Here is a 144,179-nt window from a genome sequence, read left to right on the forward strand (position 1 = left end):
CCCCTCAGGTAAGATCCTGGCAGAGAACAGTTTCTGTGGGGACACAGCCCCATTTTTATACAGACAAACCCTTTGTTCTGGGTTCAGGGTGAGGGGGAAAACCAGTCGCAGCTGGTTGGGGAGCACCCTTGATGTGCTCAGCCCCTCACTCTATTCACTGGAAGGGCTAGGGTCGTCAGTCGCACCACAGGGGGCGGGGCCAGCATTGTGTTTGGAAAACCCTGTCCTATTCAGGACCCAGGTGGACTCCTCCCACCCATCTAGCTGCTGATCTCCCCATTCACCACTGGGTGACTCATCCTGACACTGGGGAATCCCTAGCCCGTCACATGACACGACCAGCCAATCACGCGACAGACACACTGCACACAGAAGTGCCCACTTCTAGAAGTGGCACTTCCACACTAGGTACATGCACGCCGCACACATCATCGCGCAGCATTCACTCCCACGAGTCCGCACATACCAAACTTGGGCCTGCACACCCCACGCATCAGGAACTACTAGGGACACATACATTCCCCATGCATTCCTATGGGAGGGCAGGCCTATCTCACCTCATGCACTCAGAGCACGCACGCACTTTACCCTGGGACACAGGGAAAGTGCGCAGAAACCAACCAATCACCACACCAAGTCACCAGTAAAAATAAAAAAAGTTCAGGGGTGAACCTGCCAGAAGGGCCAAGTCCAACAATTACATATTACACAGATAGGCATCAAAAGTAGACAAGAGCAAGAAGAGTGGGCAGTCCAAAGTGCAAAGTAGGTATATGAGATCCTGCACAGGGAATGGGCAAACACAGTGATGAACAGCAAGGCCAGTGGCCAGTACAAAGTGCAAAGTAGGTACATGAGATCCTGCACAGAGAATGGGCAAACACAGTAATAAACAGCAAGGCCAGTGGCCAGTCCAAAGTGCAGAGTAGGTACAAGAGATCCTGCACAGGGAATGGGAAAACACAGTAATGAACAGCAAGGCCAGTGGCCAGTATACAGTTCCAAGTAGGCACATGTGTGCATGAGAGGCTGCACAGGGAGTGGGCATCCTAAGTGATGAACAGCAAGGCCAGTGGCCAGTCCACAGTTCCAAGTAGGCACATGTGTGCATGAGAGGCTGCACAGGGAATGGGTGAGACTGTACACTGCCATGGTCAGCAACACAGTTAGGGGATAACAATGGGCAGTCCAGGTACCGCTGTGGGAGAGACAGGTGTGTGAGGGGGACTTTGACTCAGACTTGGCTGTCAGTCAGACTGGGAGGTGGCTGAGTGTTGGGGCCAGTTGGAGGACTGGACCTGGGAGAGAGAGGACCAGCTGAGGTAGAGGCATCAGTGGCTTCGGACCGGGTGGTGTGGTGGCATGTGGAGGTGGAGTCATGCTACTGTGAGACACAGTGTGGGAGGGAGAATGTGGAGGGGTGCCATTCCACTTCTTAGGGACTCGATATGGAATTATTGTCTTAGGGACTGATATGGAATTATTGTCTTGGGCATAGTGGTAAGTGGGCGGGCACAACAGGCACACTCTCCACCAAAGCTGCATCAGGTGCAGCCGGTGGGCCTCCCTCTGGGGACCTGCTGGATCCGGAGGTATGCGTGGCCTGGCCTTGCCTTTTCCCCTCCATCACCTGTTGACCAGGAGAACCCCCTACAGTGACCTCCTTTACCTGCTTCACAGGGTTCTGGATGGGAGTTGAGGTTGTGGGTGAATCTGCCTTACAGGGCTTTTTCTGTGGACTCTTAGCAGGCACCTGCTTCACAGCAGGCACGGGAACTGACTGATTTTCTTTGCAAGACGCTTTTAGGACAGGAGTGTCCTTGCCTGGGGATGCCTTTGAGGCATGTGACACTGAGGCCTGCTTCTTGGCTTGATGCCCCTGAGTGTCACCTGAAGGGCTTTTGCCTTTGCGCTCTGGGGTGGCTTTGGTTTGTTTGGGGGATGGTGTCTGCCCTCTGGCCCGCTTGGGCTGCTGATGTTGTGTGCTGCGTGTGGTGTATCTTGAGCCTGAGGTCTTTGGTGTGTGGTCACTCTCGTCAGATGTAGCTACTGGCAGGGGGGTGGCCAAAGGGACTGGAGCTGGACTCTGAGCCTGTGACAGCTGAATGGCTGCCGTCACTGTGGAGGACAAAGACTGGACAGTCCTGTGTAGCTCACCCATGTCTGAATGAATGCCCTCCATGAAGGCAACTACCTGTGCCAACTTCTTGTCATGGTCTAGGAAGGCATTAAGGAGAGTTGTCTGACCCACACACAGCTGCCACAAAAGGAACACAGCTTCAACGCTGAGGGCAGCAGGGGAGACAGGGGCAGGGGCAGCAGTTCCTGGGGGGAAGGACATTCTTGCCTTCTTACTGTTGTGAGCATGTGCAGCACTAGTGGTAGTAGGTGGGAGGGTGGGCACTGGATGCTGTGTGGTGGAAGAGGAGGCAAAGTTCCAGCTCCCTGTGCCCGCCAACATAGAAGAGTCACCGCTGGCGTCAGATGACATTGAGGTTGGTGTCTCTGGCTGTGATTCCTCAAGCAGACTCCTGTCCCCCTCCAAGGCGCTGGTCACATCAGTGTCAGTGTGCTTGTGTGCAGCTGTCATGCCTGATGCCTCACCACTGGTGTCTGTCCCCTGTCCTTCTGTGCCCACGGTAGATGCTGCAAGAGACAGAGACGTAGGTTCATTTTAGTGCCATTTACACAAACATCATATGCAAGCAAAGCACAAAATAAGATGATGATACCCCCATATTGCACACCGCCCAGTGCAGTAACATTGTGCAACCTTAATTCCAAAGTCACAAATTACATGTTATCATGCAAACTTGGCATAAGTGACCCATGTGATGCCCACACAGCCAAATAGCCTGCCCGTGCCTCTGTGTAACCAGACATACAGATCCCTCTGAGCATACCTAGAGCCCTGAGGGGAGAAAAGATGTACCTCCCAACATGTTGTCACAGTCACATCTGAGTCAGCATAAGGGGTCAACACAGATACAGATTCCAAAATATCAGTTCACAATGGCCATGAGCTCATGCCATCCACCATGTCGTACTTTGGGGCACAACTACAGTTGCACTTTGGTGTCAGATGTGTAGTTCTTAAAATTTTGAGGTCAGGCACGGCACACATTGATGAAAGCACACTCAGATGAGGCACACTGCCGTTCACTTCCATGGGATGTCCCTGACTCCCCCAATGCAGCCGATGCCATAAGGCCATAACTCAGAATGCAATGTTAAGGGCCATTACTTCAATGACATGAGAAACTACATGTTGTGAAAATGCATGACAGCTGCACTCAACACAGAGGCCACTCAGAAGCCACTGCATCACAATAGAAACATCACAGAGCTCCATACTGGCTCAGGGTTGGGATTCATGCAGTCACACACACCCAAAGTCACACTTCGCAGAATACTCACCCCCAACTTGCCACTGATGGGCCCTCAAGCGTCCATCCAGCTCTGCTGTCTCACTGCCAAGATGCGGGAAATTAGTGGTGTCATGCTCCTGGCACCAACCTGCCACTCCGAGGGGGCACCCCCAGCATCATCTCTGCAACGTTTTTGCTCAGCAGGCAGATGTCATTCCACCTCTTGTGACAGTGTGTGTGCCGTCAGTTGAAGACACCCAGAGCCCGCACCTTGCGTGCAATGGCCCTCCATACGGCCTTACGCTGCTGGACTTTGAGCTGCAGGCTTGGGAGACACTACTTCACAGATATGTTTAGCAGAGACAATACAGCATGACACGTAGTACATAAGCATGGGATAATCATACCAAAATGCATGCAGGTATGAGGTTGGACACAGTACCTGTCCATCTCATACACATGCAGGATGCCAGCACAGAAAGCTATGAGTAGGAGGCCCACATCTGCTATCCATTTCGTGGATGAGCAAGACATACATTACATTGGAAATGATGTGTCGGTGCAAAATCACTGTGTCCAACACTGCACAGCCCGCAATGTCCTTGCTCTGTGAATGGCTCACTGTGTCATGGAGGTCACATTTAGGGACATGATCTTACAATCTCATACCCTTCTCACAAGGTCTGTCGTGTGCAATATACATGGCTGAGATAGCTCTTTGATGGATAGTCTAGCAGACAACCCATATGTCTCACTCTGTACATTCAGTGATGTGTCCTTGTCAAATTGGGCAGTGACTGTGCAGGCCAGGGGAGCTCACACTGAGGTTCAACATGGGGCATCAGAAATGTCACATGCAGGGACAATATGAGAGGGCAAACAGTGCCTACACATGCGAGTCAGTACACATAATGATGAAAATGGAAGGGGGTCGGTTCAAAAGTACAACAATCTGCTGTGTCATAGGTGAATTTCCACTAAGAGTGTCACCCTTTGGCATTTCATTCTTGGGCATAATGTTGACCTATACATGGTGGCAATATTAAGTCAGACACACTTCCATCAGTACCCTCTGGACAGAAACCCTTGGTAATGTCACAGATGAGCCTGTGAAGAACATCATGGACCCACACATCCATTCATACAGGCTATTTCTGTCCTGACTCCAGCTTAACAAACTTGCTGTGTCACTGTATGGCTGCAAAAACAATGCATGTCCCTCCCATCCTGATTTGCAGCCAGGGAAATGTTTAAAATAGGCTACAAACCGCTTTTCCCTGGAGTCAGCATGCTAGTCAGTGTATGACACAAACCCACACTCTCAGGCACATACTGCAGCAGACCAACTTCATATGTGCACTCCCTGCACTCTCACTTCCACTATGAAACACTTACCATGACATCTGGAGCACCATATAGCCTCCCATACTGTGTGAGCAGCTCACCCACCAGGACCTCCAGCTCCTCTGTGGTGAAGGGACGGGCCCTGATGTTCTCAGTCCTTGCCATCACTGGGTCCAGGAGACAGGAGCAGCAGCAGTTGATGGCGAGGAGTGTCAAGCAGCAGTGTCTGGAGACAGGAGACAGGAGCAGCAGCAGTTGGTGGTGAGGAGTGTCAGGCAGCAGTGTCTGGAGACAGGAGCAGCAGCAGCTGGTGGTGAGGAGTGTCAGGCAGCAGTGTCTGGAAGCTGTGGAAATGTGAGTCTCTCTCCCACACATATATAACCCCCTGGGGAAGTTTCAGTGGTTGTAAGCTGCTGCAATTGGTGTTCCAGGTCCTCTTTTTTCAAATGCATCCAATGACCAGCCCAGCGGTGGCGGAACACGGCCACCACTATTTTAAAAAATGCATTAGGCTACCGCGATTCCGGTTTCCATTGGCTGTAAGGGCATGGGCATTGGCGGTGACACACCACAGGGGCCAGGTGGTCGCTACTGCGATCATGCATCTTTCAATTGCATCCAATGACCGGCCCGCGGTAGCGGAGCACGCCTACCGCTATTTTCAAAAATGCATTAGGCTAGCGCAATTGCGGTTCCCATTGGCTGTAAGGGCATGGGCATTGGCTGTGACACACCGCAGGGACCAGGCGGTTGCTACCACGATATGGCTGCTACCCATTGGTACCAATGTCCGTGATTTGTGTGGTGGAGCATGCCAACAGCCATTTTACTATATGTATATCACTACCGCGATTGTGGCTCCGGCATTGGCGATGGCACACCGCTGGGGCCAGGGGCTACCGTGATATGGCTGCTACCCATCGGTGCCAATGACCGTGATTTGGGTGGCGGAGCACTTTGACAGCACCTATGGACACATCATGCTGTGTCAATGGCAATGGCCAGTTCTCAATAGTGCACACTAGACACCTGATTCATGGCACAAGATAGTGCACACAATGCCAATGTAACATTTAGCCCACTGCTGACTACACATGCCATGTTGGTGTATGTGATTGAAAACATTGGCATGTACCCCCTCACATGTCAATTGTGATATTGCTGGGCATGTACACAGAACAGTGTTGTGATGGACTCTCCAATGGGTTCACATGTCAAAGTGTGATAGGGCTGAGCAACTCACAGTGATGAATGTCTGACTACACAAAGTGCATATTTCACTGTCTACTTTGCTTGACTCATGCACATACTTGATCTTAATGACTATGCTCATTTTGTTGTTGATGTGTGCCCTGTTTGACTTAAGCAAGAAGGTGTGGCAGGTACAGCAGCTAGGTAGGAGACAGTAGTGTTGCTGTTTCACACATATGCTGTATGAACTACTGTCAGTGCTGGTTATGCAAGATGTGGCCATATACCTTTAGGCATTCACTTAGTCAGATATTGTTTTGGAGGTACTCACTGTGTGTACTGTGGACAAGTGTACGACTAGTGTAGCTGAAGGTGTCCCTACATGTAAGTTGTGCTGTAAGCTGAGGTTTGATGCTAGTCATTGTTGGCGTTGTGTCAGTCAAAACGTAAGACGTTGGACACATCACATGGTGGATTGCAATGACATGTGTCCCCTTTCATCTCACCTAGGAGGTGACCAAATGTGCATCGTCCCTTCAAAGTGCTGGCGGACATGGAGGATGAGGACGTCATATGGAAATTCTGTCTGAATCGACCCAACCTACAAAACCTATGTGCTCTGTTGGAACCCCTCCTGCGGGCTCGCAGAACATATCCGACTGCTTGACACCAACGTGTAAGGTGATGGCGGCCCTGCATTCCTTTGCTACTGGTTAATTCCAGTACACTGTATTCAGCGCAGGTGGGATGTCTCAACCTATGTTCAGCATGGTGCTACGTGATGTCCTGTCTGCTATGATGACCTACAAGGACAGATACATTCATTTCCACCACAGGCACGTGAGCACATCTACAGGAACAGGAAACATTTCCATTCCATCAATGTGCAAGTGGTGTGCCAGGCGGATATGATCATCTCACACATCTGTGCCAAATTTCCTGGCTGGGCCCATGACTCGTACATCATGCGTAACAGCATTGTGCCACAGCTGATGGCTATTCTGCTCCCGGAGCGTGCATGGATTGTGAGTGAGTACGCAGAGTTAAGTAGCGTGCTGTGTGTGTGACATGCTGTTCTCTGCCACAGTTATATTACAAAATTGGTCTGTGTATCTCACACCTAGGTGACTCTGCATATCCCAACCATCCATGGTTGCTCAGCCCACTGCGGAATCCCAGGACCCCAAGTGAAGTTCGCTACAATGATGCCCATGGGAGGACACGTCGTGTGGTGGAGCATACTTTTGGTCTCCTGAAGTCACGATTTCACTGCCTGGACAAGACCGGAGGTGCACTGATGTACTCGTCCAAAAAGGTGTTTCAGATTGTAGTTGCATGCTGCATGCTCCAAAACCTGGCCTTGTGCAAGGAGATCCCCCTGCTCCTGGATGCTGATGAGCAGCCGAGGCACCCGCCTGCAAACCAACTCATGTCCAGTGACAAGGATAGTGGAGAGGAGGAAGGTGTCAACCTGCGTCAACAGCTCATCAACTGCTACTTCCCTTGAAGGTGAGTGAAAACGTACAACTGGGCCATTGTCTGCTGATGTCATTGTTGGTGAAAAGGTCTAGGTGAGCTTTGTGACTGCAGCCTGTTGTTGACTCTGTGCTGGCTGCAAATGTTTCTGGGACAGAGTAGTTTACACAGATACAGGATGTTAATGTCGGTACTGTTGCTCATTCTAATGTTTGCAGATTGGAGTACCTTGATGACAAGTGTTGTGTGATGGCTGTGTTTGTCCCTGGGTCTGTTCATAGGCCCCAAGGACTCTGGTGATGTTGGCCAGGGCTTCGGTCCCAGTGTCTGGTTGGCTTTGACTCCCCCTTGCCCTCCCACCTGCCCTGCTGTCACGGACCTGTTGCCTCACCACTGTACGCACCCGCCTACTCTCCCTGGCCTCCTCAGTTGGTGGGGTGCGGTGGTCATCCTCTGGGGCAGGGAGAGTGTTGCAGGCAGCACTGGTGGTGGTGGTGGTTGTGGAGGCCGCACAGGTTGTTACAGCAGGGGTCAGCGTAGTTGTTGTTGTTGCTGATGTGGTGGTGGGGGGGACAGTGGGGTCCTGGGACCTATGGCGCCCTGGCGTGCCAGATGGGCCGGCTTCTTGCTCCGCATCCTCAAAATCCAGGGAGCCATCATCAGAGAGTCCATGTTCCAGGGGTGGAGACTGGCTCTGCAGGTTGGTGTTGTCATCCTCTGCAGTCAGTTCTTGGTCACCTGTGGGACAGAGGGGAAATGGTCATTGACTTTCACCCCTCAATATTGGTGTTCGATGTATCTTATTTACAGGTGATGCAACACACAGTTTACTAGTTCTCACATTGTATGTCTGCACAGTAATGTGCATCAAGACATGATGTGGAGGTGCATACATTACTTGTCCATGGTGTGAGATGTCAATGGATACCATGCCCCATGTGCAGATTTTGTGATTACGAGGACATGTTGTCATCCAACGACTAGCGGCACTACGACTTGAAGTGAAGTGTCTTTGCTGATTACTCTGCCTGGAAGGCGTTACTTCTGCGCATGAACTAGCCATTGTTATCTCATGCATACCTTTATCATGTGCTTTGATTTATTTGTTCTACAGACCATGCTTGCTTTGTTTTCATATGGTCCTTCAAGCTCTGCCCCCATGGAACTTATGGATAGCATTCAGTGCTGTGCATGATTGTGCCCTGAATTTGTTCAACATGTGATTTGGTGAGTCACACTTTGGTTTCTGTGACAGTTACATACGCTTAGCTGTCTGCACACTGTAATTGGATATTGGATCTGTGTCACTTTTGGTGGGATGTGAGGGCTGGTGTTGTCATATGGCTCCATGCTTTTTGAGAGGAATGGTGGGGTGCATGCACTGTCTACTTACCTGTTCTGATGTCACATTGGGGTAGAATTTCTGAAACATCTCTCTTGATGTGTGTTTGGGTGCTCCATCCTGCTCAGGGGTAGGACAGGTGGCCTGGTGGGAGTTGTAGTGCAGGCCTCCCACACCCAAACAGCCCTCCCTGTGAAGATGGCCACCTACCTGTAAGTTTGTTTTGTTGTGATACAATGGCTGCCACATGCTTCTGGGTGCGTGTTTGAGTGCTCCATCTTGCTCAGGGGTGGGACAGGGGGCTGTTGGGAGTTGTAGTGCAGGCCTCCCGCCCCCGAACAGCCCTGCCTGGGAAGATGGCTGCCTACCTGTTAGGTGAAGGTGAACCATACAATCGCTGCCACATGCTTTTGGTGCTTTTGGGTGGGGGGTAGTGCTCCATCCTGCTCAGGGGTGGGACAGGGGGCCTGGTGGGAGTTGTAGTGCAGGCCTCCCACCCCCAACAGCCCTCTCTGTGAAGATGGCTACCTACCTGTAAGTTTGGTTGGTGAGATACAATGGCTGCCACATGCTTCTTGCTGGGTAGGGGAGTGCTCCATCTTGTTGAGCTGTGGAACAAGGGGGCCTAGTGGGAGATGTAGTGCTGGCTGCCTGTACACATACAACCCTGGGAATGTAGCTGGCTACCTTTGGGGTGAATCAGATGTGGTGAATGTAACAGCTGTGAGACCTGTGTTGGGTATTGTGGTGCAGATGAATGGGATTGGGCCTAGGAGGTGTAGCCTTGTAGTTGTGCAAGACAGTACATGGCAGTGTAATGGTATACATTGGTTTGTACTTTCCAGCCTGCACTCCCCCGGCTATTCCTGTGAGACTCTCTGGATGCAGTATGGCAAGCACCTTCTCCTCCCATGCAGTGAATGTTCTTGGTGGAATGGGGAGGGCCACCGCCAGTCATCTGAGCCAGCTGACGGTTCTTGTTGTTCTTCTCTTTCACCATCCTCTTCAGGTCATGCCACCGCTTCATGATTCCCTGCTTGGTCCCCACTGCATTGACCTTGTCGACTGTCCTTTCCCACATTTGTGCTCGGTGGCTAATGGTGTCTGTTAGACCAGGGTACCAAACAATTGTGGTTCTACTCTGATTATCTCATCTACCATGACTGACAACTCACTCTCTGTGAATTTGGGATTTTTTTTGTGCCATGGTGTGTGATGTGCAAATGGTTTGAGGTGCAGTTGTGAGGGTGGTGGGGTGGTGTAGCTGGTGTGTGTGTGTTCTTGTGCTGGTGAGATGTGTGGTGTTCTGCCAATCCAATGTGCTGCAGGGTTTAGTTCCTTCAGGGCTGGAGTAGTGCAAAGGATTCTGGTCAGGGAAGGGGCTGGTTTTATTCTCACCTATGTGGGTGTGTCAAAAAGGAGCATTGCTGTCAGGTGTGTTTTGTGGGTTGTCCTGGGATTTGTATTTATAAAGTTGCCATGGGGTGTGTCTTTGGGGTGTGTTAGGTGTTTTTGGGGGCAGAGCTAGTTTGATGTGTGCACTTGGTGGCCTTGTTTTGTGTTTTTTTGTTGACGCCATATTTGTCACGGATCATCCGCGGTGTTGGCAATGCAACAGCCCTTCCGCCGGCTCTCCCATTCATCACTGTTTGCGATCGCGGCAGTCGGAAACAGTGGATTGTCCCGCTGTCACCTCAATGGAATCCTAATTTTCCGTGCGGTCACTCCGCTGGCCTCGGGGCAGGTTTGTGGGTTTTCGCCGTGAATCCGACCGCCGCAGTCGGATTTTCACCAGCTCCGCCAACTACCGGCGGTCTTTCATTGCATCGCTCCACCGCGGTCGGAATTTTGTGGCAAATAATTATGTTAATTGTGTAATTATTTTAGGTGTGTGTTGTGGTGTTTATAGGTGCGAAGGGTGGGAAGTAATTTATTTTTAATTGATGAATTAATAATTAGTTGTTAATTAATTTGAATTAATTAATTAATAATTAATGATGGTAATTGTGTAAATCATTTTAGGTGTGTGTTGTGGTGTTTATAGGTGTAAATGGTGGGAAGGGTGGGAAGTAATTTATTTTTAATAGATGAACTGAGAATTAGTTGTTAATTAAAATTAATTTATTAGTAATTAATTAAGATAATTGTGTAATTCATTTTAGGTGTGTTTTGTGCATATTATAGTGTTAAAGAATGCTTATTCAGTGAATGTTTTTTTAATTGTTATTAATAATCATTTTTAAAATCATTATTAATTAAGGAAATAAATGTAAATAGAAATGTTGAAGTTTTTATATTGGTGTGGTGTAGTAGGGTAGGAAATAAAATAAATATGTCTATGTTTTAAATATTTTGTTTGTTTGTTAATACTTGGTTCTTTTAAATAAATATTGATTTTAAATGTATTTATTAATTTATTTTAGATAATAGTTGTACCTTTTTGTTATATGTAATGATATATTTAATGTTAATGTTTAATATATTTAATCTGATATTTTTAAAATATTGTTTATTTATTTTTAAGATTATTGAAATGTTTTCAATTGTTTAAATGTTATTATTAATTTTTGATTCTCTGATATCCAACACATTCCTTGTGGTGCACTCACTGGAGTGGGAATAGTAATGTGTACCCCTCTGCCATCCAGCACTTTCTCTACTGTTGCACTTACTGAAGTGGGAATAGTAATTTTTACCCCTCCGCCATCCAGGACTTTCTCTATTGTTGCACTTATTGGAGTGGGAATAGTCATTTTTACCCTTCTGCCATCCAGCATTTTCCCTACTGTTGCACTTATTGGATTGGGAATAGTAAATTTTACCCCTCCGCTATCCAACAGTTTCCCTACTGTTGTACTCATTGGAGTGGGAATAGTAAGTTTTACCCCTCCGCCACCCAGCACTTTTTCTATTGTTGCACTTATTGGAGTGGGAATAGTAATGTTTACCCGTCCGGCATCCAGCACTATCCCTACTGTTGCTCTAATTGGAGTGGAAATAGTAATTTTTACCCCTCCGCTATCCAACATTTTCCCTACTGTTGCACTCATTGGAGTGGGAATAGTAATTTTTACCCCTCCGCCATCCAGGACTTTCTCTATTGTTGCACTTATTGGAGTGGTAATAGTCATTTTTACCCATCCGCCATCCAGCACTTTCCCTACTGTTGCACTTATTGGATTGGGAATAGTAAATTTTACCCCTCCGCTATCCAACAATTTCCCTACTGTTGCACTCATTAGAGTGGGAATAGTAATTTTTACCCCTCCACCATCCAGCACTTTTTCTATTGTTGCACTTATTGGAGTGGGAATAGGAATGTTTACCCGTCCGCCATCCAGCACTTTCCCTACTGTTGCTATCATTGGAGTGGAAATAGTCATTTTTACCCCCCCCCCCCCCCGCTATCCAACAGCTTCCCTACTGTTGCACTCATTGGAGTGGGAATAGTAAATTTTACCTATCTGCCATTCAGCACTTTCCCTACTATTGCACTTATTGGAGTTGGAATAGTAATTTTTACCCCTCCGCTATCCAGCACTTTCCCTACTGTTGCACTCACAGGGGTGGGAATAGTAATTTGTACCCCTCCGCTATCCAATGCTTTCCCTACTGTTGCACTGTTTGGAGTTGGAATAGTAATTTTTACCCCTCCGCTATCAAATACTTTCCCTACTGTTGCGCTCACTGGAGTGGCAATAGTAATTTTTGCCCTTCCACTATCCAGCACTTTCCCTACTGTTGCACTCACAGGGGTGGGAATAGTAATTTGTACCCCTCCGCTATCCAATGCTTTCCCTACTGTTGCACTGTTTGGAGTTGGAATAGTAATTTTTACCCCTCCGCTATCAAATACTTTCCCTACTGTTGCACACACTGGAGTGGGAATAGTAATTTTTACCCCTCCGCTATCCAGCACTTTCTCTACTTTTGCACTTACTGTAGCGGGAATAGAGATTTTTACTCTCCCGCTATCCAACAATTTCTCTACTGTTGCACTGACTAGAGTTGGAATAGTAATTTCAATTATGCCGCTACCCAACAGATTCCCTACTGTTGTATTTATTGTATTGCAAAAGGTACGTTTTAATTTTTTTCAATAGTTAAATGTTTGAATTAATTATAAAATGGTTATTTTTTCATTTAAAATTATTAGCATATGTATATTTTTTTTTTTATATCATTTAAAAGTTTAAAAATTAAATAAAGATAATAGTTAATATATTCTTTTTAAGTAAATATATGTATAAATTATTAGGTTTGTGTGTTTATATATTCTTTTTTATTAATTTTGTTATATTCAGTTAAAATGTATATTACATTTAATTTATCTTGTTATAATATATAATATAGTTTATCTTATGTTATATATTTTTTTTAATCAATATTTTGTACATCTATATTTTTTACTTCGATATATTTGATTCAATATTTTAGTACTTACCTGTTTAGGTATAGGGAGTCGATATTTTTGCATTCTATATTTTTTCATCAATATATTTTTTTTTTTTGAAACCGTTTATTGCAGTTTATAGAAGTTACAGGTATGGGCCTACAACCACCCGGCCGGCCGCTAGAGCATCAAAAGCATATTACATACATACAGCAAAAAGAAAAAAATTTTTCTCAGCGGTGCACAGTAGGAAAACAGGAGTGATCAATGGTGCAGGTCTCCAAGCTCCATGCCCACAGTACGGTTCCATTTTCTCAATACAAAACAACATAAACAAACCACAACCGCAAGGCAACCCTCGATCCAAAGTGACAACACGTGCTCCATAAGTGGGGGATCCACACCAGCAGCAAAATTCCGAGGAGGGGGACGGGAGTAGATCAGGGACTGGGGGACCGCGCGCCCGCGGCCAAGGGAGGGGCGCCATCTAGGGAGACGGAGCCGGCGAGACCGCCGGTAGCAGCGGCGGCTCACAAATACCCCCGCGGTAGGCGTTCCAGGGGCCCCAAAGTTTCATCCACGCCCCAGGTTTACCCCTCGCCACATACACCACCTTTTCACGAAACATACACCAATCCATATGCTCCTTCCAGGCCGACACCGCAGGGGGCCTCTGGGATCCCCACAATTGGGCAATATCACGCTTGGCTATCATGTATCCCAGAGTCACCCACCGCGTCTGCGGTACCGAGTAGTCATTTGGTTCCCAGACATTCAGCAAGCATCTCCTCGCTTCAGGCAGCAGCGTGACCCGCGTAACCATTCGTAGAACCTCATGCACACCACGCCAGAATCGCTCCACCTTCGGGCACTCCCACAATATATGCATGAAAGTTGCCAACGCACCACAGCCACGCTTACACATTCCATCACCGGCAAAACCCATACGTAAAAGCCTTGGCCCCGTCACGTAGACCCGGTGAAGGATCTTGAGCTGGACGAAACGAAGGCGAGCCGGGATGGCCACCTCTTTCGGAGAGGCCACCGCGGAAATCCAATCCTCGTCGTCCAGCTCCAGCCCGTCGGCAACCCAGGCCTCGCGGAGACTAGTCAGCAGACACGATCTATCGTTAATCAGTTTTTTATATATGAGGGAGATCGTGCTGTCCGGGACATGGCCATCTAGCACTCTGTCCTCCAGGGGGGAAGACTCCGGGATAGATGCAACATCCGTGAAGACGGAGCCCAGCGCATGGCGGACCTGTAGGTACCGAAAGTACTCACCGCCCTGCAGCTGAAACTCCGCCTGCAGCGTCTCAAAAGTTTTGAATCCCCCCCTCGTCCAGAGATCTCCTACCGTGCTGATTCCGATCGTGTCCCACTTCTCGAAGCCCTTCGACGTCCACAGGGAGCCCAACCTCTCAGATGCATACAGCGGAGACGCTCGGGTCAAACGGTCCTTCCACCCCATAGCTGCATTAGCCGCGTGCCAGACACGCACCATGACACGCGTCGGTCCCGTCAAACGGGAGTCGGGCGTGCCAGAGTAGAGCGCTCGATTATAATCGCCACCGGGCAGAAGCGTCCGGTCCATCTCGAATGCCGGGTTCAAGGCGGGCCCGTAAAGGCCATGATTAATTGCAGCTAGTTGGGAGGCCCAGTAATACCGTTTGATGTCCGGGAGGGCGACTCCTCCGTCATACCACGGGAGCGTCAATTTAGCCAGAGCAATACGTGGCCTCCCATCCCAGAACAGGCGCCGCTGGAGGCCCTCCACCTCGCGAAAGTAGCGTGCTGGGACCAAGTCCATGGTATTCTGGAGGGCGTAGAGGAGGCGCGGCAGGGACATCATTTTAAATAAGGCCGCTCGGCCGAGCGGCGAGAGCGGCAGACGCCGCCAGCGCACCACGTCCTCCCTCAGACGCTGGAGGGGGGGCAGCAAGTTCCGCTCATAGCGGGCCTCCGGGTCGAGAGTGATATATATACCCAGGTACCGGAACCCCTGGGAGGCAATCTGGATCGGACAGTCCCGTGGCAGGACCGGGGCCTCCCCGGAGAGCACATAGACACAGGATTTCGCCCAGTTGATGACCAGGCCTGAGTTGCGACCGAAGGAACGCAAAACATCAACCAGGACGATCAGTGACTTGCGCGGGGAGGCAAGATACAAGAGGATATCGTCAGCATAGAGAGACACGCGGTCCTCATGCTCGGGGGTCCAGCGGAGACCACGGATAGAAGGATGCCACCGCAGCCATTCCGCCAGGGGCTCCATGGCCAGGGCGAACAGGAGAGGCGACAGGGGACAACCCTGTCGCGTGCCCCGCCCCAGCGCGAATGGGGCAGATACTCGCCCATTCACCACCACCTGCGCCAGCGGGCCCGAATAGAGCAATTTGACCCAGCTGACGAAACCCGGGCCGAACCCAAACTTCGCCAGCATCGCCCAAATATATGGCCACTCGAGCGTATCAAACGCCATGGTGGCGTCCAAGGACGCCAAGATGGCCGGCTCCCGCACAAATGGGACACGCGCGAGCACCCCGTGCAAGCGCCGCAGATTAAGCGCCGTGTTGCGGTGTGGTATAAAGCCCGATTGGTCTTGGTGGACCAAGTCGCCCACCACGCCAACCAACCGGTTGGCCAACACCTTGGCGAGGATTTTGGGCTCCGCGTTCAAAAGCGAAATCGGCCGGTAGGATGTGACCCGTTCACGGGGCCTCCCCTCCTTGGGGATCACCACAATTGTAGCCAGACGCTGGTCCGGCGGGAGGGAGCCCCGCGAGTGGGCCGCAAGGAACATCGCGCGCAGGTGGGGCGCCAACACATCCGGGCGCAACTTGTATAGCTCAATGGGAATACCATTGGGGCCCATGGCCTTGCCGGATGCAACCGAGCGAATAGCCGAGGCAATTTCGTCCGAGGTGGGAGGGGCGTCCAGCGAATCCCTGTCCTCCACCGTAAGGGAGGGCAGTGCGATGTCCCGAAGCAAGGCCTGGGAATCTTCCTCCGAGCAGGGAGAAACCGGGGAGTAGACCTCGCGGAAATAATCCGCGAAGCAGGAGACAATGGCGTCCGGCTCAGTGACGCACACACCATCCACGCTCTCAATCAAAGGCACCACGCGGCTCGCTCTCTCCCTCTTGTCTAACCACGCAATCAATTTGCCAGCCTTGTCCCCCACATCATACAATCGCCCCTGCTGCTCTCTACTGAGGCCCCTGGCCGCCTCCGTGACGAGGGCCCGATAGGCCGCCTGCTTTAAATGCAAAACATGCAACTTGGCGTCTGTTACCCCGCTCCCCAGGTCACCCTCCAGTTCTGCAATCTCGGCCTCAACCCGGGTCACCTCCTCCCGCTCGCGCCGCCGGGCATTGGAAATAAAGGAGAGGGCCTCCCCTCTAAGAACCACCTTGAAAGCCTCCCACAGGGAGATGGCAGACGGGACCGACCCCACATTCTCATCGAAATAGCGCTGTAAGGATTTGATCAAGTCGGCACGAATGGTGGGGTCGCGCAAATACCATGCATTGATCGGGGCCACTCTGCCATCCCCCCTCGGGAAGACATCGAAATGCAACAACAATGGGGAGTGGTCTGAGATACCCCGTGCCAAATGGCGCACCTCCCCCACCCTCCCTGCATGGGCCGCCGGGACAAGGATGTAATCAAGCCGCGAGAGGCTACCATGGGCCCCCGAGTGGAAGGTGTACTGTTGCAATACGGGATGCTTTAAGCGCCAGCAATCCACCAGGCCCAGCGTGTCTAAAAGGCCGGGCAGCCACGCCTGTGCCCGGGGGAGGTCCCTAGGGGGATGGCGATCCATAGACCCAGAGGCAACCGCGTTAAAGTCCCCTCCAACCACCAACAGGCCACCCGGAAGGTCCAGAAGGAGGCGCCCCAGGTCCGCAAATGTAGTGGCTTGTAACCCAGGCGGGACGTACACTGATATGAAGATGAACACTCTACCCTCCATTCGTCCCACCAGAACAGTGTAACGTCCCCTCTCATCATGGCGCACCTCGTCAATCTCCAACGGGAGCGAGTTCTTGACCATAATACCCACCCCCCGCGAGCCCGAAGTGAAGCCGGAGTGGGCCGCTAAACGATATCCCCGCCGATTCATTGCATTGAAGGTGTTACCAATAAGGTGTGTCTCCTGCAAGAAGACAACATCTGGTGAAATACGTTTTAAATACTGCAGGACCACACCACGTTTAATCCTATCCCCCAGGCCGTTGACATTCCATGACAACACAATCAAATCCCTACCCCCCATGATACGTCAAAACAATCGGTCGCCCCCCACCGAGCATCTTAAAAAACAACAAAACAGTTGCGGGTTTGCCTCGCGGTGTTAACAAACAACACACCCCCCCACCCCCCGGTCCCAACAGAACTCCCCCCTCCCTGCACCCCTGCATGAGCCCAGACAGCCCCCCCAAAGTGCAGTGTGCCTGTCGCCCCGTAGCTAAGTACTAACTAGTCCCCCAGAGGAGGAGGGAAGCCCCCAGCAGACCCCACCCGACCTCCATGGGAGGGGAACATACGAAAGCAATATATGGTAAAGGAGTAATATCCCGAGCAAGGCCTATACAGTCACCCCTCAATTCTGATCCGGCGGGCCCTCCCCGCCAGCCGCGCCCCCCCCACCCCGATCTCCAGGCAAAGTATCTAACCAGTCCCCAGCCGCCTCGGGCCGGTCGAAGAAGTGCGTATGGCCATCCACCTCCACCCTCAGCTTAGCCGGAAAGAGCATTGAGTACTTGAGGTTTAAGTCCCTTAGGCGACGCTTGATACCGAGAAAGCTCTGTCGCTGCTTCTGGACCGTCGGAGTAAAGTCTGGGTAGAAGTGTACATCCATGTTGTCCAGCCTGACCGGTCCCTGTTGCCTGGAGGTCTGAAGGATGGCGTCTCTGTCCCGGAAATTAAAAATTCGGGCAATAATAGGCCGCGGCGGGGCACCGGTCTTAGGGCGGCCCCCAGGGACCCGGTGGGCACGCTCCACCGCAAACAGCTTACTCAGCCCCCGGGGCTGGAGATGAGTCAGGATCAATTCTTCCACAAAGAGATCCGCCGCCTCCGCCTCTCGGCCCTCCGGCACACCAATAATGCGAACATTGTTCCTCCGGGCCCGACCCTCGGAGTCCTCCAGTCGCCGGTCCATCAGGGCGCTCGCCTGGCCAAGCCGGCGCACCTCCTTCTGGAGGGCCACCACGTCCGTCGTGAGGCTCGTTGTGGTGTGGGCCAGGGAGTCAACTCGGTCGTTCGTTTTTGACAAGTCTGCCCTCACAAGGCCCACATCCACCAGGACAGAGTCAATTTTTTGCGCCAAGGTATCGAAACGCTGGTCCACCGAGGCCTTCATCTCTGCGATGGCGCCCATGACGTCCCGGAGGGTCAGATCCACCGGTTGGGCAGGTGCCTCCGTCGGGCCCACCAGGGACGACCGCGCTGTCTCCGGAGAACCCTTTTGGAGCGTATAGCGATCCATACTATTGGCCTGGTGCGCCGTGCCACGGCGGGTTGTCTTCATCTTCGCCCGGTCGCCATCTTGTTTGGTGGCCATGCTGGCCCTTACACCGTCGTGCCAAGATCTCCAAAACGGGCCGCCACACCAAATCACGGGTGTCAGGGGGGGGGACGGGTGCGACCACCGGGCAGCGGGTCACCCCACCGCCGGCGGGTCAGCCGGGCACCTGGACAAGGCAACACCACCGCACCCCGCTCCGCAGCCCGACCCCGCCTGAGGCAAGGAGGGCGCAAAAGCGAAAGTGAAAGTGCGGGGTATGCGAGTCGCTCAGCCCCGCTCGCCGTTGTTATTCACTTCGTCCCCGGATCGCCCCACTACTCCAATCCGGGGGGCCGGCGAGGAGAAGGCCGCAACCTTCAATCGATGCTCCCACCGGTATTCGGGGTCCGATTCGAGCCCAAAGAACGGGCGGCGCCTCAGCTCGGGTTCACCGACACAGTCCCCTCAACAAGGACAGGATATCGCCAGGATTAATTCAGGAGGTCGCGAAGGTCCTCGGGAGCCTCGCACCTACGCGGCCATCTTGGTTGCGCGCTAGGCTCCTCCTCCTCATCAATATTTTTTACATTGATATTTTGTCAGTGATCCGCAAAATAGCTATTGAATGGCCTGCTGCTGAGCCAGAGCGGGGTTCTGTGACTCATGGTCCTTCGCCGTTGGTTATGAAAAAGTAGGAACAGGTGATCACATGGCTACAGTCTAAGATAGCCCCTCAAGACATCGATTGGGTTAAAATAGATCGAACGACCCAGGAGCCTAAAGAGTCAGTGCATGTTTATTACGAGAGGCTGTTACAAGCCTTCAAGCAATACAGTGGATTAGACACTCTTGATCCTAAGGATATGGGCCAATTTCCCTCAAAGTTTGTGACAGGGCTGAGACAGGAAGTTAGCCTCATGATACAGCAACATTTGATCTTCTGGCTAAATAAGTCCGTGGATGAAATTCTATGGTATGGCAAGTATTGCGGTGATGAGGTGGACTCTAAACATAGGAAGATAAAGGAGAAGTTAATGCTGGTTTAAATGCGGAATGTACAGAAGGGAGATCAGGTTCAGGCTACAGGTGGAACACTGGTTCGCAATCAAGGGAATGTCTCAGGAGGTGTCGAGGTTACCCTGATTGCAGGTCCGGTAGGACAGGGAAGGGGAAGAGGTGCCCCCATAGATCCTAAAACAGGGATAGACATTGCAACCCTGAAAAAGACCTCTGCTTGTCCTTTTTGTCACAAGATCTGGCATTAGAAGCACGAGTGTCGAATTAATCCTACGAATCAAGTTCAGGAAGGTGAACTCATGCAAGTGACATATATGGTAAATCAGATACCGACAGTGATGAGGCCATTATACCTAAATTCAGGAGGGAATCAGAACCAGTTAGTGCAGGTGCCATAACCTCCAAGAATTTCGTAGGGCAATCAAACGTATCATCACTTGCCCTTAATGGAAGCGCGGAATGGATTTGATCAGGACCTGTCCTTATGACGGTGCCTGAGAAGGAAGGAGGCCTGAACACTTGGCGAAGACTTAGAGGTAAACCAGAGTGGACCATACATAGAAGCAGACGTAGATGGTCATTCCATCACAAATCATTGATTGATACAGGTGTTACCTGTTCTACTGTGAGATCTGCAGTAGTCCTAAACCTACCCCTCCCGGGAAAATCGATCCAAGTAGTAGGAGTTCCCTTTCAGTACCTTTCAGGATCACCATCAGTTTGTGGTGTGTGTTTCAAGTCCAGTTTGTTTGCTAGGGTGAGAGCTCTTGTGTAAATTGAACAGTGCCATCTATTGTACACCTAAAGGAATTGAGTTGCATACAATTGATGAGGACATTGCCTTCAAGCGGGCTAATCAGAATAACTATATAGCCATGTTTCCTCTACTGACAGTGGAAGACATGCAGCTGGATTTGAGAGACACTATTTCTCCAGTGGTATTGGACTTCTCTGGAGAGGAAATTGGACCTGAGGAGTTGAGCCAGTCCACATACAGATCAAACCTAATGCAGAATTTCTGAGAACACCTCAGTACAACCTGACCCCGGAAACGGTGGCAGGGATTACACCCCTGATTGAATCTATGATTGCGCAGGGCATACTGAAGGAGATCATAGGAAGCCTGTGCAATTCACCGATTATGGGATTGCAGAAACCAAGTGGAACATATTGCATAGTTCAGAACCTTAGAAAAGTGAATAACATTGTGATTCCATGATGTCCTGTGGTACCAAATCCGTCTGTGATCCTATTTCAGATTCCTTGTGAAGCTGCATGGTTCATAGTGATTGACCTCTCTCAAGTATTTTCCTCCATCCCATTGCATGAGGAGAGACAATTTTTATTTGCTTTCCGTCTGAAGAATTGTGCCTTAACATGGTGTTGAGTCCCACAAGGGTATACTGAAAGTCCATCCATATTCAATCAGGTCTTGAAGAATAACCTTGAGAGCTTGATTTTGCCCCAAAACTCATTGCTTGTTCAGTACATCGATGAATTCCTCATTGCATCTGAAACAGGGGTGGCTTGTAAGGATGATAATATCACCTTACTGAATCATCTAGCTGACAATGGGTATAAAGTGTCTACGAGCAAAGTTCAGTACTGTTCGACCGAGGTGCAGTATTTGGGTCATCGAACTGAGAAAGGCAAGAGGAAGGTGTCGCCAGTGGAGGCGATCATGAAAATGAATCCGCCTACTACCCAGAAAGAGGTCAGGATGTTTTTGGGAATAGTTTGCTACTGGTTGACAATAGATTCCCAATTTCTCCTTGATGGCAAAGCCTTTGCAGATGCTAACCCACAAGGTTGTGAGTGATCCGGTACCTTTGGATAACGACAGCTTACTTGCCTTCTTGGAGCTGAGAGAGAGCCTGTGTTGTACTTCAGCTTTAGGAATGCCTGATTACAACAAGGCGTTTTTGCTGTTCTGTCATGAAAGGGAGGGTTGTGCTCATTCTGTACTCACCCAGACACATGGAGGTGCCCGTAGACCAATGGCCTACTTCTCAGATACATCCTGTAGCTTCAGCGTTGCCTGGATGTCTCAAATCTGTTGCTGCAACAGGTGTCAGTATTGGTCAATGTGAAAGCGTTGTGATGATTCATCCACTTACTTTATATGTACCACACTCAGTTGAGCTCCTGATGATGAGGACCAATACACAGCAATTGACTAACAATAGATTAGCAAGATGTGAACAAGTGTTGCTTGCTATAGAAAATGTAACTCTAAAGCGCTGTTCTGTGTTATATTCTGCTACCTTGTTACCTCTGCTAAATGCTGAGGGGGAGGATTGTGAAGACGGTGACTGTCTGGATGTTACTGAGCTTTGCACCAAGTCGAGACCTGACATTGTTGATGAGCCATTGTCTGATCCCGATCAAGTCTTTTTGGTTGATGGTCATGCCTAAGAAACTATGGGGCCTATGCATCAACAATGCCATTTGCGATTCCTTATTAGCGAAAAATAAGGAATCGCTAATAAGGAATAGCAAAAGGCTATGCATGTAGGAATCGCTATTCAAATAGCGATTCCTTAATATTCCTTATTACCGAATCGGTAATACCGAATCGGTAATAAGGAATACCTACCCATTCATTCCTATGGGCTTGGAGGCCCATAGGAATGAATGTAAAGCCAGTCTGTATTAGCGATTCGGTATTACCGAATCGCTAATAGCGGGAGCACTTTCAAGGGTGCCAGGGTGTCAAAAGGACACCCTGTTGCACCCCTGAAAATGATATGTGCACATATGTTGCACACACACATGCTCTAAGGGCATGTGTGTGCGCAACATGAAACTTTGAAAAATGCACAAAAGTGCATTTTTCAAAGTTTTTGCAAATTACCATGCAGTTCATCTTCATGGTAATTTGCTCCCCCTATTAGCGAAATCGCTAATTTTTTAACTTTGATGCATTGCATTTAAGGAATCTCACTTTGGGATTCCTTAAATGCAATCGCTATTTAAGGAATCGGTATTTAAGGAATCCCTATTTAAAGAATCGCTATTTAAGGATTCCTTAAATAGCGATTTCTGCTTTTGGGTTGATGCATTGGGATTGGGTATTTTTTACTTAATACCGGGAGCTATTACCGAATCGGTATTTTACCGACTGGATTTTGGGTTGATGCATGAGGCTGAATGAAGGTAATCTGAGAGTGGCATTTGCTGTCTGTACCACCCCTGGAGTGATGGAAGCTGCATGTTTACAGGGAGTACACTCCGCGCATGTAGCTGAAATCATTGCTTTGACCCGTGCATGTCTTGCTTCCGAACAGATCCGAGTCACCATCTATACCGATAGCCAGGACGGTGTAGTCCATGACTTTGGACAGATATGGTCGCAGAGAGGGTTTAGGAATGGGGAATATGTGAGACAACTGTTGGAAGCATTACAATTGCCAAAGGAAGTGGAAGTCATTAAGTGTGCTGCTCATGTGAAAAGAGATGACTTTGTAAGGATTGGAAACCACTATGCAGATGAAGTTGCTCCATTTTGTGCTATACACGCATGCATTTTCAATGGGGAATATATTGGCAAGAGTGCAGAGAACACCGGGCTCAGCATGATGTTAGCTGTTGCAGACAGATGAGATGAAGTTAGGCATCTGCAGATGGAAGCAACAGATCAGGAACAAGCGGGTTAGATCAGAGCAGGTTGTGAGAAAGGAAAAAATGATCTATAGGTTTCAGCTGATGGTAGGGCAGTATTAAGTGATTGTTTGTTGAACCCAATGGTGAGACAGATTCATGGAGCAGCCCACATAGGAAGGGATGCAATGGTTAGATTGTTCAGGGAAACCTGGTTTAACCCAAGGTTCCGTGCGTTGGCGGAAGCAGTGTGTCATCGGCGTGTCACATGTCAACAAATGAATGCTGGATAAAAGACAGTTGTTGCTTTGAGTCATAGTGGCGGATCGGGGGTCCTTTTAAGTGGATACAACTGGATTTTGTCAAGATGTCTAATGGGTTGAGATACATTATGATTATTGTGTTCATCTTTTTTTCGGTGGGTAGAAGCTTATCTGACTAGAAGGTGTGACAGTCTCACAGTGGCAAAATTATTGCTGAGGGAGCTTATACCTCGTTTTGGATTTCCAACTACATTGGAGTCAGATAGAGAAACTCACTTCCACAGCGAGATCATGAAGCTGTTGGGTACCACCTTGAATGTGGATCAAATATTGCAATGTAGTTACAAAGCAGAGGCATCAGGCATTGTGAATCAAATCAATGGGACTCAAAAGGCAAGGCTGGCAAAGGCGTGTGCTTCAACATCTTTGAAATGGCCTGACATGTTGCCCTTGGTTTTGATGAGCTTACGCAGCATTGCTGATATGGAATTGGACTATCACTGCATGAGATTTTAATCGGAAGGCAATGGGCCTGCCCGCAGTGCCAGCAACCGCTTTAATAAACATCACAGATGACTTGATCCTTGACTTCTGTAAAAGACTGGCTGATGTGTTTTGTTCTGTGTCTCATCAGAATGAAGCAAAAACTGCACCGATATCGAAATACCCCTGCCACTACTTGAGCCAAGGGGATTGGGTCCTCGTCCCAAAGCATGTAAGAAAGAACTGTCTTGATTCTCTGTGGCGTGGGCTGTATCAGGTGATACTGGTGATGAATACGGCTGTATAGTGGGGAGGATTGCCGAACTGGATACACGTTTCCCATACCCGACGAGTCACAGGTCCGCTGATGTAACAGCTCCTCTCCCAGAAGTAGTTCCAGCCTTGACCGAGGGGTCACTGCAGAGGACAAGCCAAGCTGTGGAGTTTTGGATACCCACCAGTTCTCGCTGAGGGGTGTCAAGCTATACAAGATCCTGGTACAGACTCTGAGAGAGACTGTAACGTTGAGAGTGGTTTAGAGTCTGACTCAGCAGAAGAGACTGGTGTGGAAATTTGTTGTGTGCAGTCAAGGAAGAAAGATGTTGCAGATAAATCGTGGCCTGATCTAATTTGCATTGTTTATTTGAGACTTTGTCCTAAGAAGCTATATGGAACTATAGGGCAGCAGTGGGTATACAGAACTTCAGTGTGTAGAGTGCTGCTCCTATCGATGGATGATATACAAATTCTGTTTGGGAATGGGTTATCACCAACTTTCAGTTGCTAGTAAACTGCAAATGTTTTGCAAGCGCATTTTGGTGGCAAAACATTCTTGCATAACACTGTGATTAAGAATTAGGAGGGGACACCCTCAACACGCCCCTTCCAAATGCCGAATCACAAAACCCAAATTGCAATTCAGTAACAAGTTTCCGATTGCAATTTGGGTTTTGTGCATCAGAAAAACATGTTTATGGTTGTAAATGGTCCCATTCTGTGAATCAGGCCATTTACGAATGCAAACAAACTGTGTATATCTAGACCCAGGCTGCATAGCAAAATACGTCAACTAATTCTTATTAAAGAGCTTGGAGTTTAAATAATTTCCCCTCTTTTTGAATGATTCTTCTTTCTTTTTACTTTAGTTTGCTTGCATAGATTTCATGAGGCATAGTAATGTTTCAATGCATCAAATGCGTTACAAATGTTTTATTTGCATTTCTTTCATTTCATTCATTGGTGGGGCACTGGTGACCATCAAAACGTCATTCTTCGTTTAAAAAAAGCATAGCACAAAAATATTTTTCAGGAGCAGTATCAATTTATATAACCTATATGAAGTCGAAGCATACACACTTCACATGACATTTTTCTTTTGAGGTAAATTTCGTTATTATTTGCAATTAGGGACAGATGCTCTAGTTCTTTGGTGTAATTCACAGTTACCTCTGTCTAGAGTAATAACAACAGCAAATAAATTCAAAACATGTCATGGATGCCTTCGTGTGTTTCAAAGCAAAGCAATCAGCCTCATCTCACATGAGCAACAAGGGAGATGGGTCAAAGGATTTATTTCGAAAGAGGCAGAAGGGCAAAAGCCATTGACTGAAACGTGTGTCATGTAGCAGTAACTCATACAGCACCCAAGACGTCTGCAACTAGTGACATTTCCTAAATATAACTTGTTCACGACCTTCATGGCTCAAAACATTAACCTTAGTTGACGTCCAAACAGAGTGGGAATCTCATCTGCTGTGATTGACACTAGGCTCATTATCAGATTTGTGTGTCCCTCAACACGTTTAAACAGCTGACAGGCATCTCTCACTCTACCTCTGCCACACAAGTTTAACATTGTTGGAATGTCTTCTTCGGGTTAGCACTAATTAAATATCCCTCTCACCACAATTAGAAGCTGTTCCTTGTGCGTTCATCCACTTGAAGGGAGAATATGAATTTTAAGGTGTCACCTCCAGTGTAAGTTTATTTGACTTGAAGCACGTGTTGAAATGGTATTGTGAAATCTTCATAAACGTGTAAAAATACCTGCCCTGAAGTCGGTCTCTGCATTGACACATTGCATTTTGAACTGGTATCTTTGAATAGCAGCATGAGGATGGCGAGCATGGCGCTCACTTAAATGTAAGCTTTCACAAGCGTTGTACCGTTGAAGTTGTGTTATATGACAACAATTTTTGAGACTTCGAGATTTTGAGTTCTGAAGCTCCAATATATATCATATGTTGGAAGGGGTGTCGATTGCATGGACCTTGCTTTATGCCAAGTTGTTACTGTGAGTGCGGAAATCTCATAAAAAATTATAAGTAGCTCCACTTCAAACTTCCTAAGCGAACTTCCAATTCCTACACCCCTTCTGGTTGATTAATCTTTCCCACCGTATTAGAATGGAGCACAACCTAAACACATCTCTAAAGCAAACATTGTCTTCAACTTTAGATGTTCAGTCAATAATGAGAGGGTTGATGAAAATTGTAAAAGTTTATTTTCTCTTTAAGAGATTAGTCTGCATTTTTGTCTTTTTATTCAGATAAGTCAAATAAATCCATTTGCAGAACATTTACAGAACATTTGGTTAGAAGAAGCATACAAAATAATTGTGTGTTTCATAAAGAATAAGTGTCTGATTTGGTTGTTGGCGGGCACACCGCAAGTTTGCAGCGGTGGCAGTTGGGAAAACGCCAACAAGCAGGTGGCATCACAACTGCCGCACTGCGATATCGCAGCTGGGCAGGCGGTGTGCCTGGGGTGCAGTCATGGTGGCAGAATGCTGTGCCTCTAGTTAAGAGCCGCAGCAAATGCCGTAAATGCTGAAATACATCTGGGTAGCCGGGCACACTGTTTCCCTTCAGCACGATCTGCAGGAGCAACAGTGCGCGCAACTATGCAGATGGCCTGGGGGCACACATAGGTGTCACCATGAACACGTCTTCAGGTCACACTCGCACTGGAGACATGATTTAAACCCCTAAACCTGCCTTTCCACCAACCTTTTCATGGAAGCAACCCCGCCAAGAAAAGGTCAGCGGAGAGGCAGGTTGTAATCCTGACGGCAATGCCCATGCTGGCACCACCAGCATTGACTGGCGATCTCCACATCACCCCCGCCACAGAAGCTCAGATCTTGGAGGTGGCGGCGGTCTGGAGTCAGTCAGATGGCAGTCTCACTGTCCGCATCTAATCAGGCAGTCAGACAGCCAGGTATGTGAGCGGTTGGACTGCCAAAAAGCGACGGTAGTCCCAGGACTGCCAACAACTAAATCAGGCCCTTAGTCCCTATCCTAATCTAAAGGACCAAACCTATCCTAGCAAGAACCCATAAAGAGTTCCTTTTGGAAAAGAGCAAGTAAACTTTTTAAAGCTAAAAGCTGATAGCTATGGAAAGGTCGAAGTCCCCATAAAGAGTAGTTCTGGAAACTCAGCCGAGTTCCCTAACAGCTGCAGTAGATAAAGATGTTTTTGTATGGGGTTCTGTAGAAGTGTCTGCATTCATTCATTGATTCATTTGTTGATTCATGAAGGTCAACTCCACAGCCAAGCTACTTACTACCCCCTTAAGAAGCATGTAGCTAACTAAACAAGGCCTGAAATACCTGCCCGTGCTACATTGCACTAGTCATTCACCTTGATGTCTGCAGCCCCTATATGGGCTTTTCCTTATCGGGCTGGTGTTCCACAGGCCTTACTCTACAATGTGACCTTGCAGGTGCAAAGGGTGTTTGGCCCACTTTTAGCATTTCCACAGCACTCTGAATTGATAGAAGGGGCAGAAGACATTTGCGTTGCCCCTACTGGAACATGGGTTGCACCAGGGAAAGATGTGTGCTGGGGCTATTACAAGGGGTATTCCATCATTTGCATGGAGGTGTAACCCCATGTAAATGAGTGAAATCATCTGCCCTTGTACCCACTCTATATTACAGATTTTGCGACAGAGCAAAAAAGCTATTGGTAGGGACATTGATATGAGGTGGCACATAGTCAGTGTGCCCCCTTATGGCGCCCATTGTTTGATGGAACGATGGCCTTAGGGACTACCCAAGCATTCTCCTGCAGGACGTAGCAATTACTCATTGCAGCTCCTACAGGTGGATTGCAGTTCCCTTCTCTAATTTCTGCATGTCATCTTATTTTCAATGCTGCACTGTCGAAGTACAGGCGCCAATTTGTTCCACATATATATATCTATATATATTAAGCCTGGGCAGGGTTCGCAGTAGCGGAACTCCGGGAACTGCAAAAAGACCTCCCCCGCGCTACGCGGAGCTCTGCGAGCAGCAGAGTGTGTTAAATAAATGCAGTTCACGCTGATTTTTAGTGCCAGGTGCTTGTCCGCACTGTGCAATCATCGCAAACGGCACCATGCACGGCGCAAGCAGGTGCTGCTTCCTTTCTCAATGTGAACGGACGGTTTCTCAATGCATGCAATCGCAAGCATACGCGACCACTCACAATGAGAAATCTGACCGCCCGCATTGAGAAATCTCGCCGGTAGGTTGATTTTCCACGCTTGTCACCTTGATGTTGATGATCGCGAACGAGGAAAAGTCTCGACGGGAGGTGGATTTTTCTCGCTCGCACTCGCCAACATGATGTGAACTCCGCCCAGACTTTATATATATATATATATATACATATACATATATATGTATATATATATATATTCACTGAAAAAACCATAGGTTTCACACATGTTATAGTTAGCGGAAATTTTACTGATAAAAAACCAGTGAAATTGCCCCGTTATAGTTAGTGCTGGCAACTATAACTCACGCGACCGCAATCCTCTGCTGATGCTAATACTGTATTTAGACACTTATTTGCCCATGTCTTCTTCCATACATTTTTAGCTATACATATATTACAAACATTTTTTTTTCATAAAGACACATATGTCATCAGCAGAAGATTGCGGTCGCGTGAGTTATAGTTGCCAGCACTAACTATAACGGGGCAATTTCACTGGTTTTTTATCAGTAAAATTTCCGCTAACTATAACATGTGTGAAACCTATGGTTTTTTCAGTGAATTTGCAAGGTTTTTTAAATGCTAATTCCTAACTATAACGTGTGTGAAACCTATGGTTTTTTCAGTGAATTTGTACGGTTTTTTAAATGCTAAGTTACTTTACGCCATTCGAGGCGTGCGCGCCCACTAAACGCAGTTCGTTCCGTGCACGGTTTTTATCAACTTTAATAAGCCCTGTACATTTGGTGGCCTTCGGCCACCAAAAGCACAGGGGGTGGGGTCAATGTGGATAGTGTTTTTTTTATTTCGATTTTATAATTTCATGTTGCCAAAATTTAGTTTTTTTTACCTATTAATAAGCCCTGTACATTTGGTGGCCTACGGCCACCAAAAGCACAGGGGGTGGGGTAAGTGTGGATAGTGTTTTTTTTTTTTTACCGTACGCTTACGGTAAGCGTACGGTAAGCGTACTCGGCGAAATTGCCGAAAAAAAAATAAAACCGTTTTTGCTCTTGGGGGATGTTTGGGGACTCCCTCAACATGACTATGTGGGAGGGAGTTGTCATAACAGCCCAGTAACATGTTTTTGGCCATCATGTTTGATAAACAACACTCAGTGCGAGAGACAAAATGGCGGATGCCGCTTCCTGGTTTCGGCCGATTCGAATGTTTACTAAGATCTAAGAGCCAATCAGAATCGCGCTCGCGCACGCCACCGTACGCTTACGGTAAGCGTACGGTAAGCGTACCGTAAGCGGGCTCAGATATATATATTGATTTAAAGGCTATTTTCTCAGAATCTACTGAACAGATTTACACCAAACCTACAAAAGGCACTTCCTTGACCTAGGGACTACCTCTCTGCCAAATTTCTAGTAATTCTGTTCAGCCGTTCGGGCTGTAGCTCGTTCTAAAGGTCCTATGGAAAAATGCATGGGAAAAACGCGTTTTGGGAACCCCCTTTTATCTCAGCCCCCGCTTGACGAATCCCCCCGAGACTTTCAGGGTAGGAGCGGAGCGTAGCGCCCCACCTATTTTGAGAAATTCGCGAGGATTCATCGACCGGCGCCAAAGTTATTCAAAATAGAATGTTTAGGTTTTCCTATGGAAAAGGGGTCCTAACTATAACTACCTACTGGCGACCGCCAGTAGGTAATATATATACATACATATATATATACAATATATATATATATATATATATATATATATATACATATATATATATATATATATATATATATATATATATATATATTACCTACAGGCGGTCGCCAGTAGGTAGTTATAGTTAGGACCTATTTTCCATAGGAAATCTGCAATATTCTATTCTCAATAAGTCTGGTGCCGGTTGACGAATCTTTGTGAAATATTCCAAACTTTTGGCCAGCTCCAGTCCGCTCCTATCCTGAAAGTTTTGTGGTGATTCGTCAAGCGGGGGCTGAGAAAAAAGGGGGGTCCCAGAATGCGTTTTCCCCATGCAATTTCCCATAGGACCTGTTGACGCAGCTACAGCCCGAACTGCTGAACGGAATTACACCAAATTTGGCAAAGAGGTAGTCCTCAGTTCAGACTCATGCCTTTTGCATAAATGGTGTAAATTCGTTCAGTAGTTCCTGAGAAAATTAGAGTAAAAAAGGTAGATTTATCTATGGCCTCGGAGGATCCGCGCACCCTAAGCGCACCCTCTGCGAACCGAGCGTGCACCCTCCCGATCACGCGCTGAATGCTAATTCGCTGTCAAGTGTCTGCCTACATTCGAAACCAGGAACTGTTGGCAGCCATTTTGTGCCTCGGTAGAAGCGAGGCTGATTAAGTAAGGGAAATAAGTGTGTGAAAGATGTAAAGGGGGCAGGGTAGAAATACTCTGACCCTCTAGTGTTGCTTAGGGGGTCCCAGAAGGACCCCCTGAGGCCCCCCCTTTTTAAACGGCGAAATGTGCGCAGGGTGCGTGGATCCGGCCGAAAAAAAAAAAAAACAGAAGCGTGGGCTTCCGCTCTTCGTTAATAATTAGCCCCCGGGTGGGCCAAATCCCGGGGGCAAAATCTTTATAAATTGAATTGAATTTAAATTATTTTTAAAGTGCACATACACCAGCGGTTTCTTGGCGCTACAACTAACAAAGGACCGGAGCAGAAAAACGAAAACAAACTACAGGAGGGTTAGTTAAAGGACTTCATGAACAGATGAGCCTTGAGGTGTTTCCGAAATTGCGGGTACAGGGTGAGGGTTCGAAGTTCAAGAGGAAGAGAGTTCCAGAGGAGCGGGGCAAGGGTCGCAAATTTCGATCCTCCCCATTTCTTTCTCCGGTACCGTGGGATAGTGAGAAGGGACTGGGTGGATGAGCGTAGTTCCCTGGTGGGAACGTAAGGGGTAATCTCAGAAGAGATGAAAGCCGGTGCCGAGCCCAGTCGAGCCTGAAAGGTGATGGAGGCGAGCTTCAACTGGACCCGAGCACGAACAGGAAGCCAATGCAAAGATTTCAAGAGGGGGGTAGTGTGGTGAAATTTCGGGAGTTTAAAGACCAGGCGGGCCGCCTGGTTTTGAATCTGTTGCAAACGCCGTAGGCTATATGCAGGAATACCTGCATATAGGGCGTTGCCGTAATCCAGGCGGGAAACCACCATGGCCAAGATGATCAGTTTGAGGGCAGTGAAGGAAAAAAAACGGGACACCCTGCGTATAGTGCGCAGTGATAGGAAAGAAGAAGAAACCACAGAACTAACCTGAGAGTGAAGAGTGAGTTGAGAGTTGAGTTTTATGCCTAGTGTTTTGACTGAGGTAGAAGGGATAGGTGAAGGGCCAAGAGAGGGGGGCCAGAATAAAGAGGACCAGGGGCTGGATGAACCACCCGTCAACACCAGCTCGGTCTTGTCTGGGTTGAGCTTCAAGTGGTTGTGGTTCATCCAGTCCCGGATATGGAGCATAATAGATTGGAAATTTAGAACAGAAGAGAGGGAAGAAGACAGATTAAAAACAAGCTGGAGGTCATCCGCATAATTGAATACGGCGACCTCCATTTGTTGCAGAGAAAAGATAAGAGGGGCAATATAAAGATTAAACAGAAGAGGGGAAAGGGAGGAGCCTTGGGGGACCCCGCACTGAACTTTACGAACGTCCGCAGTAAAGTCGCCCAGGCGGACAGCCTGGGTGCGGTCGCTCAGGAAGGAGGATAGCCAGACCAGAGCTGTGCCCCCGATCCCCGCCGCCTTGACACGGGAAAGCAAGATGGTATGATCCACCGTGTCAAAAGCGGCTGAGAGATCTAGGAGCACCAGGGCCTGGGGCTGGTTAGTATCCATACCCTCCCTGAGGTTGTCCAGGACCTAGAGGACTACGGACTCCGTAGAGTGTGCGGGCGGAACCCGGCCTGGCGGGAGGCAAGAGCTCCATGCTTCTCCACAAAAGAGCTCAGAGCGCAGGTGACATGGCGCTCGAGCACCTTTGCCAGGAATGGCAGGAGGGAGATGGGGCGGAAATTGGCAGGGATTGAGGGGTCCGCGCCCGGCTTTTTCAGGATGGGTACAATAACCGCAGATTTTAATGGGTTTGGTACTACGCCCTGAGAAAGGGAGCTATTGAGGAGGTGAAGGGGGGGGTCTGGGCAAGTGATAAAGATGTGGCGGAGAATATGGGCAGGACAGGGGTCTAGTGGGGAGCCGGATTTGACAAGGGGTATAATGGATGTCAGGGTTTCCTTAGTTAGAGGGGGGAGGGTGGTGAGTTCTCCCTTAGGAAAGGGACACTGGGGGTCAACAAAAGTGGGGGAAGGGGGAGGGATGTTGGCTTTAATAGTGGCTATTTTCTGAATGAAATAGTTATTAAGGGAGTGACAGAGTTCTTTGGAAGGGACGGGCTTTAGAGTTGTTCTGTCCGAAAACGCCAAGTTGTGCACGATCGAAAAGATTTCCTTCGACTGGTTTTCTGCTGCGAGGATTTTGGAGGAGAAGTAGGTGGTTTTAGCCCCCAAGATGTCTTTTTTGTATTGGGTCAAGATGTTAATGAACTGTAATCGTAGAGAGGGGCAGTAATTTCTCCTCCAAGCCCGCTCCGCGCGACGTACTGCTAGTTTGGTGGCCTTGAGCTCTTCGTTGAACCACCGGTTGGCATCCTTCTCTCGCTTGGAGGTAATTTGTTTTAGAGGGGCAACAGAATCGCAGCCTGAGGAGAGCCACTGTTCGATGGCCTTGACCTGGGAGAGGGTGGGTAGGACTTGCAGGGAAGGGAGGGAAGTGGTAAGTAGGGACGATACGTTTTCCGGATCAACTCGTCCCCAAGCACGAACCCAGATGTTTTTGGGGCGAGGGGGGTTGGTCGGAGGGTGAATGGGGAGGGCAAATGAGATCAGGTAGTGGTCAGACCATGTGCAAGGCGAGATAGAGAGGGACTCCACAGGACAGTTCAGGGACCAGATCTGGTCTAATGTGTGACCTTTGATATGGGTAGGGAAGTGAATATGAGATGTAAAGTTAAGGGATTGGAGAGTTTCTGAAAATTCTTTTGAAGATGAGCATTCCGCTGGATCAGAGGGCCAGAAGTTGAAGTCACCAAGAAGTAGAATAGAGGAGTTGTTAACGGTGATTGTGGCTAGGACTTCCAGAAAGTCAGGGAGAAACAATAAAGGGGATCGAGGAGGACGGTAGGTAAGAAAGCAGGTAAGAGGGGGCGTAATGGATGTAGTGCGGATAGCCAGATACTCGGTATTCGCGATGTCTGGCAGGGACAGGGTTTGGAAAGGAAGGTCGGTACGTGCGATGACCGCCACGCCGCCCCCGGCTCTGCCAGTAAGGCGATCTGCTCGGAGGGCGTAGTATGGAGCTGGTAAAGTGGCCAGTAGGGCAGGGAGGGAGTCATCGCAGAACCAAGTTTCCGTTAGCAAAAGAAGATCTGGGGCATGAATTTCTAGCAGTACCGAGAGTTCGTGTGCATGGGCTACAGCAGACCGGGTGTTAAGGTAAAATGCCGCAAGGGTTTTGGAGGTTGCCAGGAGAGCATTGTCACTAGGAGAGTGGGGAGGAGTGACTAGAGGAGGGGGGATGTCAAGAGGAGCAACGGGAGACAGACCGAGGGACGAAATGCGAGAGCAGGTGGAGGATGGTAGGGACCATGATCCCTGGAGGCTGCGTAGGTGGTCGGGGGCATAGATGGTGAATGAGGCAGAGTGACGTGCCCCTAGCCCCGGAGAGTCTGTTGTTTGCTATGAGAGGGCGGGAGTCTCCCGCCCTCCCATAGCAAACTTGTTTAAGATTTTGAAAGAGAGAGCAGGGAAACCTGCTCTCTCTTTCAAAATCCAAACGATATTGCTTTTCCACACGGGGAGCTGTATGTCAGCAGCTCCCCATGTGGAAAAGCAATGCCGGCTCCCGAAGGACGCGGGGAGAAGGCTGGGATAGGGGCTATTTCTAACACATTGGGTGCACGATTTCTCACGCGTTGGGTGCACGGTTCGCAATGCATTGGGTGCACGGATCCATGAAAAAAAAAAAAAGTATTGAAAATATGGGTTAAAAAATATTTTACAAAATATAAAAAATATTTTACAAAAATGTACAATTAAAAAAAAAAGAACATTAAAAACAAATAATATTTTTAAATTTTTAAAAGAATTAATTGAAAAAATAAGTTAAAAAACTGGTGAAAAAAAAATATTTTAAAAAAACATAATTAAAGGAATTAACACACTGAAATAGAAACATTTAGAAATCCAATGAAAATCATTAAACATCATAGCTTTAGAGATAAGTTATAGATAGGAATTAGCATTTAAAAAACCTTTGAAATTCACTGAAGAAACCATAGGTTTCATGCACGTTATAGTTAGGAATTGGCATTTAAAAAACCTTAGAAATTCACTGAAAAAAACATAGGTTTCAGGGGCGTTATAGTCAGCTGGACATTTACCTCGTACAAAACCCTAGAAATTCCCCCGTTATAGTTAGTTCAGCTAACTATAACTCGTGCCCCCGCAATGCACTGCTGATGACGTCACATATCACGAATCACGAAGAAGTAATGTACCATTATCGGCAGTGGTCAGCACAGAGCAGTTTTCGTGTTCATCTGAACTCGGAGGAGTAAACATCAGGGAAAGGAACTGCGTAATGTACTGCCAGCCGTCTAAGGTATGCAACTATTGAAATTCAGCAGGTTGGGAGGTGTGCCATTCAGAAGGTCCTCAGGGAATTTCCTGAACGAGATAGACTAACTGGAATCACAATAATATATATAGCCACCATGTCTGCAGACACGCTTAGAAACCGCAAATTAGCTGCAGAGGGGATGTTTTCTGACTCTTGCCCAGAACCGTAAGGTGCCAGTAAAAATTCTAACGAGGAGTCAAACAGCAGGGGCAAAGGACTCAAAGACAATTATCGTATACTTGAGAAACTCAAACGTCAAGAGCAATGTAAATGGTTTGAGGCAAGATTGCTCCAGAGATATTTGGATGTGGGGAGAATCCCTAGGGGCCTCCGGATAATGATCGCCCCCAGTTATGAAGCACCCAACCCACTCATGATGGCTGAGTGGGCTGAATGTAATCTGGAATCATCTCGTAGACTGGTCCAGATTTTAGTGAAATATGCGGACATTGACAGGAGTCAGTTACAAGTAAAAATTGAAGCCCTGGAAAAAGAAATGGAGCAACAAGGAGATCCCCAAATTAAAAAGAAATTAAATGAGGAAATGTTAAATCGATTACACAAAGAGGAAGAAAAAATTAAAGCAAGAAAAACTTACAAATTTAGAAGGGATCGTGACGATTAAGCAAATGGTCAAATTTTTACGTTTGCGAGACGATATGACTCGATGAGAATAGCAACAGCAAACAAGCGAGTGCAAAACATCAGTCAAACAGAAAGAGGGCAGAAACCCATTGAATCAATCTCGATGTCAGACCTTAGTTCCGCAGTAGAAAGCGAGTCGGAAACTGAAAATGTGGGATTGAGATCAGAGTCCAGCAATATAAAATTGACATTCGGGGAAGATTTGGACATTTTAAAATGAAGCAGGAAGGAGTCATTGCGATCTTGCAACAAAGTGCCCGCCAAAACAGGAATACCCGGAGGAGAAGGGGGCGAAGGCAGGCCACAAGAAGTTGCCAAAAACCGGGGACGAGAGAGGGGGATACGCAAATAGTAGGTATCACCAGCAACAATTCATCTCTCAGCGTAAATACCCAAGAGACTAATACCATTGTTAATTTGGTGAATATTGACCTAGCTGTGGAAGAGCAACAGCTCTTATCCCTTGGCCTTTCTTACTGTCCTGAATCTAATTTTTAACTATACCCAGACAAGGGCTGATATATACAAGTTTATTAGAAAACTCAAACTTAAAAAATATCATTATCAACGTAATAAACAGAGTGATTTGGACAACATCACACAGCTTGACATGGGTATAGTGGCACCAACATTAACAGTATCAGAGTATGGGTGCCCGATTCACAGAACTAACTTAAGACAAAATCCTAAACTTACTACTTTTGGTATTCACAGAAGTTAGGATTTTGTCTTAACTTTGTCTTAAGACAGACTTAAGACAGACTTAAGTTAGGATTTTGTCTTAAGTTTGTCTTAAGTTTGTCTTAAGTTTGTCTTAAGTCTGTCTTAAGTCTGTCTTAAGTTTGTCTTAAGTCTGTCTTAAGTCTGTCTTAAGTCTGTCTTAAGTTTGTCTTAAGACAAACTTAAAACAAAATCCTAACTTCTGTGAATACCAAAAGTAGTAAGTTTAGGATTTTGTCTTAAGTTAGTTCTGTGAATCGGCCCCTGGGTTACTACATAACCTGCAGAATCTGGAAAGAGGTGCCATTGACATACCTAGTACCAGAGAGACACAAGGAGATGTAATGGAGCCAACATTTCAGCAGAATCAGTCATTTATGACATATGCTAAACCTTCCACACCCTTCAAAACTAAATCAAAATTTGTACCAATCATGGCCAGAGACTCCATAGACATTTTTAATGAACAAATTTTGGCACAAATTAAAAAGTTCAACATTACCATCAACAAATCTCAAAGGAAATATACCAACCAGGAGAGAAAGTACTATCAATTAATTGATAAATTAAAGAAGGAACATAAAGTGATAATTCGTAATTCCGACAAAGGCGGGAACATTGTTTTATGACCTTTGAATGAATATATGAATGAAGCTTACAGCCAGCTGAACGATGTAGAATGCTATCGGAAGAGTTCTCCTATAAAATTTAAAAACACACAGGAACTTCTGTTTTCACAATTGTTAACTTGAAAAAGCATCGGCCTGCTAAGTTGGGAAGAGTTTAAGTATCTCATGAAAGAACATCCCACGATCCCGGTTATCTATTTTATTCCTAAAATACATAAAAACATTGATAGAACACCGGGAAGACCCATAATAGCAGCCTGTGATGGCCTCTTGGAGAACTTGTCCAGATATATTGACTTCTTCTTACAGGACTATGTAAAGAGTTTAAAACCATATGTGCAGGATACATGTGATTTTTTAAGAAAGATCAAGAATATATCATGGAAACCGACTTATCTACTTATAGCATTGGATGTATCCTCCTTATACACATGTATTAGAAGTAAGGATGGTATGAGGGCTGCAGAGCATTCCTTAATGAGTAGATCTATTAAGTATGTCCAGCACACTAATATGCTTCTTAAAATGCCGCTGTTTTGTTTGGAAAACAATTTATTTTTGTTTAATGGCAAAATGTACCAACAAATCCAGTTACGATGGGGGCCAGCTTCTCCCCTAGCTATGCCTGTTTATTTATGGGCTGGTGGGAGGAGCTGGTCCTCATGCAAAAATATGAGCAGACATACAAGACTAATGTCATAACCTGGTTGCGTTTCATTGACGATTAATGTATAGTTTGGAATGGTGATGAACAAAGTGCAACTGAATTTATTGCTCAGCTTAACAACAATGCAATCAATTTACAGTTTACTTCCACTATAAGTAAAGATACAGTGACATTTTTAGATGTACAGGTCCAAGTGTTTAATATCAATTTGTCCACTACATTGTTTAGAAAGCCAACTGCAGGCAACACTCTGTTGCATGCATCTAGTGCGCATCCACCCCATCTCATTAAAAGCATTCCCTATGGGGAAATGCTGCGTATTAGGCGCATATGCAGCAATGAGGAGGATACCAACAATAAGCAAGCAGAAAGCCGGGCTCGGTTTATAGCTAGAGGGTATATAACGGAAATAGTGGATGCGGCAATAACTAGATCTAAAGAACAGGCGCAAGAAGATCTGTTATGATACAAAGATTGAATAAGTAGTGAGGCTAATATTACACAAGAAGAGGCCCATACAACCCACTAGACTAATTCTGACTTTCTCTAAACAAGAAAAACAAATCAGGGTGATAGTTAGACACAATTTGCCCATAGTGAGGGATGACCCTGTGATTGGCAAATATTTACCAGCAAACCCAGCTGTAACATTCAGAAAAAACAATAGTATGGGTAACATGCTGGTTGGGAGCAATCTTGAAGAACAGGGCAAAGACATGTGGCTCTCAGCTAAAAAGGGATTTTTTAAATGCTCTACATGTAAAGCATGCCAATATGGCATCAACATTACTTCGTACACAACTGCGTTTAATGCCAAATTACAGAATATTGGGCAACATCTTACCTATAAAACAGAATTTGCCTTATATATTCTGCTATGCAGTTGCAATCTCAAAATATATTGGCAGTACGAAGTTAGCTGTACACAAAAGGATTCTTCAGCATATTCAAGCTATCATTAATAACGATGCTAGCTATCCAGTGGCGAGACACTTTAAAATATGCCACAATAGCAATCCCAAGCATCTCAAGTATTATGTTATAGAGGCCACACTGCCACAGAAGAGAGGTGGGGACAGGGAATCCAAACTAAGATGCCTAGGAACTAGTTGTTTTTTACAGTTTGATTCCAAACAGCCAGGGGGCCTTAACACCAGCGAAGACCTTTATACATTTTTATGATTAATTCAAATATATGCCGATTGGTGCTGAAAAAACGAGATATAAACTATGGAGCATATTCATGGCCTGAATCGTTAGACAATTCTTCTTGTAGATGTTTAAATATACTGAATGATTGAATAAGATTTTTATGATTTTATTCTTTTGTATATTTTTTTGCATATTTATATATATATATTTTTTATAGTTCGTTTTTAGGGATCATATGTATATGGACAATGTGTTTTATATATGACATTGTATATTTATGAATCTATTGGGGATCAACTATGAATTATTGAGTATAAGTAGATTTGTGATGAAATAATGAGTCCTAAGCACTGTTGCACTTTTGTTAATAAGCACTTTAGTACCTGCCACATGATGAGACCAGTAGTATTTTACAGGAATATCTCGTCTAGCTTATAGGTAAATAGCGAAATTTAAACGCAGTAGTGCATACTACTATCTGCAAATTTTTCTGGTTGGTTATTTAGCAATAGTATCTTAATTATGTAATCAGGCACCTTATCTTTTGTCATATATATTTTGTTTGAGTATCTCGTCACTTTAGGAGTGTTCAAAAATTTCTAGAAGCATTAAGGCAGATACAACATATATTCATATGCCAAAAGTGACGACAATCACACTATGGGTAGCACACATTTATTAGGTTTTGGAATGGCACTATTATATTTTTAGCTTCCCAACTGGACTGGACTCTTCTAAGGAAAATTAAAAGGCATTTAAGCCATTATTAACATGATTAATATATTTATATATTTATTATGACAATTTTCCTACATTGATTGTTTTTATGGTGATCCTATGACATTTATGTGGTGATTCTGTCTTTTTAATGGATATTAGAACAATGTTGCAATGTCGACATTTGCGTGCAGGCAATATATGGGTCATTGTAAATGAACTGACTCTCAAAATCCTAGCAAGATCTTCTCCTCACGATCAAGGCTTCCATCACATTGCCCCTTCTTTCTAGAATAAGTGATTAACTCAGGGGTCAAAGGAGAGGCTACAGTAATCTTCATCCTTTCCTGCTGCCTATTGTGTTCCATCCTGCTCCCCTCCATTGCCATGGATGGAAAGGAGGTTGTCTTTTATTCTACTATTCTGTCATTAGCAGAATAAGAACAATTACAATCACAACACTCATAGGCAGTGGCGGCTCCTCCGCTAAGGTGAAGGAGCGTCGCCCCCACTGCTTTTTCGCAGTGAAAGACAGAGAAAAGAAAATGATAATAACTTGCGTCATTATCATTTTATTTTCTCCTACTTCCCCCCACAGCTTTGCGTGTGGGGGGCAGGGGAGGAGTGGTAGCACTCTCCTCAAGTGCGTAATGACTGCTTGGATGGCCCTCTTGGGCCGCCCAAAACAGCCTTGCGCACTTCGCATTTTCTCCATGCAGGCTGCTTTACAGCCTACATGGAGAACATGCCCAGGACTCCAGTCAGCGTAGAAAAACAGCGCTCAGACCAATCACAGCTCTGCTAAGGCAGCGTTGTGATTGGCTGACTGGAAGCCTGGGTGTGCTTCCTGTGGCAGAGCGAGGGAGGACTACAGAGGAGACACAGGCGAGGAAGTGGCGGAAAGGTAAGTTTTACACTTATTATTTAATTTTTACATAGCTGCTTCCCCCGCATCCTCCCCACCACGTCCTGCCCCCTACTTCATGCACCCCCCCCACCACTCCTACCTCCAATCTGTGCCTGCCGCACCTGCTCATAGGAGCAGGCGTTCAGCCTCTCATGAATGCCGATTGTTCATACTAGGCTCCACAAACTTCACCACTGACTCAGGTTCTGCTTGGAAGGTTTAGGATGCTCAATAAAATGAAACCATCTTGGTTCCACACGGGATGTACACTACCATCAGGTACTGTGGGAATGAGTTAGAAACCTAAAAACACTGCAGCAGATTTATTAAGAATTTACGCAGAGCAGCAAGCCACATTGCTGTGCTGAATGAAAGGGAAAGGCAGGAATGCACTATACTTAACAGAATACTGTGCAGTCCTGTACTTTCCTTGTGCTGGCGCACAGTTTGCTGCCAAGAGCCAATGCAGGCACCAAATGTGCCAGCATTGTAAGTAGGATTGTTTCTGGGCAGGAAGGGACAGTGGATCGAAAATTCAGTATGATCCCACTCTTTGTACACACGTTTTTGCCAGTATGAGCAGCACATCCCTCCTACTCCAAACGTCTTACCAATAAATCCTACCAGAGCATACTCTACACAGACGGCTGTGCTCAACCAGTGTTAGGAACTAAATTTGAGGACTCCACAGTCTGTGTGGCAGTGCCAGATGTATTGCAAGATGCTGAATTCCATCCGCAGCGTACCAACACTAAGATCTTAGGTGACCGCACTGTGCAACACGCAGAACTTCATTCCCTGTCACTTGTATTACAAAATGCTAATCTATCACTCACATGGCACTCACAGTGCCGGATTCATCCTTCTGAGTGCAAGGATACCATGTTGATTTGCAACACTAGCGTTTCAATGGATTCAAGGTTTCAAAGGGAAAATTGATAAGCTGCCATTCAGACTGAGTAGCAGCCTTAACCAGATCTGAGGTGAAGATCATCAGAGTGACTTTTAACAGCCATACATACTACCAAACAGGGTAGAAAGCCTCCTGCAGGCTTTCCTCCTAAATACACCTACACCCTTAATTCAGAACATGCTTCTATAGTCACACTTCCAGCAGTGGGACACACAATAATACCTAATAAGCAGTCCAGGTGAGATTTAATCAAGGAAGCTCATGAGGGATTGGTATCTGTACATGTTGGGATTATTGCAACCATAGCAATGCTACTAGTGGACTGGTTTATGTAAATAGACTAGGGACTACATCAAGAAATCTAATGTTAATAGACCCCTGCCAACTCTCCTTACAGTCTCCAACACCCCGTTCATGGTGATTTATTTGGACCACATCGGACCAATAATAATAAATTCAGTTAACCAATATAAATACATATTGGTAGCTATTGATTCATGCTTTTGACTTCTATGGCTGTGGCAGCAGAGAAATGCAAGTGCTTCAGTGGTGGTAAAGGATTTGCAGTGCTTGATAATGTTGAGGGCAGTACATTTATTTCACTTGGATAACGGCCCTGCACTCGCCTGCAAGGCTTACTGGGATACTATGTCTATGCTGGGAGTCCGTCTGCAATTCAGCAACCCGTTCAGAGCATGATCCAATGGGTTAGTTGAGCGTGCTACCATCTTGCTTAAACAAGCCTTGACCACTAGGATACTAAGATCCAGTCTTATTGCTACCATAATTTGAATGGAGTCTGGACATCATTAAAAGGATTGCCTAGACAAGTACTGGGGGGCACATCTATGCAAAGTTTTCACTGGAGTCCTTATGTATGTGTCTATAATCTGGAAAGGCCCCCCAGCACCATGAGTCGCTTGCAGGTGAGTAGCTGCGCTTCACCAACCCCTGATTGATTGATTGATTGATTAATTGATTGATGGATTGATTGAAAGGTGGCAGATTGAGAAAAGTTTGACCTGGACATTTTTGGGAATGTCTTACAGAGTATACAAGAAGTCAGAGACATCCTGTCCTATGTAAGCATTCTGAAACTGCCACCAACAAAGAGAAGGTTGAAACCATTGCTGACAGGTTGATCCCTAAACTTGGGGATCTAGTTTTTGAAAAGATCCATGACAAGCGAGCTTTTGAATCATCCAACAGACCTCCTGTTATAGTCTTTGGGGTAAAAGGCAACAGAACTGTCATTCTGCCTCCTTTGTGTAGTTCAAAGAAAAACAGGCAAGTGTCCATTAACCACATGAAACAGCACTATGTGGCCAATTCTCTACAGCAGACCATTGCAGACACCAAGAATGATTCAGAGTAGAACCTCTCACCGCTGCCTACTCTGAATGAACTACCCCTTAATGAGACGAGTAACATTAGTAGCTTCAGTTCCCAGTCGGGATATTCGTGCATACTGCATCTCCAACTCCACACAGAGCAATGAACTCCACTGGCGAATGTGATACTGTCATCACTAAAGTTGCAAATATTTCATGCAACTCCATGATTTATTATGAAATACCACCTGAACCTACATCAATCGAACTTCTACCTTTTTGAGCATCAGCTGTTTATGAGAATGACTCTGGGTTTGACTCCAAGGATTTTTTAGCATGCTCCAAACTCAATTGTGTCATAGATTGCTTTGTGCTTATCATTGGTTCCATGTCTGATACTTGATCACACATTGTTTCGGCGTCTGGGCTACTCTAAGTGTGTTTCTATTCATGAAGGTGACATTGCAAATTCCATCTCAGATAAGATACAGTAAATAAGGACTACCACTTGACCACCTATCAAGCGAGGTCCTTCTCCCAGATTTTCACGAGCAAGATACTGCCACACCAGAAAAGTCAACCCAGCACACTAAATGTCAAATGTACATTATTATTGCTTTCCTTCAAGCAAAACTATTGAATAACACTTTTCCTGTCAGTGTGATGATGGATTGCTCAATGCCACTCCCAGGTCACCTGAGCTTGCAGCAGATCTTTCCAGAGTTTGTGCCAAAAATGTGCGACTGTCAACCTTTGTAAAGCTTTCAAAAGAGCTGTGGAAAATAATAGATGGCTCTGTCGTGCAAGACTTTAACAACTAGAGTCTGCCTGTGCCACCGAGAGGCTCGTCACTGTAGACCTGATCAAATGGAAGACATTTCTACCAGAAGAATCTATGTGACAAAGAAAATGAGGTGAATTAGGTGATATAGAAAGGTTTGAAGTGGCCCCATCTAAGGGAAACCTGGGGGCGTAATTCACATGAGCCATCTTTTTGGAGGGTGGGGGGTTGTACTTTTTTGCATGTCAGTATCCTCATAGCCTGAGTTACGCCTTCTGAAATAGGAGTCGGCAATGGGCATACTTGGTTCCTTAATTTGCATGGGACTACAGCATGTGCTAATAAGGGAAGGCCTTTATTCCATTGCCATTGTGCTAACTGTGCACCCCTGCCAAGGGGATTACTGAAGGGTGTGCCCCATAAATTAATTCCTCTTCTGGTAAATACCAAATTTTCCTGGGTATGCAAAATGGATGCATAAGCCTACTGCGCTTTCAGTGCAATTTTTGGAGTTCAGCCTCCCAAGACCAGTAAATGCAAAATGCATGAATATGATGTAAGCATTAAAGGGCATATTTATCATTAAATCATGCAGTGCAGCAAGGCACCTTTCTGTGCAGCGTGATAAGGAAAGGGCTTGAATGTGCCGTATTGTACGGCACGTTCCTTCCTTTTTCAAGTAATGGCGCACAGTGTGCTGCCTAGCGCCAACTCAGGCACTCGTGCTCTTGGGTGCCTGCGTTGTTAGCAGAATAGTTTTTGCGAAGGAAGGAGCGCCTTCCTTCAGAAAAACAATCCCCTGAGGCATTTTCCTCTTTCTATGTGTTCTGTAGAATGCAGCACATATAGAAAGAGGAAAAAAAGAAGAGAAATAAATATATTTCTCCTAGTTATGCCTCACCTGGGGAGGGGTTCCAGTTTTCGTGCATTCCCAGGTCTACCACGTATAGTAAATCAGGGAATGAGTCAAAATCTATGGGTTTTGCGTGGAAACACCCACGCACCACCCATGGAATGCATCCCTGGGGCAGAGTAATGCAGCACAGCGATTTACACTGTGTTACGTTACGTTACTCTGGATTGATCAAGCCACTCAGGGCCAAGCAAGATGGCCTTGCGTGGCTTGATAAATTGCATTTTAAGGGTTCGGCGCTTTTGCACCCTGTTGCGTGATGCAAAAATGATGTAACCCTTTGGTAAATATGGCACTAACTACCACCATCTTTTACTGAAGTTTGTGCTTTGTAGGAGAGCCGCAAATATATCTTAGGTACACAACCCAATAAGGGCATTTAGTAAAATGTGACAAGCTACTTACCACTTTTTAATTCAAGTCATTATTCATTAAATCGCCTTCTCCTGCTTGTCATTTATTATTAGGAAAATCTTTGAAAAAGGAACAAGTGCATCTCTGCAATGTTGGAAGAGAGACATAATCATGGTGTGAGACTGTACAGTAGGTATCTGCCGACCTGAAGAAGGCCCAGAACAGTGTAGGCATGGCCACTGGAATTATGTGGCAGGAGAGGACCAAACTAGTTAGCAGAGTTGACTACATTTTGCAGTAGGAAAAGTCTAAATTAATGGAGCAATATGGTACATTTTGTGGCAGTATTATTTTTACCCATATAAACACTGTCTTGGCAAAGGATTCACCTAATTACTACCATTCTAATACTCAAATACAGCAATAAGCTTCTGAAAGGTAACCAGTCAACCTTCGCAAAGGGTCTTCCACTGCACAGCAATACAATTCATTACCTCCAAACATAAGATCCACAGATAACTTATCTTCAGAAGACTACTCAAGAGTTGTCTTTTTCCTACATAACCATCATACTCAAACACAAATGTGCAGCATATCTGTGCGTATATAAACATTTAATTTGATTATATGTATGTATCTAGATATATGTATTTGTTGATATAAATATGTACTTATATATCTGTATATTTATTACTGTGCTCCTACTGTAAAAAAAAAACATTGACTCTCTTCAATGCGCTAACCTATATTTCAACTTATACCTCTGTCAATATATCCTCTGCCTCAACTCTCTGACTCATCCGAAACTTCATTCTACTACTATGATTACCAAAATATTCCTTTCTAGACTCTTCCCTCCTCTATCCCTCCTTCAATCACCCCAAACCTCATTTTAATACTATGATCTCCCAAACAACTCTTCTAAATTCTTACCTCACCTATCCATCTTTTGACTCATCCCAAAACTCATTTTACGTCAATGATCTCCCTTATCCATTTCTAGAGATTGTTTTCTCCGTCTATCCTTATATTCATCCCAAACATCATCTTACTACTATGATCTCCCAAAAAACACTTTCTAGACTCTTCCCTCTTCTATCCCCTCATTATCCTTTTCAATCCAACTAAGAGATTCACATATCCACTGCCCAAATTAACTCAAATTTTATTTTACTAGTCCACAGCTAATCCTTCTTTGGTTCTGGAGAAGTGTGCTACTTTCCAAAAAGCTCTTCGACGCTTTGTCAGGAGTAGTAAGCACAATATAAATACAATTACAATACAAACCAATTGTGCCACAAATGTTATCTGCCTGTTGAAATTCTCGAATATTCATCACATCTGGAATATCAGACATTTTTGCAGCAGATTGATTTTATTCCCATTGCACATTTTGTCCAGTGGAGTAAGTCTCCAAAGTGTTGTGGGAAGGTGTACGAACCTAGGCATTTTCCCACAAAAAGTCTAAGCACAGACAAATGTGTAGTTGTGGACATTCACAAATCTTTTGAAAGTCTTATCTAGTGAATTTAATTATGGAGAACAAAAAGCAGGAGTGTGTCATTCTGGAAACGTAACGGATAAACACACATTTCATGGAGACTAGGGAAGGGGGTGTTATTGCAGTGAGCAATATTTTTCCGTACAAAAAACATAAAATAAAACATAAAATAGAAAAAACATTGTTCTTTTGTGGATGTTTACCATGCATCCTTAGCAGGCTGTCTGTCATCTAAGACACTGGTCGGAGCCCTTCAGACCGCATCGTAATCGGCTGGTTAGATTCCTTTCCGACCGACCCATCTCGGAGAGCCCGTCCGCCATTCAGAAAGCCTCCAGTAATCCCTCGGCCGAAGGATTACAATGCAGATTCCCACAGCCTTTCTGTTCCGGCCTTTCGGACACAGAAAGGCTTTGGGAATATTTCTTTGGGGGGCCCCAGCAGGCCCCCATAGGTGTAAGGTCACCGAATGGTGGCCTAGGGGGCACCTATGGTGCCCTGCTGTTGATCCCTGCACCCTGCAGTAGGCACCTTGAGGTGGATGCTACAGGGTGCAGAGATGAACTGCACCTCTCCTCTTTACAATGGGAGCATGCATTCCCTTCGGAATGCATGCTCCCATTGTAAAGTATAGGATTGTGACCAAATAGGGTACGGTCGTTGCTTGCTTTAGGACAGAGAGGCAAGATGGCGTCTGAGTAGCAGTTAACCTGCTCAGCTCCATCGGTCTCACCCCTAAGCAGACATATAGAAACTCTTCTATGTCACCGTGATTACAGTTAAGAAGTTAGAATATTATCTGCTGAACTCACCCCGCATGGACCAACAGTACGGCATAACAGTTGCAGTGATCTCGGCGTGGTCTAGAGATCAGCATGGACGGCGAGTTGTAGCGCGACGTCTGGCAGCAGCTCTACGAACAGAGAACCGCGCAGCTCCAGCATCTTCACCCTGCACTGCCCTGTGGGGGCTCTTACCGACATGCTGTCTCGAAGCAATTCTATTGGATTTCCACGACTTCCTGACAGCTCCGACAGGCGCAGAGAAAATACAGTTGCAGCCGCAGCTGCAGAGTTAGCTACAAACGTAGCTATAAACGTAGGAGGCAAGCAAGTAGAGAATGTTCCCCCAGCAGATCTCCCAAATCTGGACACAAGAGCATCTGAAACTGAGCCCAGTGCTAAGAAGAGTGCAAATATTGGTACCACGGTACAAAGTAATCCAGCAAATATAGTAAACTATCAGTTAAAAATACCTGATAACATGGGTAACCCCCACTCAATTACGGATGAGTCAGAGATGTATGAGACTGGTATATCTACATCTAATGATGGAGGGAGACACGACTGGGGAAGTAGTATGGACTTGGATGCCTCATGGAAAACTGCTGCACAAAAGAAGAAGTCGCTGTAGAAAAAGAAAAGACATAGTAGACGCAAGAGTGAGGGGGCTATGGACCAAGGAAGCAATGCCGAGCTCAGATGGGATTACTCATCCTCTCAGTTAGTGACTCCCTCAGACTGTACTGAATGCTCAGGCGGTAACCCTTTAGTTATGGGAGACAAGGGGAGAGGAAACTCAGAAAAATCTAGAAGCAAGGAAGAACCCACCCTTGCCGAAGTCTTGCACTCAATTAAGAGCTTTCAAGAAGAGGTTAAGTTGGATAATCGAAAAAAATGACTAGCTACACAAAAACTACAAGGCGCAATAAGGAAAGTAGGTCGAACCTGTGCAGAGATTGTTGAGAGAATGTCGTCAGTTGAAGTGCGCACTGAGAACCTGGAAAAAGAAGTTTCCTCCCTAAAGGTACAGGGAGATGCGCATGAAGGCATAGTCAAAGACTTAATGTATAAGATCGAGGAGCAGGAGGACAGATCGCGACGCAACAACCTTTGCATCCTTGGAGTTCCGGAAGGAGTGGAAGGGAGTGACCCTAGGGCTTATATGATCACGCTCCTCAAAGGAGCATTTCCTGAGCTGCACTCCTGGGACTGGGACAAGGAGATACAGCGTGCTCACCGCTTCCCATGAACACCCTCTTGCAACAAATAGGGACAACAGTATATTTACAGAACCCAGAACGCCTAAAAATCATTTTCAAGGGGTCATGCGCAGTTTTACTTCTGAAGTCCAAGCCCAATCCTATCTGCAGGAGATCACAGAGTCAAGAATGGACAAAACTAAAGACTGAAAATGTTTAAGTTTTAAGGCTCAATGCTTTAAGTTGGGGATGTTCAGCAAGATGAAATGGTTACAAACGGTCATAAACGGTTTCAGCACAGAGAGAGCATATAGTTTAGGACAGGGGTTGGACAGTGGGGACACGGGGTCCTGATTGCTCAGATGCCCTCACCCTGGCTCGTGCAGAACCAGGTAGCCTCAGTGGCAGGTGGAGGGTGTTGGGGGGATCCATGGAGGATGGGGAAGGGACAGAGAGGGGGAAGGGGTTGGCACTAAGAGGGATGACTGATTTTTTTTCTTTCCTATTTGGTTGTTGGGTTTGTGTACTGGAGTAATTTTGTTGAATGTAATGAGTAAATTACGCATAGCAACAATAAATGTGTGTGGTCTAAACAATCCCAAGAAACGACGTAATACGGCTGTAGCACTCCGACTACTTAAAGCGGATATCTTATGTATGCAAGAAACACATATCGAAAGAACACAGATTTACCTTCTAGACTCACTTGGCTTTACAGTGGTAGGGGCCATAACACAAAATGCCAGGACACGGGGGTGGCAATATTATCAGCTAAATGCTCGCTTCAATTTATTCGTACATGAGCGGATCAAAATGGGAGGTGGGTTATTACTGGATGTTGAAGGGAAAATGGAGATTCACTCACAGTATGCACTTTATATGGTAGTACCGCAGATGACCCTGCAATCTTTGATTTTATGAATAATGAACTGGCTGAGTGGCCGTTACCTATAATCATCTGCAGCGATTTTAATATAAATGTGCCCGCTAATAAAAATATAACTTTGGATACAAATTGGAGTTACAGCGGTTGGAAACCAAAGGTCTTCAAAGCCCTGAGGACTTTATGTCGTGAACAGGCACTTACTGATATCTGGCACTTACAACACCCCACCAATTCGGGTCATACCTTTTATTCTTTTCTTCATAACAAGCTTGTGAGATTAGATTTTATCTTCGCATCTCACTCTATTCTTCATGTGTGCTCAATAGAAAAGGTTCCACGCATTGCGGCAGATCATAATCCCCTAGTGGTGGAAATAAGAGGGGTAACAGTGATTAATAGAGATATGGCTAGTTGGACTTTTGAACGATCTCTAATTTTAAATGAGGAATATTGTAAACACATGAGGCACTGGATCCCTCAATTTATAAAGGAAAATCTAGGAAGCACGAGGATCGAAGTGGTTTGGGATACATTAAAAGCAACAATAAGAGGTGAGACACTGAGTTTTTCGCTTTCTTAAAATAGGGAAAAACGTCAAATGCTGGATAATCTGCTAACCCGATTGGCTGTTGCAGAAGAAAATGTAATTACTGCTCTCAGGGACGGCGACGACCCTGCAGATGCGCTCGCAAAAATAATGTCAGCCAAATCAGCGGTCATGGAGCTAATAGCCAAAAGGGCTGCAGATAGATTAGCGATTTGGAGGAAGGAAGCGTATGAATGTAGCGAGCAGGTCGGACATCACCTTGTAATTAGGGCAAGACAGAAAGCTACCAAGAACATTATTACCGCTGTTAAAGACTCCACACAATCCATAATTTCAGATTCAGAGGGTATTCGTAAAGAGTTTCTTGCCTATTATCAAAATTTATATCATGAAACTACCAAGGCTTATTTAAATGATATCACGAGTTATCTTAGCAAAACTCCAGTAGAGCAATTATCTCAAGACGACCAGGCTCAACTGGAAGAGCCCCCTCAATGGGTAGACACTCTGCTCCGTATCAATAGCCTTCCTAATGGTAAGGCCACCAGCTTAGACAACATTCCATCTGAATATTATAAAAAGTTTTCTACCAAATGAAAAGAGATCATGCTACACTTATTCGTACATGTTTTTGAGGGGGGGGGGGGGGGGGGAGAGAAGCATAAATCAGCTCTAGATCCCGCCTCTTATCGCCCTATCACTCTGATAAATGCGGACAGCAAAATCTACTCTAAAATTCTGGCGGTTCGATTAGCAGGGGTAATACATAAAGTAATATCACCTAGGCAACATGGATTCATCCCCGGACGTGGTACCATTGATCATATTAGGAGAACTATTTCACTCTTCGATGCTGCTCACATTTCTAGAGATCCAATAGTACTTATCCTGCTTGATGCCGAGAAGGCCTTTGACAGGGTCTCCTGCCCTTTTTATGAGAGTCCCTCTCAAGGGTCGGGATATGCCAGGGATTTATACAGGCATTCAAGATGCTATATTTTCAGCCCACCGCCAAATTATTTTTAAATGGTGCACTTACTGACACGTTTAAAACAACTAGAGGAACCCGCCAGGGATGGCCGAGTTCACCTCTCCTGTTTGCCCGATATATAAACCCCTTATTACGAGTCTTGGAAGCTAATCGAAGGATTAGCCCTATTATCTCTCACGGCTGGGAAACAAAGGTACTAGCCTATGCTGACGACATGCTCTGGTTACCTCTAATCCTGAAACATCAATGGCTGAGGTTGAAGCAGAGGCGGCTAGATATGGACTTTTATCAGGATACTCCCTTAATAGATCTAAAACCCAGATTATTTGTAAGAATGTCAGTATGGGTGATGACGTGAGACAGGTAGAGAGGGCTACATATCTGGGAGTAGATATTATGGCTAGTGTTGAAAAGATAGTTGATTGCAATATTGACCCCTTGATAGGTAAAATCAAACCTGAATTTGTCCGGCTACACAATTTGCATCTTTCGATAATAGGCAGATGCAATATAATTAAAATGGTTTTTTTCCTAAATTTTTGTGCCTTATAAGAGCTATCCCGTTAGAGTTTAGTATCATTTGTTTGGAAAGGATTGAAGAACTGTTTTCTCGATTTATTTGGGCTCATGAAAAACCCAGAAGAGCATACAAGTATCTCTCCCTATCAAAGGAAAGGGGCGGGCTGGCTCTTCCAAATATAAGACTTTATTATTGGGCAACCACTCTTTTGTATAACCTCACGCTGTTTTCTGATAAGCCAATAGATAACCTTTTGGAAAACATACCCACACCTATTGAACTCATAATGGGCGAAGATGCTTTGGGGCGGATCTGGAGGTTTTTGAATGATTCTCATTATAAGAAAGTACGTTTTAAAACGTTGGCTGCTGGTTACAAAACCATGAAAGCGGTCCGTAAAATGTTAGGATTGGGTTGTTTGAGTTACTATACACCGTTCTATAACAACTCTAATATGCCTGAAATTTTTAAAGACTCAATAATCAAGAAATGGCAAGACAAAGGCCTGTCCAAACTCGGCGCTTTTTACTCCCTATCCGATATAGTATCTTTTGAAAACCTCAAAGAAACATATGAATTAGACTGGAGGGATTTCTATAAGTATCTGCAAGTACATGACTTCTTAAGTAAAAAGTGTGGTGGCCCAATAGGATTTACTAAGAACTCTATAATAGACAAACTGAGGAAGAATCATCCATCTATTGGAGTTGTGTATAATTCTTTTAATTCATTAATGCCGGATGATTCGGAAACACGGGATAGGAAGTGGAAAGCGGAAAACGATATTTCTGAAGATTTATTTTTCCACTCAGCTGAACTAGCACAAAAGCTGTTAATCCCGGCACAGCTCCAAGCTCAGAATTATAAAACCTGCTTTTCATTCTATTATACTCCGAAAAAGATTGCGAAATGGGGAACAGGAAAAGAGACTTCATGCCCCCGATGTTCTCTGTACCAGGCGGATCTTAATCACAAGCTTGCCTTTTGCGATTCGTTAAATATATTAAAACTAGAGATTGCAAAATTCCTAAAAGAGATGTTAGGGAGGGATGTTGCTCTTTCGCCCGCCCTGATCTGTCTTGGGGTGGACCAGGAGACTCAAGGGAAGCCGGGAGAGCAACTGGTTTTTATAGGTATGGCGATATATCGACTCTCCCTAGCCTCAGCCTGACTAGATCCATCCCCCCCAGGTTATCATCAATCGCTAACACGATTGGTGGCGAATTATAATTTTGAAAAAGCCATCTATGAAAAAAGAGGGCCACGGTCTTGTGTGAAAGGCTTAAAAATCTGGGAACCACTGACCAGATGGCTCAAGAGGTAGAGCGGGGATCAAAGTGATCTTCGGCCCGGTGCTTCTGACATTAATTGTATTTAAGTGTCTGTCCAACCCCGGGTGGGAGGGGTGGGAGAGGCTGTAAAAAATCATATATAATTGTGCATGAGGAAATGTTGCTGACTCAATATAATTCTTCTTTTACAAAAGGGTAGCTGTTCAGTTGATATGTGTAACTTTAAATTTAATGAATTAATATATGTATGATTTTACTTTGTACCAATGTACTTGTAAACTGTTTTGGAAATGAAAGCGCTACTCGCAACATTGTAATCATGCACTAAATAAAAATATATTTTTTTAAAAATAAAAAATAGGGTACGGTCGCATCCTACTTGCTGGGCTGGAACCAGGACAGGAGGTCGTTCGGTTCCAGTTCCTAAACAATGTTGGACGGACTCCGGACCATGCGTCATCGTAATCGGGCCCTAATTGAGAAGTACAAAGTTAAACACCTACATACTACATTAAACCCCTTTCTACACAAACAAAACATGCAAAGGAATACTTAACATCTAAATAAATAAATATGCACTAGTAAAACAGCAAACTCATGATAAATCACAGTCATGTTTGACATGCAATCTGGTTGAGCATGATAAATGTCTTACCCCATGTCTCTCTAAATCATCAACAATAAACCTGTCAACGCCCAACCTTGAATAACTGATTCCAGAACTTCCCTCTACTTGAGTTTCAACACAGGATGAGGAGGCATTTTGGACAGGAATACTATCACATAAAGTACTCCTATTATCAACAAGCCTTTTGACGAAATCCATAGTTAACATAGAGTCATCAACCTGCACATCAACACAGGTATGGAAAAACATTTTTGCTTGTTCTTCAGAAATTGCAACCACACAGCTCTTATTCCAATATCCTCTATTCTGCGGATGAACAGATGCTTTACTAACCCGCAACACTTTTACTGCAGTACTGATTTTATTTTGCCTTTTACAACCCTAGAGGGCTTCTTTAATGACAGCCAATCTCCCGCAGCTATGACCAAATGTTTGCATTTTTCCTGTCATCAAAATCCACTTTCTAAATTCCACATCTCTCTCAAATTACTCTCTCTTAAACCACTGCTACACTTCTCTCCTTTACCTTCCAACCATTCTGGTACCAGCCTGGTTCTCACCTTTTTTCCCCTCAAAAACTTGAAAGGAGAGATGATACCCATGGTTGCATGTGGAGTAGTGAGATATGACCAAGTCTTCTTCTTAAAAAAATCAGCAACCTCTAACCCCACAAACAGGGCAGTCTGGACCCCCTCTTTCAAACAACAATTAGCCCTTTCCACCAAACACTTCACTGCAGGAATATAGAGGGATACTTGAAGATGTGCAATTTCATGTTCAGGCAAATATTCATTCATCTCATGAGACACAAAATGAGAGTTGGGTGAATTGACAAAATCGAAGTAAAACCATTTTGAAAAATAATCAATGATGACAAGATATCTCTTATCAGATGGAAGCAAATGGAAAGAACTGGAGAAATCCACCGCAACCTTTGTCCATGGATTTTCAGAAAAGGAACCAGAAAATTAAGTTTACAAACTGTTTTCCATTGTTAATCAGAAACAATGCACTGTGGACACAAGCTAATGTGCCCTGCTACAGCTTTATCCATATTGGGCAACCAACAATGTAAATGTAATTTCTTACAAGTGGCAGAGATGCATATATGTCCCTCATGGGCTATGCCAATTATGGTGCCGATTCCGATCATGGAAAAAATTTCCCCGTACGACTCGTATCCGGTCTTTTTACCGTACGAATCGTACAAGTAGCGTACAAACTGCCAAGTACGATTCGTATGGGAAAAAGTCCATACGAATCGCATTCGGAAAATTTCCCCACACGTCCTTGGATCGGAAAAAGTGTCCGACACATCCCCGGACGATTTACCGTACGAATCGGAAAAATGAAGTCCGACCGCGCTAGTACGATCACTCCCATCCTTTCGATTTCACAACTGTATGCAAAAAACACCGTACGGACCAAACTCCCACAGCAAGCTTGGAGACACGTGCCCGCATACGCGATGAACACCCCACCACAGACCCCGCATGTACGCGCTAAATGCCCCCCGGCCACGGAGGTACGCGCCGAACCCCCACCCGTGTATGTACGGACCGAACCCCCACCCCACCCGTGTATGTACGGACCGTAACCCCACCCCACCAGTGTATGTACGGACCGTACCCCCACCCCACCCGTGTATGTACGGACCGTACTCCCACCCCACCAGTGTATGTACGGACCGTACCCCCACCCCACCAGTGTATGTACGGACCGTACCCCCACCCCACCAGTGTATGTACGGACCGTACCCGCACCCCACCCGTTTATGTACGGACCGTACCCCCACCCCACCAGTGTATGTATGGACCGTACCCCCACCCCACCCGTGTATGTACGGACCGTACCCCCACCCCACCAGTGTATGTACGGACCGTACCCCCACCCCACCAGTGTATGTACGGACCGTACCCCCACCCCACCAGTGTATGTACGGACCGTACCCCCACCCATGTATGCATGCAGCGTACCAACACCCCACCCATGTATGTACGGACCATACCCCCACCCCACCAGTGTATGTACGGACCGTACCCCCACCCCACCAGTGTATGTACGGACCGTACCCCCACCCCACCCGTGTATGTACGGACTGTACCCCCACCCCACCCGTGTAAGTACGGACCGTACCCCCACCCGTGTATGTACGGGCCGTACCCCCGCCCCACCAGTGTATGTACGGACCGTACCCCCACCCGTGTATGCATGCAGCGTACCAACTCCCCACCCGTGTATGTACGGACCGTACCCCCACCCCACCAGTGTATGTACAGACCGTACCCCCACCCCACCAGTGTATGTACGGACCGTACCCCCACCCGTGTATGTACGTACCCTACACCCAGCCCCCCTTGTATGTACCGTGCGAAACACCACCACCGATGGACGGTGCGGACCAACACCCTGCCCGTGTTCGTACGCACCCTACCCCAGGCCCACACACCAGCACACTCACCCAACATCGGGCATGTACGAGTCATCTGAGCCATAGCAAAGGAAAGCACTGTACAACAACATGGCCCATGTACGCACCGTACAGAGGCTAAAAACACTCCTACTGAACCAGAACTAACCAAAAAAACACAAGGACAGTCAATCCGAGGCACACAACACCACAAAACATATCCAACAAGGCCAAATACATCCTATACACTGACCTGCAACTGACAAACAGAGAAACAGAGGCCCAAACCACCACCACTCCTTATAACACACCCACCCAAAGTTCAAACACAGCCACACCCACAAATGGACCAATAAAAAGGCCCAACACACACAAACCATGATCCTTTGCAACAGATCCACTGCTGCCAGACCCCAGAGACAACGCACTGCACCATACTTCAACCATCAATACACCTTACACTTGCACTCCTTCACACAACCACCATCACAAACACACCCTCATCACATTCACACACACACACCTGCACACCCACAACCATCCACAACCACACCCATCCACACCCCCACCCCCACAACCATCCACACCCACACCCCACACCATGCCCACCAACAAGAATCCAAAGTTCACAAAGGACGAGCTGGAGGCCCTTGTCGACGAAATCATCAGAGTCGAGCCACAGCTCTTTGGAACATTGGTCAGACGGACCAGCATATCAGAAAAAACTGCCATGTGGGAGAGGATAGTCAATTCCGTGAATGCTGTTGGGTCCACCAGAAGGACCAGGCATGAGTGCCAAGCCAGGTGGTACGATCTGCGGAGGACGGTCCGCCGCAAAATGACGGACGAGCACAACCAGGCCAACATCACTGGAGGAGGGCCATCCCGCAGACCGGTACACTACCATCCCTGGGAGGAGAAGGTGATGACCACGCTGGAGCCGTTGGCATGTGACGGACTAAAAGGAGTCCGAGAGCCTGGTGAGTACACAAACAACTCACCTCACATGGGGGAACGCCATATACGACCCAAATACCAATCATGTACGCAACCCCCACAAAGCCAGCACCGGACACAACCACACTCCAAAAACACACACATGCCACTAGCGCCTCCATGCCCCAAGCAAGGCCAGGCCAAGTCACAGGCCACACAAAACACAAACACAAGACAGGATGTCCCCGATGCCGGGAGGGTGGGCCTCAAAACTAACATAGAGCAACTCTGAAGCACACAACAATGCCCTTAGCCCATATGGCTTAGGGCACAGCCATACCAACAGTGTGTCCCCACACAGTACTGTTTTGCCTGCTAATGGTGGCCGCGTTGCAGGACGACATGGGTATGAAGGCACAATTTGCACATAACAGCAGCCAATGAAGACGCAGCACACTGAAAGAGTGTCAGCACACACCGCCACAGCAGCAGCGCAGACTCACACACTCCGCCCAATGGATGCCTGCAGAGAAGAAACAAACCTACATGAACAAGCCAATGGCCTTTGCAAGACCAGCAAACTGTGTGTGCCCAGGAAGCTGGGCTGAGGTGACAGAGGGTGACACACAGAGGGAGGGAGAGGGGCAGAGAGAGGGACAGAGACAGAGGTGGACACGGGGAGACAGACAGAGGGAGGGAGGAGGCTGACAGAGGGAGGGAGAAGAGGAGACAGAGGGAGACGGACAGAGGGAGGAGGCTGACAGAGGGAGGGAGAAAGGGAGATGGACAGAGGAAGGAGGCTGACAGAGGGAGGGAGAAGGGGAGACAGAGGGAGACGGACAGAGGGAGGAGGCTGACAGAGGGAGGGAGAAAGGGAGACGGACAGAGGGAGGAGGCTGACAGAGGGAGGGAGAAAGGGAGACGGACAGAGGAAGGAGGCTGACAGAGGGAGGGAGAAAGGGAGACGGACTGACAGAGAGAGGGAGAAAGGGAGACGGACAGAGGGAGGAGGCTGACAGAGGGAGGGAGAAAGGGAGACGTACAGAGGGAGGAGGCTGACAGGGGGAGGGAGAAAGGGAGACGGACAGAGGGAGGAGGCTGACAGAGGGATAGAGAAAGGGAGACGGACAGAGGGAGGAGGCTGACAGAGGGAGGGAGAAAGGGAGACGGACAGAGGGAGGAGGCTGACAGAGGGAGGGAGAAAGGGAGACGGACAGAGGAAGGAGGCTGACAGAGGGAGGGAGAAAGGGAGACGGACAGAGGGAGGAGGCTGACAGAGGGAGGGAGAAAGGGAGACGGACAGAGGGAGGAGGCTGACAGAGGGAGGGAGAAAGGGAGACGGACAGAGGAAGGAGGCTGACAGAGGGAGGGAGAAAGGGAGACGGACAGAGGGAGGAGGCTGACAGAGGGAGGGAGAAAGGGAGACGGAGGGAGACCAAATCACCCTTGGGTGGTGTGGCCATGTCCGCTCATCAGCAGGTGGACTGTGTGCATGTAGACAAGGTTTGGCAGTGCCTTAACCCCCCCTTCAACCTTTGATAAACACTAGGCCATGTGTCAATCTGTGCACGAGTACATCCGTGCTGCAGGCACAAACAGAACCTTACACCCAGTATACCTACCCACTGTGTTCGTCAGAACCCTGTCACAAATTGTTAAGTTACCTACCTGCATTCTCAAATAGCATGGAAAAAACACCATTTGGCCACGTACAGTGCAACACGTAAGGCGGCTCTGCATGGCTTGCTACGCCCGCTCACTACACTGCTGACTGCGTTCACAAAATATGCATCAACTAAGATTGTGTCACACATAGGTAAAGTGTCGAAAGCTGTGGCCAAGGGACATACCCATGCACAAGTGCACTGTGTGAGGAATGCTAGCCAAATCCAACCACCCAGAGGAACTGTGCCAAATCAAAAAAGAATGAAACATGGATGTCGCATGTAACACAATTAACACTGTCTCTCTCACACACAGGTCAACGTCATTGATCTCCCCCCAACACTGGGGGGGAAGACTCACAGGACCAGGCTCTGCGTAAAGAGGACCCCACCGCCAGCGACGACTCTCACCACTCCGTGGATGACCCAGACCAACCTGGCCACTCTGGTGTCCAACCACCTGCAGCACCTGCGGCAGGTACAACTGTGCCAACCACCACCCCCATTCCTGCCACATCCCAGGAGACACCCAGGAGCCCTGCCCGCACACAACAACGCAGCCAGTCTGTCCAGGAGGGACAAGGTTCTTCGGGCACCCAGGAGGAGGCAGGCGACACCACAAATGCCATCCCTCAGGGGTCCCGGAGACTCGATGTGCCCACAAAGGCAGGCCAGGCACAAGTGGGCAGGGGTGGTGGGAGTGGAGGACGGCGGAGGCCCGAACCTGCCCAGTTGGCTCAGGACCCGGCTATGGCACACGTCAGAACCATCCTGGACACATACCGGCGTGACTCCAGAGGCATCGCCCAGGTAGTGGAGACCCTCAATGAGATGAAGGCCCTGCAGGTTGAGCATCATGCCAGGATGGAGGCAAGACATGCAGAGCACTTGGCGGTGCACAGGGACATGAGCCAATCCCTCCGTCAGATCGCCCAAAGCCTGGCAAACCCTCCCTGTGCCACCAGGCGTAGAGCAGCACCAGCCCCAGGGAGGGAGGAGGAGGAGGATTCATCTGACGGAGCGTCCCTTGCACCGTCAAGCCAGGCATCTGAGGGTCCCCGCAGGAAGGTGGGTCGTCCATGCAAAAGACCGTGAGAGTCAGCGGAACATCACCATCTCCCAGGTCACCTGGCCTGGCACCTGGCCCTATGGCCCAACAGCAGCACAGCAGCAAAGGACATTCTCTGCCACATGGCCTTGCTGGTCACTGTCTGACCAATGTTGACAAAGACTGCGGCACAGACTCTGATGACTGTCAATGGCAAGGACACCAACTCCCCCTGTGAACTTTGGATTCTACACCCCCGCCAAGCACCTCTTGTCACCCCCCCAAACACGTACCCCAGCACTAATAAAATTCATCACAATCACAAGATGATGCCGTCATTTTGCATTATTCCACTACATGTGTGTGTTGTAAAGTCAAACCATGCCTGATTACTGAATTAACTCCGAACCACCATACCCTGGGGTCTGAGTCAGGCACAGGACACACACGGGTCACAGCGTACCATCCAAGACAGACATGGAGCACCATACTCACCCGTGATGGGCCCAACCAGCTGAGGGGGTGCCCGCACAACTGTGCCCACAGACCTATTTAGAAGAGCAACAGTCATGCGCAGAGGTCAGGGATCATGTGGAGTGTCCTGGGGTGGGAGTCCCAGGTATGTGTAGACACGTGGCAGAACCATGTCCTGCATGCTTGAGTCAGGTGGATGTGGAGAATGGTGGGCCAGCCAAGGTTGGATGCATGGAGATGGCACAATTGGATGTTGGATCACAGTGCCACAAGGTTGTGTTGTGGGTGTGGGCTGCATCCTGAGGGTGTGCGTGGATTGAGAAGGTCATCCTGCAGCTGGCAGTGATCCACTCCCCCCATCTCTGTTGGACGTTGATGTGGCCTGGTCGCCGGATGTAGTAGCAGAGCTGTGCAGATGCACCCTGGATGTGGACAAGTATCATGGGATTTCTAACGCACATGTCCGTAGAGTGCAGGGTAGGAGTAGACACGGATTTCATAGTTGACCTGGGGGATGGTCTCCCTCTTGCCTTGATGTGGATGGAACTGGGGATCTTGTGCATAATGCAGAGTGTGCTGCCGCACGAGGCACAGATGCTGCTGATCAGCATAGCACATGTCAGCAAGCAATCCATGATGGACACCAGCTCGTTTGCGGGGACACTGGGTGCCCTTGCAGCAGGGCCTGCAGCTGCATGCGCCATGTCAAGGAAACAATGCCACAAGTAGCACACAAAGACAAGGATCTCAGGAACGAACCATGCAAAAGGTGTATGTCAAGGAAGGAATGTCTGGTTCAACATGGCACACACACACACAATGGATTCACATGCGGCATTGTGGCCGTCGTGGAGACTGACATGCCACAAAACCTACACAGCCATGGACATCATGCACAAAACAGAATCTAATCCCTGACAAACAGCTTGCATCTTGCTACTCTACACATAGACTCATATGCACCATCTCTGAGAACAATGCCAGACATGCCGCATGCACAGTGGCAACAGACCACCATTGACAGAGATGAGGCACCTTGGAGGCAGAGGGACACCTTTATTACTCATGTGTGTCGGAATGCTAATGCAACTCTGTCAACACATACACAGGTATTGTGGATGAACACGTGGGACCAACACTGGCACCCCCCTTACCACCACAGATGCTGGCAAGCCATGGCACTGGCACACAAGTGACGGGTTACAGCTAAACACCCCCTGCTGCTCACGGAGAGCCTGCTATACACCATTCAGCCCCTAATGGGGAATTCACACACCGTGTCAACCCGGTGCAACCCGTATGTTTCCGAGGCCAGTGTCACACACATTGATGGCTCCATCACAATCCCATTACAGATGACTGTCACCAAGTCTGACCATCAATTCAGGTGAATTCTGCTCCAGGTCATGTGCCCCATGGTGATTCTACATGTATGCAAAGTAACCAGACATGAACAGGAGCAGTGCACACACATTCAAAACAAATACCACTCCCAAAAAGCCGTGCTGCATCCCTTACCCGAAGGAGATTTTCAAACTTGTCCGTGCATGTAACGCTGATTCAGCACATGTTGCTGTGTTCATGAGGAATAGCAGGAGCACAACAATGCCACCAGCAGACAGCATGCGCAAGTACCTGTGGATGGGAGACACACCAGAAGTCAGCCAAAAGAAGTACATCCGCATGCATGTGCATGTACTCGACACGTATTAGGTAGTCAACATGCTAGGTGACAATGATGACTCCAGAAAAACATTCTTCTAATGCACCATCACTCGAGTGACACATCCAAACACACCTCAGACTCACTTGGAAGACATGCAGATGGACACACACATTGCAACACATGCCACACACAGCCCAATGCGTGCACACTCAGACACTGGAACTCACCACTAAGCAAAGAAGTTGCGTATGAGCCGACTCCGCATGTCCTCTACCGCCTCCTCCTCCTCCACATCACTTGCCTCGTGCCCAAGCCCTTCATCCTCCACGGGTGGATGGTCCTGCTGATCTGGATCCAGCATGAGTGGCACAGCTTTCTCCACTGCCATGTTGTGCAGCATGCAGCACACGAGGAATATCTTGCAGACCTTCACCGGTGCATATGGGAGTGCGCCACCGGTCTTGTGGAGGCAATGGAATCGGCTCTTCAGGAGGCCAAACGTCCTCTCTATCACTCGCCTGGTCCGCCCATAGGCGTTGTTGTAGCGGTGATCGGCAGCCGTGCTGGGGTTGCTGAGAGGCGTGATCAGCCATGGCATGTTGGGATAGCCAGCGTCCCCTACATGGAAACATCATGGACAAGAGTGGGTCAGGAGAAGCAGTAAGACAGGAAGATGACGTTAAATACAGGACTGCCAGAGTATACCCACCAACAAGACATGCTCGTTCGTTGCGCAGCTGCAGCATCATTTCAGGCACCCTGCTACGCCTCATGATGTACGCATCGTGTGCTGATCCTGGAAAACGAGCACAGACATGTGAAATCAGCATGTTGGCAAGACACACCGCAAGGGCATTAATGGAGTGGTAATGCTTGCGGTTACGGAAGGCTACCTCCTGTGCCTGTGGTGGTACCAAAGCCACACGTGTTCCATCTATGGACCCAATGACATGGGGCATCCCTCCCAGGGCATAGAACTCACGCTTGACAGCTGTCAACTGCTCAGGAGTTGGGAATTTTATGAACTCATCAAGGTGCTCCAACATTGCCTCTAAAAAATCATGCAGAACACGGCTTAACATGGTTTGGGACATCCCACCAACATGGGCAATGGTATGTTGAAAGGTACCCATGGCCAAGAAATGTAGGGCTGCCATCACCTTCATCTTGGGTGTCAGTGCACCAGGATACCTGTGTAGCGGTTGGAGGTGTGCTGCCAGCCGTGTCGTCAAGTCCTCAATCAAACGTTGGGGGAAGCGGCAGCGGCGTATACAGTCATTTTCCCGCATGTCAGCCAAGTTCGGAATTGCTCGAGGGAGAGGCGGAGCCCTGCAGTGAATTAGAAGGGACAACGAAGAGTGAGTACAGTACACCACCAATGTCAATGTACTGAGCACATGGTCAACAGGCAATACACATATGCTACATACAGAGGCAGGTCTGTGCAATATGCCCTGGACACGTATGCCAGCCATGTGACACTCCCACCAAGAGACAGCTCCAAACGTTTATTCTCAACCTCAAAATGCCATGCCATGCCATGAAACTAGCTGTGGGCCAGTGTAAGTGAGCAGGCAGACGCATTACAGGAGTTACAGCCAACCAAATATGTGCAGAGGAAGGATTTTTATTGTACAGACAGGTTGCGGAACACTAGAGGCACAGGTCACATGTAATAGAAAAAGCACAGACCACACACCTTGCCATGAAGGATTACATTTCAAGAATGATCCCACATACATTGAGAGTATGCAGATATGTCCTTGTTTTGATACTCCGTGTCGATGCATACACACACACCTTACGTTGGATTCCACATGTGGCCTGGTATGCGTAACACTGTGCCATGGCCATCTACACAGAGACACATGTTGGTTGCAGCAACTGCAGATGCATTTGACCAAAAACCTACAGCAAGCTAATGGGAACACACGACACATACATGACATAGTCACATCATGCAACGCGGGTAGTCACATGTCAGGTGTGAAAACCCCTGTAGCTGGCATCAGGGGACAGTTGCGTGTGTTGTTGACTGTGCCATGGCAGTGACGCTTTTCACAAGTGTTCTGTACTACATGCACACATGTCAAAGGAGTGAAGGGGATGTCTGGCACATAGTCCACCATCACACATGACATCTGTACACATCTCATCATACATCTATTGCCTTCACAACTCAGGAGTAATGTGCCACATTACAGCCTGACACACCTGTGCCCCACACATGTAGTACTGCACAGACAATGCCTTGATGTCCAGCCTTGGACAAGTATGTCAGCTCTATTCCTTTCTGTGTGCTGCCTGTCACCACTGTCAGGTGTCAAATGCACCGTACATGCGCTCTGAGGGCGTGTGTACGTTCCCCATCACTATGGGAGTGCTTCTGTAGGCCTACCGATAGTGAAACGGCCCGTACACGCGCGTGTATGGGACGTATCACTATGGGTACGCATACGCGAGCAAAGCCATAGTGAAACGGCCCGTACACGCACGTGTACGGGGCGTATCACTATGGGTACGCATACGCGAGCAAAGCCATAGTGAAACGGCCCGTACACGCGTGTGTATGGGGCGTATCACTATGGCTTTGCTCGCGTATGCGTACCCATAGTGAAACGGCACGTACACGCGTGTGTACGGGGCGTATCACTATGGCTTTGCTCGCGTATGCGTACCCATAGTGATACGCCCCGTACACGCGCGTGTACGGGCCGTTTCACTATGGCTTTGCTCGCGTATGCGTACCCATAGTGATACGCCCCGTACACGCGCGTGTACGGGCCGTTTCTATGCATATGGGGTGCCCTAGGGCCCTGGAACTCACCGTACCTGTGGGTGAATGTCCAAATTACAGAGGGGACACATGAGGGACAAGTATAAAGCCCTACATGCATGCTGGTTGTCATGGAGACCGAGTTTAAAGTTTGAATTTTTTTCATCAGGTGCCCAGCTAAAGTCGGTTTGAAAGTATCTACTTTGTTGCAAAGTGGTTGTTGAGTTGACATCATGCTCAAAAAAAAAGCTAAGCCACTGACTGTGGTAGGTTTAAAGAGATTGGAGGAAACATAGGATGCAAATGTGAGTGACCAATCACTCTGTACTCCTGTGAATGAAACAGGCCAGCAAGGTAGATATAAGGCAGCCAGGTCCCATGAGAGAGCACTTGCCTGCACATCCTTTGATTCAACTACACTGCTGCTGCTCGTGAATCCTCTGGCACCATGTCCAGGTCTGTGGAGAGGGCCCAGCCTTTCACCCAGGAGGAGAACCAAGCCCTGCTGGATGTGATCCTCCCACAGTACCCCATGCTGTATGGTCGACCAGGGGTTCAGGTGAGTGCTGAGTCCACTAGCAAAGACTGTGCCCCTTTTTTGTGACTGTGACTTCTGCCAGTGTGTCCAGGTGTAACACACATGCAATGTACTGTAGGGTGGGTCCCGGGTGGGGGAATGCCTAATGTCTCCCATCCAGAGCATGCTGTGGTGCATGTCTGCTCTCCTCACTTGCATTGTGTGTACTGTGACAATCACTGCATGTGGCATTACACATTCTGCCTGTCTAATCCTCCTGGGAATGTTGTTACTACAGTCCTTATGTGAATCTGTGGTCCCCCCAGTGTGACAGGTGGCAGTACCCATAGATGTGTGTTTGTTTAGTGTACATGTGCTGAGAGTGTACAAATGATGTGTTTGTCCCCTGGACATTGGTGTGTGTGTGTAATTCCCCTGTCATGTGGGTGAGTGCATATGTGGAGTGTAGCACCCCCGCTGCATGAGGGATGGATATACCCTGCCCATCTGATGTGAGCAGGGAGCAGTGCTGTGTGACTGCCGTGCTGAGCCAGCCCCACACCTGTGACACCCCCCAGTCTAGTGGCACATGTGCAGAGTGAGGTGGGTAGCTGCAGTTGGCAATGGCAGGTGATTGTCCTGTGGCTGTGTGTGTCTGTTTACTCTGCTGAGGGCGCCTCAGTGTCCTGTGGCATGTGACTGCATTGAGGTGCTGAACATAATCCTGGTGTCGCTTGTGATGCACAGTGTGAGCCTGGATGATTGATTGTGTCATACCCCTCATGCCACCTGTGTACTCTACAATGCCACCTAGTGCTTTTTGCCTTCCACAGAGGAAAGTGTCCCTATGACACAGGTGTAATGAGCTTGATGCATTCTGTGCCCTGTTAAATCCAGCCAAATTGTGTGTCTCTGTGACATGTCGCAGGTGTATTGATGTTGTCTCACTTTTTCATCCTCACAGGTAGGCGCCTGTGCCAAGCAGCAGATCTGGAAGGACGCCGTCAGTGCCGTGAGGCAGACTGATGGTCGGAAGCGGCGCCTAGCCCAGGTGAGGAAACGCTGGCAGGATATCCGGTGCTGGACGCGGAGGATCGAACGGGTCCTGCTGGGGGACTCACCTGTGAGCCAAAAGAACCATGGCGCCACCGTCTGACCCACATCCACAAGCGTGTGCTGGCGGTCGTCTTCCCTGACATGGACAGGCACTTACGGGAAAAGCAGCAGCAGGAAGGGGGTAGGTACATGTGTGTTTGTTGTGTCTCACCAGCATTTGTAAGTGCACAGTTGCATGGATACACTGCCAGGGTTTACATGTGCAGTGCAGTTCCTGGTCCCCAAAGTGTAGCGGTGCTGTCCTTCCTCCCTTCCCCTCCTTGGCATATGTACCCTGGTCTGTGTGTAGTCACACTTGCAAAAGGTTATCTAGGCTGCCAGTTTATCGATGTGCCCAATGCTTGCAGCTTCATGTGTGGGGGTGGTGTGTAAAAGGTTTTGGGACCTTGCCTGTGCCCTGTCCAGTTCAGTACTTGTGGGGTCCATGTAAGTTGTCACTGATGCTGAGTCCAGACATAGGAGTGTGTCTCTAAAGTGTATTGCTATACAGCATGCATGTCCTATTTTGTGGCCAGTGACATGATGTGCATGAGTGTGAGATATGCAGAGTGCAGGGATGGTGGCTTGTGTTGCAGTCATTACCATTCAGGACCATGGAGTAGTGTGGCCACTACTGTCCCCTGGGGCATCTTTTCCTAGGTATCATGTGTGTAATCCACAAATGTCGACAATCTCTGTGTCTACAGCATAGGTTGTGCTCTGTGCCATTGTACCCTGGCACCATTTGTGTTTACGTAAACTCTGCTACATGTGTCCACTGTACAGGCTGACCAAATGTCCCTTGTTCATACTCACGGGGGCCAGTGCCTGTGTGTCTTGGTACAATGATCTGATGATGGCCATTTGTAGATGATGTATTTGTACCCGCGCACCAGGGGTATATCGTGTCCAATCTGGATTTCTTGCAGGCCATGTGTTTTCATTCCAGACTTAGAGATGTAAGTGCTTCCTGTGTCTCAAAAAATGGTTTCATGTAGGGGGTGGTTGGTGCGGGCAAGGCCTACATGTCTAGACCTGAAGTCTCCTTGCTAGGTCTGGCCAGTGTGTGATGTTTGTCTGGACATACACTCAAGGTGCAGTGACCCATTAATGTTGGGCATGTTTTTAAGTATTGCCTTTGCAGCATGTGCCTACAGTTAATAGACATGGTTCCTGCTCATCCCTTTTTACGCCAACGCTGTGTGCTGCAGATGCTGTGCTGGATTGTCCCCAGTACCTGGCTCCTCTGTCCAAATCCATTTCATGTTATTAGCTTTTGTGTCATGCTCTCCATAGTTGGTCAGTGGCATGGTGGGTCAACCAACTGTGTGTTGCAGGGCCTACATATGTACCTTGTATTGTAGATGTTACTCATGTTGCTTTTCAGGCTATGCACTATGACCTATGTGGATTTGACTCATGTGACATATGTATACAGGTGTCTGATTATTTCCTGTCTCTTCACCTTGCCCACAGCATCGTCGGGGGATTCCGAGGGAGACACTGGCACGGAGCGTGAGGAGAGACCAAGCACCAGTGGCAGCAGTGCCAACTTCTCTGCCACATCGAGTGGCACGGAGGCCGACGGGAGTGCAGCGGAGGACCTGTCCAGTCAATCCACCACCGACTATGACGCAGACGGGTCCGAGGCTGAGCACTCCGAGGGGGCTGTGGCTGGTCCCACAGCTGACACCAGCACTCCATCACTACCCGCCCCCTCCATTCCGATCACCGGCCTCCCACTTGCTCGTGTCCCTTCCCGCTGTGCTCGGTCACCACGTGTCTCCTTCTTGCCAGGCACCGCACCCCCTGCCCCTGTCTCCACTGCTGCCACCAATGCCGAGTCTGTGGACATCCTGCGGCAGTTGCGGGTTGGTCAGACTGCGACGCTTAATGTCCTCCGTGGCCACAGCCAAGTGCTCAACCAGATGGAGGCATACTTGGAGGGCATTTCAGCCGCGCAGTCTGACCAACGCAACTTGCTGAGGTCCATAGACTCGACACTGACTGCAGCAGTGGGTCTCCTGCAGCGTTACATCCCACCCCCTACCCCTGCCCCATCCACACTTCCCACTCCCATGCCTGTCCCACATACACCCAGACGTCAGCATGCACGCACCCCACCAGACACAGGCACCACACCAGCAGGGCAGGGCAAGCGCACACCTCCTGGCACGCACACACAGGGTGAGGTAGGCACACCCACTGGGTCGGGGGGCAAACGTAAGTCATGCAGCCAGAGTGGGAGTCCGCATTCCGCAAAATCCACTCCCTCCAAATCCACTCCCCTCAGCTCTCCTGGCCACAAATCCAGAAAAGATTCCTTCATGGCCGCTCTGTCCCTGAGCCCAACAGTGACACCACCCAGCAAGCGGGCAAAGGAGTCCCCGGTCAGGGTAGTTGAGTGCCCCCCCTGTCCACACCCTCCCCCAGTGGCGCTGCGACCCATTCCTCCGCCCCCCACCCCCTCCTTAGGGCCTGTGGTTCCTTCGGGTGCAGGGGATACGCTGGGGGACCTTGCTGACGTGTGCAGTGCCATCCTCACCACCTCCTTTGGCGCTGCCCCACCCCCTGTGGTGGAGTCCTCTGTCCCTGCACCCACAACGCCTGCCCTTGCCCCTCCTGTCCCTGCGGTGCCTGGTCCTTCCCCTCCACATGATGCCCCCCCTGTGGAAGACAGGGTGGTCTGAACTGTGCAGGCAAGCTAGGGGACACGCGTCCCAATGTGTCCCCCATCCAGCTGTGACTTATGGACTGCCCTATGGGCTTTGTAAATATTGAACTTTATCCACACAAACATTTTTTGGTAATGCTGAATAAAGCCATTTTTTTTTCCTTAGGACACTACTGCTTTTGTGGTATTGCTGTTGGTGGGGCTGCTACATGATTTTGGGTGGTGATCATGTGTTGGGTGTGTGGGAAATGTAGTAGTGCGCTGGTCATAGGGGGGAACCTGGTATCTGTGTGCCATCACAAGGTGTTAGCTAAGTTTCTTTGTTCATGTAAGCAGTTACTGCATGGTGAAATTGTCCCAAGGTGTGTTCCTTCCTCTGTGTACCCTGACATCTTCCCTGCAGGGTGTTTCCAATATGTTGCGCTGAGCTGTGTCTACATTAGCTGGGTTTGTGACAAACCCCTTCAACTTTGGCCATGCATGCAGAGCGATGTCTCCACCTGCATCATTCATGGCATCCTTGGTGATCACTGTACTTGTGTATATAGTCTGTTGACATGACTTCATGTGGACATGTTCCCTTTTAGGCAGTATGCATGTGTGTACTCCCAGCCTCGTACACATGTGTTACATGTACTGCAGGGTCTTTGTGCACCTGACTGACAATTGTGGCCATTGGATCTGTGGGTACTCCACCCTTTTTCTTTCCATGGGCACTGCTGGGGGCCTCTGCACCCACCCCTCCTGCGTCTGGGCACTGCTGGGAGGACTCTGCACCCACCCCTCCTATGTCTGGGCACTGCTGGGAGTGATAGGCACCCATCCCTCCTGCGTCTGGGCACTGCTGGGAATGATAGGCACACACCCCTCCTGCGTCTGGGCACTGCTGGGAGGACTCTGCACACACCCCTTCTGTGTCTGGGCACTGCTGGGAGGACTCTGCACCCACCCCTCCTGTGTCTGGCCATGTACGCTCCATACATACACGGGTGGGGGTACGGTCCGGTCCGTACATACACTGTTGGGGTGGGGGTGTTGCAGGGATTCTGCTTTTGCACAGAACTATGCGCAGGAGACCAGGACCTCAGAGAATTGTGGTGTACCAGAAAACTCCCCTCAGAACCCAGAACCCCTTATCCGACTAGCTTAGTATCCCATCCCACTACCTGTTCGTACTTATTTGTTAGTCCACAACATAATAATACAGACACGGTAAAGTTTAAAGAGTTTATTTTATAAACCTCGCGTCCTAAGATGCAGTACTTTGGCTAACACTAGCAGACTAACAGTTCAGATCAGAACCATAAGCATTATTACAATTCCATATAAAATGAAAGGAGCAATCATACTATTAATGACAGTGGTATACGGCCACACTCCTTTCACTATAATCTAATACATTATTATTATTAGACTATTAGAAGGACTCTTAGGCTAACAGGGGGGACCCCATACCGTATAGATCAGCTTAGTAGAATCACATCAAAGGATCAGCTCTCACAGCATGCATCAGCTCTTCTGTTCGAATGAATGTAAAACCGAACTGTTCTGCAATATTAAAGACGCTTGTCCTTCAGATATTGGCAGCTGTATGCATGATATGTCTAACAAGTGGTACGATCAATCTAAACACAACACTCTGTACCTTCTAGTGACCCAGACGCGTTCTTTGCATGATGTACAGACCAAGGGCACATTTCACGGTTAAGAATGTGAAACAACGGGAATACCACTCGACCCTTATATACTCAGATTGGTCACTCTTAAAGGGGATGCTACGGAGGGCATTATCGCAAAAGCTGCTGAAAAATATCTTGTACATAAACAGGATACTTGCGAGCTAAGCGAGAGAGTCGGGCACATTTTGGCTGTTAGAACTAGACAACGCGCAGCAAAGGCTGACATTAAGGAGATACAAGACCCTCAGGGAAATTTGGGTACTGACTCAGATTTAATCAGAGAAGTTTTTCACAAGTTCTATACCGACTTGTACTCTTTAGAAGACATAAGGGACCCAACCGATATAGAAAGATATCTTACTGACATCTCTGCCTCTGCTCTTTTGTCAGAGGATAGAGAGATATTAGACGCCCCTTTTCAGTTAGAAGAGATTAGAGGGGCACTGGAAAGTCTCCCCTCGGGGAAAGCTGCTGGGCCGGATCAAATCCCAGTGGAATTTTATAAAATTTTTCAGGATATCCTGCTCGTCGAGATGTTTCATATAATGCTTTATACGCAACAAGGAGGTACCCCTCCGGAGTCTTGGGGGGGGGGGGGCGGATATTGTGGTTATCCCAAAAAAAGGGAAATCCCCTATATTCCCTGCCTCATATAGACCGATCACCCTCATGAACTCTGACGTTAAAATCTACTCTAAAATTCTCGCGACAAGGCTTGCGCTGAACATAGAGCAGCTTGTAAGCCAGTCGCAACACGGTTTTATCCCAGGCAAGGGAACCACCCAACATGTGAGGACAGTTATTACAATGTTTGATGCCGCAGGAACCCTGGGCGACCCTATTGCAGCATTGTTTTTAGATGCAGAAAAAGCCTTCGATAGGGTTGCCTGGGAATACCTCTGGGCAGTCCTGAGATGGTGTGGTATAGGGGATGGCTACATAACAGCTATACAAGCTTTATATAAAGGACCCACAGCCAGAGTTAGAGTGAACAGAGGGTATTCAGATGTAGTTAAAATCTGTAGGGGGACAAGACAGGGTTGTCCCTCGTCCCCACTTCTTTTTGCGTTATTTCTCGAACCACTATTACGACACCTGGAGAGAAATGGTGGAATCCCTCCAATGGTCTTGAATGGCAGAACAGTTAAAATTCTAGCATATGCTGATGACGTGGCTATACTAACACCCGACCCTGTTATGGCTATAATGGAGGTGGAACGAGAAGCCACCAAGTTTGGGCACTTGTCGGGTTATAGCTTAAATAAATCAAAGACCATGATAGTCAAGAATAAATACACCGTGTGCACTGACCCTAGGGTGGTTATGTCAGCCACGTATCTGGGTATTGTAATTGCAGCTAACATCGATGCTATCGTCGAGGCAAATATAACCCCTGTCATGGCTAAAGTAAAATTAGACTTAGATAGAGTGAATAATTTACATCTCTCTCTAGTCGGAGTCACTAATGTGGTGAAAATGACAATCTTGCCAAAATTTCTCTACTTATTTAGAGCAATTCCTTTATTTTTTTAATCTAAATGGTTCAACATGTTGGAGGGTATACTTAATAGGTTCATATGGGCACACGGAAAAACGCGCAGAGCTTATAGATTCATGTCTTTACCTAGAGAAAGAGGAGGATGGGGAGCTCCCGATTTTAGATTATATTATTTGGCATCTGCCCTGCAATACATGCAGGGTTTAATTGGAGGAGGGGGGATTCTACAAAAAGTTAACTCTTCATCGACGGAGGTCTATGCAATTTTATTGGGTCAGGAGACAGAAAATCGTCTACTAGAACATACCGATTTTGGTTGTCTCCGAAGAAAACAATTCAAAACTTTAGATGCGGCTATTAAAGTATGGAATGCTTTTTTGAAAAAAATGGGGCTGGGAAGATGTCACAGATATGTCAGACTGTATAACAATAGATCCTTTCCCTCTGAAATTTTTTCGGACTCAGTCATGGCTGTATGGGACCAAAAGGGAATTAAGCAACTTGGGGATTTAAGAGATTTAAGGGGAATAGTACAGTTTAGCACGCTTGTAAGCGCATTTGATTTAAGCAATAGGGACTTCAAGTATTTGCAGATTAGGAGTTTTTTGGGTAAAAAGCAGGGCGGCTCAGCAGGGTACCAAACCAATGACTTTCTTGAGATTTTAATTTCTGGCGGGGAACATACGATTAGATCAGCGTATGCTATTCTAGTTAAAACTAAAGTGGATGATCTAGATAAACATAAATATAAGTGGGTGGAGAAACTTCAAGGAGGAATAGATGATTTCCAGGAGTCGCTGGACCTGGGATGTACTATACTGTGCTCGGCCTCCCTGCAATCGCAGCATTATAAAACATTATTTTCATTATACCATACTCCAGACAGAATTGCTAAATGGGGTGGTACTAGTGGGACTACCTGCCCTCGCTGTAGCTCAACAGATGCAGATATTATTCACATGTTTGCTACCTGCCCTCAACTATACACGCTAATCAGGGATATTGAGAGTTTTTTTGCCCAGGTATTAGGGTTACAGGTATCTCTAAACCCCTTGTCGATTTTATTGGGAATTGGAAATACCGAGTTAGACAAAGAATTTTTATTTATGTCTATGGCGGTGTATAGATTAACTCTAGCTAGGGCATGGTTAGATAAACCCCCCCCCCCCCCCCATGCAAACATGGCTGGCGAATTTAATCTCCACATTTAATTTAGAAAAACCTATATATGCTAGGAAGGGAAGAACCGGGAGAGCTCTAGGCTTAAGAATATGGAAGCCATTAGCACGGTGGAGGGATGGGATAGGGTAGAGAGTAGAAGACTGAGGGGGTTTTGTTTGTTTGTTTTTTCTCTTGATTAAGTTAAACTATGATATGATTGATTAAATTTAAATTTGTTGGATAAGTCTCAATGTTGTGTATGATACCTCTATCGGGGGAAATATGTATTAATGAATACTTATTTCTATGTCTCGTCCAAATGGTTATGCACTGAAATGGTCAAAAATCAATCCCACTGATATCCTTGAAACTATAATCAACGCAGCCCGCCCTGCGTTTGAAGTCTGTTTAACCGAGTCAACTAACCCCGAGGAGACCGTGGCTAACTATGATCTAATAACATTACAGGTCAAGAATGCCCTGACAGTTCAATCTCGGGCACAGAAGACACCTCAGGATAAACCCAAGTTCAGATGGTTTAATTCAGCCTGCTCAAGAGCTCATAAAACCCTCAAAATTGCCCTTAAAAAATCCCCAAGAAATGTTTCCGATATTCTAACAGCTAGACAAAACTACAACAAGGCAGTAGCATCCAGGAAAAGAGAACTTAAAGAAGAACACTGGACTGCTTTACATAGCAGCTGCCAAAATAAAGATTCGGTAACGTTCTGGGAGATTGTAAATTCCTCTTTTCTGTCAGGACCAAAAGTAACTGGTACACTTGAGACTACCATCTCAGAACAAGAGTGGGTTACCCACTTTTCAAAAATTTTCTCAAAACCGGCTGGGCCCCAATCACATAACCACCACGCATCTACACCCCGAACGATCCCCCCAAACATGAACTTCGAGCTTGCAGAGGTTGAGAACGCCCTGAATGCCAGTAGATCAGGAAAGGCCCCGGGTCCTGACGCGGTCCCGATGGACCTATATAAATCAAACACCGACCTCTGGGCCCCCTTGTTACTAAATGTCCTAGACGCACTGGGTCACGTAGGACTTCCAACCTCTTGGTCTGATTCGATCTTAGTGCCCATATTTAAAAAGGGTAACAGGAACAACCCCACGTGCTATAGACCCATCTCATTATTGGATTCTTTCGGCAAGGTAGTAGGTAGAATCCTTTTAGCACGCTTACAAAATTGGGCCGAATCAAATAATACTCTATCTGACCTTCAGTTCGGGTTTAGGGAAGGTAGAGGTACCATAGAGCAGGTCCTTAACCTTACACTCCTGAGAGGGAAGTATGTCCATGTAAAGGGTGGCAGTCTTTACATGGCATACGTTGACCTATCCGCAGCTTTCGACTGCGTAGATCACATCAAGCTCTGGGCCGTAATGACACAACTGGGCATTGACCCCAATCTGGTTAATTTCATAAGGGAAATCTACTCGAATACCACTACAAGAGTAAGATACGGCATCGGGGGGCAGCTAACATCGCCATTTGCAATTGAACGAGGAGTAAGGCAAGGCTGTGTCCTGGCTCCCTTTCTCTTCAACATTTACACTAACGGACTAGAAACAGCTCTGTTAAAAGGCAGCCAGGACCAGCCGCATATCAAACAACGCCCAATCCCCGCACTCCTATATGCGGACGACGCAGTTATACTCGCCCGCACCCCTCTTGAGTTACAACGGGCCCTGATCAGATATACAGATTTCATGAAGCAACTGGACCTAAACATTAACATCAAAAAAACCTTCGTGATGGCATCAGGGAAACACCCACGTAACAAGAAAAATATTTATCTACATGACATGAAAATAGAGGACACTATTACTTATCCCTATCTAGGAGTCGTGATAGATAATAAATCTACTTGGAAAAGCGCAATAGAGAGCAGAAACTTGCAGTTTCTAAAAGCAACAACGGCCCTGAAAGTGTTCGGCCGGAGGTTGGGTAAAAGAGCATTAAAGGAAATGTTAGATATTTATAACTCAAAATGCCTCAGCACAGCTATCTACGGGGCCGGGATTTGGGGAAACGCACACGTCACTTTACTCCAAAAGACTGAAAATTCCTTTATGAAATTCCTGCTGGGAGTCCCATCGTCCACCTCAACTTTTAACATTCATTACGAACTGGGCCTTCCGTACATCACGGACGTGATACGCATGCAGCCTATCCTCCTATGGCACCGCATCTGGACGACACCAGAACTAAAATTCACCCAGGAACTCATAAATGATTGTACGAACTTGGACCACGGACTATCAATCACTTGGCTTGCATATGTCAAAAAGTTTCTAACGGATTTAGAACTTGAGCACCTCTTTTTAAAGCCCCAAAATAACACTCTAATCCCCAGAAAAAGGTTGCGAGATATCTGTCTAACTCACTTAACTGATCTGCGCCTGGCTCTTGAACTAAATAAAAATTCTGTCCAACTGTTCTTCTCAATACAGACAACAGATCAGATTGAGCCATACTTGAACTCCAACCTGAGCAACTACGAGAAATTTTTACTCACCAGAATGCGACTGAACATATTCCATCGTTTAATCACTTTCCCTGGGCAAAACGACTGGAGCACCCAACTGATGCCATGCCCCTGTGACGATCTTTCCCCCCAAACTACCATCCATGTGATTATGTTTTGCAAATTTTATGCTGAGCCAAGAAAGCTATACTTGATCCCCTTTCTGAAACATTTGGGCCTAAATCAGTGTCGGCCAGCTTTCATGGCCCTCCAACTGCTAGAAACAGAATTACTGGCAAAAAATATGGCAATGTTTTTAAAATTTTGTGCACGACATAGAGCTAACCTCTAAATGAAGATCTCTGTTTAAATAACACACTGACAGATGCTCTCTGCGAACCACTTTAAAGCATACCCTACGATGAACTGGGATTAGCCCCCTATGCATCTTAAAATTGCTTCCGGGGGGTTTGTTTCTGCACTGTTATACATCGCCTAAACTCTCTTAATCTATTTTATCACTCTTAAATTAATGATACATCATCTCTTTTAAATCCGCTTTTGCCATTTTGCACTTGTTCCAATTGCTTAGGTGAAACAAATTAATCTTGCAAAAATGAAAAGTGTATAAATGTTAATGTATTTTTATATGTAAATACTTTTATGGTATGCAATTTCCTTACCGAATAAAGTTTGTCTTTTTTTAGAATATAAATGTGCGATGTGGAAAGTAAAATAAAAAAAAAAAAAAAATAAGAATGTGAAACAACAGTTTGTTATCCTGTAAGGCAAAGTCGAGTCAGCATTTCTAAAATGAATAACACATAACAACAGTGTCGTGTGCAGCGCAGCAGAAACGACAAGCTTGCTTGCTAAAAATGATCTTGTGTATGCTAACTTAGTGTTGTAAATAGGGCGTGGCTTAATCCATCTCACACCCCCCCATGATCGGAGCACTAACCAATAGGGATACACTTATCAAGAACGCAGAGTTCAAGTGATTTAGAACGGAACCAAGGGCATGAACTATAAGTCCATATAAGGTAAGTGTAAAGTCCGAGAATGATAAAAAGTATTTTTCGTTTAAAAAATGAAAAATGATATATTAAAAAATACGTAAAACTTTCGTAGAAAATGAACACGCCTGGATGCACCCTGGAGTAACAATGTCAACCAGTCAATCCATGAAGGTATATGCACCGTAAGTTGCAACTGCTTCCAAGAGGAAATCATTGGAGCGTTCCGCAAAAGTATCTGCCATCCAATTGAGCAAGGGAAAGGAACACACATGTTCATCAAATATCGGAGCATCCAGCACAACGATAGGACAACTGTCAGTCTCCTCAATATAACTCCTTTCAAGGAAATCAATAGCTGCCTCTCCGATATCCCAGTTTCCAAGGACTCCGTGTGCAGCACCCAAAGCCATAAACCCGACACCAGAACAATCAAAAGTTGAATTGAAAGTTCACTGCATCCCAAGCAATCCCATCACGTACAGGCCAGGCGGTGATGTTCACAAACGTCTGGTCTCTTTTCATGATGTGTGATGAGGAATGGGGAGCCAAAGTTCATTCAGGTAGTGTCCATTTACAAGTCTAAAAAACACTACCACAAAGCCAATTGTCATGAATAAAAAAATACAAATTAGCACCAACCAGATGTAAGTCCAAGGTGCAACCAAAAAATGTCTCTTGAACCAGGCAAAAAATTTAGAAATTTTGGAAGGGACAGTGGAAGTCAATGATTCAGTTTCAAAGGAAGAATGTGACTGGGTAAGTGTCGTTGTATTTAATAGTGGCAATGCGACTTCTGTAGGGTAAGCATACTCCGGATCACCAGGCAAACCACCACCAGAAGGTGGCACAGGCAGGTCTGAAACTGTATTCATCTCAATGGAAACTTCAGGCACGATGATAGAGGGTGGCAACACAACAGAGTTTCTCAGCATTGATGGGCAGGAAACCGAAGGTGTCATACTATGGAGAATCGGCCACCCTGTGTAGCTTGACATTCTCAATTGAAATGTACCTGTTTTCCTTGCGACCAGGAAGTGGGGGTAAAACAACTGTACGTGTACCCAATACTCCAAGCACCGGGACTGGTGCACGATAAGAGGGGCCAAACTCCTTCTTGTTCTCCACCTTCTCACGGACCAGATCACCAACTCGAGGCAGCCAGCCGACCACCGGAATCAGGAGCGCTTCTTCAGATGTAGAGGGCACGTGTTCCTTCGCTAGAGTGTCTCTTGCTTCTTGTAGATTCTGTAATACAGCACAGTGGTCATCGAGGTCAAAAGGCGCGGCAGCCGCCGCCATTTCTAGACCATCAAGGTCCGGAACAAACATTCTCACTCCAAAGAGCATCATGTACGGGGACCGCCCACCCAGAGACCTTCTAGGGAGATTATTAAGTGCACGTTGGACGTCATACAAGTGGGCAAGCCAGTTCCGGCCTGTACCTAACACCTTGGCTGTCAACGACTGCTTTAGGTCACGGTTCATCCGTTCCACAACACTATTGCCCTCAGGCCGGTATGGAGACGAAAATTTGACTTGGACCCCCAAACTTCTCATTGCCTTTTTGTAAGCCTTAGAGGCGAACGCCGGGCCCTGATCAGAGTGAAGGGTACCACACGCAAAACTCCCTATAAAGACATGCAATGCTTTGATGACAGTCCTGGCATCAGCACTCCTTTGTGGCCACACCCACAGAAAATGTGTGCACGAATCCACTGCAACCAAGATGTACTATTACGCAGTATCAGAGGTAAAAGGACTGCAGTGATCTAAATAAACACGCGCTAGTGGTTGATTAGATATATGCAGCTGCGTTGGAGCTGGACGCGCAACAGAAGAAGGTTTGATCTGCTGGCAAATGTCACAATTAAGTACATAAGCCTGTGCTTGTTTATACAAACCGTACCACCAGTAACGTTGCTGCAAAAGAGACACAGTTGCTGACACTCCAGCATGCGCAGACGCAACACCTTCGTGGGCAGCTGTTATCAAATTTGGTCTGCAGTCCGCGTTGGGAATCAATCTATTACCAACGTCGTTAATTCTCACTAATGGGACGTTATCAGGACTTAAGTGATAATGGTATCGAGAAGGGAAACCTCTAGGGAAGTTTGTCCCTGTCTCAGATGCAGCAATAGCTGCAAAGATGTCAGCATCTATCTTAGATTTTGATCTTGTAACTGCTGCTACTAAATATGTCGCCACTGCTGTTTTAGCTGCCTCGTCAGCCAAACTGTTACCGACAGCATGGACACCAACTCGTTGGTGACCAAGAGTGTGAATTACATCCACAAGTGGCAGACTCCCTTTGAGTTCCGACACTCGAGCCCAAAGCGTTTTATGCTTCACTGCGCTACCTTTGGAATCACGAAATCCATTCATAATCCAAAAAAGCAAATTGTCGTTGTAAGATTGAACACAATAGTAAGAGTCACTCACTATAAGAGTAGTGACTCTGTGATCAGCAAACTCAAGTGCAAGCACCAGAGCACGAAGCTCCGCCAGTTTCGCGGTTCAATCATCCAATGACTGCGTATGCACTGCATCGGATTTGAATTCTCCATTCACGAAAGTACCGACTACAATTGCGCAAGCCGCTGAATAAGCGTGCCTTGATCCAGTTGCGGGTTGCGCCGACCCGTCAGTGTATATGACACAATGGTATTCCTCGATGGGGCGCAATGACTGTGGAGCAGGATGAACAAATTCATACTCCAAACTCTCTTGAGTCTGCAATGCCGTGTCAAAGATGTATTCGACGTCAGGCGAAGCTAAGGAGGTCGCCCATTGTATCCACCTTGGATGCAAAGCCTTAGAATTTGGTACACTAGCTTTAGTGACTGCTTCGAGAGCAGGAAACGGTGTTACCACCAGCATGCGTTTTCCCTGTGATAGCGCTCGTTCTTTCAGGATCGCCATCTGAACTGCTGTCAAGACTTTTTCAACAGTGGAAAATCGCAGCTCAGCCGAAGTGTACAGATGAGATTTGTACGCAATGGGGACTGTGTCACCCTCATTGAACGTTAAGTACGTGAAACCTTCCGCACCTGGAACAATTCTAATGACCAGGTTGGTGTGGTTGTCACGAGTTTTTAGATATTTAGCTGTAAGAAGATCAGTTTGCAAATTATACAATGCCAACGAGTGCTCTGGCAGCCAGCAAGATCTGGTATAAGTTGGTTGTATCAAGGCATAAAGTGTCTTGATACGCTGGGCATAATCAGGAATGTAGGATCGACCGAAATTCAGGAAACCCAGCAAGGATTGTAGTTTTTTCAGTGTCGTAGGGATACGAAGGTTTGCGCATTTCTCAAGGAACTGCGGTGCCAATCCTCGACCTTCATTATTGAGTTCGTACCCCAAGAACAACACTGTAAATTCTGCAATGTGGGACTTCTTAAAGTTAAACTTGTAACCGAAGTCCGCAAACATAGTCACTATGTTATCCACACGAGCAAGGTGTGGAAGCAACTCGTCGTCTGTCAGATAGATGTCATCGACATACGAGTATGCTTCCGGGTCTACCATCTCCAAGAGAGAGACCACGCGAGCGGCAAAAACTCCAGGGCTGTTTTTATAGCCCATCGGGAGCCTCTTGAACAATTTTTGTTTGCCACCCGAGGTGAATGCTGTCCACTCATAACTAAGAGGGGCCAGATTATGGCAATAAAAGCCATTGGATAAGTCGAGCGTAGTTTTCAAACGTTTTCTCACAAGACTATCTGCGAGAGCCGAACTATGAGTATTTTGTACCGCACACATCCGGCAATGCGAGTTTAAATGCCGGTAATCCAAAACTAGGCGGTACGATCCGTCAGGCTTCGTTACAGAGAATAAAGGATTATTCATGGGTGACACACATGTCTCAATCACTCCTTGACATTCCAATTGTTCAAGGATGGACGCGACGGGAGGTCTAGCCTCGCGACGCATGGGATATTGGGGTTGAGGCTGGGGATCGGATCGCAATGGAATCTCGTGATTGGGAGAACATTTATCCCAGCCAACCTGATTACGATATAACGCAGGCGCAAGCACCTGCGCCCACTCCCCGGCCAACTTAGTAGACTCCTCCGTGGGCACTGCGTGCCCAAAGGAAGGAAGTATAACTTCCTCTCCCCTAGGGGCGTCCAAAATGAAAGCCGGAGGCCAATCTTTCTCCGCCAAAAGAATATCATATGTGGTGGTAAGATTATCCCAAAAAACCACTTTAATTTTGCGTTGTATGTCACCCTCAATATTAAGGACTATTTCAAATAATCTTTCTGGGGGGGCTACGCGAGTATCAGCAGTTTCAACTGTCACATAAATGTCAGTTGCTGTCGCCTCCAGAAATGGACGCAATGCTTCCCGCACTACTGTAACCTCCGCTGCGCTGTCTAGCAGCGTTAGTGCCCATGTCAGGTTCCGAAGCTGTGTCCTGACCATCTGAGGCATATCTCGCTGAGATAGCAGCAACCTTCTTTTTCTGAAACGGTGGACGTGGTCTGGCAGCGTCTTCCTGCTTGCCTTTACCGTCAGTCTGGCGGGGCTGGTCTCGACCTTGAGTGCCCCGTCCTCTCCCACGCTCTCCACCACCAGAGTGCGAAGTCGATGTTTCCTGTGAAGAACGAGGAGAGCGTTGTTCAGAAACCTGAAACCTATCAGGTGACTTAATACGAGTACGATTGCGCAAATCATAAGTGCGTTCACTATACGACTGAACGGGTGAGGCAGGACGAGGAACCTGTTTCTGTTGCTGCTTCTCTTGTTTTTTGGCTCGCCAACTTTGTTTAGGAAAGTTGGGCTTTTCGTCTTTTGTAGACGAACTCACCTTAGTTTGTTGCACTACATCGGGAATTTTGATGGTGGGTTTCACACCTAAGGCACTACGTCCAATCATCCTATAGGCTTTCGCAATAATTTTTGCGAACTCCCTAGGCTTATCGGCATCAGCCACAAGCTCCAGCATATTACCAACTTGGAACTGCATGGCATCTCCTTTGAGGTTGCCCATTACCATGGAACAAACCACATCGAAACTGTCGACAAGTCGTAATCCCAACTCAATAGCTGCCTCCGCACCATGACTTTCTTGAACTTTCTTGATGACGGAGGGTAGTACAGCCATAGACGGAGTGCCGTAGCACTTCGAATATGTCGCAGCAAAGACCTTGCCCCAATTGTCACAATCCACAAGTTCAGGGACTAGGTCTTTCGGCAAAGTAATGGTGAGTATCCTGTGTTTATCCACAGGTGTAGTGTTTGGAAACACGGCTTCTAATTGATCAAATTTTTCCGCAAGCCAGTAAGGAAATTCATCCTTACTGAGGGGGCGCTTGCCGACAACCGCGTTAACCATAACAGGGCTAATCACCACCGCGTGATGGTGATCCGCCCCGTGTCCAGCAACCGCAGGTGCTCCCACCTGAACTGTGCGTGACACATACTGCACTAAAGCCCTATGGACCGTAATCAGGGCTGTGTGTAGCGTTCGTAAATCACCCACTCCCACCGTCAGGTAGCATGGGTGTGGAGTATATCCGGCCAGTACCGGCCATGTAGCCCCTGCAATTGACAACGGGCCCATTCTCGCCGATACGACCTCATGGGGGAGGGCGCCATTAAACCAAATTGTATGCTGCCAGGCAGAAATAGGAATTTCCAGAGTCCGATATGGGGCATAAGCCGCAGGTACAGCCGAGGCTGTATATTCGTGGAACAAATTATCGTCTGTATCCACCTCCGCAAAGGTCACCCATACGGACATCCCGTCATCAGGTACCCCATACACCCTCAAATGAGCGCGCAGAGGAACCCTACTATGAGCGGGAATATTAACCGCCATAAGGACACCTTAAAGAGTAACAACGATATTTACAGTAGCACTTGGGCTCAAAATTATAACCTTTTTAATTTTCAAGCTTGATAGAACCTTTAGTCTAAACCTAGGTAGGTTAAACCGTCACTCAAGTTTTCCGGAAACGAGAGTGAGGGTCGTTGTGGACTAAAACAATAGTACTACTAAAGCGTCTCAGATCTTAAGACCAAACGTTAGGTGCGCCATGTTGCAGGGATTCTGCTTTTGCACAGAACTATGCGCAGGAGACCAGGACCTCAGAGAATTGTGGTGTACCAGAAAACTCCCCTCAGAACCCAGAACCTCTTATCCGACTAGCTTAGTATCCCATTTGTTAACCTAGATCTAGCAAGGTGGTCCCAATGTATAGACAAACCAGAACAAGCGACTTAGATATTTCTCAGGAGTGGTGGGAATCCGAACTACCTGTTCGTACTTATTTGTTAGTCCACAACATAATAATACAGACACGGTAAAGTTTAAAGAGTTTATTTTATAAACCTCGCGTCCTAAGATGCAGTACTTTGGCTAAAACTAGCAGACTAACAGTACAGATCAGAACCATAAGCATTATTACAATACCATATAAAATGAAAGGAGCAATCATACTATTAATGACAGTGGTATACGGCCACACTCCTTTCACTATAGTCTAATACATTATTATTATTATACTATTAGAAGGTCTCTTAGGCTAACAGGGGGGACCACATACCGTATAGATCAGCTAAGTAGAATCACATCAAAGGATCAGCTCTCACAGCATGCATCAGCTCTTCTGTTCGAATGAATGTAAAACCAAACTGTTCTGCAATATTAAAGACGCTTGTCCTTCAGATATTGGCAGCTGTATGCATGATATGTCTAACAAGTGGTACGATCAATCTAAACACAACACTCTGTACCTTCTAGTGACCCAGACGCGTTCTTTGCATGATGTACAGACCAAGGGCACATTTCACGGTTAAGAATGTGAAACAACAGTTTGTTATCCTGTAAGGCAAAGTCGAGTCAGCATTTCTAAAATGAATAACACATAACAACAGTGTCGTGTGCAGCGCAGCAGAAACGACAAGCTTGCTTGCTAAAAATGATCTCGTTTATGCTAACTTAGTGTTGTAAATAGGGCGTGGCTTAATCCATCTCACAGGGGTACGCTCCATACATACACTGTTGGGGTAGGGGTACGCTCCATACATACACTGTTGGGGTGGGGGTACGCTCCATACGTACGCGGGTGTGGGTACGGTCCGTACATACTCGGGTGGGGGTACGCTCCATGCATACGCGGGTGGGGGTGCGCTCCATGCATACACGGGTGGGGGTACGGTCCGTACATACACTGTTGAGGTGGGGGTACGCTCCATACGTACGTGGGTGTGGGTACGGTCCGTACATACACGGGTGGGGGTACGCTCCGAACATACGCGGGTCTGGGTACGCTCCATGCATACACGGGTGGGGGTACGGTCCGTACATACACTGTTGGGGTGGGGGTACGCTCCATACGTACGCGGGTGTGGGTACGGTCCGTACATACACGGGTGGGGGTACGCTCCAAACATACGCGGGTCTGGGTACGCTCCATGCATACATGGGTGGGGGTACGGTCCGTACATGCACGGGTGGGGTGGGGGTTCGGTCCGTACATACACGGGTGGGGTGGGGGTACGGTCCGTACATACACTGGTGGGGTGGGGGTACGGTCCATACATACACTGGTGGGGTGTGGGTACGGTCCGTACATACACAGGTGGGGGTACGCTCCGAACATACGCGGGTCTGGGTACGCTCCATGCATACACCGGTGGGGGTACGGTCCGTACATACACTGTTGGGGTGGGGGTACGCTCCATACGTACGCGGGTGTGGGTACGGTCCGTACATACACGGGTGGGGGTACGCTCCGAACATACACGGGTCTGGGTACGCTCCATGCATACACGGGTGGGGGTACGGTCCGTACTTACACAGGTGGGGTGGGGGTACGGTCCGTACATACACGGGTGGGGTGGGGGTACGGTCCGTACATACACGGGTGGGGTGGGGGTACGGTCCGTACATACACTGGTGGGGTGGGGGTACGGTCCGTACATACACTGGTGGGGTGGGGGTACGGTCCGTACATCCATGGGTGGGGTGTTGGTACGCGCCGTACATACACGGGTGGGGGTGCGGCCCGTACCCAGGCCTTTGGAACATGGGTACGGGCCGTACCGCCATTATTGGGGTGATGTAGGGGTGGGCGTGGTACGACTCGTACCCACGCTCTTAAAGCGTGGGTACGGTACGTACCGGACTTGTTGTGTTGCCGGTTCGCGTGTACATCCACTTCTGTTGCTGGACACGCCCCCACCCCCTCGAAGTGACCAGGCCCTGAAGGTCAGGTATGTCCAGGGCATGTATGATTTGTGACTTGGGTGGGGGTTTTGTGTCCTGACCCTGCCCCCCCCCCTTTGCCCCTGGGTGTTGTTCTGACCTTCTGCGGCGTCTGCGTCGGTTCCTGTAGAGCAGGTGGACTGCTATGAGGGCTGGGATGACACATAGGTTCGGGTCCATGGCTGTCCGTCGCGTACAGGTGCTCCTTGCGCGCGTCGTCCTGATTTCCCGGCAGTTTTTGGCAGGCGGAGAATTTTATCCGTGCGGGGTGACGTTGGTGCGGTTCGTACTTCCTGGTTCGTGAAACGCAGCCTGAATGCGTCCCGACGTCACGTCGGCGCTTTCCCCGGATCAAATTTGTATGTATATTTTCGTTGGCCGGTGTTTTTAACGATTCGTACGGAAATGGTGTTTCCGTGCGAATCGTACTTCCATGTGTGTAATGTTAGAAAACCCTCCGACCGACGGTTCGTACCCGGTTTTTCCAGGATCGGAATCGGCACCTATATGTTCACATCGTTTTTCAGATGGCACAAAGAGACCATTTCTCCCTTCGCAAATCAATTCTGAAGAAACTTGAGCAAACCTAGGTAAGTCACTAGATAGACCTTTGAGACATGGTCATCCTACTCTGACAAAATGAATCACTTTCTGCAGCACCAAGTCCTGACCCATAGCAATCACCCACTCATCCTGAGAGATAGCACCTTAACACCCAAATACAACATCTATACGTGCCACTACACACTCAGTTTCAAGCGGAAACTCAGCCTCTATTCTCATTGGCAGAAACAACCTCGACAAGCAATCAACCCCGTAATTCTTGCGAACCTGCACATACTTAACCTGCATATAATATTCTTGTAACTTGGAAAGAAGCCTCCCCAAACGTGCTGATGGCTTCCCTAAACCATTACCACTTCACAAGAAAACTAAATGCTTATGGTCTGCATACATATCAGACGATGTCCTCCAACTATAAGTTTTAAGTTTCTGTGCACCCCACACACAAGCTAGAGCTTCACGCTCTATGGTGCTGTAATTCTTTTCACCATCACTGAGCATCCGGGATGTGAAAGCCACTGCATTCTCACTGCCATCCACTACCTGACCAAAAACAACTCCAACTCTCTTCAAGCTAGCATCCACAGCAATAAAGGAGCTCCTATGAGGCAAAAACTAAATTAATGTAGGTACTTCCATGATCAACGTTTTTACTCTCTCAAAGGCAAGATTAACTTCCAGAGACCAGACAAACTTAACACACTTCTTCAGCAATGATCTCACAGGATGAACAATTAGAGCATATCCAGGAATAAACCCGACATAATATTCGCACAACCCGAGAAAGGAATGCAGGCTACCTTTGTCCTCTGGAGGTGATGCTTTCTGAATAGCTTCCAAATTAAAAAATTTAGGTTTAACAGCATTGCTAGAAATAGTATTCCCCAAGTAATCTACTTTAGTAGGATGCCCTTGTTTCTGGGTGGAGACTGGAATCTGGCACGGAGCAGATCTTGGGCGATTGGTCATGGAGATACTCATGGCTGACATGATGGGGCACTCTTTCAGGACCTAGTCAGACCTGAGAGTAGTTCGTGGAGTTTTGCTACGCGGAACTCTGCGAAGTTACAAAAATACTCCACGAAGTTCCGCAAGTGGCAGAGTGCAGTGCAAACTGCAGTTTGTGCTGGTATTTCTGCCGCTGGGGTAGAAATTCTACCCGAGCGGCAGCTCGCACTCTCAAACTTACTGTTCATGATTGTGAACTTACCGTTCGCGATCGCGAGCGGGGAAAAAACTCCGCTGCATATCGTGAAGCGGAGTTTTCTGCACTCCGCGAGCTCGGCGGAGTGTAGAAAACTCTGCAAACGGAGCGAAGTTCACTGCCCAGGCCTAGACCTAGTTGAGGACCATGGATTAATGAACATGGAGCACCTGCTGCACCCAGACGACTGGGAGTGTACTTTTTCTCCTGCCCGCACGGGAACCAATCCCATATAGATTCACGGGCAGCTGCCACAGCCCATTACCTGCTGCGAGATCCTGGAGGCGGGTCTTGCTGATTATAGTCCGGTCTTTTTGGGCCTTGACATTGGATACATATCACCACCATGAGCGGCCCATGCAGGTAAGAGCATTGGGGTGGTGGGGCAAGGTGGGGGAGGGGGATTCAACAGACAACAACGAGGGAAATGTAATTATTTATTTAATTTTCCCTCTGCGTCGAATCCCCCCTCACCCCAACTCACCTCTCTTACCTGCACGGGCCGCTCCTGATCACCACCCCTGAGCCAGTGGAAAATGAAAGCATTTGAATACTAGCAGCCTGAGGGCAAGGCACACCTACACGCCTGAGTTAAGTCCTACTTCTCCTGTAACGAGTGTTTAGCGACCTCCCACAGGGTGCTGTGGGCGGACGGTTAGGAGACCTGGTGGGGCCCAATGATGGTGGTTTCTGTCATGGTGAAACACTAAGACTACACTGATCTCTGATTATTGAAGGCCACGGTGCGCACCCTTATGGCACAATATACTACGCCCCCCTCACCGACTCTTCTTAAGCAGCTTGAGCTCGCCAAAACTTACCTGGACTAATGTTTCTCCAAGGCGGCTGAGAAGACTGGTAAAGCTGCAATGGTGACTGTATGAGCATGGACAGAAGGTTGGCAGACTCCTGCTGCTCAATTGAACCAGAGAGATTCCCAACTGGCTAACCCAGAAATACGCAGCTCAACGGGGATCTACTTGTGCACCCTTGTTATATTTTGCCCCACTTTCCCATTTACTAGGCTTCTGTTGCAAAGTCATCCTATGTGCCCTGTGCCCCCCCATTTTGTGCTGACTGGCTGTAACTGACTCTGACTGTCCCTGGGCTCTGCCTAATCAGGCCCAGTGCAGGTGCTATGGTGAAAACACACACATACATGAGGGTACACCATATATTAGAGTACACTTATAATAATAGGGCAGGGATATAAAAACTACCTTTAAGTCCCTAATATATAAAAGGGCATGGCATTTAAGAGGCTAGCCGCCCTTTCTGCACTTGCATGTGTGTACTGCTGAGAGCCTGAGGTCATTTTAAAATCAGCCCTGGGTTGTAGCACTGATGTTAAATGTAAATTGGGCCCAAACTTGACTTTACTGGTAGGGGCACTTACAAACTGATAAAGTACAATATTTTGGCATATTAGGTACCCCACGGTCTCCCTAGGTGTCTCAGCTGTGGGGGGGTGGTCATGTGCGTATATGGAGGGCCCTTATAAAAGAGGTTTTATATGCCCTGGGGATAGATAAATTGCACATTTCACATCCCTCATTGTAGTAAAGGGCTTCCCAAAACTAACTTTTGTGGTAGGAGCACTGTGGAGTGAGGACCTACATTATTCTTGCATATTCAGGACCCTTGAAGTCTTCCCTATGTGTGCAAGGGGTGGGGGTCATCTAGCTATAAGCAGGGTCATTATAACAAATGATTTTAAATGCCTTGGTGTTGGAGAAATTGCACATTTAATTTTCCCAATTGCAGATCCCCAGCCATGTAGGATAATATGTAAATAGTTTATTAATGCATAACTATTGCTAGGAATTAACCATAAATATCATGCAAGGGTTAATGAGAATGGTATTGATAAATCCAACAATATGCTACTGTTGAATTTGTCCTACAATATACTGAAAATATGCCATAAGACTTTCTTGTCTGTAAGCCAAAATTCAGCCTTCCTGTGGTCTCCCCTCATTGGTCAGAGTTAACAGGATTAGCCAGGCTGCTTTGATGAAGTGATAAGTGTCTCCCCCAGATGAGGCTATCTGTTAGAGGGAGCTCTGCTACACAGGAATGCCAGAACAGGGGGCAGAGGGTCGTAAAGCATGAAGCTTCAAAGGGGGATAGGACCAGCAGGAAATGCCAGGCCCAAGTACCCACCGGTTCCCCAGACCCAGCAAGATGGCAGGCTTAATGCAAGAATTTGCAGATGGTATGCAGAGGATAGCTATGGAAATGAGCCATACTGAAGTTTGTTTTAACTAGTTCTTGCTCCTCTGCTGAGATTTCAACCATGCAGAATTTGGAGGAATAGTGCTTCCAGAGAGACAATTATACCACACTTTGGAGGAAGTGGTCGTGCTCTGGGGTGTGCTCGACAACTCATTGGACAGGAGTGCTCTCCTGTTTGACCCCAGAGAACACTGAATAAATATGTGAGAGGAGCAGAGCCTCTCAGATCTGCTGCTTGAAACTAAAAGAAGGAGAAGGCTTGCCAAGCTGTAAACTTGATTTGCCCCATCAGGCCTTGCATTCTGACTGACTGCGCCTGCTGCATTATCTGGAACTACAGCCCTTGGGTGTACCTTGCTTCAAGAGGGATAAAGAGTGGACTACCTGCAAGCTACAGTTTAACAGGGCTCAGATGGACCATCACCACTAAGAATCCCCAGCCTGGAGTGCGTCCAGTGGATTTGTAAGGGTTTTGTCCAAGTGGATTGTGGGAACTGAAGTCTCAACCTTTCAATGGCCATCTTGGAGATTCCAGATTCTTGTATTGTGTTTCGGACACTTTGGATCCCCAAGAGGAACTTCAGGTAGAAGTTCAAGAAGTTTGGAGATGTTTGGAGCAACTTTCGAAAAAAGCTCCAAAAGGAGCCCAACTCAACCGCGAGAGCCAGCCTGGACACCTTCAACCGCGAGCCAACCGGCCTGCCTTGCAGGCTCGTCCTGCTGGAAAGCTACAGAGTTCCGTCTTTCAGAGTTTGACCGGGAGCTCCCTAGAAGCAAGTCAGCGAACCCTCACTGAACCCACACTGGTGAAGAGCATCAAGGGAACTCAGCAGAAAAAGCTCCAGAAATGTTTCTAAGTCTGTAGGTAAAATTGTAATTGAGGCCTACCGCAAGGGATATCTGAGCAGTTGGCCTGAAACTCTGACTTGGTCCTGGTTAAGCACGACCACATGTCCAAAGGTGGCGCTAAAGGTTTCTAAGTGCTATATAGTGCTAAATCTTTCAAAATTCATATCTCCCGGTTCCCTACTTTGGATTTTTGCCGTTTTGGTGTAATTTTAAAGGTACAAATATTTCCTGTTTTTATAAAATGATGTGGGTTTTTTATTGTGTGGCTTGTTTTAATTATTTACTGAATTGGGGTTTTCAAATGCTTTACATACATGTCTCCTAAGTTAAGCCTGCCTGCTTGCAGCCAAGTTACCATGGGTTGAGCATGGGAATACTTTATTGAGATCTATATTGAGCCCTAGACCATGTTAGTGTCCTTACTGCCCATGGTAGATGCATATTTACCAGTACTAATAACCCACTTTTCAACAGCTTCCCTTTAGATTGTGGAACCAGCGGTCACAACTGAGCAGGTAGGTGGTTTCCTGTCCCCATTGCACCTACCTTCACTTTACGAAGGGGACAGGCCATTCTGTCTGGTGCATTGACAGAGGATGAGGTAGCAGAGGCCATGTTGGCCCTCCAAAAATGTAAGCCCTTAGGGGAAGACAGGTTTCAGGGAGAGTATTACAAGGTGGGGAAGGACATCCTAATGCCCCACTTAACATGGGTGTTCCAGGAGACAGAAGCGGTGGGTTCCTAGGTCACCATCTCTAATAAGGCCACTATCATCCTCCTCCCTAAGGCCAGTGAGGACCCCTTGAATTGTGCAAGTTACCAAGCAATATCTTTGCTCAACATGGACTTCAATTCATGGCCAAGGCGCTGGTGACACACTTAACCAAGGTGATACCCCTCCTCATTCACGAGTAACAGGTGGGCTTTATACCAGGTCGCAGTTTCCACGATCATCCACAGACATTGGTGCATCTTTTGTGACAAACGAAGGCTGATTTGTCTACAATCCTTGCACTCTCACTAGGTGATGATAAAGCCTTCAACAGTGTGGACTTGCGGGATCTTTTCCAAGTCTTTGTATACATGGGACTGGGGGAAGACTTCATCCACAAGGTCATCCGCTAGATCTGTCTTCCCGGTAGCTGAGATCTCCTGTGCAGGTTTCCTCTCTGACCTGTTTGTAGTTGAGCCTGGCAGGGGTGCCCTCTGTCCCCACTTCTATTCCTCCTTGCTATCGAGACTCTTACAGCATCACTTAGTCAAGCGCCAGAGGTGTCAGGCAACCCTACCTTTGCAGGGGAGGTTAAAGCTCTGCTCTATGTGGATGATGTCCTGCTCCTTTTACCTTATCCCCACACCTCAGTTGCAGCAGCCATGCCCATCATTGATGACTTCTCCTGGCTTTTGGGCTACAAAATCAACTGGTCGAATCGTGATGCACCCCCCTTGTCCTGCTCTACGTCTGACAGCGGCATTTACAGCTATAAAATGCAATAGGTCTTGACAGGGCTCGTTTATATGAGCGTTAAAATCAACAAGGTTCTCTCTCGCATTGTGGAGAGCAATCTCCTGCCATTGATAGACAACACAAGTTGGTATTTTCAAAGGGGGTCTCTCCTCAATCTCCCGCTCTGGTGGAGAGTGCTGACTAATATAATGACGGTCACACCCCATTTCCACCTTTCCATTATTTTTTGGGCATTCTGCCCCTCTGGGTCCCTCGTGATCCCCTGACCGGCATAGAAATGGATATTTGGTCTTACATCTGGAGTGTGCATAGGCCTTGTCTCCAGACTACTCTCCTGTGGGCGAATACAATGGCTAGGGGCTCGAAGTTGCCCCATATGAAGTCCTTTTATCTTACTTTTAAACTCTCCCAACAGGCAGTCCATCTGGGTCACCTACGAGAGGCCCCCTGTGGGTTCCTTAGGAGCAACATCTCCTCCATTGCCCACACCTTTCCCTGCTGCCTTACGTGACCTCCTCCCACCATTCATTGGCCTCCAACCTTCTCTTGATGGTGATAGTAGCAGCCTGGAAGGAGGCTCACAAGCCGGATGAATGCCCCACCGTTACTACATCACAAGGCACCGTTATGGCAGAACTCAGCTCTTTGCAACGGGGGGCTGCCGTTCTTCTAGATGTCCTGGCACATGAAGGGGCTTCAGTGAATGCACCAAATGTATGACAATAGGCTGCTCAAAACATTTCCGGCACTGGGGATAGAATTTGGAATTCGGCCCACAGACCAACGCTAATTCTGCCAACTGACACACTGTCCGCAGGTGGCAATGGGACTGCATCCAGTGGAGCTCCCATCTCTCCCACCCTTCAATACCTGATGGCCTTGGGACACTTTCAGGGCGTGGTTGTGTCTGGCCTGTACAAAATACTCATCAAATTCTCCCACTCAGGAACTCCATAAATATGATTAGATTGGCATAGCTATTGCTGTTGGGTAAAATATATTTGCCCAAAGAGTGGGGAATCCTGCTGGCTCACCATGACAGAGCCCTTGGAGAATCCTTGCTCAACATTTTTATACTTCAAAATACTCAATGACTACTATTGTATGCCCTGGTAGCTCAAATGGGCCAAGCTCCTACCCCATGAGTGCTGTTGGAACTGTGTTGAAGACCTTTGTGACCTGTACCATAGCCTCTGGTTGTGCACAAGGCGTAAGGGTTATTGGACAGACGTCTGGTCCCTGCCCGCTTTATAGACCTTTTCCTCCTTCCTTCCACCCCTCATCTTGTCACCCTGTATGATATCCCTAACCTCCCTGATCTAACAACACATGATCACTGCTGGATGGTGACCTCGCTTGCTGTCACTTAACTCTGTATGCTCCAAAACTGGAGGCAGCCCACGCTGCCCACATTCAAAGAATGGCAGATATAACTTTATAGGGTGGCTAGTCATGAACATTCTACCTATAAATTAAACTATAAACTTGACACCTTTTATGCAATTTGAGGTCCCTTTCTAGGGACCGATGAGACTGTCTCGGTGTGATACTGTTCCAGCCCGGTCCCTGCCTTCAGACTCTGGCCCACCATCTGCTGGCCACGTCACAGTTTCAGCCAACACCAGCTGACTCCCAGTATTATAGCTGCGTCCCTTTCCTCCGTGCCTCGACCGACCAGTTAGATCGCAGATTGCATATCCCCTTTCCCTTTTCCTGGGCCCCCAGGCTCCCTCCTATCATCCCTCTACCTTTCTTCCTCCCTCACCCACCACCTTCTTGCCCTTTACTCAGTGTCCAAACAGATAACTCTCACTTCTATATGACACTCATTTTTCTAGCTGTCTAGTTGTTCGGTTGTGTTAAAGTCTAGGCCCATTTACGAAATTTCTTCAGAAGGGATGTGTCTTTCTAGAAGAGTAATTGGTGAAAGGAAAAAATCAATAATTCGCATCTCAATACAGTGCAACCAATGTGGTCACACATTAATCCACACAACTCTTTGATATGAGTTTAGTAGGTTTTAATTATAAATTTAAGAACAAATCAATATATATCAATCTCAGCATAATCATATAAAAGTACAAAAACATCAGAATAAGTCCAAAACTCCTTAAGAGATGTACCCTATATAGTACATAGCAAATGACTAACTCTAAGATGACACAATCAGGAAAAAGAAATGAAGGTTAAATTGCATCAGATGATTCTCTTTACCGAGCATGAGCAAACTAACTTTCCCTATGCTACCGCAACAAGGGAAACCTAACTAAATTATTTGAGTCAAGAGATGTCTAGGAAGAAAGGGAAAGAAAGGTGTCAGCCGTTAGAGTATTCAATAGAAAACACTCTGACAATAGGTCAAGCAGCTTAAAGCCACTCAAACAGAAGCATAGGACTGCTCTCTGAGGAAATCTAAGATGGACTCTCTGCCTTGCTAAACATAGCACATAATATCAACTAAAGTAGAATTGACACACTCATGTGACTGCTTCTTAGGAGATTTCCATAGCTCCGGCACAACTGGATACTTTCAGCACCTTTTCCACCTCGATAACACTTAATCTCTTTTCATCCTTGGTCTTTCTTCTCCCATGAGGACTCCTCTCTTTGCTCGTTACCGCAATTTCCTTGGCCGACTCTTCCTTCCCATGCTTTACTATCTACTAAAACAAAACTCCTTTACTCTAACTAATGAGGCTTTGCCACACTGGCAGTAGAAACTAAATGAGACGGGCATGGCTTAGCAGGCTAACATAGCGGACGCTTGCTGAACGAGCTCCGTCCAGCCCGCTGTAAATCCTGCAATTATCCTACCTCTCTGATGCACTACAGATCATAGCACCAACCCTGTGGTCCCGTAGAGTCCCCAGCATCGCCCGGTGTGGTCTTGGGACATCCGCGGGGGGTCTTTGGTGGCAGACTGAAGCTCCGGCCAAGACGGGGCCGTGAGGGGGCGAGGCCTGGCGGATCGAGGCGCCGCGCTGTGGAGGGAGCTCACTGCCGGATGAGAGCAGCGGCCTCAACGTGACGTCCTGGCGAAGGAACGGAGCGGACAATTGCTGAAATCGGCCAGCGAACTGAGGCAATCAGCGGGGTGCGGACCATCGCTCTGTGGCACAGCCTGTGGTGAAATTTGGCAGGGAGGCTCGGCGGCCAGACCGGACCGTGGAGGTAAGGAGCGGAGCGGGGGAGTGGGGCTCGTTGCCCACGAGCCGGTGATCTCCTGGCCCAAGCCCCAGGCACCCTCCTCGGCGTCCCCCCCTGGCGGCGGTGGGGGCCCCAATCACTTGCAGCATCCGGTCCTGGCATTGCAGGGCACGTTCGCCTAGACCCATCCCCCGCTGGCCTGATTTATAGAAGAAGTGCAGCGGCCCGGCAGAGTGGCCATGGCACAGACGCATTAGTGGTGGAGCGCGGAGATGTATTTGGGAAGACCGGTAGACCAGCATCTGGATGCGGAGGAGGAGGGCCCTCTCCCTACCTGGGGACCCCCCTCGGGCCGCCAGAGACAATTCAATCGGCGTCTGCCCGGGCAGGCGGTGATTAGTTGTGCGCCGGAGAGGGGGGTCGGCCCGGTGGCACCTGAGTTGATCATCTTGGACCCAGGACGTAGTAGGGTGGCCTGAGTGACGCTGTGGATTCTTGGTGGGGCCAGCTATAGTGTGGTCCACTGGGTATTTACCTCAGCTCTGGGGCGGCTCCGTGCGGACCTCAAATCGGTGGTGGGACCGCGCCGCGGGGGCTCGCAGGTGGATTCTCACTGACTTTGCTTCCTCGCCGGACATCAGCGAGCTCGTGTGGGGAGCTCCAAGAGCGGCCATGGCGCGGGACAAGGGCGGTGGCGGCCCAGCCAAGCAAGGCCCTATTGACAAATATACGGGTGCGGGAGTGGCTGCTCGGGCACCCGGAGGACAGCAGGGGGTGATGCCGGATAATGCGGCTCTCATGGCTGCCATCACTCAATGCAGGGATATGCTGGATGCAAACATTTGAGCAGTCGGTTCGGATGTCATGCTGCTGCGACAAGATTTGCGCAACACGGAGTCGCGTATCACGGAAGCTGAAACTCGTATCTCTGGAGTGGAGGAAGAAGTCACCTCACTAAAGAAGAAAGTGGCTGCCATGGAGAATGTTCAGAAGGGGCTTGCAGTGCAGGTGGAAGACGCAGAGGAACGGGCCCGAAGCAACAACCTCCGCTTTGTTGGATTCCCGGAGGGCTGTGAGGGGGGCAATATGGAACGTTTCCTCACGCAGTGGCTGGAGAGCTGGCTCCCCCCAGAGGCCCTGTCTTGTTGCTTTGTCATGGAACGGACCCATAGAGCGCTCATGCAGAAGCCCCCACCGGGAGCACGCCCACGGCCCGTCATAGCAAAACTATTGAACTACCTGGACCGCGACGCCGCTTTAAAGCAGGCCCGAGCCAAGGAGCCGCTGCTCCATGAAAATGCACGCATCCTTATCTTTCCCGACTATACACCTCTGGTGCAGCAACAACGGCAGTCGTTCATGGCGGCGAAGGCCCGCCTGAGGGACCTTAAGCTTCCCTATGCTCTCCTATTCCCTGCCCCCCTGAGGGTTGTATACCACTCCCGCACACACTTTTATGACACTCCCGAAGAGGTCTTCAAATGGACTAATGAGAGGGTGCAAGTGAGAGTACACACACCACCTGGGAGAGAATCTGATTCCTCATCAAGCGAGATGGTCCGGAAGGGTCCCCGTGGTCAGCTGAGGGGTAACAGACGGTCACGATCTCGGCGCCGCTCCCAGTACTGTGGCGCCTCCTCGCGGGGTGGCTCCACTTCAGGGCGGCAGATATCGGCAGATTGATCCATGGCTCTGCGAGGAACTACAGGGCCTTAGACTGCGCATAACTAATCGGAGAGACTCTGATATGGGCTGGTTTGCTTGCCAGGCTCCTCCTGGTGGGGGATAGGCCCGGGAGACATGAGCTGGACGTTGGGGATCCAGTGGCCGGGCGGCTCCCATTCCCCCGTTGGGGATTCGGGCCCAGCCCCACCGCGACAGATGCTTCAGTGTTTTTGAGGTATAGGGTGGGGGGTTTGTTGGGTGGGGGTTGTTTACGTTCACAGATCGCACTTTCGCTGCCAGATCGCTGTCCTTCACATATGCACCACACAGTCCCCGGGTATGCTATAGAAGTGGTCACCTGCTCAGATGGCCAGAACACCTAGTAAAGGGGTGGTGAACCCGTGTACCCTTCGCATTGTTATTTGGAACGTTCGTGGAGCCTTGGACAAAATAAAACGTGGGGCCATATTTCAACTGGCCAAGCGTGTGGGGGTTGATATCCTTATGTTTCAGGAAACACATCTCATGGGTACGAAGGCCCTCTGCCTCCAGCGGGGTGGGTTCCAGCAGGTCTTCCACTCTGGCTTTACGAGGGGTTCATGGGGAGTAGCGATACTGATACACCGCAGGGTCCCCTACACCCAAGATAAACAATGGACGGACAGACAGGGGCGGTACCTATTCCTTCGGGGTAAGATAGGGGAAGATCCCCTTGTGCTGGGCAGTGTATACGCCCCACCTCCCCTGCAATGGAATCTAGTAGAACGGCTTATGACCTTATGGTTGGATATGCCAGAGGCGCTCTCTGTAGTTGGTGGGGATTGGAATGAAGTCATGGAACTGGCCAGGGATAGATGGCGGGAGGGTGGTGCACTGGAGAGTGGTCGCCCCACAAGTCTGCACTCCTTAGTGACGGGGCTCGATTGGGTCGATGTATGGCAACAGCTCCACAGTGATAGGCGGGAATTTACCTATTTGTCTGCGGCTCATGATTCCTACTCCAGAATTGACTATCTCTTTGTTCCCAGAGTGGCGGTGGGCAGGGTAGTGTCGGCGGAGATTCTCCCCTGGGGCCTGTCGGACCATTCCCCGGTGACCCTCACAATCCAGATAGGTCGGGGCTGCAGCCGTTTAGGTGGCGCCTCTCGGTATGGCACTTACAGAATGATGACTATAGAGAGCACTTGGGTGAAGCTATCGATCACTACCTAATGGCTAACGTGGGGTCTGTATCTAGTGCTGCGACATTATCGGAGGCACTGAAGCCCACACTGAGGGGGGCGGATATATCTTGGCGCGCGGCGGCATGCAGGGAACGCAGGGCAGAGCTGCTGCGAGCGGAAGTAGGAATGGAGGAACTCAAACGCAAGAGCCGGGAGACCAGGGGAGGGCAGTTCAGGAGGCAACTACTGATGGCTCAACAGAATTATGCAACTCTTCTGCTGGACGAGGCCCGTCAAGCTTGGCTGGCGACGCGTAGCAGAATATATCAATGGGGTGACAAGTCCAGCAATATGTTGCACCGTCTTTGTCAAGGTACCTTCCATTCCCAGACCCTGCCGGGAGTCTTGGGCCCGGAGAGGGAGTTGCTTACGGACCCCTGGCCATAGCCGAAATCTTTGCCGTATACTATGCAGAGCGGTATGCTCCCCGTGAATGCCTATCGGCCGCCGTGATTGTGTCCGATGAGGTGCGGGAGCAACTAGAGTTACCTCTGACGGATGAAGAATTGGGCACAGCCTTGGTGGAGCTCAACCCCGGGAAGGCGCCGGGACCCAATGGATTCCCCAGTGAATTTTTTCGGCATTGTTTCCTACAGCTGGCCCCCCATTTTCGACCCATGGTGGAGGAGGCTCGGGAGCGGGGCTCCCTACCCCCAGACTGGAGACATGCGGAGGTGGTAGTGTTCCAGAAACCAGGCAGGCCCCCGGAGCATCATGCTTCGTATCGTCTGATATCCCTCTTAAATGTGGAGGCAAAGTTCTGGCCAAAGCCTTGGCCAACCACCTCTTGCCTCACATCTCCACTCTGGTACACCCCGACCAGGCCGGGTTCATGCCTTAGAGGGCGACCAGGCACAATATTAGGCAAGCGCACGTGGTGATGGCGGCCATCCGGTGGTTGGGGGAACCAGCGGCGTTTCTACTGGTAGACTTGGACAGAGCGTTTGAATCCCTCAGTTGGGTGTATCTATTCGCCCTGTTGGGGAGACTTAATCTGGGACCACGCTTTCTTTCATATTTAATGCTCTTATATACAGATCTGACAGCGTCAGTGCGAGTGGCTGGGGCGATCTCAGGTACTTTCTCCATTAGACGGGGCATGCGCCAGGGCTGCCCCCTGTCCCCATATCTATTTGCGTTAGCTATGGTGCCCCTGGCTGCATGGGTGTGTATCGATGCGCAGGTCCGGGGATTCGAGTGGGCGCCGGTCCTATCTGATAGAATCGCACTATACGCGGATGATGTCCTATTTTTTCTGATGGATATAGACAGGACGGGGCCGCGGCTACTGCGCATTATGCAAATTTTCGAGGAGACCTCAGGACTATATATGAACCCTCGTAAGTCGACACTATGGGTCCTAGGGAAGCAGTCGGGGATGGGCACATGGGTCTCCTTGGTTAAGTTGGCGGCGGGGGAATGAAATATCTGGGCGTGTTCTTATCGGATGTACCCTCAGACTCCTGGGAGTGCAATTTGGTCCTAGTACGGGAGCGGATCCGCGAGGATCTCAGGTCCTGGTCTCGCATGCCCCTATAGTTATACGGCAGATCGTCGATATTCAAGATGGTGGCGCTCCCTTGGCTTCTCTGTCAACTACAAAACCATCCATATCGGATCCAGCCCCGATGGTTCCGCCAGGTGAACGCAGTGCTTGGACAGTTTTTGTGGGAGGTGGGTAAAGGTGCGTATAGTCCTACGCACATGCTTTCTGTCCATCTACTGCGGGAGATTGGCGTCCTCTAATGTTCTTTCCTATAATCAGGCATCGCATCTGCTGGTCCTTAACGAGTGGTGGTTCGGCAATAGGGGTACCTGGCATATGCAGTTGAGCGGCAACTTATGGGACGCCACTCACTACATGCGATTTTGTACTTGGCGCCCTTGCGGGGCTCGCTCCCGTCAGTTACGCAATTGGTGTTCCAGATCTGGAGACAGGCACTGCGACGCATGGGTTGGTGGAACACACTGACCCGGGAAACCCCCCTCTGGGACAATGGGCGTTTACCCCAGCTGGCAGGTCTGCAGGGGTTCAGGGGGTGGGACAGTATAGGCATCCCAGTCCTGGGTGATGTTATGCGGGGCCTGACACTCAAATCTTTTCAAGATCTTCAGAAAGAATTCCTCATGCCCCGGTCTCAGTTTTATCGCTATCTTCAATTTCGACATGTCCTGTCCCCCAGTCTGGAGGGTCGGGAGTCCCTGCCCGAATTCAGTCCCCTGGAAGCAAAAGTCTTCATGGGGGATCTAACAGACCGGACGATTTCCCGGATATATCAGTCCCTGGTTACACATTGCTCCCCCACACTACAGAAGCTCCGGGGGGATTGGGAGGAAGATGTAGGCACATTAGAGGAGGAAGGCTGGATTGAGGCCCTGGCGGCCCCGCGGGGGGTGGCCATAGCGATGCGACTTTGCCTTTTCAAGTATTTACACAGGGTTTACTTTACCCGAGTGCGCCTGTGGAGGGCGGGGTTGATTGTTACTCCTCTATGTCTTCGTTGCAGCCGGGTGGAGGGTACCTTTATCCATACAGTCTGGCGTTGCCTCTCCCTTAACCGCTTTTGGAGGGGAGTGTTTGCCTGCCTTTCGGAGGTCCTGAGGTGGGAACTTCCACACACACCGCAGTTGGCCCTACTTCATGTCATGGAGGGAATTGGAGGCAACATTTATAAACAACACCTCATGCAACTGGGTTTCACTCTGGCGAAAAGGGACATTGCCAGGGCATGGAAGGCGCAACGGGCCCCGTCAGTTGCCGTATGGAAGAATGGGCTAGACTTCTGCATGGGACTGGAACAACCTATTTTTGTAGCTAGGGGGTGCCCACACAAACACTTCAAGATCTGGAAGCGGTGGGCGGATTATCGAGGATTGTTATTGGATCCGCCATCGGCAACGGAGGTTTCTCCCCTGGGGTAACTCATTTGGGCATCTGTGGACAGTGGGGATGCGGTGCGGGGGGTGGGCCCGGAGGGGTACACCCCATCTGTTATGATTCTACTTTGCGGTCAGGGCTGTGCGGAACATGTGCAATCAGGGGGGAGAGATAGGGGGGAGGGAGTTGGGGCATTCATTTCATTGTTTCATATACATGTTTGGATTTCATCTGAAAAAGTCAAAGTCAACATATTTCCGAGATTTGATTGTGTAGCTGTCTCTGGGGTACAGAGCTCTGCAACACATGTGCAACTTGACAAATAAAATTTGTTTTTTAAAAAAAAGAAACTAAAAGACAAAACATTCCACAGCAAAGGCTGAACATAGACGAAACATGAGATTACAACGTGAGCTTGCGCTCAAACAGAGAACGTTAGCCCAAGATGAAATAACACATAAAGTTAAGCTAACATACACATTAGGCTGCACTTTAACTGTCAACTTTGTCTAGTGGACCATTTCTGTGAAATATATGCAGCCTCTCATAACCATAAATTCAACGCAACAACTACAAAATGTCATTATAGTTACACCTTCACATGATTAACTTGGGTTATACGTATGAGGTTAGCAAATGCTAGTTACCCACATCCTAGTTCATATTTCACACTAAGACGCTTCAGGTTAATTTCTCCTGTCACGTTAATATGTAAATTGTCACATAACTTTATTAATCACGTTCTAAACAAACATTTATATTTTGGATGAAGTACTTTCAGTATGCAATACTCCACTCCACTTTTTTGAGGACATTAATTATAACAGAATATATTTGAGTGCTGACTATGCTTGAGCATGATGCACTCCTACATTATCTCACTTCTTCAATCCCCACTCTGATGGCGAATCAAGCCATCACAAATCTCTTATCTTATTCTTTGATCTTATCAGAATAACCAAGTTTAACACTTGTTGTGGCCATTGCTGTTCTCTTGAACTCCTCCAAATGTTTCTTTTCATTATAATAATCATCGTGTTTCCTTTCAAGTTTTAAATCTTCTTTTACTTGAAATCCCTCTCTGTTTCCAGTATTTCTGATGCACTGTTACTCCCATAATCAGGAATACTGCACAAAGACCAATAATCATCAAGGGTCTCAAATTGGAACCCACTATACCACTTCCCATATCTGCAAACCATATTCCTAACAAACTAAATCCATGTCCAACTTTGACCCAAACACCCTCCTCAGCCAATCCTCTCACTTCATTGTGCAAACTGTAATATTCTTTATAAACTTCTGCAAATCCTTACTTTTGTCTGGAACGTAAGTACAACACTGTTGGGCCTTCAACATCCGGCAGATTCTGCACTCTATTGCAAGCAATATGTCTAATGCAAGCCTATTCTGTAAAACCATGTCTCTAATAGCAACCATCACGGTGTTTACAAGCAACAAAGACTCAGTAGTATTAGTAGACAACTTAGCAACTACAGTGGAAAGTTTCCTAATCTTGATATTATTCACTATCACCCCGACACTTGGAATTATCACTCCGAAAATATCTACTATCCCTCCAACAGAAGCACCTCGTTTAGATCTAGACTTTTCCTCCAACACAGGGTGATCAAAATTCTCTACATGATAGATCTTTGGAAAAACTACTCCTACATAACATGTGCCATACCAATTGCTCTGCATTCTTTCCATAAACAAAATAAACTCCAGGAATTACAGGGTCGGGCCATTCAAAAACAACTTCCAAGATCTTTTAACCTCAAAGGTATGATCACATTCACTTCCTCCTACAGGGATAGTGTCACATGTATTCCTATCGTAATGTATGCACAGTTCCGCTTGGAGTTGCCAGTCTAATGTCAATGCTGCTGTGTTTCCTGCTGTCTTGTGCTCCACTTCTTCTTGTGACCAACTGACAATCTTAACTCCTATAGCTGCTTTTGCCTTACTGCCCTATATCTATCTTCTACCTGTTCCAAGAATTTCTTTCTATATTCGTAAGGACGCAAGTAAAATTATATCTGTGTGCATAGACCATATCTAGTGTATTAACCGGTGTAAAATATCTTCTAACTGTTTCTGCATTTTCAGCATAGGAATGTTTGTTCAAATGTTTAAACAGCCGGACGTCTGAAAAGACCAAATCATAGTTTGAATAATAGCACCAGAAATTACCCTGGCCACAGAATATACTCAACAGCAGACTCTACATCAATGGTAAGTGATGATAAGTACTGCCCTCAGCCACTGTATGCAAGCAAACATAACAATCTCTGGCTTCCATAGTCTCAATATATTCATAAAGCAATTTTGGGTATGCATTAGATGTGTAATCTCCTCTCTAGGAATCAGTATGTAAATTTTGCCTCTCTAATGAGTACAACCCTGCACCTTGTTTATGTTTTGGTTTCTTGTACATCTGAGTGTTTCTCTTTTTCGACCTTAGTTGGACTCAAACTTAATCCTATAATTAATGCTATTAGGCCTAACACTAATATGATTAGTAATGTAACTGTTATGTGCTTATGCCAATGACTATTAATATTCAGTTACATACTATTTAGATTCAGACAAAGTGGGCAGAGATAGAGCAGGAACAGAATTTTCTCTGTTGGTCTCCACCTATGCAAATTACAAACCAGTATTTAATTTTGTGAAACAGTCTTTCGTTTTCAAATGTGTTCACTCTATGTACAATTTTCATGAGAACTACTCCGTGTTCTTCTAAATGCAATCCCTACCGTTATTCTTCTTCCACTCGGACCTAAGTATTCTTCTTTAAGCAGCAACGCCAAGTTCATTCATCATCTCTGATAATGTGAGGACTAAGTTCATCAATGAGCATCTCCAATACCCTTTTTTCAGTTTAGCAACTTGTTCAGGAAACTCCTGCAAATTCAAATGAGGGAATTCAGTTTAACTGAATATCAGGTTTCTTAAACCACTCAGTCTTGTTGGGTACGGAAGGCCAAATGTAAGAACAGTGTTCAAGCTGGTCTCCGGAAGTCTCAGCAGGACTTCTACTATCAGTCCGGAACTCTGATTAATTTCCCTCATTGTCATTAGTAACCAGATAGGTCTACTCAGGAGAAGAGTACCGCCAACAAGGCACCCTCAGTCTTTTAGATTTTTGAACATTCGACCTTTCACCTACGACTTCATTCCACTCTGGTTCACCAGAGGTTTCCGAAGTGGGTGCAAGAGCTCTTTCCGAGGACAGCTTCTTCTCTTCTCCTTATCCTTTGGCCAGCTTTCCTTCACCACTCATGATTCCACAGCACCAGTTCCTTCGTTAGGGTCAGGATCGGCTTCATTCACTAGCACTGCATCAACTTCATTCAGTTCAGGCTCAGCTTCAGATTTGTCGTGACCCCCCCTCAGATTGCTTACATGATGTCTCAGGCTCTGTCTGGTCCCCAACAGTCTGTCTGACCTCTTCCGGTGGCCTTTTGACCATTGCTGGCATCTCTTCTGGGCGGGGTGCTGTTTCTCGTTCAAGGGGACATGGGACTCTATAAGTGTGAGCTGCATGCACCCAGTTTGGCAGACCACCACACTACACAGCTGTCAGAGTGACCAAGCTCACCTGTGACAGACCACACCAATGAGGCTCAAGATAACTCTTCCTCACGTGTGTCTTCACCACAACCCAGTCCCCTGGACTAAAGTCATGGCACTGCTCCTGATGTGTGGTGCAGTAGCTGCTTCAACCTGATGAGACACAGAACAAACCATGTCAGCCAATCCCTTACAGTAATCGAGCACCAAATCATATGTGATGGTCACTAATATATTAGCAGGCACAGCAGGCAGTCTCATAGCCCCCATGATGATCTCATGGGGTGAGACTCCTGTTCTCTGAAATGGGACACTGCAAAGACTCACCAACACAAGAGGCATAGCATCAGGCCATGTCAGAGATGTTGAAGTACACACTTTAGCAATTCTAGATTTCAAAGTGCTGTTGACTCGCTCCATGATGCCTGATGCTTCTGGTCAATAACTGCAATGCAGTCTCTCCTCAACTTGTAATGCTGCATATAGAATTCTCAAAACCTCATTATTAAAATGTGTTTCTTTGTTTAACTCCAAAGAGGGTGAAAATCCGAATCTTGGTATGAATTTCATCAATAACAGCTTAGCTACAGTGAGCCTATCTCATCTCCTAGTTGGATAGGCTTCCATTCAATGCAAAAAGATGGATACCACCACTAAAATATACCTCAATCCATTGCATACTGGGATCTCAACAAAGTCCAATTACATCCCATTGAAAGGAGCTCTAGATCTCCCTATATGACTGAATGTGACAGCAGTTCGCTGACAAATCAAACATCGATAACACAATGCCTCAGCTATCGCTCCAAATTCCGGGTTAAACCAAGTCTGCCTAAACAATCTCACAATGGCATCCCTTACTATGTGTATCCAACCATGGTAATACCTCATCATAGGGGGAAACAAGTTATTAGGTAATACTGGTCTCCAGTCTACTAAAACCCAAACATCATCATCCCGTTTCACACAACCTGCTCTTATCTAAACATCTTGCTCTTCCTCAGTAAACTCTTCTTGCAATCTCTTCACTTCCTCTTACTTATCAGCAATTGTCATCAAAAGGTTGAAATTGGTTTCATCTGTTCCCCCATTTGTATACTCACTGTTAAAAGTACAGACATTCAGTGCACAGTAGCATGCGACTTCATTGGCACAATAGTTGCCAATTGTCGCAAAATAATTTCCTTTACAATGGGCAGGACACTTAAAAACAGCGATACGTGTGGGCATTTGGAGGGCCTCTACCAGTTTTCTTACATTTTCTCCATTGTGGATGGGAGACCCTGATGAGGTCATGAAACCCCTCTGAGAATATAACTGTCCGAAATTGTGAGCCACACCAAAGCTGTACTGGCTATCAGTGAATATTGCCACTTTTAGCTAGCCTGAAACGCAGCATGCTCTGGTAAGGGAAATCAATTCTGCCACCTGCGCAGAAAATACTCCTTGAAGCCATGCCGCTTCCACTACTCCCATAATGGTACAGACAGCATATGCAGCTCTCAGGTTTCCATCATTGTCCCTGAGACAAGAGCCATCCACAAACAGGGTATGATCAGATTCAGGTAATGGCTCTTCAGAAATGTCGGGACGGGACTTGGTGCATAGTTAAGTGACATCAAGACAGTCATGTTCTACTTCAATTTCATCTGCATCACAATCAGGAAAAGGTATCAGAGTACCAGGTTTTAACATGCAACATCTGTTCAGGCTCACATTCTCTGCTGCCAAAATCAACTGCTCATACCTAGTGAGCCTGCTATTTGTTAAGTGCTGAGTATGAGCTCAAGTTAATAAACTGAGTGAAGAATGTAGACAGTCAAAGGATGACCCATCATGATGCTTTTGCATCTCTCTGTGCAGACACCTGTTGCAGCAACCGATTTGAGACATCTGGGCAATGCTGCTGCTCCTGGAACTAAAGTAAAAGACAAACAATTGATTACATGGTGAGCAAAAAAACAATTGATTTAGGCCCAGATCTCTGTACTGGGGTGAATGTATGACATTGTTCTGCATTCTGTCCATCAATTGTTGTTTTTGCATTTGTCACCCCGAGTGGGGCAGGTATGCCCAGATGTGGGTCCCTTGATCTCCATGCCACTGGAGTCAAGCTATCCTAGCTGATGAGGGGTGAAACCCCAAAACCGGTCCTAGGATGCTTGTTTCCAGTCCAGGGAGGACCCGGCCTGGCAGTTTAGGCTGGACTGTTCCCATTGGGCACAGGGTCAAGACTGATTTGCATATGGCTGGGTTCAAACTGGAATGGCATGGCGAGCTGAAAAACAATGGATTTAGGCCCAGATCTCTGTACTGGGGTGAATGTATGACATTGTTCTGCATTCTGTCCATCCATTGTTGTTTTTGCACCTGGTTCTAAAGTAGCTGAAAAATAAGCTACTGGTCTACAGGCACTTAATGAGTCTGTGCCAATACTGAGAGCGCACAACCTTCTTGTTCATTACAAAAGAGCGATAATGCTTTGTTGTAATCTGGCATTCCTAGAGCAGGAGCACAACAGAGGCTTTTTCTCAGCTCTAGGGAGGCATTCAAGCAATCATTGTTCCAATGTACCAGATCAGACACATCCTTGCATGTTAGCCTCTGTAAAGGCTTGGCCATTAGGGAAAAGATGGGTATCCATTAGCAACAGTAGCCCACCATTCCCAGAAACATCCTGCCTTCTTTGTGCGTAAAAGGCGGATTCATTTGCATGATCGCTAAGATTCTTTCTTGTGATACCTTGTTCGCACCCTTTACAATATGATGTCCTAAATAGGAACTTCTGTCATACAGTACTGGAATTTGCTTGGGGACACTTTATGTCCATTCTCAGCCAGATGGTTCAGCAGAGCTATTATATCAGTTTTGCAAGCCTCTCGAGTATTCAATGCAACCAGCAGGTCATCCATGTATTGGACTAGGACAGAATTACAGGGCATAACCAGAGACCCCGGGTTCTTTTTCAAGATGTGATTGAATATCGAAGGGCTCTCTGTATACCATTGTAGGACATGGCACCATGTTAAAACACATTTCCCCAGCTGGAAAGCAAACAAAAATTGCCTTTCCTCATGGAGGAATGGAGAAAAAAGCCTGACAAAGAACAATGATGGTAAACCATTCAGCCTTGCATGGAATTTGAAACAATATCACAGATAGATTCGGTACCACGGGACAACAAGCAACTACTATGTTATTAACCTTTCGACGATCCTGTACAATGCGGTACTTGCCACTTGGCTTCTGTAAGCCCATAATGGGTGACTCACATAGACTCCGCAGGACCTTCTTCAATATGCCTTGTTCAGTCATAGTTTCAATCGCAGGTGTAATTCCAACAACTGGTTCAGGCGTTAGATTGTACTGTGGTGTTCTCTGGTATTCTGCGTTTGGCTAAACTTGGATATGGGCTGACTCAACCCCTGGGAGGAGTCAGATGTCCTTTCCAGTAAAATCCCAAACAAGGCCCCTCACTGTATCCCTGAGATCCAATGGTAAGTCTTCCACTGTCAACACAGGGAGCAATGAGACGCCCAAGTTGTGATTCACAAGTTTAAAGGTAATGTCCTCATTATTTGTCTGAAGGTCTATTTCTTTTGGGGTGCAATAGATGGTGCAATTTAACTTGCTTAGCAAGTCACCTCCTAAAAGGCACACAAGACTAGAATTGTACACCACAACCTGATGATTATCTTCAAATGTCTCTATCTTTAACGGTACTTCTTCAGTAAGGGGCTTTGACAACCGTCTAGTTGCAACTCCTACAACTTGGATTGTTTTTCCAAAGAGAGGTAGGTTTGGAACCTCTGCTGTTCTCAAGGTAGAGCAGGTAGCACAAATGTCAAGCAGGAAAGTGATATTGTGGCCGTCTATATCAACGTAGGGTCCACTCCAGGGTCGGATTGGTAAAGCAGGCACTCGGGCAATAGGCGATGGGCTGGTATCGGAGTTGCAGTTGCGGTCTGCTTTTTTGGCCAGCATGGTGGCTGATATGGGCTGTGTCTGTGCAGTTCAGATGCCACCACCTGCCTAGTGGGGGCCTGAACGTCCTTTTGGTGGCAGATGGGCCTCTATTACCTCCCTTTTACCAATGGGATGGTGGTGTCATTCCCAGTCTCTCACTGAGCCGGCCCATTAATGTATGCAGATTGAGCGAGGCCTGAGCAGAAGTGGCTTCACTTATAGTCAGGTGTGGTTCACCATTGTGAACTAATCCGTAAACGAAGATTCCTGGCAACATTTGCATTTTTTTTATATCTTACTGAAGTTAAGAAAGCATGCCTCTTTTATAGAAATCCCCTCCTTTTTATAACACTTAAAACACTGAAGCAGTGTTCTGAAACAAGACGCAATCAACAAATAGGAACCCCTTTTAGGGTGCCCGGGCCAATTTTGGATGCCAATCCAACCCTGCACCCAGTTAAAGGTGCAGAGTGGGATCGTGTGGCTCTATTTGTAATATGACCCCAGATGGCTACTCTAAAGTTGGTGTTGAAGTCTGTAACTTCATTATTTTTAGCCAAGAGAGCTGGGGAAAGTCCAGTTTTGCTGAATTTCATATATGACTTTTCAACTTTCGTGAGCGATCGAAGAAAAAGCCTCTGGAACAAACTCCATGGAAACATCTGCCTTTCCACCCAAGATTCTCAACCGCACTCTCAGTGCAAAGAGACCAATCAGTTGGTATATGTGTGGTTCACAAAAGTCCCACTTGGCAGCAAACAAGTCAATGGCAAAATGCAAGAACCGCAAAGAGGTCGTTGCTTTGAAAAGACTTACTTCTGGTAAAATCAGTCATACGCTCCCACGCAAATAACTCCTAGTATCGCTTGCACGTTTCAGAGAGACATCTGTTTCAAATGTGGCTGAGTAATGAAATTCGCCTTTCTATTTCAGGGGCACTTAAAATAGGCACAAACATGGCATGGCCCCCCTGCACATACATCAAAGAGAGGCACCGTTAGGCGTGCTTCTGGCGGAAAGAGGGACATAAGAGGAAGGCGCCGTTGTTTCTCTCCCTAGGTTAGTAGCCTTTTACAGTACAGCCAGTTGCCTCTTGGTGGTGTAGCTTTCACTTGGGGTGTGCTGCACCAGTGAAGCAAGGTAAAGGGTTTAAAACCCCATTACCTCCTCGTCCTGCCTTCCCGTCCCATTCCTTAACAGTGAGCAGCTAGTCTACTCCACAGAAACCTATTACCTAGCCGAGCTTTTCGCACATCCCCCAACAAGGCGCCACCATCAGGTGGCAATAAAGGGGGAAGTGCGTCATAGAAACATCCTGTTCTTTTTTTCTGCGTTTTGCTGCTGCGTTTCCACAGGCCGTCAAGGTTGACAATTTGTTGGCTGGTCTTTCCTCTCCAGGTTTGGTCCTGTCGGATGACGCCCTTCCTGGGGACGCTGTGGGTAAGTGTGTTGTAGTGGCGGTGTCGCGTTTCTATACTGCTTCCAGTTTTTCTGTCACTTGTATGGTCCAGTCCCTCCTCTGGGATTTTCTGGCAATGTCTCTTCTTTTGCAGGAGGGGGGGATGCCTCCTCTCTCTTGGCCCTCATGGTGTTGCAGGTGCGATACTTGTCGGATCTTTCCTTTGACAGGTTGGGTGCCACTGTGCAGTGGCAGCTGGTGACATTTGAAAGTGGTGAGGCGTAAAATCAGTGGTGGAGCACACCGCGCGAGCATTTAAAAACACGTGTGGTGCAGAGCCAGCTGCAGTTGGCACCCCGTACAGCCAGGCCACATAAACACACGGTTTTCTTCTCAACTGTCTGCTGAAAGACTATTGTGCGAGACGTGTCCATGTTACTAAGACAATACTATTGTCTTAGTAACATGGACATGTCTTGCTTCACTGACTTGAACTGTAGATCGCAGCAGATGCCAGGAGTCCGTACAACTTGCTGAGCTATTTTCCTGGTGTGGCTCCTTTACTACGGGAAGGGAGACAGTTCAGCAGACACACTCAACGCAAAATCAAGGGAAAGAGGTAGACCAAACACTAAACACTGCAGCATTAACATGTGTAGCAATTATACATTCGGCTCCGCTCCTGGGTTTTAGATGATCATGAAGCTTGCATCTAAAGCCCAGGCCAGGCCCCATGGTGCCGTGTCTCGGTCACGGGGATGATGATTACTAGCTACCCATGCATGCACAAAAGAATACGGCTTTGGGTGGACCCCAAAAACACCCAACATTCTTTCTGTCCCTGCTAGTGAGCAACACGCCATCTTGTAACCCACTGGTTACTACGAAACTTGAGATTCATTCAGGACTTCTACACCACACAGACACTCTATGCATGGATGCTTGCACGCACCACTTGACTGTAATGTGCAGGGGCCTGTGTTGGATGTTTTCTGGGTATCGCAACACACCTTAGGCATAAATAGTGCAATGTCGTCACTCGTCAGGACATGCTGATGATGACGTCGGTGTCTCAGGATGTCACGTAGCGCGAAGGCATTTCTTTGGCAAGCTAACTTAGCACAGTGTGAATATGCAGTTTGTGGTATAATTTTTTCTAGTTTCACCACTGCGTTCAGCTTAATAAATATAACAGTTAATGGGCCGCATTCTCAAAAGAACTAATGAACTATCGGCAGATTGTCTTTAAGAACAATATTTCTGTGTGTCAAAGTCTACTCAATCATCGCCAACTGCTTTCACAAATGCATTTTCTCTGGCAATTTCACATTCAGTCGATCACCTTCACTGCTCGTATCTCTATTTCTTTTCACACTTCTGTTGTAAATTAAGGCAGAATGTGATTAAGCATTTACTGAAAACATTAATGCTTTCCCTTGCGATCATGTTTTCTTCGTTATGTTGACCGAAGTCCGGACTCCATTTTGTATTGGCATGCTGCCATGTGTTCACCACGAGGAGAGTCCGACCTCTGTGTTAGTTGCTCTTGTAATCTGCCTAGTAACAGTTTATAAATAGCTCTCTCTTGTCCATCTGGCGCATGCCCAGACTTGACCACATCTGTTATAATTAGCCTTGCTTGACCATGTCCTTTCGCGGGCTCAAGGAGTGTGTTGGCTCCGCCCATGTATTGATTCAGTATCGAGAATGACCATAAATGGTAATGTTCTTCGGCCTCATGTTGTATCCACCCACTTATGAGCCCCTCTGTTGTGTATAAAAGGGGACTGTGTACGAATGTTCTTTGTGCTACTCCATGCAATACTGAAGAGTGTTGTGTGGATTGTAGGACCACCCTTAAGGGTTAATAAACGTTGTTTTTGTACTTTGCAGTTTCCGTGCCAACTTCCTTATAGATTCCGTTACAGGAGAGCGAACCCTTGTGCTTTGCGGGCCTAGCTGGGGCCTGTATTCATCAATTGGCGCCCGTCACGTGGGGCTCATCGGCGACTCGGATGCTCGAAGGACTGGTCGCGACGAAGGTGAGGAGTTTGGCCGGGGACGTGATCACTGCCAGCGGCGTCTTAGCCCTGGCATCCCGAGGTTTTTCTTCCTTCCCTTCCGAGCTGACCGTCTGGGTGGCGCCGGTCATCGACTGAGACCTCTTCTGTCGGTCCTGCCGTGAGAGCCGTTTGGGCGATTGTGGAGCTTGGCAGTTGGAACCTGGACTCTTGATTGGTAAGAACCGTTGTACGGTACTTGCTCCGAGTTTTTGAAGCCTGGGTTGGCTATTTGAGTTTGATTGATGATGACTAGTCATATTTTGAATTTGTCTTTGTGAAAATATATGCGTTGCAACACATATAGGCAGGTAATGTGGAGAAATTTCTCCAGGAGCTGTGTAAACTTTGAACGGCGCAACGATTAAGTGCCATTTTTCCTTATAATATTGCATATTTTGCACTATTTCTGAGCATGCCTGCTTTCAGCGCACTCCGTAAGTGGTGCTGCTGTTTTGGTAACCGGTTGAACCTCGAGGAATCTGCTCCAGCTCCCCCAGAGGGGACTCCTAATAGGGATATGTATGTGAAGCATGGTCTTTCTTCCATAATGTACAGCACGCTATGGAGGAAATACACGAGGAAGGATCCTGAGTTGCGATGGCCTTTGTATGGATCGTTTGATATACGTAAGATTGAGTATGTGGAACAGTGTATGTGTAAGCGACGTGCTCGTCAGGATATGTTTGAGTGTGTGCGATTATGGGTGAAGGAAGTGCGTGAGCGAGAGAAACGTGAGAAAGCGCTGTTTGATAAAGAGCAACGGAAGAATGACCATGTGCGAGGGCAGGAAGCGAAGCGTCGGGAGGACAAAGAGCACACGGACAGACAAGAGAAAGAGCGTAGGCTACAGGTCTCGGGTCAATATGTTGTTCGCCAGCCACTTTATCCTGTCCTTAATAATCCTGATGATGATTTTTATTTACTAGATCGCTCTCCGCCCCCTTATGTTGGCGCATCTGCTCCGCGGCCGCAAGATTCTGGCCCGGCTCCGGGTAAGGTCGACACACGGTCCATGTTATCGGCCGAGCATATGGCTGAGCTTCGGAAACTTTCCCTCCGTGCACTTAAGGGCAAGATGTCTAAGGAGGAGTTGTTCCATACTTGGGGGTCGTGGCAAGATAGAGAGAGGGTGTATTTTCTGTCTCATTTCGCAGATGAAGTAATTGCTGCTTTCCGAAAATATTCTAGTGTCCTTGAGCCTGACGAAGTGTCTTCGGATGCCGGAGCATTACGTAATGGTGTTTTTTCTCCCCCTAAGGCTCCTGAGGCGGCTCGGCGGCTGTTCGCTTTACGGGACGAGGTGCTGGCCCTTAGAGAGAAAGCACGCCAACAAACGGAGGAGGAGAAGCAGTCGGATTCGTCTGCAGCAGGGGGCCACCCATTCGCCTCCCAGTCAGATAAGGATGACATAGTGCATGCTAAACCAATGCGAGAGGCGGCGCCTTTGTATGTTCCTCCTAAGGGAGCAGGGACTAGCTCGGATATTAACTCCGCCGATGCAAGGGGATATTTTGTATATAATTGGGTTTACACTCCATGGCATAGGGCCGATGTTATGGCATTAAAGAATGCGTTGCCTGACCCCCGCAAGAATCCAGCGGCCTTCTATGAAGAAGTCGAGGGGGCCTTGAATTCTTGCATTATGACCTTAGCGGATATAGACCTGTTCTTTGGCCTTATCCTACCGCCGGATACGTGGCGCTCTGTCCGAAAGGTAGATGATGCGGTTGCCTTCAAGGCCCGGTGGTCCGACCTTGAGGATGAGGATAGGGAACGGAAGCCCGCACAGAAACCACCCCAGAATATTTTAGATCTCCCTGCGGCTATTGTGGCTAAGTTGAAGACGATTATCCCCCCTAAAAAGATTGACTGGAATATGTTAGCTGCATGTAAACAGAAAGTTGACGAGTCAGTTGCGGACTTCTTTACGCGCTTTGAGGAGACGTTTCATGATTTTAGTGGCCAGTCGCTTACTGACGACACGGGCCGCCACCTTTTCGCGGACAAATATGTGGCTAATCTGCTACCGGCAGTTGCGGCCCGGTTAAAAGCGAGTGAAAGTTCTTGGTCCTCCGCGACACCGACGGCCCTTCTGACTATCGCTCAGTATTATGAGCGTCAGGAGCACGAGGCGAAGGGCCAGGAGGAGAAGAAATCGAAAGATCTCAAAACCAAGGTGATGTTAGCACAAGTATATGGCCCGCCCCGACGGGGTAATAATAATAGAGGAAGGGGCGGATCTTATGGTCCCCCTTCGGGCCGATCTGATTTGAATAGGAACCAGTGTGCAAGCAGTTGGGCCATTGGGCCAGGGATTGCCCAGCGTTGCGTGCTTCGCGTCAGGGGCACACTCCGGGTGGCCCGAGAGGTAGAGGGGGCTTCTCGAACTTTAGAGGGAATTCTAACGATAATGTCCGTTTCGATACTGCCGGGCGGCACCGAGATGGCTCAAATGTTTTTGATCGCCAGCACCAGTATCATGTATCGGACATCGATCAATCGGGATATCATGATTCTCAGCATGCATAGGAATGCGTTGGATGGGGGTCCGAATCAGTTGAGGTGCCGGTCGATCAGACGGGTCCTTATGTATCGGCTGAGGTTTTAGGTTCTACTGATCAGTTCCTAGTGGATACAGGAGCGACACGTAGTGCATTGTCTAGGTACTTGGTTCCGGGGGCTCCCCCATCCGGCTCAATAGTTACATCGGTAGGGTTTGACGGTACACTCTCCCGAAGCCCTCTTTCACAGCCCCTTGCATTTAAAGTTGATTGTTTTTCTGCGCCCTGTCCGTTTCTGCTTGCTCCGTATACACCGGATAACATTATGGGCCTTGATATGTTAAAGTACTTTAGGGCTACAATCCGCTGCTCCCCTGAGGGTGTGAGGGTGATCTTAAATGACAATTATCCCAGGTCTGGGCGGATGTGTACGATATCAGAGGATGCGTTGTTGGCTACCCTCCCCCGAGCTTTATGGGCGACTTCGGACACAGATGTGGGACAAATGGTGATTCCTCCGGTCCACATTAGTGTCCAGGAGGGGGCGGTGTTACCACGCCTCCCGCAGTATCGTATTTCCCAGGAGGGCGAGGAAGCTCTCATACAGATTGTGCAAGATTTGATCGCAGTAGGGGTAGTGGAAGAAGTTCCCTATAATATCTGTAACAGTCCGATTCTCCCAATTTTGAAAAAGGACACGGATGCAAAGGTCTATCGGTTCATAATTGATTTGAGGGAGGTAAACAAGATCGTGATACCTCAGTACCCGGTGGTTTCCGATATCACGACGTTGCTTACCTTGGTCCCGCCTACGGCGACCATGTTTTCAGTGATTGATTTGAAGAATGCCTTCTTTTCCATTCCCATTCACCCTGATAGCCGATTTCTTTTTGGGTTCACATTAAACAATAGATCTTATCGTTTTTGTAGAATTCCCCAAGGCTATACAGAAAGCCCTAGTATTTACAGTCAGGCTTTGAAACGACAGTTGGATTCCTTTGTTTTACTCGAGGGGGTCGCCCTCATTCAATATGTCGACGACATCTTGTTGGCGGCTGACACCCTGGAGTTGTGTGAAAAGAGCACGTTATCCCTCCTTTCCTTTTTAGCATCCCACAATCATAAAGTATCTAGGAAGAAATTGCAATTCTGTAGACCAAAGGTGACTTATTTAGGTCACCTTTTGTCTAAGGAGGGGCGTGCACTCACACCAGATCGTATCCAAGTAATTTTGGACACACCGAGACCATCCACGCAGAAGGATGTGCGTGCATTTTTGGGCCTTGTTTCTTTTTGTAGACAGTGGATATTGGGGTTTTCACACATAGCTAAGCCATTACTAGCTCTTTTGACAAAAGACACGCCTATCCCAATCCCTTGGTCAGATGAGTGTGATGCTGCTTTTCAGCAACTGCGACAGGCCCTTTGTTCAGCACCAGTGTTAGGGACCCCTGATTATACAAAACCCTTTTCGTTGTATGTGCATGAGAAAGATGGATGTGCATTGTCAGTCTTAGTACAGATGCACGGCGACAAGCAGCGCCCTTGTGCATACTTTTCGGCTGTGCTTGATCCTGTCGCCCGAGCATTACCAGGGTGTTTTCGCTCGGTAGCGGCGACAGCTGTGTCAATACGCCAAAGTGAAGGAATTGTGTTGTCCCATAAATTGTTGGTGTTAGTTCCCCATGCTGTGGATGCCCTGCTTAATCAAACAAAGACGCAGCATTTGACCAGTGCCCGTTTAACGGGATATGAGCTGACGCTTTTGGCTCCTCATATTACGTTGAAAAGGTGCGTGACATTAAACCCGGCCACATTGTTGCCATACCCCGAGACCCAGCCTGAGGCGCAGAAAGCGCATGATTGTATTCTTGTGACTGAGGAACAAACAAAGGGTCGTATTGATCTCCAGGATACGCCCTTTTCAGAGGTAGATGGAGAGTTGTGGGTAGACGGATCATGCCTGAAGCTACCAGATGGTACGACTTCAGCAGCGTATGCAATTACCACATTACACACGATAGTGGAGACAGCACGCATACCACAGAAATCAGCTCAAGCAGCGGAACTGATAGCCTTAACACGAGCATGTGAGCTCAGTACAGGATTGTGTGTGAATGTTTACACAGATAGCCGCTATGCCTTCGGAGTAGCGCACGATTTCGGCCTACTCTGGAAGGAGAGAGGGTTCTTAACGTCACATGGGGTACAGATAATGCATGGGGAGTTAGTCCACAATCTCTTAACCGCATTGACATACCCGAAGAAAATTGCCATTGTTAAGTGTAGTGCCCATAGGAAAGTAGTTGATAAAGTTGGAGAAGGGAATGCGTTAGCAGACCGGGTAGCACGGGAGACTGCGATGCAGCCCGGCGCTACTGCCATGTATGTAGTAAAGTCACAGGTGGAAAGATGGCGTGATGCGAAGGAGGAAGTGCGAGAAATGCAAAGGACCGCTTCTGATAAAGAGCGGGAGAAATGGGCTAGCGAGGGAGAGTTGGATGATGAGGGCTGTTGGAGAAATAAGCAGATGGATAGATGGAAGTTACCCACGGCTTTCGTACAACCTATGGTTCAAATGGCACATGGGCTAGCACATGTTGGAGCTTCCGCAATTGTGAAATTGCTTACCCAAGTCTGGGAGCATCCAGAGATTGCTAGCACAGCAAAGAGGGTGGTGCAGACCTGTATGATCTGTCTGAAGTATAACCCAGGGAAAGGCACTCGAACTCCAGCAGGAGGATTTGCGACGCCCACTGCACCCTTTGAGGTTCTGCAGATGGACTACATCCAGCTTGAGCGCTGTAACAATTTGAAGTATGTTCTAGTAGTGGTCTGCGCCTTCAGTAAATGGGTTGAGGCGTACCCTACGAAAGACAATACTGCAATGACTACAGCGAAGCTATTGCTGAAAGAGTTTTTCCCTCGATACGGCGTCTGTAGACTTCTGTGGAGTGATAATGGCCCTCACTTTGGAGCGGATGTTATAAAATATGTCTTGAAGGGCCTAGGCATCACCCAGAAGTTCCACGCCGTATTCCACGCCCAGTCTGCCGGACTAGTCGAGAAGTATAATGGTACACTGAAGCTTAAGATCGCCAAAATCCAAGCTTCAACGTCTTTGACTTGGCCAGACGCCCTGCCACTGGCGTTATTGTCAATTAGGTCAGTGCCACACTCTCGAACCGGCCTTACGCCATACGAAATAGTATTCGGACGCCCAATGAACATTTGGGGTCCACCAAGGCCTAAGGCTGTGTATGATGTACCTTGTGTAATGATGAGCGATTATCTGGCACAGTTAACGGATAACTTGGTTTCTATTCATCAACAGGTCCGAGAGGCGCTCCCTGATCGGTCTACCGGCGAAGGACATGGTCTCCGGCCTGGAGATCATGTTATGGTAAAGGTCTTCGACAGAACGAACAGTTTGGAGCCGAGATGGGTAGGACCTGAACAAGTCCTCCTTGCAACGAGGACGGCTGTGCGAGTCTCGAACCGAAAGAATTGGATCCATTCCTTGCACTGTCGAAAGGTACCGCCCGGATTGGTGGAGTCTGCCGTGCTGACCGATCAACGAGAAATCCTAGCAGCAGAGACAGGCCGTGCTGCGGAGCCAAACGACACTGAGGAGCTCTTTCCGGACCACACGACTTCTGGAGGAAGGCGATATCATCTTCGACCAAGGAAGTAAGGTTTCCAGTACCGGGACATACTGTCAGAACGGCCCTTGGGTTAGTGAAACGGAGAGCCGATGAGGCAAGGGGGGGGGATCAGCCCTGCATTAGTGTAGCGACACCCGTCTTGGCCCGCTGGTGAAGAAATCAACCGCTGCCGAAGGGGAAGAGTTCTGACAGACTTTTTAGTTTCAGGAAGATATCAGGGTATTGTTTCTTTTGACATGGAGAAGAAGAAAATCCTTTGTGCGTTGGGGTTCATGCTAACAGTAGCTATCGTTGGGATAACCACATGGTTTGTGGAGGAGGTAACTCCTGCTCGGAAAACACTTGTGTTGACAACTCCGGTGCCTGAGGAGCACTACTTTTATACATTACCGTATCAAGAGTTGAAGCATCGACAATCTTACTTGAACAACACTTTCATCCAGATGCTGCATCATACCCACGTTGCTACGAACGCTACGAACTGTTGGATATGTGGGATGATGCCGGCCCATCAGAAGAAAGGAGGTACGCCATTCATACCACTTCCTTTCTCTCATAATGGCTCTTGTAGAGCATGGTACACTTTGCTTTTTGCCACTCGGAAACCGACAGTGGGACGATTGCTTTTTAGACTTAATAAAGAATGCCATCAGGACAAGAATGGGTATCCACAAGCGAATGGGACAATTTGGGAATGGGAAGAGTACCGACCGGACAATGAATCCATTCCCTATATCTTCACGAACACCAGAGACACTGTGGGGAAGGACAAATTCGTAATCCAAGTAGCACAATCTCAAGCGGACTTGTGTGTCCAGAGTGTGGGTTTTATCCCTGTTGGTGTCAGTGATTGCATAACCGTATTGAACATTGACGGGTTGAATAACAGTACCTTCCTAGCGTCCCATAATACCTATTTTGTATGTGGAAATAAAGGTTATTACCGTTTGCCGGCTGGGTGGTCTGGGGTATGCTATGTATCATTCCTATTACCTCCTGTATTCTTAGCACCTGCGTCATATCATAAGGATTTGAAACTGTTGAATAATGTGACTGTAAATAGATATAAACGTACTCTATCAATTGATGATGTGGATCAGACCGATACCAGCTTGCAACAGTATATTGATTTTAACTTAGGACTGTTTTTCTTTGTTGGAGCCGCTTTGAATAGTAGGAAGATCCGAAGATTAACAAGAGTGGTAGAAGCTGTGACCAATCAGACTGCCGCTGCTCTTGGGAATCTTACGGAAGAGTTACAAATAACTAGGATTGTTGCGTTGCAGAATCGTATGGTATTAGATGTAATGTTAGCTGATCGAGGAGGAGCCTGTAAAATTATTGGAAGTAGCTGCTGTGTGTTCATCCCTGATCATACGCCATCCGTTTATAACGCCATTAACAAGCTGCATAAAATAGCAGCTGAAATCCACACAGAAAACGGCACTTGGTCCTTTTCTGGATGGTTTTGGGCGTTGGTTACTGCCTGGGGATGGAAGGTCTTAACTGGTCTCTGTATTATTATAGCAATTCTGTTCCTTTTCTGTATGTGTATTCAATGTGGACCATTGTGCTGTTCCGTATGCATTTCATTCTGCATTCCAGATAAGAAAGCTATTGCCGATGTTGCTCGCCAGAAGGGTCTAGCTAAAGAGGTTAAGGGAATGATGATAATTGATATATATGATGATTATTCTTGGAAACCGGATGTCTTCAGTAAATGCTGAAAGGGTCGTCTGTTGTAAATTAAGGCAGAATGTGATTAAGCATTTACTGAAAACATTAATGCTTTCCCTTGCGATCATGTTTTCTTCGTTATGTTGACCGAAGTCCGGACTCCATTTTGTATTGGCATGCTGCCATGTGTTCACCACGAGGAGAGTCCGACCTCTGTGTTAGTTGCTCTTGTAATCTGCCTAGTAACAGTTTATAAATAGCTCTCTCTTGTCCATCTGGCGCATGCCCAGACTTGACCACATCTGTTATAATTAGCCTTGCTTGACCATGTCCTTTCGCGGGCTCAAGGAGTGTGTTGGCTCCGCCCATGTATTGATTCAGTATCGAGAATGACCATAAATGGTAATGTTCTTCGGCCTCATGTTGTATCCACCCACTTATGAGCCCCTCTGTTGTGTATAAAAGGGGACTGTGTACGAATGTTCTTTGTGCTACTCCATGCAATACTGAAGAGTGTTGTGTGGATTGTAGGACCACCCTTAAGGGTTAATAAACGTTGTTTTTGTACTTTGCAGTTTCCGTGCCAACTTCCTTATAGATTCCGTTACAGGAGAGCGAACCCTTGTGCTTTGCGGGCCTAGCTGGGGCCTGTATTCATCACTTCCCCATACAGCATGTGGTGAAAGAACAACAATTATATTTTCCAAGCAAGTTCAATGGCCGTGATTGCTAATTTCAAACCGGCCATCTGTCTTATCGCGGATCATTCTTTATCTATTGCAGGCCTGCCACACAATGTCTGCCTGCTTCCTTGGAGTAATAAATACTCGACACCCAGTTGCTTAAAATTCTGTCTTGCTCCCGATGGAAAGTTGAAAACAACAGTTTGCTCATTTTTTCCCCTCCATCTTGTAGGCTGGCTTCTGAAATTGGATGATTGCATTGCGTGGTGGTTTACATTTTGTTTACATTCTCTTCACTCATTGTTCTCTCGCTGAAGGATAAATAGCCCATCGAGGACGTTCGTAGGATGGAGTGCAGCAAATGTCTGAAGTGAATTGCGCGCGCTGCATTATCTGTTCTGGCGCGGCAGGCCCGCCATGGCTGCTGGCCTGTACTAACGCTATTGTCACAGATAAGAAAGATTTCATAATAAGCCAAACTATCTCCCCTTATTCCTCCGCTCCACCATCAGAGAGAGTAGACTAACACTAACACACGCAGGCAGGGCTCGAGTCGGGGTACCACGCGGGTGGACGGCGTCCCCCCACTTATTTTACAGGGTTTTTACCAGGTGGACGCCGTCCACCCTGCCCAAAAGATGGAGCCGGTACCCGAGCCTGCGTGCGCGCTCAGCACTCACCAAACCTAACCTTCTATTGTCGAGAGAGGGCGAACAGAGCTCTTTAAGTTGTTTCACGTTGATGGAGCCGTTCAGTATGACAGACGGGCGCTCGTGGCCGTATATTAGAAAAGGTCAGTATGTGTTTATGCATTTCAGACGGAGACCGGCAAATTTACTGTGGGCAATAAATACGCACCGAACAAGCGCATCTTTAATTTCCCCGCTCCTTTGAGTGTGAATACGGTGACTAATTCCAACGTAAACATTCTCCTTTTCCCTTTGAACCTGCCCCCATCGCCTTCTAACCTTTGTTAATTAGTGGGGACTCCATCTCGTGACGTCACTTCCGGCTGTGAGGTCACTTCCGGTGACACCACCTAACTTGGAGCGTCCCCCCACTTCTTTTTTTAGGACTTGTGCCCTGCACGCAGGCCTATAAGTTAAAAACTGCCCGCCTGGGGGCCTTACCTGGTGAACTGCCCGAGTTCACAAGTCTACTCCGGACAGCAACCTGGCAGCCTGCAACCACATGGACTAGCTGCTGCTGCTGCAGGGCACGACCGGTCCGCTTCCTTCAGTATAGACTGACTGAGGCTCCTCGACCTCGGCTTTCTGCTCAGCTCTAATGCAGTCTGTGACCGTCCGTCTGGATAAAACGGCTGCAACTCCTCCAACTGCCAACACACGCGCTCGGGAAGCAGTCTGAGCCTGCGCAGGAGGTCACTCGACTCCTTGGCTGCCTGCCTGCCACACCCTTTCCCAACTCGTCACAGGGTGGGTCCCACCACGCCCTGTGACGAGTTGGGAAGGGGTGGGGTGACACCATGGCAAGCTCTCCTCCACTCTCTGATTGACGTGGAGAGTTAGCGATCCCGGGCTTATATTAAAAACGCCCAGGGCTAACTTAACCTCCACGCCATCTGGGGGTGGAGACTGGGCCTTGCAGCTAGGTCTTTGCAGAGCTGATGACATCACAGCCTTCAGGGCTGTGAGGTTGTCAGCCCGGCAAACACATAGCAGGCTTCTTTGGGCCCGGGAGCAGCAAAGCAATCACTCAGTCACGTGTAGTGTGAACAGCGGAGCTGGCGCGGCGATATTGGTGAGTGGGCAGACTACTGCAGACTCAGAAACAGTGCCCTGTGTTCTTTGGGATTTTTTTTAATCTATTAATTAAATAAATGTGATCTCTAGTCTTCTCTTGCAAATGTAAAAATGTACGCTGCGGCTGCTTCTGGTGCTTTGTTTCTGCGAGGCATCATATCTGGATGCATTTCTGGAGGGCTGCGTCTTCTCAGAAGTCGGTCCTGCTTAAGTTGCCCTTTGTGGGTTCCGTAGTGTTCGGGCCTCGGCTTGTTGAGATGGTCAGACAGTCGGCGGGTTACCTCGGGCTTGTGGCTCCGGTCAAGTCTCCTTCTTGGGGGTGTGCTCTTGACTGCCTTTTTGCCTTTGGGCCTTCTACTCGGGGTGCTTCGCAGCCCTTTCTGCCATGCCCCGGGCACCTGCCGGTGTTGCTGCCGCCGCTTCTTCCTCTTCACAATGTCTGTCTGCCTTTGCCGGATGGGGGTCGCCTTCGATCTTTCCTGCTCCAATGGTTGTCGGTTCCGGATGCCTGGGCGGTTCAGCCCGTGTCGAAGGGTTGTCGGCTCGAACTCTCCTCTCCTCCCCCTCCGGTCTTCCTTATGACTCCCCTGCCCCGTCTTCCTCGCGACGGGAGGCCATGCTGGAAGGTGTGCCCCTTCTGTTGGTGTAGGCGGCTTTCGTGGGGGTTCCGCCTCTGGAATGGGGCGAGGGTTGTTGTTCCGTCCTCTTTATGGTCTCCGGGTGGGATGCTTCGGACCCAGGGGTTCGACAGGCTCTGTCGGATGTGGACCAGTTTGTCCTCTTCTGGGGTCCTTTGGGTTCCTCCTCGATCCCCTGGTGCCCTCCCGGACCCTGAAGTTCCTGGGGGCTCTCTTCCGCATGGATCTCGGGATGGTGTTCCTCTCCCCGGAGCACCAATTGACTTTGTTTCGTCACCTTTCTTGGGTGTCCGCCCGTCTCTAGTTGAGAAGTCAGGGGGGATGGCGTCCTCTTTGCATCTCCTTCCTTGGGCCAGGCTGCATTTGTATCCCCTCTTGCTTCATGTCCTGTCACACTGGGATTCTGCCTCCCTGGACTACGTGGCCCTGGTTCCCGTCTCTCCTGGGATTCAGGTGGATCTCCAATGGTGGTTGTCCCCTCATTCTCTTTACCGGGGGTTCATTCTTCTTCCTCCTCAGGATGTGGGTGATGGGGGCCTCCTAGGCTCAGAGTCGGTGGTCCTGTTTCGAGTCTCTCCGGTCCTCGACCTGGAAGGAGTTGAGGCCGGTTAGATTGGTTCTTCGGTGGTTTGCTCCTCTCCTTCTGGGCCGTGCTGTCTCGGTGCAGGCCGTCGACCAGGTTGTTCGGGCCTATGTCGATCGTCAAGGGGGCATGTATTGGTCTCTGTTTGGCCTCTCCAGGATGATGGGGCTTTGAGCCGCGCAGAATCTCTTGTCTCTGACGGCGGTCTATCTTCAGGGGTAGGAGATGGGGCCTGCGGCCTCGTTGAGCAGGGTGTTCCCCTCCTCGGTGACTATGTGTCTGTCCCCGGATCTGTTCGATCTGATTGTCCTCTGGTTCCGCCTTCCTTGGCTGGTTCTTTTTGCCTCGGAGGATTCTGCCCTTCTTCCTCGGTTTTGCAGCCTTTTTACCTCCCGGTTGGCGTGGGTGTTCGAAGCTTTCTCCGTTCCGTGGTCGCTGGGGCTCCTGTTTGCCTTCCCTCCGTTTGCTTTGATTCCGCGGGTCCTCCGGATGATTCAGTTGGACCGGGAGGATGTTCTTCTGGTTGTACCGGAGTGGTCTCGTCGGTCTTGGTTTCCCCTGCTTCTGCCCTTGTCTGTGTGCCCCCATTGGGGGTTTCCCCTGTGTCCCTCCCCTCTGCGGGCTCCTCTTCTCGTGGTTGCCTCCCTGCGCCGCCTCCCGCTGGGGGTTTGGCACTTGAGTGGTTGAATTTGTTGGGTCAGGGTTGCTCGGTTGAGGTTGACTAGTGCCTCCGGTTGTCTCGGCGCCCTTCCACCTTGGAGTCCTATGACCGTCATTGGGAGAACTTCTCCTCCTGGTGTCTTGGGAAGGGTCTCTCTTCTTCCTCCTGTGAGGCTGTGAGGGTGTTGGACTTCTTGTGGGATGGGTTCTTCTTGGGGCTCGCTGTCTCTTCCCTGCGTGCGCGGTGGGCTACCGTTCTTGCCTTTCGTGGTTCCCTGTGTCCTCTGTCTCACAGTTGGTGACTCGCTATTTGCGGAGCTTTTTGCTTCAGTGTCCTGTCTCTCTCTTTCCTGTGCCAGCCTGGGATCTTCCCCTGGTTCTCCGGGCCTTGACGGGTCCCCCTTTTGAGCCTTTGGTCTTGGTGGCCCTTCCATTCCTTTCTACTATGGCTCTTTTCCTGGTGGCCACTACTTCTGGGCAGGGGGTTGGTGTGATTGGGGCTTTGCTGGCTTTGCCCCCCTTTTTGCGCTTTTGCGCTGCCAAGGTCATTCTCTGTCCCGGTCGTTTTATTCTGCCCTAAGTGTTGTCATCTTTCCACTGTCAGGGGGGTATTGTTCTCCCTGTTCTTTTTCTGAATCCTGCCTCTACAGGGGAGTTGGTCCTCCATTCTTTGGATGTGCTGTGGGCTCTCCGCATCTCCTTGGTTCGGACCTCTGGTTTCCGTACGGTTGATTCCTTCTTTATCACCTGTAGCCTCTCTGGGCGGGGTCTTCGTCCTTTCTTGTCCACCTTGACTTGTTGGGTCATGGGTGCTGTGGTTTCGGCCTGTGGTTCTGCCCCCTGTCCTCTCCCCTCTTCTGTTCGGGGTTGGTCGCCCAGGGGCGTCTCCTCCTCCTGGGCCATGTTCAGGGGGCCTTCTTGGGAGACGTTAGTGCTGCCGCCGCGTGGGCTTCTCCCCTTACGTTTGTTTCCCATTATCATCTTCAGTTGGGGATGATGGCCTCGGCTGCCTTTGGCTCTACTGTTTTGTCTTCTGTACATGGTTTATGATTTGTACTGCTTTCTGTTGATTGGATGGACCTGTTTTCTCACATTTTCTGGTCTGTTTTCTTACAACAATCACTGTGTGTTTGGGTATGGGTTCACTGTTAAGGAATGGGATGGGAAGACAGGATGAGGAGGTAATGCCCGGTTACTCACCGGTAATATTCATTACTCCGAGTCCTGGTCTTCCCATCCCATTCCTGAGCCCTTCCCTCCCTCCCTGGTTTTGTTTTTTTGGGTGATTGTTTCCTTTCTGGGTTTTTTAGGTCTCGCCTGACCCAGCGCATGCGCTGGTCTGGCGAGACTTTATGAGAGGGCTCCAAAAAGTGCTACCAGGCCAGCCTAGAGCTACAGTGCATGTGCACAGGCGCGCGCCGCGCTTGACGTGATTACTTTCACTTTCGCGGCCGCTTTGATGTTTGATCGTGATCACTTTCGCGGCCGCACGGCCGCTTGTTTGTAATGCTTGCGTCACCCCTTTCGCATCTCCCCGCCTAATCGGGTATCTGGATTGGGATATAACATTCTCAAGTCCACCTTACTCTCATCAAATGTTCGGGGTCCCGCTACACCTAATAAGTCCCTTCTGTTCATACCCTGCGTTTACTCACTTCATCAAGGGTGTAAGGCTGCCTCTTTACCACTCGCTGCCCTCCGATGTATCTTGGCATGCATTGCGGCTGCCATTATATATTCCCTGGGTCTCCGTGCCTTTCTTCACCTCGTGATCCCTCTCAAGCTCTTATGGAAGCTGGTGCGAAAACCATATTGCATCCTAGTTTAACCCCGGAGGTGGAAGTACCACTGAATAGGAAATACTAACGAACAGCTGTTATTTAGAGCACTTAAAAATGACAGGAGCGCTGTGAGAAGCGTTATTTAAAAATGTTTTTTTTAAATTTTTATTCTGGGTTATTATTCACAAATATACGAGAGGTTAAAGTGAGCATCTGGGATCTTCACAGAGGATCAAATTACGAAAGCTTACCAATCTCAAGGTGCCAGGCGGCAGCCGTTCTTTAGCCCAGCAACTCTTGTGTCCAATGTTCAAGCCACCAAACCCGAAAAACGTTTCATAATCTTTCCATGTCGAGTCCGTCTCAGGCCTTAATAAAGAGGTTTAAATTGGTTTCGCAATCTAGAGATTTGTTTTGTATCAAACTATTTCGAAACAAGTCTGATTCAGATGCCATAGACCCAGATCTCAAAGGTGTGTGTTCCCTGGATTCACAAAAGCATCGTAAAATGATCAGCCTTCTAGCCCATGCCATGCTCTGGTCCATCATGACCGTCCAGAGCCGAGGGCGCAGTCTCTTGGTGGCTCTCCTTCAACAAGAATTAGAGCAGTCTCGCCCTCTCCAGGGGCTCTTCCTCCTCGATGGCCAATATTTCGAAACAATAATGGTCAAGAGAATTAAAAGGCAAATGAGAAAAAAATAAAAAAGAACCTGCCAATGTGAACAATATAGCTTGTTGTTAGTCAAGTTTTAATACACATTTTCTGTGGCTCCAATTTAAAAACAAGCATTTACAATGCCATAGGTCGCGAGTTTGAGCTATTGACATTGCAAATAACAATGCCTTTTATTTTTATTTTATTTTTAAAAACATAAATAAAAGGCATTGTAATTTACAATGCCAATAGCTTAAACTCGCGTAACTGCGAGACCTTTTGCATTGCAAATGCTTGTTTCTTTGGTTTTCTAGGATGTTTCTATGACGCACATCCCCCTTTATTGTCACCTGATGGTGGCGCCATGTTGGGGGATGTGCGAAAAGCTCGGCTAGGTAATAGGTTACTGTGGAGCAAACTAGCTGCTCACTGTTAAGGAATGGGACAGGAAGACCTGGACGAGGAGTAATGAATATCACCGGTGAGTAACCGGGCATTCCTTGCTCAAACCTCTCTGTCCTCTTTTCCTTTTAAGCAACTGCTACACGTGCCACCCATAGACCCGTGCCACCCATAGACCCACCCACCCAGACAAGCACATTGGGCAATAGTCAGGCATAGTGGCAGTAAAAATGACAAAATGACAAAATAGATCATTTTTATGACCTAGGACACCTTCACTTGATGTATCTGGCCATATTTATAATAAGGGTTTGAGATGGGCACAGGGTCTGGTTAGAAGTCGGTTTGTTTGAGGTCCTGACCCTCTACGCTTACTCCGAGGTTGCTCACGGAATGATCGTGTAAGGTGTTGATCACGTGATGTCCCAAGTAGAAATGATGGGGGGGAGGGGCGTTTTCACTCTGTGTTCCGTTGCAGGTCGTGTGCTTGCTTGAGCGTCACTTACGTCAGTGTTTCTTGGCTGCAGGGTCTGAGCTGTAAGATTAATGCTGGACACGTGTAAATGTGCTATGACAACAATCTCTGCGTTCACGTTGTCGAGAAATGTTATAAGACGTGTTATTCGGTGGATGTGTGTATTGGCAAACAATCTGTACCACTTTCAACGTGTAATTAAGTATTTCATGATATGTTTGGAGATAAATCTATGTCCTACCCTCGAATACCTCGTCAAGGGTGCTCCTTTCGTAATTGTTTTTTTTTAAGGGCTGGGCTCACAAGATTCCACGTACACACGCGCCTCACGCCTTGTTCTTTACGATATAGCGTCAGCGATATCGGGGAGAGTATGTAGTCAGTCGGCTTAAACTGCCGACTTTGGTGCTGGAGACCAGAGTTCGAGCTTCGAGGTCGCGTCCGCATCCTGTGATTCTGGGCAAATCACTTAAACTCCCCGTGCCGAAATGTGTAATGTAAATACGGTGCTCATGTAAAGCGCTCCAAGTTCGCGCTATATAAATATATGTAACAAAAAAAGCGATACCCTTGCATCGCCCTAGTAAGCGTGCTGTACCAAAGAGTTCTCAGATTTGAGCTTTCTGATTTTTGGCTACTGAGGTCTGTTTAATGTTTAATGTATTCAGGTGTCTGCCTACAGAGGTGGTGCTAACGAAAGTGTTGTTGTAATAAACTGTTAGGCCATTTAGCTTGCTACGTTAACCGTTAGCATTCGCGAATGTAAATGGATAAATTAGGTCATTAGATAGCTTTGTAGGCGAAGACGTGCACGAAGCTCAGCAGCATAGTGAGCATGCGCTCTCATTGTAGCCAGAGGTTTTTTTTCCCATTTGAATGCACCATCTTCTCCTGTCTCGAGGGAGTGAGCGATGCACAAAGAATCATCGCCCAACATGGATTTTTGAGACTTTTTTGGGACCGCAAGACTATCAGAGTGCAAGCAGATTAATAATGAGACATAGAACTACCACACTCCACAATGCACAGGGACGCTTTGCTGGAGAAAAGATAATTGACATACAATCTGCCCAGCTTCATTTGACTACACCCCTCCGCCTGAAGTGCCGCCACAATGCCACACCTGTGTCTCGCTCACGCACCGGAAAGTCTCTAGTTGTCAAAGGGCCCCGGGCGCGGGGTCACCATGCCGCTCCGCTCCCCTCACGCACGCACGCAGGAAACCCAAGCTGCCCTCTTTTGTAGGCAGACGACAAGACCGCATCCAGGTCTAGGTTTACAAGGGGAGTTGAACGAAGATGGGGCGAGGAGCGCTGCCTGCAACAAAGACGTTCAGACACTGCAGATTATAGACCCAATGCGGACCGACTTTCCACCAGGGCTGGACTCAGAGACGTTCTAGGTAAGACAGGTGCAACGTGGGCTCTGGCCCAGGGCCCCAGCCTTTCATGGGGCCCTATGATAGAGCCATCTCTGTTCTGCGGAGAGTCTTGCCCTGATGACCTTGAGTAATTCATAAACATAGTTTTATATATTGTTTCCCTTTTTATTTATTTATTCTTAATGTGAGTGAGGTGTGAGTATTACAGACATTTTGCAGAGAAATGTTGTGTTTATGTTTCATGCAACATCCATAGAACAGTTTCTTTTAGATCAAAACAGGACCGCACATATAAGAAATGGGAGAGTGTCGCAGAGATTATTTGCAGTAATATTACTCAACCCCATCTTCACAGGAGGAACAAACATCCACTTCAGCCACACCACCCAGCCCCTCTGGACAGACCACCACTGTGTACACGTCATCTCGCAGCAACCCCAGCACCAAGACCGTCCTCCTCGTCGCCACCGATTACATCTGCATGCTACTTGATGAGGCCACACTGCGGCCCTCATCCTACTAGATCTCTTTGCAGCCTTTGACACCATCGAGAAAGGCGGGGCCAGGATCGGCCCCGCCGCAGATATGGCAGGGCACTGACCCCCTCCCCCCCCTCGCTTGTGCACCCGGCCGGCGCGTGCCATCGCGTCACCATGACGCGGTGGGCGCGCCACATCCGGGATTCGCTCGCGACGGCGACCCCCTTGGCCCGGAAGCGATTGAGGCGCTTCCGGGTCAGAGGGGGCTGGGGGCAGGCCAGTTAGAACTGGTCTGCCCCCAGTACTGTGATAAAAGGCCGGGGAGCGCGGGACACGGTCTCTTTGTCCCGCGCTCTCCCAGCATCCGGACGCAGCCCTAGGAGGCTGCTCACGTTTTTGTTACCCACCCTCCATCCCCTGTTGCAATGTGTTTATTGGTGATTGAAATTGACGGTGTGGTTTTCTTCCTTAGGCGTTTTTCCCGTTTACAGGTCTTCAATCGTCGTATTTATTGCTATTCCTTAGTCAGGCGGTAAGGTCATGACTAGTGAGCAGTAAATTTAAGGTCCTTGGGGGCGGCGTCATTCTCGGATGGGGTCGCCCAGGGGGAGGGACAAGGGGTCTCTCCTATAACTCCAGGGGCGGTACATCCGGTTGGCTGGATGGGTGCGGGGAAAGGGGGGAGTCACGCTTTCTTTTAGGCTGGTTGGCCACCCCACACTGGCATGGACGTCACTAAATGGTGCAGAGTGCAAGACCCCCCAAATTTGCATGGAGGTTCAGGGAACGTATGGGGGTAACCGGGGGGGGAAGTACCCTCTCGGTAAGCGGGCCCTCTGCGCATGCGCAACCCTACGGGGGGGCATGGTAAATTGATAAGGATCTGACACCAGTTAGTGACCTTGCCGTAGGCCCAAATAGGATACGCAGAAAGTAATTAATGTATGATTATGATCATTATGTTAGATTCGGATAGGAGAACTATGTATTAGAGATATGTTAAGGTCAGCCATCTGAAATCTGTGCATATGAATTGTAATCAAATGCCGTGTTATGTTTCTGCGTATAATTTGTGTAAATATTGTTTATTTCAATATTTTTAATTTTGTTTTACCATATTTTAATAAATACGGCCGGGGGTTGTACGACCCCCGCCTCCAACAGTAATTACCTCTCATGTCCCTCATTAAAAATGTGTTATGCGCAGGGGGGAGGGAGAAATTCGGTAGTCCCAGACATCACTCTCGCAGCCAGACTCCATGACGCCGGTATACGAGGACCCGCCCTCTACTGGATCCGCTCCTTTCTCTCCGGCAGAACCCAAAGGATCAGGCTCCCTCCCTTCCTCTCCAAACCTAAAGAGATCAACTGTGGAGTACCCCAAGGGTCCTCGCTCAGCCCCACGCTCTTCAACATCTACATGGCCCCCCTCGCCGCCATCGTCAGACAGCATGGGCTCAGCATAGTATCTTATGCCAACGACACTCAGCTCATCCTCTCTCTCACAAAAAACCCCGAAAACACCAGACTCAGCTTCCAAGAAGGAATAAAAGAAGTTGCAGCCTGGATGAGCCTGGATGAGCGACAACTGCCTAAAACTGAACTCGGAGAAGACAGAGGTCCTCATCCTCGGACCCTCCTCCACCTGCTTCAACTCCCTCCGCATCCTCCGCAAGACCTTCAAGTGGATCCCCCTCGAATGCAGAAAGACCGTCACCCACGCACTCATAACCAGCAGACTGGACTACGGCAACGCCCTCTACGCCGGAATCAACAAAACCCTTCTACACAAGCTCCAAACCATCCAGAACACCTCAGCCAGACTCGTCCTCGAAACACCACGACACAAGCACATGACCCAGCACCTACGAGACCTCCACTGGCTCTCCATTGAGAAGAGAGTAACCTTCAAGCTACTCACCCACGCCTACAAATCCCTCCATACCATCAGACCCAAATACCTCAATGAAAGAGTCTCCTTCCACATGCCCAAAAGCAACCTCCGCTCCGCCAACCTCACCCCTCGCATCTGCAGAACCTGAACAGGTGGAAGAGCCTTCTCCTATGTCACAGCAAAGACCTGGAAGGAGCTCCCAGTCAACATCAGACGCACCCCCACTCTGAACACCTTCAAGAAGAGCCTCAAGGCCTGGCTCTTCGACTAATCCAGAGCTGCACAGCCCCAGTGCCTTGAGACCCTCACGGGTGAGTAGCGTGCTTTATAAACCCTAATTGATTGATTGATTGATTGATTGATTGATTGATTGATTGATATTAGTGACCCTCTGCAGTGTTACAATAATGAAAACACGTCACTATCCCTGAATATTAGATGTAATAACTTTAGAATTTTGAGGAGTGCACCTGTGAACTGTCAGTGACCTGACCAAAGAGGGCATCATTTCAAAGCTGGTCCAAACATGGGCCCCCAAAATACGTCCGGCCTGGTCCCCAAAATCCTTAACATCTCCCTGTTGACCCTCATGCTCTTTATAAAGGCGTCAGGCACCATGAACAGAGGGGTTTCAACGAATACCTGTAGCAAAGGAGTGCTTGTGGCGGGTTGACTGAGTAGGGGGTGCAGCCTTCACAGACATCGTCTGGCTGTAACTTTCCTAAAGTATGTGGGATTGATTACAGCCGTCCTCCACTGCTCATTAAACGGTTTGCAGCGCTGACACTGCAAGCGTCTATGCTGATGCTGCAGTGCAACCCCAATGAACTTTTCTGGAATATAGTGGGTCTTACGCAAGGCTAAACTGTAAATTGGTTGCATCCTCTAATCTCATGAATCTTCATTATCCTTTGTGGTATTCAGACAAAATATTGAGAAAAAAATATTGTGTGACAGAAATATAGGGGTCGATTAGGATGGCGGTCGGAAAACCAATCCAACCGCCGTGGTAGCGGAAATTAATTTTCTGCATGTACCGCGGGAAAACCAACGGTCAGATTATGATGAACCACCAGAAAAATCCAACCGCGGCAGACGTATCCCACGAAACTCCGCCGGGGCCGTCCGGAGCAGGTGAAAATCCGTCTGCGGCAGTCGGTTTTGCTGCTGAAAGACCCCAAACTGCCGTTCGACCAGCGGATTTGACCGCACGTTAAATTAGGATACGATTGCAGTGACAGCGGAACGATCTGTTGTTTCCGACCGCCTCGATTTCATCAATTGATGAATGGGAGAGCCACCGGAAGGGCTGTTGTAATCCGACTGCTGCGGTCGCTCCGGAAGAATAATGGCAGTTGAAAGCAATCACACAACAAAGCTACGATGTGTGGCCATAAATCTGGCTCAGCCTCAAAAAACACCTAACACACCCCAATAACACATCCCCATGGCAAGTAAAAAATACAATTCCCAGGACAATCCACACAACACACCTGACATGAATACTCCATATTGACCCACCCACATAGCTGAGTATAAAACCAGTCCCTTTCCTGACCAGAATCCTTTGCACAACTCCACAACTGAAGGGCCCAACCCCACAACACAAAGGAGAATCAAATCAGCACACATCACATCCTCCACTGCTCATTAAACGGTTTGCAGAACCGACACTGCAAGCACCTATGCTGATGCTGCAGTGCAACCCCAATTAACTCTTCTGGAATATAGTGGGTCTCACGCAAGGCTAAACTGCAGATTGGTTGAATCCTCTAATCTCATGAATCTTCATTCTCCTTTGTGGTATTCAGACAAAATATTGAGAAAAAAATATTGTGTGACAGAAATATAAGGGTCGATTAGGATGGCGGTCGGAAAACCATTTTGACCGCCGTGGTAGTGGAAATTAACGTCTGCATGTACCGCGGAAAAACCAGCGGTCAGATTATGATGAACCACCAGAAAAATCTGACAGTGGCGGACGGATCCCACGAAACTCTGCCGGGACCGTCCGGAGCAGTTGAAAATCCGTCTGCGGCAGTCGGATTTGCTGCTGAAAGACCCCAAACTGCCGTTCGACCAGCGGATTTGACCGCACGTTAAATTAGGATACGATTGCCGCGACAGCGGAACGATCAGTTGTTTCCAACCGCCGTGATCGCAACAATTGATGAATGGGAAAGACCAGCGGAAGGGCTGTTGTATTCCGACTGCTGCGGTCGCTCTGGAAGAATAATGGCAGTCGAAAGCAACCACACAACAAAGCTACCAAGAGTGGCCATAAATCTGGCTCAGCCTCAAAAAACACCTAACACACCCCAATGACACATCCCCATGGCAAGTAAAAAACTACAATTCCCAGGTCAACCCACACAACACACCTGGCATGAATACTCCATATTGACCCACCCACATAGCTGAGTATAAAACCAGCCCCTTTCCTGACCAGAATTCTTTGCCCAACTCCACAACTGAAGGGCCCAGCCCCACAGCACAAAGGAGAGGCAAATCAGCACCCATCACACCATCACACACACACACACATCACCACCACCACCATGACAACTTCACTTTTCCCACATTTGCACATCACACACCATGTCACAGAAGAAGATGCCCAAATTCACTGACAATGAGTTGTCGGTGATGGTAGATGAGGTAATTAGAGTAGAACCACATTTGTTTGGAAGCATGGTCCAACAGACACCAGTAGCCACAAAAAATCAAATGTGGGCAAGGATAGTCAACAAAGTCAATGTAGTAGGGACCACCCCACGCACCCAGAAGGAGATCAGGAGGAGGTGGCATGACATCAAGACCAGGGTGAAAGAGCGTGCCAACAAGAACCATAAGCTGGCTAAGAGGACTGGGGGTGGCCTTCCCCTTCCACCACTAACATTCACCAAATGGGAGGAGAAGGTGCTTGCCATACTGCATCCAGAGAGTCTCACAGGAATAGCCTGGGGAGTGGAGGCTGATAAGTTACAAAAAATGTCTCCTATTACACTGCTTGCACAACTACAACGCTACACTTCCTAGGCCCAAATGCACTTATGTACAACACACTCTTCCTAACACATGTCTCACAGATCTTACATCTACTCCCTCTGAATCACCCCAAAGCTAGCTAGCAACATTCCCAAGGGGGCATGTGTACAGACAGCCAGCACTACAGCTTCCACCAAGGCCCACTTGTCCCACAGCAGAGCAGGACGGAACACTCACCCGACACCCATGTGGCAGCCATTGCATTGCTCTCCTCAAACTCACAGGTAGGTAGCCATCTTAACAGGGAGGGGTGTTTGTGGGTGGGAAGCCTGCACTACAACTCCCACCAGGCCCCCTTGTCACACAGCTCAGCAGGATGGAGTACTCCCCATACCCACAACCATGTGGCAGCCATTGCATTGCTCTCTTCAAACTCACAGGTAGGTAGCCATCTTAAGAGGGAGGGGTGTTTGTAGATGGGAAGCCAGCACTACAACTCCCACCAGGCTCCCTTGTCCCATAGCTCAGCAGGATGGTGCACTCCCCACACCCACAACCATGTGGCAGCCATTGCATTGCTCTCTTCAAACTTACAGGTAGGTAGCCTTCTCATGTTCTCTTGTCTCACCCCTGAGCAAGATGGAACACTCCCCCATCCAAGAGCCATGCGTAACATATTCCCTTCCTCTGCTCCACTTCACAGGTAGGTAGCCATCTTAACAGGGAAGGGTCTTTGTGGGTGGGAAGCCAGCACTACAACTCCCACCAGCCCCCTGGTCGCACAACTCAGCAGGATAGAGCACTCCCCACACCCACAACCATGTGCCAGCCATTGCATTGCTCTCTTCAAACTCACAGGTAGGTCGCCATCTTAATAGGGAGGGGTGTTTGTGGGAGGGAAGTCCACACTACAACTCCCACCAGGCCCCCTTGTACCACAGCTCAGCAGGATGGAGCACTCCACACACCCACAGCCATGTGGCAGCCACTGCATTGCTCTCTTCAAACTTACAGGTAGGGAGCCTTCTCATACTCTCTTGTCTCACTCCTGAGCAGGATGAAACACTCCCCCCATCCTTGAACCATGTGTAACCTATTCCCTTCCCCTGCACAACTTTACAGGTAGGTAGCCATCTTAACAGGGAGGGGTCTTTGTGGGTGGGGCAAGCACTACAACTTCCACCAGGTCCCCTTGTCCCACAGCTCAGCAGGTAGATACATCCCTCCCACTCATAACCATGTGGCAGCAATTTCCCTTCACTGTGTCTCCGAACAGGTAGGTAGACAGTGCATGCACTCTGCCATCCTTCTCAAAATGCACGGAGCCATATGACCACACCAGCCCTCACATGTCATCCAACTTGGCATAGATCCAAATGCCACATCCAGTGTGCAGACAGCTAAGCGTACGTAACTGTCACTGAAATTAAACTTTGACTACCAAGTCACATGTTGAAGAAATTCAGGGCCCAATCATGCACAGCACAGAATGCAATGTGTAAGTGCCATGGTGTCAGAGCATGAAGGCCCATATGAACACAAAACATGCTTGGTCAATCGTAAAAACAAAGTAAAGTACATGATATGAAAAAGGTATGTATAACATTACAATGGCTAGTTCTTGCTTAGATTAAACTGATTCCATGCAGAGCAAACCAAAAAGACGCATCACATAAAGTTGATGTGCCCCAAGTCGTTAGATGACGACATGTCCTTGTAATCACACAATCTGTACGTGGCAAATGGTTACTATTTACATGTCACACCATGGACAAGTAATGTTTGTACCTCAACATCATGTCATGATGTTCAGTACCTTGCAGCCATATCAAGAGATTGCAATGCTAAGTGTGTGGTGTATCCCATGTAACATCTAAACGTCTAACACCAAGCTTGTGGAGTGCACTTCAATGACCATTTCAACTCTGAGCAACAGGAGATCCACAAGCAACTGCTGCAGAACATAACACCGACCTACGGAGCCAGTCTCCTCACCCCCCCCCCCCCCCCCCCCCCGGAACATGAACTCTCGGATGCAGACGACTCCCTACGTTTCTCGGAAGAGGATCAACAACCTGGCCCATCCGGACTGCCATGGCGCACCATGTCCCAAGCCCCCATTGTCCCCACCAGCGCCACCACCACAGCAACAACAACAGCGCTGACCCCTGCTGCAACGACCTGTGCGGCCTCAACCACACCACCACCACTGCTGCCTGCAACACTCTCCCTGCCTCAGTGGTTACCAGCACCACCACACAATCAGTGGAGGGCAGGGAGAGTTTGCGGGTACTTCGAGTGCCAACACCATAGGTCCAGGTCAGCAGGGCAGGTGGGAGGGCAACTTGGAGACAAATACAGGAGGACACTGGGACCGAAGCCCTGGCCAACATCACCAGAGTCCTTGGGGCATATGAGCCTACCCAGGGACAGATGGGCCAGGTTGTGGAAGAAGTGCGTGAGCTCCGCCTGCTGCTGAGGTCCATGGACACACTCATGGGCCAAATAATTGTGGACCTCATGGGCCAGCTAGTGGGTGTTCTGAGGGACAGACATGCAGCCCAAAGGGCAGCTTAACCCCCCTCCAGTGGCCCACAGGATGATACTCCCACCACCTCAGCTGCGGCCACAGAGAGGGGTCAGCTGCAACAAAATGACTCCTAAGACAATGCTGAGCCTGCAGCAATGCCCCCCCCTGCCAAACGCACAAGGGGCCATCCGAGAAACATCAGGGGAAGATCACGTGGCAATGCACCATCCAAACGCTAGTCGCCGATCCAGCCATGATGGCACCTCTGTTCCCCTTGACATTGACTTTGTTGACTATCCTTACCCCCATTGCCATATTGATGGCAGGTGTCTGTTGGACAGTTTGGCTACATTAATATCGTGACTACTCTATTGTCTCATTTACCATCACTGACAACTCAGAAATTCACAAAGCATTATTTTGTAAACAATCACTTTTATGTCACAAATACTCATTGTAAATAAACACTCTTTACACACCTGTCTTTGTGTCAGCTCCATGTTAATAACAGTATGTACAATGTCAACTTAGATTCCAATGTACCACAAGCTCTGATTGTGACGAGGCATTGAGAGGGTGAAGGGACCTATAAAGACACAAGAGAATGACATTTACTTGTCAGGTGATACCATCACAGCTAGAACACACCACTAGTCATCAATGTACACAAACCAGCACACATAACAATGAGCAACAACATCAACATAGACATTATGTAGCTGGCCATAAATACTCTGTGCCACACACATCTGCCATTAGCACAGAGCCAACAACAGCCAGCAGTCAAAAAGCTCTTCTAGGCCTTGTCACTACCATCAAAGACAACAGACAATGTGACTGTTGTACAATGTCACTCACACTCAAGGGAAGTAGTTGTTGATGAGCTGTTGATGCAGGTCAAAACCTTCCTCTTCTCCACTATCGTTGTCACTGGACATGTGTGGGTTTGCAGGGGGGCATATCTGCTGCTCATCATCGTCCAGGAGCAGGGGGATCTCTTTGCGCAAGGCCAGGTTGTGGAGCATGCAGCATGCAACTATGATCTGACACACCTTTTGGGGAGAGTACAGTAGTGCACTTCCACTCTTGTCCAGACACCGGAACCTAGACTTCAGAAGCCCAAAAGTACGCTCCACCACACAACGTGTCCTCCCATGTACCTTATTGTAGCGGACTTCACCCGGGGTCCTGAGATTCCTCTGTGGGCTCAGCAACCAAGGCTGGTTGGGACACGCAGAGTCACCTAGGTGTGAGATACACAGACCAATTTTGTAATATAAACAGTAGCTGAGAACAGCATGTTACACATACAGCACACTACTTGACTCTGCATACTCACCAACAAGCCATGCATGCTCCGAATGCATATTTGCCATCAGCTGTGGTATGATGCTGTTATTCAGTATGTAGGAGTCATGTGCTGATCCTGGAAATCTGGCACAGACATGGGAGATAATCATATCCGCTAGGCATACCACTTGCACATTATTGGAATGGAAATGCTTCCTGTTCCTGTATATGTGCTCATGTGCCTGTGGTGGAACCAGGCCAAGATGTATGCAGTCAATGGCGCCAACAACATCCAGTATGGTGCTAAGGTCATAAAAATCATCCTTCACAGCTGCCAATTCATATCTCCTGGGAAAATGGATGTAGGGGTCATTGTATGTCATCATTGCTGACAGGACATCACGTAGCACCATGCTGAACATTGGTTGAGACATCCCACCTGCACTGGCCACCGTGTACTGGAACGAACCAGTTGCAAAGAAATGCATGGCCGCCATCACCTTAACTGTTGGTGTCAAAGCAGTCGGATAGGTTCTGTGAGGCCTCAGATGGGGCTCCAACTGGTCACATAGGTCTTGAAGGGTAAGTGGATCCAAACGTAATTTCCTTATGATGTCCTCATCCTCCATGTCCACCAGCACTGTGAACGGACAATGCACATTTGGTCGTCTCCTACATAAAATGAAAGTGGACTTATGTCAATTCAATTCCACTATGAGATGTGTCCAACATCTTACGTCTTGACTGACACAGCACCAACAATGACTGGACTGAAATAACAGCTTAAAGCACAAGTCACATGCAGAGACACCTTGATCTCAAGTAGTTGTACATGTGTTCAGTATGTACATACTGAGTACCTCCAAAACAGATTCTGACTATGTGAATGGAAAATGGTACATTCCGACATCTTGTGTCACCGGCCCTGAGAGTAGTTGACACAGCACATGTTTGAAACAGCAACACTGCTGACTTCTACGTAGCTGCTGTACCTGCCACATCTTCTTGTGTAAGTCTGACAGAGCACACATACTCAACACAATGAGCACAGTGTGTGTAAGCAGCTCAACTATCACAATTATTTCAGCAATCTGCACAGTGAAATGGGCACATTATGTAGTCAGTCCATCATTACTGTGGGTTTATTAGCCATCTCACACATTGACATGTTCACAAATATGAGAGTCCATTACACAACAGATCTGTATACATGCACACAAATATTATATGTGACGTGAGGAAATACATGTCAATGCATGTAATCCTGTGCACTGACATGGCATGTGTAGTCATCAGTGAGTTTAATGTCACACTAGCATTCAATTTAGCAATTAGGTGGCATAATTCATTGTAAGTGTCTAGTGTTCCATGATGCAAATCGGCCATTGCCATTGCTACAGCATGATGTGTCCATAGGTGCCGTAAGCGTGCTCCGCCACCGCAATCACGGTTATTGGCCACAATTGAAAAATGCCAATTTGCGGTGGCGCCTGCCTGGGCCCCACGGTGTGACACTGCCAATGGCCATGCCTTACAGCCAATGGGAACCGCGATCGCGAATTACACATTTGAAACCCGCTGTAGGCGTGCTCCGCTACCGCGGGCCTGGTCATTGGGTACAATCAAACGATGCACAATTGCGGGAGTGACCACCTGGGACTCGCGGTGTGACACCGCCAATGTCCATGCCCTTTCAGCCAATGGGATCCGCGACCGTGGTAGTGAATTACACTTTTGAAACCCGCGGTAGGAGTGCTCTGTTACTGCGGGTCCGGTCATTGGGTACAATCAAAAGATGCACGATTGCGGTAGCGACCGCCAGGGCCCCGCGGCATGATACCGGCAGAGCCCATGCCCTTTCAGCCAATGGGAACCGCGATCGCGGTAGTGAATTACACATTTGAAACCTGCGGTAGGTGTGCTCCTCTACCGCGGGCCTGGTCATTGGGTACAATCAAAAGATGCACGATTGCAGTAGCAACCGCCTGGCCCCTGCGGTTTGACACCGCCAATCCCCATGCCCTTTCAGCCAATGGGAACCATGATCGCGGTAGTGAAAATTGAAAATTACGGTAGGCGTGCACCACCACCGCGGTTCCGGTCATTGGTTACATTTGAAAAAAGCTAACCAGGAACACCAATTGCAGCAGCTGAGTACCACTGAAACAACCCCACGAGGCTATATATGTCTGTGAGAGAGTCACACATTTCAATTGCATCCAGACACTGCTGCCTGCCATTATTCACTAACAACTGCGGCTGTTCCTGTCTCCTGGACCTAGTGATGGCGAGGACTGAGAACATCAGGGCCCGTCTCTTCACCACAGAGGAGCTGGAGGTCCTGGTGGACGAGGTGCTTTCACAGTATGGGAGGCTATATGGTCCTCCAGATGTACTAGCAAGTGTTTCAGAGTGACAGTTTGAAAGTGCTCACAGTGCTCACATGATATTGCTCTGCAGTAGTATGTGCCTGTGTGTGCAAGTTAATGTGCATGCATCCTCATTTTTGATGTACCGTGCTCCAAACCTGGCATAGTACACATTGCACTTGACTATTTGTGGAGGATGGCAACATAGAGATTTCTACAGCCCTTTTCCAGCAAGGAAAATACAAACCTTGGTCTGAGACTGGTAATGTAAATGAGTGATACACTGCCTGGCATGCTAACTTTATGTCAATGGGGTGTGTAGCCTTATTTCCACTGATCCATGGTTGCATTGAAGGATGGGAGGGACATGCAGTGCTTTTGCAGCCATACTGTCACACTGCTGGTTTGCACAGCCGAAGTCTGAAAAAACATTGCCTGGGCTTTGTGATGACATAGTCCACGAGGTTTTCACATGCTCATTTGTGACATTGCAAAGGTATATCTTCCAGAGGGTAATGCAAAATGGGTGTACAGTTTTCATATTGCCCCCATGGATATGTGTGCTTTATGCACAAGAGTAAAATGCCTGAGTGTAACACTTTTGGTGGTAATTCACCTATGACACATCAGATAAATGTAATTTGGAGATATCATCCTTCCATTGTTTTCATTATGTGTTCTGTCTCGCATGTGTAGGCACTGTTTGACCTCTCATATTGTACATGAATGTGAATGTTCTGATCGCCCACGTTTAACCTCAGTGTGAGTCCCCCTGGCTTGCACAGAAACTGCCCAATTTGACAATGACCCATCAGTAAAAGGACAGAGTGAAACATATGTGTTGTCTGCCACCCTATTTCTCAATGCACAAGACAAGCCTACACCTTGTGAGAAGAGTGTGAGAATGTAAGATCATGGCCCTAAATGTCACCTCCATGACTCAGGTAGCCATTTACTGGCCAAGGACATTGAGGGGTGTGTAGTGTTGGACACAGTGAGTCTGCCCCAACACATCATTTCAAATGTATTGTATGTATTGCTCACTCACATACTGCATCACAGATGAGGGTCTTCTTCACATTGGTTTCTGTGCTGGCACTCTGCATGTGTATGAGATGGCCATGTACTGTGTCCATCCTCATGCATGTATACATTTATATGAGAGTATTTGATGCAAGTATACTACGTGTTATGCTGTATGGCCTCTGCTCAACATTTATGTATTGGTGTGCTATGTTTTTTCATGCTCCTGTACTGACACACAGTGGTACATGAAACAGTGTCACTGAAACTTCCTCTTCTTGTCTCCCATGCCTGTAGCTTAAGGTCCACCAGCGTAAGGCCATATGGAGGGCAATTGCAGGCAAGGTGCGGGCTCTGGGTGTCTCCAACCGACGGCACACACACTGCCACAAGAGGTGGGATGACATCTGCCGGCTGAGCAAAAACGTTGCAGAGATGATGCTGGGGGTGCTCCCTCGGAGTGGCAGGTTGGAGCGCAGGAGCGTCACACCACTAATGGCCCGCATCTTGGCAGTGAGACAGCCAGAGCTGGATGGACGCTTGAGGGCCCATCAGTAGCAAGTTGGGGGTGAGTATTCTGTGAAGTGTGACATTGGGTGTGAGTGACTGCATGAATCCCAACCCTGAGCCAGTGTGGAGCTCTGTGATGTTTCTAGTGTGATGCAATGGCTTCTAAATGGCCTCTGTGTTGAGTGCAGCTGTCATGCATTTTCACAACATGTAGTTTCTCATGTGTTTAATACAATGACCCTTGACATTGCAAGATGAGATGTGGCCTTGTGACATATGCTGCATTATGAATGTCATAGAAATCACCTGGCAGCGAACAGCGGTGAGCATCATCTTAGTGTGCTTTTGTAGAGGTGTGCTGTGCACAACTCAATATTTGGGAGAACTACACTTTTGACACCAATGTGCAACTGTAGATGTGCTTCAAAGAACAACATGGTGGATAGCAGGAGCTTTTGGCCATTGCAAAAGGACATTTGGGTGTCTGTATCTGTGGTATTCCCTTAAAGTGACTCCATATGTGACAGAGGCAACATGTTGAGATGAATATATCTATCCCACCTACAGGCACGTAGGTATGCTTACAGAGATTAGTATGTTAGGTTACAAGGAGGCACGGGCCAGCTATTTGGCTGTGTCAACGTCACATGGGCCATTTATATCAACTATGCATGTTTCCATGCATCTTCTGATGATTGCATAAAGGTTGCACATGCAGACTGCACATGGTGGGGGGGCGCTAGGTGGCACCGAACCAAGATGGCCGCACTGATGTGAGGCTCTGGACGCCCGACCCTGATATCCGACAATAATCCGCGTAAAGACCCCTCGCCCACGAGTGCACAGCATGGCAAAGTGGACTCCTCGGGCTAAGGAAGACTCGCTGAAAGTTTGGTAGCGCTGTGTCAATGTACGGAGGAGATATTGAGCCCGGACCCGTCTTGGGAGAGCAGCGTACCTCTCCGACGGACGAACACTGCGGCTGCGGAGACAACTTGAGGGCCGGTGTGGCCATGCGGCTTTAGGCCTGCCGCCGAACTGTGGAGGCTGCGCCGCTCACGGACAATGCGCCCGCCAACGAAACGGACAGGTGACTATGGGCGAATGGCGGAGCAATGCTGGTGAGCGCCCTGAGAGTGGCGAGCCTCCGTTAATGGCACCCTAATGTGACGGAGCCCATCGCGGCTGCTCAGAGCACTGGAGAACGCGGATCCGGCAAGTGAGAGAGACAGAGTTTCTTGGATGCATGGCCTGGGTCAGGCATATGTCGGAGCCGGCCTGGAAGGGCGACGAAGCGCGGATTGCCCCGAGCAGAGAATCGTGAGTAGAGACTGCTGCGATCCGAGCGTTACCGCCCTGATTAACTTGCGGGACCCAAGCAGGACGCAGAGACTGCGTTGCCTGGCCATCGGGCAGCAAGACACAGACTTGGAAGGTACCGGGGAGAATTTAACAGTGCGTGGTGGGGCGATACTGCACATCTGTACCCCCTGATTACAATACCGGCAAACCCGAGTGCCTAGGCGTGCAAAGTGTAAACCTCAAGAACTGCAAAACTACGTGCCAGCACAGCGAGCATAGTAGGGGAATAGTGGGCGTATGGATGCCTTGCGAGCCCGAGATGCGCTGCTGGGCCTAGATCTATATGCTGGAAAAGGTAGATTCGCTGCATGAGAGGAGGGCCCCCTTGGACTTAACAGGAACGCTGACTGACCAGCAGGCGGCACCGCATTGGTGGGGGAAGATAGGCGAAGCACTTACCAGCGGATGCTGGCGCTATGTGACATATCCGTACCCCCCTGAATGCAGAGGAGGAAACATCACATCAACAGAACCAGAACCTCTCCTAAGTAAGAACATATCGCGGGGACGCAGCTCACATAGACGACAGGAACAGCGGCGAGCGGCTGGCACCAGGAGACAGAGCTCTGAAGGGCCGGTACGGAGGCTTAGCTGGGCGGACGAGGTCTGAGGCACACTGCTTCGCGGGCAGCCCGAGAGACTGTCATCATGGGAAAGGCGGAGGCACGCCAGTCCAAACTCCCTTTTGACCAGAAGAAATCGACTACACGCCCTGTTACTGAAGATGCTGGCGAGTCTGCCCCTGGGCCGCTGACCCCTCCTGAGGCCGCCCCAAGTGATGAACTAAAAACCATGCTTATCGCAATGCAGCAGAGCCTAAATGCCCTCTCGGGAAAAATGGACACTATGAACACCCGGTTGGATTTTCTGGTGCTGAAGGTGGACAAGCACAACGAGCAGATCAAAGAGGCGGAAAAGAGAATCTCTGCCACGGAGGACAGCTCCGCAGAAATGGCTCAACAAATGGTGCAAATGGATAAACTACTGAAGGTGATTGCAGCTAAAAGTGAAGACTTGGAGGCACGCAGTCGACAAAATAACATACGCCTGGTGGGAATACCGGAATCCACGGCCACAGGGAGGATGGAAGACTACGTGGAGAGACTACTCATATCCTCGCTGGGAGCGGACTCCTTCTCGGCGCATTTGTCAGTTGAGAGGGCACACAGGGCGTTGGGCCCGCGACCTCCGGCTGGCACACCGCCGAGACCCATAGTGGCAAGGCTGCTTAATTATAGGGACCGAGACGTGGCTCTGCACAGAGCGAGGGATATTCTGAAACTACAGTACGACGGAAATCCGTTCTCCATTTATCCAGATTTTACCCTGGCGGTCCAAGAAGCTCGACGGAAATACTTATCGGTGAAACAGAAACTGCGCCAGGCGAACGTCGAGTATGCTCTGTTATACCCAGCCAAACTGCGGATACGACATCGAGATCGCACAATCATCTGTACCAACCCACAGCAGGCGGAGGACTTCCTCAAGACCTTGAGACGGCCGTCTCCGGCACACGGAAATAATGCTGTACATTCGGGATCGCACTCACCCATGGCTGAGGATTGAATGACGTGCACCCACATCGTTGATGGATTAGAACAGATACAGTGTTTCACAACTATGCGCTACAACGGCGCTAGGAGAAAAGACACCCCCGTGGCACCTTGGGGCAGGACTGTTGCTACACGGTCTGGCGGATGCCGGAGAGATGCTCTGGGCCGCCAGACAACTGCCTGAACGGAAGATGTCCTGTGCTTGAGCTACCGTCGACAGATGAGTACCTTGCATGATGTTTGGGTAGTCCTTTTAAGATGTTGAACTGTGGGGCCCCATGGAGCAGCATAAGCTGCGCTGTTCAAGTTTATGTCAAATTAGCCTGCCTGTTGGCCAGCACTGGGCTCGAAGGGGTCTGCTTCATTGGGACGGGCACCCTCGACTCTAACCCTCCTCCATACCAGCCCCACTGGGGAGGGAGCAGAGAGTTCTACTGTACGGTGGGACACGAGGGCTTAAGAGGCACACTAGCGCCCCACTGAGGGAGGTCCCTTGCACCCAAAGGTTAAGAGCTAGGAAATGTCTTGCGACTGAACGGCTCTTATTTTGTTTGCATTTTATTGTTTG

This window comes from Triturus cristatus, chromosome 8, assembly GCF_964204655.1.
Source record: "Triturus cristatus chromosome 8, aTriCri1.1, whole genome shotgun sequence".
NCBI lineage: Eukaryota > Metazoa > Chordata > Amphibia > Caudata > Salamandridae > Triturus > Triturus cristatus.